We start from the raw sequence: 139068 nt of genomic DNA on the forward strand, positions 1-139068 counted from the left end.
TTTTACCAACACTTTTAGTGCTTTCCTGTGACAAGAAAGCAATAAACTCTAATGTGCATCTCCACTCAGATTGTTTGGTTAGTGCAAAGGCATGAGCACCATGGTAGAAAAGACACTTGGGGAACATGAAATACAACATCTAGTGATAAAGAGGAGGAACATGAGGACCATAAAATGTAAGTAACTTGTTCAAGGTCACAGAGAGTCAATGGCAGAGCCTCCCAGCCAGCAGTTTCTATGCTGTGATGTGGCAATCAGCCTGTGAAGATCCTAGCAGCAGGCTCAACCAAGTGCATTGTGTCAGTCCCTGCCCTCTTCTACAACACATATAGACAATAAATGATACTTATTGGTTGGAAAGGAATCTTTTACTCATTCAACAACTACTCAGTAAGTTTCTCTCACATCCAAGTACAATTCCATGCATTATGGGGTAAAAAATAAGATAACACATACTTCCTTTCCCTGGTCCTCATCATCTATTAATCAGGGCAGAAAAAATGTCAATAAATAAATTAGAGAAAAATGTCTATAGTAGTATCTACACAGACTATATACTTAGAATAAAACTGTAAGGTAATATACTTTTAAATTATATATGCATATATATATATATATTATTTCAAGTGATGACTTAATAACAGAAGAGATCCAAGAGCAATATCAGGATTGGAACTGATACATATCTGGAATGCCAGGATGTGGAAGGGAAAAGTGAATCATCCTCAGCTACTTGACACTTTCCATCCCAGGCTGGGATACATGACACAATGTCACCAAATAACAACAAAACCCCGAAGTCACCGTATAAGTTTGTAAGTAGCTGACACAAGTGACTAATATCAGGTTTTATTATTCTAAATATTGTGTTCAATTCCTGTTAATATTCCTGCATCTTAGAATTGGAAAATTGGCTGTTTTTTCCTTGTAGGTATACATGAGATATAGTAAATGAACACATTCAACCTAAGAGTAGAGAGGAAAATACAGAACATATTTGTAGAGCATATGGGTTTAGGTGGTTGTGCAATAAGCACCGATCATTTAAATAATTAGTGATCAAAACAGCAACTTAATTATGACAAAGTACATTCTGTTAAACTTTCATAGGGTATTTATTTCCCATTAGCTGTGCATTCACAACTGTGACTTAGAATAAGTATGTATCTTTCTTTATGAATTCACTCAATCCTGTTCTGACTTTCTGCCTCAAGCAAAACATTAAGAGCCTATTATTAAAGAAATATTATGGGAAGATGTTTTCATACACAGCAAAACACACTAACTAGATTCAACACTAGTCTCTATGTTTATTCTTAAATTATATTAAAGTGTGTGTGTGTGTGTGTCCATGTGGAAAATTTGTTGGAGTTGATAAGCCCTTCCTCACATGTGTCCCTGGATCCAAGTCAGGATTTCAGGCTTGTCAGCCAGTGCCTTTGTTTGCTGAGCCATTTTACTGGTCCAAATCTCAGTTTGAAGATTTGTGACAAAATCCTATAAACTTCTTCCATTCATGTCTCTAAAACAAACATACAAATTGTCACATTGAGTCAAATATTACAAGCAAATATGAAGGTTTCTATACACAAGTGAGCTTGTAGATCTATTTGGGGATAGTAAGAATGAATTATGTGTCATTTCTGGGTATATATAGTAGTTGGTATATGAGTAGTACCCTGGGCATTCCTGGGGAATTGTTTTCAAGACAACAGTTATTAAAACTGTTGGCTGTTACAGATCCTTACACACAGTTTGCTGCAAACCTGAACTCCTGCAAGCCTGTAAGGATGAGTGTTGGGGATTCCTGTTCCTGGGAGGAAGGCAGAGGGTGAGCACACGAGGCACTGTACTAAAGAGAGCAAGCAATCCTCACAGCCAGCTTTTTGGCATCATGGATTTGCTTCACAAATGCTTTCTATTCAAAGGAAACCAAAGTTTCTTGTGACTGTTAGATTTCAAAGTAATGGAGTCTGAATCTCTGATGGCTCTGTGTGTGCTGGTCAGATTTTCCTTCTGCTAACAAGTCCCTGAGACAATGAATCTGTGTGGAAAAGAGGTTTGTTAGACCCACAGATATGGAGATTTCACGATGTGATCATTTGACCCCAGTGCTTTGTGTCTATGGTGGTAACGAGGGGGAAACAACCTTCCTGGGTCCAGGGTCAAGAGAAAGGGGTCATGGTAAAGAGGCCAGGGAGATGCCTCAGTCAGTGAAGTCCTGTTGTACAAACATGAGGATGAAGTTAGGTCCCGGAGAAAACACTAATAAACCTGAGGCAGCTGGAAAGGTAGTACTGTAAGTAAAAGTACCTGATGCATAGGCTTGAGGATCTAAATTCAGATCTCCAGCACATACATAAAAAGATGGGCATAGATACATATGGGAACAGACAGATAGAATGAGAACCTGGGTGTAGTGGCATGTTAATGCTGGAGAGATAAATATGAGCCCTTGTGGCTTGCTGGTCAAGCAGCCTAGAAGAATTGGTGAATTCCATGCCAGTAGGAGACAACCTCTTTAAAAACAAAGTGGACAACAGAGTCATATGTAATTACACCCAAGGTTGTCCTGTGGCTTCAATACACAAGTGCACACATGCATCTAACTCAATACACACACACACACACACACACACACACACACACACACACACACACAGTAAAAGGTAGAAAAAGAAAAAAAAAAGAAAGATATGACCCTAATGACCTTGGCATTTCCTTCTGAGTTTGTGCTTAAGAGTTCTACCACTCACCACTAGCACCAAGCTAGTGATCAAGCTTTTAAACAAGTGTCTCTGGTTGTATTCAAGGTCAAAACCATAGCTTACATTCTGATCTTAATTTGTGCTGAGAACCATGGACAGCTTTACTTGGGAGGGAATCACAAAGTAAAGTGTCCCAGTAGAGTGTTAAATACAATAGTATGGGAAAACAGATACTTAAGCTGTTAGGTTGGTCTAATGACATATCAATGGCTCTATGGAAAACATAGGAGAGAACTTGTGGGTAGATAGGATGTTCAATGCCCATTCCCTACAGAGAACTTTAAAACCTGCTTCGTCAGATCATCTTTCTAAGGCCTTGTCTACCTTGTTTTCCTTCCAGAGGGATTTGTGTGTGTGTGTGTGTGTGTGTGTGTGTGTGTGTGTGTGTGTGTGTGTGTAATTTTGTGAGTTGAATGTAAGACCAAAAGTCATGTTTGAACACTTAACTTCCCTGCTAAGGTGCTTGACAGAGGTTGTAGAACTTTCAGGGGGCGGGACCTCTCTGGAATGAGTAGACTGTTGGGACTCAGATATGGAGGAATAGATAGTCTGTCCCTACTTCTAATGTAAGCCCCCTCTGCATTTTACCTGCTGGTTTCTTCTGACAACCTGAAAGCTCCTATTTGCTTCCTACCTTCCCTGCCATGACAGATTGTATCTCATGAATCAGGGACCATGCTAGCCTCTTTTCTCCCTGAAGGGCTTTCTGCCAGATATTTTTGTCACAGTAAAGAGAAAGTAACCGATATTGGGAGGTAGCTGACCAGTTTACTAATTCACCAGGGAGGCCATAGCTTCAGCTTTGATTGCTCTGCCCTTTGAGTGTGTACATTGCCTGCACTGGGCGCTACTTCATTTCATATACTCAAAATTTACTGTATTCTTGATCCCTGTCAAGATGCAAAATTTCTGCAAGGTGCTGTGGTGTAAGAATGGCTCAAACTCAGCCAGTGCAGGCTGTACCCTAACCCAGAGACAAATGGCTGCTTCATCCTGCAGTAGGCAGTGAAAGGGACTGCTGAGCACTGCAGGCTGACTACTTTCCTGCCGTAAAAGGCTGTTCTGTCTTGATGCCTTAGCTTTGTATAAAGCTGTGGAAGAAGTAGCAATGGAATGGGAAATTGTGAGGATGCATGACAGTTACAGGGCTAATTCCTGTGGACCACAGCACCTTGGAGTTTCTAGGACACAGCTTCAGTTACAAAGAGAGGTGCCATGTCTCCTGTGCTGGCAGTTATATCTGGAGGAAATCAGGAGGAAGACTCAGAAAAGGAGAGTGATGGGAGATGTCATTCTGTAAATATGATTCTCATACTGGTTAATGAATAAAGCACTGTTGGCCAATAGGAAAGCAAGAGAGGGGGGACTAGGAGACAAGGAGGAAAGAGGAAGGAGGAAGGAGTCAGCATGGAGAGAAGGGAGAGAACGGAACCGCAAGCCCCCTGCTCTCCAGTAAGACCACATGGAAATACATAGAAATGGGTTAATAATTCAGACAGAGCTAGCCAATAAACTAGTACCTGGCCAACAACATTATATCAAATACAGAGTCTTGGTGTATTAATTGATGCTGGCGCGGTGGCGGGACAAGACCGACAGCAGGTGAAAACCCTTACTCCTTACCGGAGAGTGTCTTGGTTCAGTCACCAACTGCATAAAAGAAACAGAGTGGTACACTGTGCATGGCCTCCTCTTGCCCATCTTCCTTCTGCTCTCTTTGTTGCTGGATGAATATAACCATGCAAGAGAACTAAGAAATTGCTGCGGTGAATCACAGTCCATCTCCCTAGAAGCTGAGTAGTACAAACATTGGCTATATCCCAGGAATCTGTCCAGACACTGACAGCTATGGGACTCTGGCTGCCTTCTCTATCCCTCTTTATTTTTCTACACACTAAGAAAACTCATAAAAATGCATGCTCCCTGTAAATACCCATTTTCTTTGACCTTGTGGCTTTGCAGGATACACAAACTGTAGTGTGTTGTGATTTCAGGAGAACTGGATATAAGGCATAGCTCAGCCTCTCCTTGGCTTTCTGGTACCAATCAAGGTGTGTGGAGATAATAACCATTTCTGTGCCGATCTGTGCAGATCTTGGGCTTGGTTCGGAGAGAATGCTTATCTGGCTATCACATATAGCCTCGGCCATAAGAAACGTTTGGGTGTTTCTTCCTTTACTCTCAGCTTGTCTGCTTTACTTCCCCACTTTTTTTATATATATTGTGTAAAGCACACAAGAGTTGCTACGATGTGAAGACTTCTTCCACATCTTCTTCTGCCAACTGACGTCCACCTACAGAAGCTATTTGCAACAGTGCATAGCTTTTACTAGTCCTTGGATTCTGACTGCCAGTTAATGGTACCCTCTCTCTCCCTCCCTCCCTCTCTTTCATATGTGCATGTATAATTACTACACCTCACAAAACTTCTTTACAATTTTGTTTGGTGATATTTCACATTCATACGATTACTCAAACTGAAACGAGAAGTTAAAGTTAATACCCATTGCTTGAAAATGGGCATACATTTCCTGTGTGTTGTCAGGGGTATAAAACGGCTCCACCTTAATGGACAGCAGACCTCAAGGTGGCAGAAGTCCCTGAGAACATGCACACTTTTTGCTCTGGCAATGGTATCTCACGAAATTTAACCTGAGTATATAATCAATTATCTTCACAGGAATCTACTTACTAAAATGTTATTATAGCCCTAGCTACAACATGTCTGCATGTACATGCCAAAAGGATACTGTTCATTTGAAACACCTATATAAATGGATATTACCTTGCTTGGTAAAATCAGTTATTGGTATGGTTATGTTGGCTCATTGAATGTGTTATTACGTGTGTGTGTAAGGACTACGGGTAGTTCCCGCCCACCGCCACTGGTCTTGTCCCGCCACCGCACCAGCCCCAATTAACACACAGAGACTCTGTATTTGATATAATTCCATTGGCCAGGTACTAGTTTCTTATCGGCTAGCTCTGTCTTAAGTATTAACCCATTTCTGCTGATCTAATATTTCCACGTGGTCTTCTTACTGGGGAAAGGGGCCAGCGTCTCATCTCCCCAGTCTCTCCATCTTGACTCTTACTACTTCCCCTTTCCTCCTTGTCTCCTAGTCCCTCCTATCTTCATTTCCTACTGGCCAACAGTGGCTTTATTCATTAACCAGTATGAGAAACATATATACATATTGACATCTCCCATCATGTGCGTGCGTGCGTGCGTGCGTGCATGCGTGCGTGCGTGCGTGTGTGTGTGTGTGCATGTACTCATAGGAGCCACACAGAGTTTTGTGAAGAACAGAGTATGACTTTGGGGCATTTATTTATTTATTTATTTATTTATTTATTTATTTATTTTTTTGTTCTACCATGTGTATTCTGGAAATTGAGCACAGATTTCCAGAGTTGTCAGTAAAGCACGGTACTGCTAAGGGGTTTCAGCAACCTCATTTGTTCTCCACTTTGGAGTGTGACAGTACAGGATAAATAAGTCTATAATGGGGCTGGGCAACCTTTCTTAATCTACCTTGCATTTAGGTAATGAAGGAAACCTACCCCTACTCACTACTTTAAAAAATTAGAAGCATGGATATGCACCACACACACACACACACACACACACACACACACACACACACACACTCACACACACACACACACACACACAGTAAGGGAGGGGGAGGGATAGATAGGGACAATGATGCTTCTATTACCATAAGATTAGAGATAAAAAACCCAATTCAAAAATAAAAGTTTCTTCTATTGGTGTTGTTGGTCCGGAAGTTTCTATAGACACACAGATGTTACATGCTATTACTAATCCTACTGGAAATTGATGCTAAGGCCCATCCACAGTATTATCATCTGTCTCACCATCCGAGCACCCTGCAGGATACAATAACAGCTGACCTGCTGAGACAGGCCCATGGTACTATAGCAGGAAGAACACCATGCAATGAACCAACAATGTTCTGGTAGAGTGAAGTTCCTTTCCACAGCATTTAAATCCCTTTCTACAGGATAAAACCTGGGATGAGTTTGGGGCCAAGAACCTATGGTTAAGCAGTCATAGGTCTGAGGAAAGGGCCTGCTATTATTATTCTGCTATGTGAACATAGTATTGAACTGACTTATGATGACTTCTTGTTACCTCATCTTTTGACCTGCATCAGAAATTCTTTTTTTATTTTCAGGAGATGGTTGTTAACACAGAGGCCCATAACTAGCCAAGATTCATAGACTAAGTTCCTGAGCAATGTTCAGCTTTTTGTTTTTTCTTGTTTTGGTTTTGGTTTTTCCAGACAAGGTTTCTCTGTATTGCTTTGGAGCCTGTCCTGGAACTAGCTCTGTAGACCAGGCTGGCCTCAAAGTCATGGAGATCCATGGAGTCCATGGATCCATGGATCCATGGAATTATGGAAAAGGGGATAGACATGGGAAAAACTCATTGTATATATTTTTCAAATAACTAATAATAAAAAGGAAACTTGCTTTCAGCTTATTCCTCATAGCAGCATCAACTTTGGTCCTTGTCTATTGAGATGGAATTGGTGACCAGACACTGGTTACTGGATACCTGAGATATGCCAGGTACCGTCCAAGCATTTCAGACTGTGTTTGGCATTCTCCCTTCCTCTAAGCCTCATGAATTTAAAGTCTTCATGTAGATTTAACAGGTAGTGAAATTAAACTGCAGAAACTAAGCAAGATGGCACAAATCAGGTAAGGGCTGGATTAAAACATCATTCTCAATCTGATCCCCTGTCCCCTGCACAAATCTATGCTCTTCCTATGCAAACCTAAACTCATAGAATATAAGGCAATATAATGCATGTGCACAAAGGAATGACAGAGACTGGAGACATAAATATCTCAGCAGCTAAAAACCACCTCTGTGCCAGAAGAACTGAGTGCTGTTCCCAAACACCCAGGTAGGGTGGCTCACAACAGCCACACACATACACTCACAGGCATGTATGCACACACACATAGAAACATAAATAAATGAAAGAAATGGCACAACAGTGTGAGTCCTTAGGAAAGTCCCAAAGTCAGAATAGATAGACTTCTATTTTTTTCATAGGAACTCAAACATTGGAGACAGATGGACAGATAAGGGAAAGAAAGGAGGGCAGTTCCTAGAGCCGGACATCCTGATAAAAGGCTTAGGGTGGCACAGCTTACTCAGCAGGGGACAGAGAACTATGTGGGAGCAGTGTGTGGTTTGGAATGCAAGGAAGGGACACGGAGGGGCAGCACTGATTTCATCAGCTTGACAAGCATGGCTGAATGCAACAGGAGTTCCAGAATTGATTTCACAGTGCTGATCCTGAGTCATCAAAAAAGGGTCCCATTTTCTGTTCTTAATTCTGTGTTTAGGAAGGCAAGGAGGTGTGTAATCCATTGGAGAAAGATTTCCATTTCAAATAGTTAGAATTTCTTTGAAAATATTTTTTTTAGCGTTTAAAGGGATAAGTGACAGTTATCTGGAAAATTCGCTTAGGTGGAACGGTTTCTTCCCCTGAAGATTTTAGATTAGTCAAGCAGCGTGGTGTATTTAGTTAGGTGTCTTCCATTCATGCTTTACTGACATTTCTGTCTCTATTGTTCCCCGGCCACTTTAACCCTGCAAACACGAAGCAATAGATACTAAACCTCATGAGAGAATGTGATACTCTCTCTTAGATACTTGATACTCTCATGACCTTTAGGATGAATTCATACTTGCAGAAATAAATGCCTCCATAAGGGCTTAGTGACTGAAACCTTCCATCTCAAGCCGCAAGAGGAGGTATGTAGATCTATCTGAGTTTATGGCTATACTGTTCTATATATGGAGTTCCAGGTCAGCCAGAGTGGCATAATGTGTCAGGAACATATGAGAAGGCAATTGCTCCATGTTCCTGTTGCCTCAGGCCATCCTGCTGTTGCCATCATGCCTTCCCTGTCATGATGGGCTTCAAACCGTGAACCAAAAGCAATCCCTCTTTTGGATGCTTTACAACAGTAAGAAAGATGGCTGATTCACACATAATAATGAAACCATTCATTCAAAAAAAGAAAAAAGAAGAAAAACCCAGTTAGGGAAACATAAAATTAGGTTTTTTGTTTGTTTTGTTTTGTTTTTCTGAAATGAAACTTCAAAACTAGGGATTATGTCCCTTCATACAGTCAGTGCTTTGCAAACATGCACAACAGTTATGGGTTTGATGGCCAGAACCACAGGAATGACCCAGCATGGTGGTACACTCCCACACTCCTGGCACCCCAGATATGGAGGCAGGGTGACCAAAAATTCAAGATCATTCTCAGCTACATAGTGAGTTAAAGGCAAATGAATGCAACATGAGAACCCCCATCTTAATAACTAATTAATTCATTAAAAACAAAAATTTACTTTTAGATCCACCTCCACTGAAGTGTCTTCTTCAGGCAACAGAAATTCTACGAACACAGAGTAGCGTCTACCTGTCTTGCTAGGCCCATTGTTTGGCGCTTGCTCCTTAAATATCCTTTGCTCTAGACATAACTTATAACTCTTGAGTGTATAAACTGGGATCCTTGATACCTTATGATGCCCTCTTCCCACTCCACCAAACAGTGTCCAGCTACCATACTTTCCATATCTAGCTCATATGCTGTGTCTTCAAATGCCATTGTTTCGAAAACATACTCATGTCCACAGCTGTTGAGGGTGGATATTATCACTATATTGTTCTGAAGATGGAGAGTCAAGTATAGACTCAACAGATCTTCCAATATGAAAGCAAAGGCTCTTGGCTCATATCTTTCCTCAAAGTAAAGTGATCAAGTGTACTGCAGGCACTTTCTTGTCAACTACCTCTCTCTTTGGATGTCTTAATTAGTGTTTCTAGTGTTGTCATAAAACGCCATAACCTAAAAAAAAAAAAAAAAAAAAAAAAAAAAAAACTTGAGAAGGAAAACTTACAATTTTCAAGTGACAATCCATCACTGAGAAGCCAGGATAGGAACCTGGAGGCAGGAACTGAGGTACAGGCCATGGGGGGCGGGGGGAGACATTGTTTATTGGCTTGCTTCCTCTGGCTTTCTAAGGTTTATTTTTATTTATTGTTTTTCTTAGATACTCCAGCATTGCCAACCTACAGGTTGTCTCGCCCATAATTGGCTTGGTTCTCCCATATTAGTCACTAGGAAAGTTTGAAGGTATTTTTAAAATTGATGACTCTAGCTTGTATCAGGGAAAACAGAGGCAGGATATTGGCTTATGTGTTTCAACCGTACCATGCAGAAAGGCAGAAGCTTACCTGGTGTGTTAAGCAGGCGGGATCTCCTGCAGTGGTATGCCACCTCCTGTTCACAGTGCTCTGAGCCATCAATCAGAGCTTCCAGCTGCTCCATACTGCCACCATAGTTGAAGGTCATGGCATAGGGCTTCTCCGCGTTGGAACCCTGTACCCGAGTCAGTTCTGTGTTGTTGTGCTGAACCGTCATCCAGATCTTGTCCTCTGCAGAGACAACAATGGAGAGCAAGAAAAGTTAGAAGTAAAGCCCAAAGAGGCGTACATAAACAGCGAGTCACTCAATACAATGTCACTCAGTACAATGATGTCTCCACCTCAGTGCTCTGTACAGACAATGGGATCAGGGCATTCTATTCCTTACAAAAGAACCCAAAAATTGAGTTTGTTAGAGGGCTCTATCCTGAGTTAATAAGGGGACAAATAATCTTAGGGGTTACGCTTATGAGTCTTTATTCTACAGGATTTATACTTCGTATTTAATGTAAATTATTATTTTAAAATTGACCAGGACATTCTCCCTCCTTATCCTGGGGGAGACTTTCAAAGACTTTTGAAAGCATATCAGCATCTGCACATGCTTAACTCTATCGCAGAAAATAACATAGTATGTGCATATTATAGATACTTCCTCTACACTATAAATCATCCCCATGTTACTTTTGATACATAATAAAAGATAAATGCTTTGTAAACTGTTGTTAGGCTGCATTGTGTAGGAAATTTTGACATGGGCAAAATACCTATGTAAATTCAGTACTGGCACAGTACCAGGCGTAATTTCTAAAATGCACATTAAATATCAGTTTGAAAACAGCAGCTACAGATAATAAGTATTTGTAAAACAACACATTATTGTCAAAGATGAAACTACACTGTGTAAGCATCCAGACCTGGAAATTAAGCCCTGAAATGACCTTGTAAAAAATACTGAGCACAGTGACACAAGCTTGTAATTTCAGTCCTGGGAGGGAGGGCAGAGAAAGGAGGACCCCTTGGTCTTGTTGACCAGACAGCCTAGTCTATCCAGAGTGCCAAGCCAATGAGAGTTTCTCAAAGGAACAAAAGTGGGTTTGAAAAATGGCTCAGCAGTTAAGAAAGTATACTACTCTTACAGAAGACCCACGTTCAGTACCTATGATCCACATTAGGTGTCCATGACCACCTGTGAGTCCAGTTTGGGAGGGTCCAATGCTCTCTTCCGGTTTCCATAGGCATTTGCATTCACATGACCAGATACCACCACCACAGAAACATAAGTACACTCCCTCTTTTAATCTCCACAGAAAATGAACAACATTTGAGGAATGACACCTAGGCTGCCCCCTGGCTTCCAAATGTGTGCTAACGCACAAACATGTATGAAGAGAATTTTTGGTTGCCAACTTGACTACATATGAAGTTTACTAAAACCCAAGCAGCTGGATACACCTGTGAGGAGTTTTTCTTGATTAAAACCTTTGGAGTGGGAAGTTCCACCGTTTAATCCAGACCTTTTGACGGCGGAATCTGGGCTTTTATCTGGGTCACAGTTTCTAGTGGAAGCCTGCATAAGGGACATGAAAGAAGAGAGGAGATTTTGCACTTTACCTGCCTGGCCTTCCTCTTGCTGGAAAGTTCATTAACTGGCATTGGAGACTACTTTTTCAAGATTCTGGCACTTCCTGAAAATCAGCTGAGACATCCTTAGACAGCCATTGTTGTACGATCAGGACCACAGCCTGCAAACCACTCTAATAAATCCCATACACATAACCTGTCAGTTATGCTCCTCCAGAGAACTAGAGGACCCTGATTAGTACCAACATTCATATGCACATACATACAAAAATTATCTGGAAATTTTTATACTGAATAAATGCAGAGACATGGCGTCCCTTAAATAATAATGAAAGGACAAGATAAGGAGAAATGTAAGATAAGGGGAAGAGAGAGGAGTATGGTTTCAAAGACAGAAAGCTTTGCAATTGAAAGACTTTTTTTTTCCCAATGTGAAACTAAGGTCCCTTCATTTCCCTAAAACTCAGGGTTGTAGTCAATTAAAGCATAGGAAAACAAAACCAGGCCAGTAAGTGACCACAACACAGGGCTGCTAAAATGCCAGAGAGATGTGAAAGCAGTTAAGACAGCCTACCTCCCATACAGAGGTCACATGTTCAGTTCCCAGCACCCACATCCGGTGGTTCAGAAGCATCTCTCATTCCAGCCCCAGGGGATCCAACACCCTCTCCGACCTCTGAGGAAACTCTACTTCCAAATGGACATACCCACTTCCGCTTAGACACAGGAATAGGACTAAAAATGAATACATCTTTAAGTTGCAAAGGACTGTCTGGAGTGGAGGAGGGATACTGTGGTGCTAACTTGGGTGGAAAAGCTTCCTGCAACTGGAGGTGCAGTTTCATTCTGAACACCCTCACAACTAAAGCAGGGAGGACACAGGAAGACTGGAAAGTGTTGGCCATCTGAGAATCTTGCCCACATAATTACAACATTAGTCTTCATAGATTCAACGGGCAGGAAAGGAGCTGAGCAGAGGAACCATGTGGTTTCTCCCCTCTTCCATCCTCTTAGTTTTACAAATGGGGAAACATAAAGAAAAGCAGTAACCCACAGCATTTCTATTAGAGAGCACTGACAGGGAAATGTCACGTCAAAGGCACCTGTTATTATTAACTAGCAAGAGCAGAGCCATTGACGAGATTTCCGTGAAATAAAGAAATGATTGGAAAGCCCTGGCCACTTGGACATCCTGTGTTAATTCTTCCCGCCAATTATTCTTGTCATCTCCCCATAGCTCAGTCTCATTATATTAGAAGAAAATAATAAATAGTTTGGTTTAAACTATTTCCCAAGGATTTCCAACTTTCTAACAGTTCTCGTATCATACAATTAAATTATGCCCAGTGACTGTGAATCATTCTAGAAATAGTTTCCCAAACCAACTAGTTGATAACCATCATATCCCCAGAGAAACATGTCCTGTGTTGTTTTTAAATAAGACTGTATTCTTCTATAAATTCTAGTGAAGAGACTAATTCTATTGAACTTTTTCCTCCTATATTAAAAATGATATGAACCCCTAGTTTTAAAGGTGTTACCTGGAAACCCATATTGTTCAAGATTCACCTGAAACTTCAAAATGTTTTTGATGTCTGTCTTAGTTACAGTTTCTATTGCTGAGATGATACACCAAAACCAAAAGGCAAGCTGAGGTTAAAAGGGTCTCTTTGGCTTACACTTCAACATCACTGTTCATCATCAATGGAAGTCAGGACAGGAACTCAAACAGGGCAGAAACCAGGAGGCAGGAGCTGATGCAGAGGCCATGGAAAAATGCTGCTTACTGACTTTGCTCCCTATGTCTTTCTCACTCTGCTGAGAACCCGGGACACCAGCCCAGGGTTGGCACCACCCACAATAGGCAGGATCCTTTCCCATCAGTCACGGATTAAGAAAATGCCCCACAGGCTTACTGACAGACAAGTTTATGGAGGTGTTTTCTCAATTGAGGCCCACTCCCCTGATAACTCTAGGATGTGTCAAGTTAGCATGAACCTATCTAGTACAATTGCAATATCCACAATTTGCTGTGATAAACGCAGCAAAAACATTATTATTCAACAACGAGATGCTATAGAAAGAAAAATAAAAATGGACAGCTTTGATATAGTCATGATGCTCATAAGAAGTTTTATGTTGATTTCTATTGCCTATTAATGAACCATACCACTGCTCTCATATTAGAACATCTTTCAGACATTATGTAGTAATTTTAAAGATATAAAAGGCAGAAGAAAATATTAAAGAATTAAGACTATGGGGAGAGATGATTAATAGAATAGTCTATACCATTGGCTAGTTTCATTTCCTGGCATTCATTCTTTCTCACTGTCATTTATCTATCATATATTTACCAATGTTATATAGTCTGTCTACCATCTACCAATTCTCAATTACCTATCATCTATTTGTATGTCTAATATCATCTATCTGTATGTCATCTATCTATCTATCTATCTACCTATCTATCTATCTATCTATCTATCTATCTATCTACCTACCTACCTACCTACCTGTCTATCTATCAAACATCTACCTGTCATCTCTCAGAGCTTAGCTTGTCTCCATTCTCCATGTACCCAACCTGGTTCTACATTGGTTTGACATTTTTTTTCTACATTAAATGTAGAGTTTCAACTCTCCATATTTATTTATGTGACTGTTCTTTCATTTAATTACTTTAGTACAATCATGTTCTGTCTTTGGTTGAGCTGAAAATGGAAGCTGTATCAGAGTTGAGTTTTCATTTTAGGTGTGCTGATTCTGCCTCTGGATTTTGAATGAGAAGTAAATTTTAAAATTTCAATTTAATAATTGGCAATTTTTATTATGTATACAGAAGATACAAAGGAGCAATCCGAGGGTCCACATTGCTTCCCATAACAGTTAAAAGACATCACACGTCTAGCTATAAGCATAGTGCTGGATAAAGAGTGAAGATAAGGTGTTACAGCCCACATTCACATGTGGTTTTCCATGAGAGATACTCACATAAGCAAGATTCACTCTAAGTATATATACAAACAAGGTGACCTTGACACCTAGGCTGCCCACTCTGTGGAATATCCCATTACTTTAATTAAAATTGACCTATGAAGCTGAATGTTTAAGATGGTTAATTTCATCAACATGGCAGTAAAATTTTTGTGGGAATAGTGGAGTTAGCGATTTGGTGTATGCATGGTAGCTGTCAACTTGAAAGAAATAACAATCACCTAGGAGATAAAACTTTTAGGTACATCTGTGCTGGGATTTATAAATTAATGTTATTGAGGAAGGAAAGTCCATTTTAAAGCAAGGAGCAATATTCTGTAGGATAGAATTCCGGGCTGCATGCAAGGAAAGTTAGCTGAGTACTAGCATCCATCCCTCTCTGCCTGCGTCACTACTGCAGATCTGGTATGACCAGCTGTCTCAACTCCTGTCTGCCTTCTTCCCAATTATACATGAAATGTGATCAATTGTTTCAATCCCACTCTGCCTGTTTCACTACTACAGATGCAATGTGACCAGCTGTCTCAATCCCTCTCTGCCTGCTTCCCTACTACAGATGCAATGTGACCAGCTGTTTCAAGCCTTCTCTTCCTGTTTCCCTACTACAGATGCAATGTGACCAGCTGTCTCAATCTCTCTCTGCCTGCTTCCCTACTACAGATGCAATGTGACCAGCTGTTTCAAGCCTTCTCTTCCTGCTTCCCTACTACAGATGCAATGTGACCAGGCTGTATCAATCCTTCTCTCCCTGCTTCCCTATTACATTGAAATGTGACCAGGCTGTTTCAAGACCCCAGTGTCTTGATATTCTCTGCCAAAGAAAGCTACTATTGTTCCCCTCTTAAATCTCTTGAGCCTGCTCTACATTTTGGAATGTTAGTGTGTATTCTCTGCTGTGTATGTTGGAGTGAGGTATGATCACAAGCCTATGGGAACCAGGGAGTGAAATGTGGTAGCTTAAATGAGAATGGTCCCTCCACTTTCATTGTTTGAATAGTTCATCTCCAGTTGGTAGAACTATGTGGGATGGGTTGGGAGATGTGCCCTGAAAAGAGATGGGGTGCCAGAGAAATAGTCTTTGATGCTTCAGTAGTACCCCACCATCTCCAGGGTGCTCTCTGCTTCTTTCTTATGGTTTTGTGATGTGAGATCTCAGTGATTCCTGCTGCCACGCATCTGCTTCACCTTTGTGGAGTCTAATCCTCTAAAACCATAAGGCCAATTAAACACGTTCTTTTATGAATCACCATAATCATAGAGTTTTATCATAGCAATAGAAAAGCAACCCACATAGACTGTGTAAGAATGACCAATGTTTCCACTTGTTATGAGTGTGTTGAATATTATAATTAAATGAGGGAAGTCAGGCAATCTGATGGAGATAGATGAAGGGGATGGAGTTTCAATGAAGCTGGGACAGATGATACAGCCTTTGGTGTTTTAAAAGGACTAACTGACAACGAAATTTCCATCCACAAAGTACGAGGAACTAGGTTTAGGCCGAGACCCTTAGGAATAATATCTACTATATGAAAAGGAAAATTCATCATGACTATTTGTATTGGACAATTCCAAAGCTACTCTTACCTGCATGTGTTATATAATGATCTTAATTAAAATCATAAGTTTTATGTGTAAAGGCATGGAGAAATGGTTGAGTGGGTCAAGTGTTTGCTACTCAAGCAAAAGACCTAAGTTTGAGCCCCAAGCCTATGAGATAAAACAAGATACTTTGGCATGTGCTTGTATTCTCAGTACAATAGATGGGAAGAAAGAAGTTGTCATGTGTCTTTAGCCAGATAGCCTAGACAAATCAGTGAGTTCCAAGGTAATGACTGATTTTATGACATAAAATATAAGAAATAATATTTGAAGTTATTCTCTGGTTTTCACACATTCTTGCACACACATGAGTACAATTTTACACACACACACACACACACACACACACACACACACACACACACACACTACACCAAAAACATCTAAAAGAAAGAAGGTATTTTGATATTGCAGAATTTGATCACTAGCCATGACAAGATATTCTAGAACATTCTCTTTAAACAACTCTGTTATAAAATTGTTCCTTTTCTCTTGCTCTATTCATCCCCTGACTCAATCTTCCTGGTGCCTCATGTTCCCCACGCCCCTCCTATTCTCCCCTTCTCTTTCCCCTAACTCCCTCTACCCACTACTCACTGCCCCTCCCCTGCTCCCAATATGCTTAGGAGATCTTGTCCCTTTCCCCTTCTGTGGGGTGCACCTTGTATGAATCTCTTAGGATCCTCCTTGTATCCCAGCTTCTCTGGCAGTGTGATTTGTAGGCTGGTGATTCTTTGTTCTATGTCTAAAATCCATATGTGAGTGAATACATACCATGTTCATCTTTTTATTATTGGGTAATCTCACTCAGGATGGTTATTCTAGTTCCATCCATTTGCCTGAGAATTTCAAGATTCTGTTTTGTTTTGTTTCCACTGAGTAGTACTCAATTGCGTAAATGTACCACATCTTCTGTATCCATTCTTCAGTTGTTACCAGGTTCCAGCTATTACAAATAATGCTGCTATAATCATAGTTGAATAGATGTCTTTTTTGTATGGATGTGCATCTTTTGGGTATATGTCTAAGAGTGAAACTGCTGGATCATGCACTAGACTGATTCCCATTTTCCTGAGGAACCACCATACTGCTCTCCAAAATGGCTGTACAAGTTTGCACTCCCACCAGCAGTGGAAGAGTGTTCTCCTTTCTCCACCTCCTCTCCAGTATAAATTGTCATTGGTGTTTCTGATTTTAGACAGGAGTAAGATGGTATCTCAGTGTTTTGCATTTCCCTGATGGCTAAGGATATTGACCACTTTCTTCAGTGTCTTTTAGCCATTTTGGATTCCTCTATTGAGAATTCTCTATTCAGTTCTGTATCCTCTTTTTTCATTGTTTTATTATTCTTTTCTTATTTTACATATCGATCCCAGTTCCTTCTTCCTCCCTCACTCCCTCCTATTCCCCATGATCCTTCTCCCCATCCACTCCACAGGGACGGTGATGCCTTCCAGGAGGGATGAACAAAATCTTTCAAGTCAGTTGGAGTAGGGACTAGGCCCTCCCTCCTGCCTCTAGGTTAAGGGAGTATCCCTCCATGGGGATTGGGCTCCCAAAGTCCTTTCGCACCAGGGATACATCTGGTTCCACTGTCAGAGGTCCCTTAGACCTCCCAGGCCTTTTAACTGAGACCCCACTTTTTAATTGGATTATTTCATGTCTTGGTAACTAGCTTCTTGAGTTCTTTGTAGATTTTGGAGATCAGCTGTCTGTCAGATGTGGGGTTGGTGAAGATATTTTCCCACTCTTTAGGTTGCCATTTTGTTTTGTTGACTATGTCCTTTGCCTTACAGAAGCTTCTCAGTTTCAGGAGATCCCGTTACTTAATTGCCAATCTCAGTGTCTTTGCTACTGGTGTTATGTTCAGGAAGAAGTCTTCTGTACCCATTTGTTCAAGGGTACCTCCTACTTTCTCTTCTAGGAGTTTCAGTGGCTGGATTTATGTTGAGGTCTTTGATCCACAGAGCCTCCATTTAGAAGCTGATGGAAATAGAAGCTGACACTCATAGCTAAACACTGGGTTGAACTCTTGGAATCCAGTTACAGAGACAGAAGAGTGATGAGCAAAGGGGTCAAGACCAGAATACAGAGACCCACATAGACAGCTGACGTGAATAAAGGGTGCTCATGTACCCAGACCCCCTGAACATGGATCTCAGTTAGAAGGCCTGGGTAGTCTATGGGACCTCTGACAGTAGAACCAGGATGTATCCCTGGTGCACAAAAAGACATCAGGAGCACATTCCCCATGGAGGGATACTCCCTTAACCTAGAGACAGGAGGGAGGGCTTAGGCCCTACCCCAAATGGCTTGACAGATTTTGATGATCCTGGAAGTTCTCCCCCTCCCTGTGGAGTAGGTAGGGAATGGGATGGTAGGAGGGGGTTGGGAGAACATGAGAAAATGGGAGAGAGAACAGAGATCGATGTGTAAAAAACGAAAAAAAAATTTAAAAAAAGAATAAAGGAAAAAACTGTTCCTTTTCAATGCCCCAGTAAATCAGTTCTTCCTAATACATCCCTAGATATTCCACCTGGTTCCTCTGGCTCTCATTTCAGGAGCTGTAAATTGTTTACATACAGAGTACAATTGAATTTCCTTTCATATTTTTTCTCTCATTACATCTGATTGGTATTATTATTATTATTGTTATTAATAATAGTAATTACAGATGCTATCCACTGTTCATCTGTTGCCATGGGGATCACCACTCAGAATGAATAAAAAACAGAAGAATTTTTTTGAAAGAGAAAAGGCCAAGAAATAACTCTGATTATTAAAGTTACATTCTGCACATATATCTGTCTCATTGCACAGCCAAAAGAAATTACTGCAGTTTTTTTCCTATCACAACACTTGCAAAGAAAGGAAGTCTACAGATTGTCAATACCCTGCTTAATTGAACTGGAATCACTGTAGGGAGCTACTTATGTTCCTTTAAACACCATGCCAATTCGCTTATTCTCTAATTGTAATAAAACAAATCTATATTAAGGTCTCTGGGGTCACTTCTGATGCAGTTATGCATGTTGACAAAGTGATTTTTTTTATGCCAAGTGTAAAGACAGTTTAAATAGTTCTCAAAGTACTGTCTCTACTTATTCACAGTCTGCTCATTGATGGTCTTCTAATGTCTGCCCCCTTTTGAATTGATCTTTCTTTAACTCTTCATGTATGTGCCTTGTCTCTCAATTTAACTCATAAACACTAATGGGTAAATAACATTTGTTTGCCCTGCTCTTCCATGGTTTCCAGAGGCATGTGTGGTGGAGGATTACATCATTAGATCTAGCCTTCAGTGCTGTCTCTACTACCTACCAGATTCCTAGAAAAAGTAGGTTAACTTACCAAGTCTTAATCTACTAGTCTTTGAATTATGCAGAGTCTAGTGTGCAGCATTGTGAACAATAGATAAAGACACACAGGTTGGCTCAAAGCATAGAGTCAACTCAGAATAGAAGTTCTCCCTGGTGGATTCTATGGTGCTTGACTCTGTTTCAGCAATGAAGCCAGGAAGCCATTCTGATGATGCTATTCTAGTGGCATTTGAAAGGTTACTGGAATAAAGGTAGAGCTCAATAGCAAGAGAGACTAAAGAATCTAAACATTCTTTGAGACTGAGTAAATACACTTTTTCCCACTTTATTGTTTATATGCATGTTTGCATGTATATTTGCACATATTTGGAATCATGTATGTGCAGGTTTGCAGGTGCCTATGTATGTTTATGCATGTGGAGTCCTACGGTTGATGTTGGGAATTATCTTTGATCACTCCTTCAAATTATTCAATAAGGAAAAATTTTCTCAAACACAGAGCTTTCCATCTGTATAGAACTGGTAGCCAATTTGCTCTAGGGAATTCTTGCTGCTCTTTTCCCAACCTGCAAGTACAGGAAGGTCATTATTCCCACCTAGCATATACATGCATTCTGTGGATATGAACTCTGGTCCTCAAGTTTGCATGTAAGAATTTCAACTATGAAGTTACCTACCAAGCCTACCACTGAACCTTTTTCCTTTTGATGATTGTTGTTATGTATATATGTAAAAATACATAAGTACAACCTGCTGAGTTCATTTAGTGAAGCAATGCAATTTTAATGAAAACTTATTGAATGAACAAATTGAAAAAAATCAGAGAGGAAATTTTGAAATCCTAGATGCAACTAAAATTGATAGTGAAATCTACCAGGTCTCTGAGACACAGTTAATCCTTATAGCAAATTGTGTACTGATAATTTCTAGCATTATAAAATCAGATCTAAAGTAAGTAACTTAATAGTACTCTTAAAAGAAAACAGTGTGCAGCAAAAGCAGTAAAGTAGGGTGGATATGAATGAATGACTACGAGAAAAGTACAAACAACCAATAAGAGTTGTGTCATTTTAAAGTTAGTAAGTTTGTCAAACTCAAACACAGAGAGATATGATCCAACATTAACAATTTCAGAGATGAACAGAGGATTTTAGAACAGACTAATCTTGGTCATTTTACTCACAGAAACAAGTCCAGGAACCTCTACTGTAAAACCCACCTTCCCTTCAACAACCTTAATAAGAGGAAGGATGCCAATTTGTGTAGAGCGATTCTATCTCCTTTAAAAGCCATAGAGTTCCACCAGGAGCTATTATTTCTCCCAAGAGTATCAGCCCAACTGCTTAGGGAGGACTGCTTTGCTGCTTGTTGTACCTATCATAGCCAGCTGCTTTTAGAACAGGGCTGCTCTGTTTGTGGGAGCATGCATTACCAGTTCCAGGCCGCTGCACTCCTCGGATTAGCTATGATGTACACAGTATCACATCCATCATCACTCCTCCACCTGCCTTTGCCGGCCACATTTACGACTTCCAGACAACCTACTTGATGGTGATTTATCCTCTCGCTTCACTCCAGCCTTTACTTTTTAGGTAGCCTTTTGGAGAGTGATTTTTCTTTCTCCCTTGCTTTAAAGTAGGTGGCATGATCAAAGAGACCCAGGAAATCTGTTTTATGGTGTAACAAGGTGGTGGATTAGATTCCACATATACTGAATCATATTTGGTAGCTGTGGGATAAAAAAAATAAAAGTTATGTGTCCAGGATGTGCAAAACTCTCTGTTAGTGACAAACACAAGGTTATCATGAGGGCTACAGGCTGAAGCTCTACAGCCAGGGGCTCAATAGCTCAGTTAATAGTATGTTTATAGCATGAAAGACACCTGGGATTGATCCCCAGCCACACATTAATTGGATTTGGTGGTACATCCCTGTGATTTTTGCCCTTTAGATAAGAAGTCAGGAGGATCAGGAGTTCACAATTATCCTCAGATACATAGTGCATTCAAGGTCAGCCTGGATACATGAGACCCTGTCTAGAAAAGTTTGTAGTGACTGGCTCAAGGGAGAAGAACTTTTTTGCATTGATTTATCATTGAGGTGGCTATCTGGTAGAGTAAACATAGAGGCTAGAAGGTTCAGGTCCAGGACCAGCCTATTGATCGTCACTTTTACCTTTGTGACATGTAGAGAGATGTAAGTTTCAAGTCAAATTATAAATTCCATATTGAGAATGGTGACGCTGTGGGTGGTTCTTGCAGTGGTCAAACAAGTGTTTGTTTTCTTTCCTTTTGAGGCCCTTGTTAATGGTCTCTTATCACCTAGACTGATCACAAACTATTCTTTTATAAAATGATTCCTTTTGGGAGGTTGAAAGGATGGATCGGTGGTGAAGAGCACTTGCTACTCTTACAGAAGACCCAGGTTTAATCAGCAGGACACACACTGAGGTTTGTGGCTTTTGGAAACTCAGGTCCTAGGCGATCTGACAGCCTCTTGTAGTTTCCATGACCACCAGGTATGTACATGGTACATGCGCACAGAAACAAAAATAAAATAAATCCTTATTTGTGTATGCACATCTATGTGAGTGGAAATATATAGGCACTCACTGCTCACATGCCACAAAGCACGTGTGGAGATCAAAGGAAAACTTGCAGAACCTGTTCTCTTTTTCTACAATGTAGGTCCCAGCGATTAACTTAGTTCATCAAGCTAAGCAAGTGCCTTTACTCACTGAGCTAGCTCATTGGCCTCCTCGTGTGACCAAAAATGACCTTGAGTTTCTGATGTTCCTGTCTTGATCTCCCGGGGCTGGTCCCAGACATAATCTAACAGTGTTTGCTTTATACAATGCTAGAGACGTTCCCCAGGACTTCCTGTAAGCAGAGTAATTACTCCATCAACTGAGATACACCTCTACCTCTCTTCTTAGAAACTCTGTGATTTCTTGGAAGATTGTTGTGACAGACTTTATGTAGGTTCAGTATGCCTACATAAAGATGAAAACTGGCAACTCACACAAGTCTAACATGTTCCATTTTCACTAAAGAATGATGATAATCTTGAGACTTGATCTTTCACAACCTCTGCTTTCTAAAAACAAAAATGAGAAATGATCTCTCCTTCATAGCTCAAAATGTGGATTAAAGGTAATAAACTCTTATAAAAATTTATAATCCAGGACTCCTAACTCTTCCTTCAGAGATATAAAGAGGTCAATATAAAACCACAGGACTTCCTGAGACTGAACCAAATGCAAAGGACTTGTCTTCGTCTTCAGAAATTGTAAAGAACTTCATTAACAGTTGCTTTTATAAGACCAAAAGAAGACAATTGATCCCCCCTCTCTGTGTTTCTCTGTTTTTCTGTCTTTCTGTGTGCTGTATGTAAACTCTGTGTGTGTGTGTGTCTGCACATGACTGTTGGCAGCAGGTGGCATCCTCTTTATTTACTAAACAAAAGACTCACTGGAACTGCTACTTAACAATTAAGCTATTGCACCTAACAAGTCTTCCCAATCTGATTCCTGAGTGCTGGAATTACAAATTGGCCACCACAACTGCTGAGATTTTTCTTGTAGATATGGGAATCAAAACTCTGTTTTTCATGCCTACATACCAAGCTTCTCCTCTATTAAAACTTCTCCCACCCTGAAGACAGCTATCTGTAAATGAAAGACTGTCTGTCTATTCTGCTTATGCTCTGGTTCTGGAAAATCTTACAAAAGGAAAGCTCAGAGACAGTATAATTAAGTTGACATTCATACTCCCAAGCCTGTCACAACATAAGTGGTATTGTCCCTGTTTCATGCCATCCTATGTGGGCAGCCTTTTCTAACTCTACTGGGTCTTATTCATACTAATTAAAATAAAAATAATGTCTTTATGCACTTTTTTTGTAAAGCTACATACGCTACAATTGACAAGAATGTCTCATAAGCTTCTGCCTAACACCTTGTTGTCTTGTAAATGTTCCATTCCTATGATAAAATTCACCCCCACCCCGAAAAAAAGTAAATTAGAGAAGAAATTATTTTGGCTCACAGTTGAAGGCTACAATTTAGCATTGTGAGAAAGCATGGTAGTAGGCAAATGAAGTATGTGGTCACATTGTGGTCACAATCAGGAAGCAGAGAATACTTTTGCTTGGCTCACTTTCTCTTTTTATATAGCCCGGTATCCAAGGCCATGGGATGGTGACACCAACAGTGATTGAGCCTTCACTTCTCACCTCAATTAAATTAACCAAGATAATCTCCCATACCTATACCCAGAGACTAAGGTATACTAATCACTCCTTAATTGCTATGTCTAGAGGCCTGTATCCTTGATGGTTCTAAATCCTGTTAGGGTGACAACTAATTCTATTACCCCTCCACCTCCCAAGCAAATGTATACTTATTATTCAGCTGAGAGATCATCACCTTTTTCAGAATTTTGCTGATTTCAGTAATAGATCTTGAAATCAGTAGGAGTGTCACATTTGATTTTTTTTTAAAAGGTGTTTGCTTATATTCTTGACAGTTATCTGTTGGAAATAGTGCTGCATCAGAAAAAGGTGAATGTCCTTCAGTAGATAGCTGACTGAATAAAGTGAACTTAGCTGACATGGTGAGATGCAGTGAAGCCACAGTAAATAATATATGTGGCAATTAAACTGATTTCTATTGTATACTGTCAAGTGGCAAATGCACATATTGATGTAGAAAAGAGGATAATACTGTGCTATAGTAAGTGAGAAAAATGAACTCAAGCATTAAGGAAAAAGAAGCATAAATGGATATCTAGAAGAGATGAATAAGAATTAAAAGAACGCTATTTCTCTGATCAGCCATTTCGATTTTTAATTTTCTTAGATTTTAAGAAGCACCTAATAGGTTAGCAAGTCTACTTGTAGGTCTGTCTGTGAAGGTGTTGACTGAGAGTGGAATTCCTGCCCTAACTCTGGGTATTACCATTCAATAACTTTTAACATTAAAACAATTTAGCTATGCAGAAAAATTAAATCCAAAGGATGAAGAAAGTATAAATCTGACTTATGAATATTAAGTGGGTAAACATTCCTAAATCAACAGTAAAATGTAAAAATAACTACATAACTAAACAAAAAATAATCAAGTAATTTCTGTAGACAGTGTTTTGACTAACAGTAAATTTGGAAGGATATAATCTAAGGCTGAAAGTTAAATGATGTTCAAGGCAGTCTTAAATATGACTCTGATATTGGCTATGATATTAGAGATTTGATTCTGAACCTTTTTAGTATATATTTCAGGATGGAGTAAATGGGGCAAGTCTCACAGTAAAGAGAGACATAGAGAGGAGAAATAATAACCAGGGGGATTTTAATGCTTTTTACATCAGAGTAAGCTTCCTTAAAGTCATAATTTAGACTTACATGCACATGTACATGAACTTATTCCATGTGCTTATTGAAAAAAATTCATGATGTGATTATTAAGCATCGTAACTAGAACTTGATTTCCAAATGCCAATCTTTATAGCAGGAAATAGACAATATCAGGAAATACCTGGATGCGGTCTATAACAAGAAAATTTCAATGTGATATTTTGAATCCCTTACTGTTTTTCATGGTTATTATTTTCATGATCTAGTAGACAATGCTCTGGGCATGTCAATGAGAAGGTTTCTGAATTATGCTTATTGAGGTAGAAAGAAGTCAATGTGATTGTTATAGGCTAGTATCTCAGACTTCATAAAAAGATGAAAGGATAACTGAGTGCCAATGTTGATATGTCTCTGCTTCTTAACTAGATATTTTGATGGGGGATGTCCTTCTGTATACATGTTTCTCTTATTAGTTGATGAATAAACACATTTGGCCAGTGAGGGAAAAAGAGAGGCAGGACTAGGACACGAGGAAAATTGTGCGAAAGGTAGGCAGAGGGAACCTGCCAGAAGGAGTCACCATGTAGACCACAAAAGAGTAACAGATCCGGGCATTTTCCAGTAAGCCAACACCACGTGGAAACATAGATTAATAGAAATTTGTTAATAATTTAGAGAGAGCTAACCAATAAGAAGCCAAAGCCATTTACCAACAGTTTAATAGTTAATATAGCGTCTCTGTGTGTTTATTTGGGGTTGAAGTGGTGAGACGTGATGGGACAAGAAAATCCAGTTACAAGATGTAATATGCATAGCCATCTTTTAATCCTGCCATGATGCACCCTCAAACTATGACTCCAAATAAACATTCCTTAAGTTGCTTTTGCTAGACATTTTTGACAGAGAAACAATAAGGAACATATTGTTGTAGAAATCAGAAGATGCTCTGAGGAACATGCCAAACAACATAGGAACTGAGTTAATGATCACTACTGGCTGTATATAAATAACCAAGCATCCAAAACTGGACTGGGGCCAGTGAAACAGGCTAACAGGTAAAACTGCTTGCCAAGCTTTTGTTTGTTTTTAATACACAAAAAGGAGGGAATGAGAGCCTGAGAGAAAAAGAGAGGAGGGAAAAAAGCATTATAAATGTTAGTGTAATAAAGTCTAATGTTTTTACAGAGGGCAAAGACATGCTAGGGAACAGGCGCATTCACCAAATGTCCTCATGGACCACTTAAGGCACCATCTTCACAATGCAGAGATGGGACATGCTACAGCTAAGAGATGAAACTGAAAAATTCTGACTCCATGCACCTTCTGGCAAGAGGCATCTAGGACACACATGGCCCAAGATGTTTTATTGCCTGTATAACAGTGAGTGATGAATCAAAAGTGCATGGCACTATACTGCATGGGGCAACTATGTAATGATTGGATACTCTACACAAAAGTCTGTGTCAGGGAAAAATATTGTGAAGGCTAATTTTTATTAAACTTGACTGGGTTATAAATAACCTAGATCATTAAGAAGGGAATACGGGCCTGGAATACAGGGATATAGTCTCCTAGACTTGGGGCACAGGAATAAGAAGAAATTAAGTAGCTCTGCTGTCTTGTGTGCAGCTCCCAGGCTGCTCTACTTCATATGTCCCTCCTCCCCATGAGTGATGGGCAGCTCTGAACCTGAGAGACAAAATTTACTCCTTCCTCTTTTAGGTTTTTTTCTCTGGTAATAAAGAATTTTGACAGCAGAAACACAAAAAATTGGGTCTACCAAGAAAGTTCTTTCTGTAATGTACTTCTGCATAAGCTTGAGGCCCAGTGTTCGGACTCCCACAATCAGAGCTGGGGAGGCAGAGGCAGACCAAACTGGAACCCCCTGGACAACCTATCAATGTGTAATGATCTGTTTCAGGTTCAGTTAGAAGCTCTGTCTCAAAAACTAAGGTGGGATGATTGAGTGACGATAGGAGATGTCATTCTGTAAATATGTTTCGCTTATTGATGAATGACTAAAACACTGTTGGCCAATAGGATAGCAAGATAGGTGGGACTAGGAGACAAGGAGGAGAGAAGAATTAGTAGGGAGGAGACTCATCATGGAGGACAGAGAGAGTAGAACGCCAGCCCCTCTCTCTGGTAAGATGAGACCATGTGGAAATACTTAGATGAATAGAAATGGGTTAATATTTAAGACAGAGCTAGCCAATAAGAAACTAGTAACTGGCCAACAGAATTATATCTAATACAGAGTCTCTGTGTGTCATTTGGGGTTGGTGTGGTGGTGGGACCAGACCGGCAGGAAAAAAACCTACTCATAACAGAGTAATACACCTAATGTTGACTTTTGGCTTAGCTATATTTATGCACACATATGTATGCTCACACATATATGTATGCACACTCACAGAACAAGTGCTCATGTACCACAACCTACCCACACCCACCCATCCCACCACATACCACACACATACCCTACACACACACACACACACACACACACACACACACACACACACACACACACGGGAAGAGAAAGAGAGACAGACATGCAAACAGACAGGCAGTCAAGCAGGCAGAGAATAAAAGAAAAATTTAGCAGGTGAGGAATTTCTATGTTGAACGCAAATAGGAGTCTTGAAAAGCAAATCCAAAGTGTGAACACTGCTTGAATTTTGAAAAAAAATTGAAAATAATGGAAGCTCTGTATTTGATATATAATGCCAGGCATTTTTCTTGTGGTTTTCATTGATTATACCATACAATCTTCACAACAAATTTATAAACAGGTCTTATCATTAATAACAGAGGAAGACACTGAAGAAGAGGAAAATTAAATCCCCTAAATCAAACAGTCTGACAAAGCTAGGGAATGTCAGCCTAGAATCATACCAACCCACAATCTTAAGATTTCAATTGGATTCAATAGCAGTTTCTTAGCTACATGATTTTATCAAAGGTCCATAAATATAGTTCTGGACAAAGTCACTTCATAAGAGTTAAAAAGGAGTGTTTGGGGGTAAAGGAGAGGAAGAGAGACATTCCTGAGAGCAAAAAATGGTATAAAACACAAGATACATTAAAGTGACACAGCATTCTTGCACTTTGGAAATCCCTCCATTGACTGTGTATTAATTAGTTTTCTTGTTCTCCTGATAAAAGACCTGAAATGGAGCATCTTAAGGAGAGGACAAGCTCATTTTTGGCTCATGCTTTTGGTCCATGATGGTAAAAACTCCATGGCGGTGGGAATATAAGGCAGCTGACCACATAATAACTGCAGTCATAAAGCAGAAAGCAGGGGCCTGGAGAGATGGCTTAGTGGTTAAGAGCAACACCTGCTCTTCCAAAGGTCCTGAGTTCAATTCCCAGCAACCACATGGTGGCTCATAAAGCAGAAAGCAATAGCTAGAAGAAAGCTAGATGACAACTTTTAAGACCTTCTCACCAGTAACCCATTTCCAGAAAGATTCTACTTCCTGAGGTTCCAGAGCCACTAAGTGTGGAAACAAGTGACATGTGCAGGACATTTCACACTCCACCTATAGCATACAGTAATCAATGTTTCTAATGAATTTTTTATAGACATGACCTGCAAACATTTGCATACTGAGAATGTATGGTGAGCTTGAGCTACTGTTTCAAGAGGCTATGCTCAGCATTTCACATAATTTGTTCCCCAAAATTCATGTGACTCAGCTTTTATTTCCTCCTATGATACCGTAAGAATAGAATCATGTTTTAGGAGATTGTGAACTTAAGAGAGATGCTTAGGGTTGTGGTGGGCTTAATGGCAATCTCTCTTTGGAGAAAGTTCTCCCGCTCACAGAACTGAACTGACTACAGAAAGATAAATAGAAAATTTGGTTTATACACCATCTTGCTTTCTCTCCTGTGCTGTGCCCTGTCTTACAAAGGCACCATTCGTTGACACCTGTCATGTTCTGAAGAAACAAAAGCAATCTTATGATGGGAGATGCCATTTTGTATATATGTTTCTCATACTGGTTAATGAATAAAGCACTGTTGGCCAATAGGAAAGGAAGACAGGAGGGACTAGGAGACAAGGAGGAGAGAGGAAGTAGAAAGGAGGAGTCAAGATGGAGAGTCTGGAGAAGGCAGAACCGCCAGCCACCTCTCGCTGGTAAGACCACGTGGAAATATATAGAAATGGGTTAATAATTAAGACAGAGCTAGCTGATAAGAAACAAGTAACTGGCCAACAGCATAATATCAAATACAGAGTCTCTGTGTGTTAATTGGGGTTGGTGCCACGGTGGGGCAAGACCAGCGGCGGGCAGAAAAAACTTTACTCCTTACAATCTTAATTATTCAGCAGCAAACCAAGTGAGGTACATAAACTTCCTTTCTTTAGAAAATATTCAGACTCAGGTATTTTGCGGCAGAAACAGAAAACAGACTGAGATGATCCATGAGAAGAAAGAGCAATAGCAAAATTGTCCCCGGGTGAATTGTCTCTCCGCTTCCCCCTTCTCAGAACAAAAGTCACAAGCTGCAAGTAGAACTGAGTTCTTTCATTCCTTGAGATGTCTGAAGCACCTTTGATTTCCCAACTCTCCCTGGAATCTAGGGCCCAGAGCAAAAGTGAGCAAGAGCAAACAAGCATTCTGAGAGGTACCTTTGACCTTCTTACTTCCATCTTCTGAGCAGGAAAAATGTTCATACAGCTAAACTGTATCCCTCTGTGGGAATCTCTTGGCAAACTATAGCTCTGAGACAAGGTACCCATGAACTTACTGACTCCCAATGCTGATATTTATATTTTATCTCTGCTTTTCTTTGTTTGCCCAGAGATACCTGTCTCCCAAGTTTTATTTTCAAAGAAGCTGTTCAGGAAGGCCTTGACAATAAGCATAGTGAACAGGCCCAAAGAGGCTATCTGTTCCTCTGCCTCATTCTCATCTTAGTAGGAGTTGATGTCTACTGTGTATTACTTCTCCAGAGTAGTCATGTACTCCTGCTCTCAGAGATAATAAATTTTTTTCTTCTTATTTTACATATCAATCCTAGTTTCCTCTTCCTCCCCCCTGCCTTCCTCTCTCCCATCCTCCCATACCTCCTGACCACCCTCCCATTCCATCCCCCCCACTCCACAGGGAGGATGATGCCTTCCAAGAGGGGTCAACAAAATCTGTCAAGTCATTTGAAATAGGGACCAGGCCCTCCCTCCTCTCTGTAGGTAAAAGGAGTATCTCTCCCTGGGGAATGTGCTCCCAAAGTCCTCTTGGGCACCAGGGATACATTCTGGTTCCACTGTCAGAGGTCCCTTAGACTGCCCAGCCCTTCTAACTGAGACCTATGTTCAGGGGGGTCTAAGTTGGTAAAATAATGGATTCCCCAGCTATCAGTCTGGGGCCCCCTATAATATTTATCCTCTGCCCTCACCCAAAAACCAGAGTACCAAACACATACTTCAGGTCAAACTGTGGCCCCCATGGTCCATCATGAATGCTGCTTGTGTGGCTTAGCATACACATTGAACAAGGAGCCTTAACCAAGTGCAAGTCATCCTGGCAGGGAAGTCATTGAAGCAGAAGCTTGAGGCAGCTGCTCTCACTGCATACGTAATCAGTAAGCAGAAACAGAAATATGGGAGCTCAGTTGTCTTGCTTTTTTTGTATTCAGGGCAGGACACCAGCTCAGGGAATAGTGTCACTCAGACTTAAGGTAAGCCTTCCCACATAAATCATTCCAAAGTGGATCTTCACAGAAGTGACCAGAGATTTGTCACCAATATTTTAAGTTGTGACAAGATGACAATCAATATTACTATCATTGTGCACTACACATTCTGATTTGCTTGAACATCACAGTGTAGCAATACTTGATGGCAACAATTATGGCAGTCACATCCTTGGGTACCATATCTCCATGGTATTTTAGGCAGCAGGCCATGAATTTGCCATGCATAGGTCCACATTTTACTCTCTAGTTGGGTCTTAGAAGTAGGTGTTAGTGATCCCAAATAGGACAGCTGTTCAAGGCAGGCCTTCTTTGAAGATATTATGGGCAAGTACATAGTCATGGTAAAGTGGGTTAGACACAGAAGCACGATGCCCTCATGAAGCTTTTCTCAGTCAGGGCCACCTTTGTGTTCATTTTGTACCTTGACACTCCTGGCCTTGTGACACTATGTCAGCAACTTTTAAGGAATGCCAGATGCTGAAACAGAAACATCTGATCAATCCTCTCATTTACTTTTACTTAATTTGTATTACGTTACTTACTATATATAGTAAATATATATATATATATATATATATATATATATATATATATATATCCATTAAAGTAAGAATAGTTACTCTTATTTATACCCATAAGGAAGTTGAGCATCATAAAAGTAAGTTGGCATCATTCCATAGCTGGAAAACATCTATATAATTAAATGAATTAAATATAAGTGGATGAATGAAATTGATTTGAGGCCTGGATGAATGACTGTTCTTGTGTGGCACATGGGGTTTTGTGCATGGATGCTAGCAGCTAGTAGGACATAAGCATCATATTGATTGATGTTTGTTGAATTCTCCTCTCCCTAGAACTAGGGGCATTCCATTTATCGCCACAGAAAAGTACTATACATGTCCAGCCATGACATCCCTGTCCTTATAGCTTAAGGTCCCTTTAACAGAAGAAACAAATAAAGTGGGGGCTTCATTAAGTGTTCAGCACTGGTCGTATTGCCTTTAAGAAATATGTCCCAAAACACACACATTTTTGTTGTAGTTACTATCTTATTATTAATGAGGAAAAGTATTACAAGCAACTTAAAGAAGGAAGACTTTATTTTAGCCCAGGAGTCAAGGGTAGAGTTCATCATGGTGGTGTTGTCCTGGTAGTAGGAGCTTCGAAAAGCTGGTCACATCACTCCCATAGCAGGAAGCAGAAAGAGATGAATGTGGTTCTCAGTCCTTTTGCTTCTTTGTATTCATCCAGGACCTCAGCTTATCAAATGGTGCCTCTACATTTAGCATGGGTCAGCCTGCCTAAATTAAAGTAATCTAAGCAGTCACTCAGGCATGCCCAGATGTTTGTCTCTCAGATGATTCTAGATTTGACAAGTCGACAACCAACATTGACCATTACAGCGTGCTAGGCACAGTGTCTCTGACTCGTGTTCATGCTTACTAAACAAACACCTCCAGGAACAGAGCTAGAAAATGACATTTAAACCTGTGCTCGAGGCTCATTCATTATAGACAACTGAACATCAAGGAGCACAGATTTATATCATTTTCATTCACTTCTCAGAATCCATGAATGGAGATTTTATCAGATCTATCTTACAGAAGAAGAAAGAGTGCCGAGTGATGTACAGTGGGCCCTGGAGACCTCTGCTCTTCCCAGTCCTTTCTGAGAGTCTGCTCACCCATGGAAGGAATAGTGCAAGCTGAATGGACCATGCTAGGACACAGGACTTCAGACTCTCTGTGTTACTTGAACCTGAGCACTTAGGCTTGACATTCACAACCTGACAACTTCAATGGTAGATTCAAATCTAGTCAAGATGTTCAGCACTTGAGATTTTTGTAGCTTCCTCATTAAAATAGAATGTATTTTCTTCACACAGGTGCTAGAGAAACAGTGCCATTTCCACTGTGAAATTCAGAGCATGGCACCTCAGGCTACCACTTACTCTATAAATAACAGCTGTTCCTATTGCAAAATCAACTCAGGGACAGGAGTCATGGCTCATTGAGTAAATAATACCTGTTGGCCAACCTGAGATTAAATCCCCAGTACCCACATAAAAAGCCATGCATGACCACTCATGCCTATAACCATGGCATTGTGGAGGACAGAGACAGGAGGTTGGGCTTTGGGGGGCTTGCTAGTTACCAGTTTATTTTCAAGTTCAAGAGAGCCCCTCCTGCAACTGTTGTCTTTCTCTGATCTCTGTGTACACTTACGGGTACACATACCTACACCCATGTGTATGCATATACCATACACACATATATCACACATACAGAAACTCACACACACATACACAAAGAACTTGTCTCTATTCACGGACATCTTGAAGGACCATGGTGCTTGGTCACCTTGTACATCTTTCCTCAATCCCTTCCTCCTATGTTCTACTTCGATGCCACCAAATGGCTTCCCACTCTGTTTTCCACGCTGGCTCTAAAATATCTATATACTGCACCTGTGTTCTCTCAAATTTGTTTTTGGGAGACAAGAATAGATTTATTCCCTTTATGATTTTGGTGCTCAACTCAGTCAACACCAGAATATAATTTTCGTGAATTATATTTTGCATAATTGAGTGAAGGAGTGATGCATAAAGTACTCAACTCATAAAAATAAAGGAGGAAGCAAATAAATAAGAATTAATAAATACATAATTTATTGAAAGATGCACAAAATAATCTGAGGTTTGGGGAGATAGCTCAGTTGGAAAAGTGTTTTCCTTACAAGTACAAAGTCCAGAGCTGCATCAGTAGATACTGGTGGAAAAAAAAAAAAAAAAAAAAAAAAAAAAGGCAAGCGTGCCCCTGGAGCATGTGGGAAGGTAGGCAAGATGAAGTAGTGAGCACCAGGCCAATGGAAACCAGGGTTCTTTGTCTAAAGACAAAGATAGGTGGTACCCAAAGAGCAATACTGACCACATGCAGGCACACACACACACACAAACACACAAAAGCACGCATGCATGTGCATAAATAAATAAACTAAAAAGTTAATTTAATTAAATTATTTAATTTATTTTTATTTATGAGTTTTTTAAGGACAGGAGTAGATTTATTTACTCTGTGAACTTTGATGCCAAGCTCAGTCAACAATAGAATGTAATTTGCATGAATTAATTTCTGTATAATTGAGTATGCATAAATAAGTGAGCACATCAAAAGTATATGAGGAAGCAAATAAATAAGGGAGTTGATAAATACATGAGTAAATGAGAGATTAATAAGAATTTGAGAAAGAGGAGAAGCATGAAAAAATTATAAGCTCAATGACTGAAAATCTCACTCAGGCTTCCTCTCTTCATCAGTGTACTTGGAACCAACAGGCCATGCTAAATGGATGTGTGAACGGAATTTCTCTAAGTGGCTGTTAAAATTCTTGGCAATTTGAAGGTGACAGTGCTTTAATTTCAGGGTAATGCCACAGCTTTATGACTTAGTAGTTTTGTTTAATGGCTCAATTTAGCAGGAGATTATGCTGTCTGCTGCTAGCCCAGAGAGACTATTTCAAAGCAGAGGCCTCCACACATGGAAATAATATCCACTGCTGGACTTAGCTTAAGAGACAAGCCTTCTGGAAGCCCTGTGTGGTCTATACTGCAGATAACAGCATGATGCATAAAACTGTACTACTTCTAACTGGTGGATAGCCATTCTCGAGCTCTTTGGAAAACCCTTTCATTGCAGAAATCGAACTGCCCCTCTGAAATGTAAGCCATAGTAAAAGTTGGAATGATACAAAGAAACAACACTAGTATTATTCCAGGTGATTAAACTGCAAGGGAGCTGTACCAAGTAAGTCACCCATGAATGAGTCTTCACCAGGAAGCCCACTTTGAAACTTCTCCCAGGATGAGCTAAACCCACAGCTGAGGGGTCTGGCTGATGCTTGAGGAAAGCAGAACTCCAATACAATGAATAACTTTTGAAGGCCTTTCTCTCTTCCTGCTGAAAAGCTGCAATTTTCTGTAGATTGCGTTTGGCAAGATTGCCATTTTTACTATGTTGATCCTACCTATCCAAGAGCATGGGAGATCTTTCCATTTTCTAGTATCTTCTTTAATTTCTTTCTTTAAAGACTCAAAGTTCTTATTATATAGGTCTTTCAATTGGTTGGTTAGCATTACCCCAAGGTATTTTATGTTGTTTGTGGCTATTGTAAAAGGTAATATTTCTCTGATATCTTTCTCAGCCCCTTTATCGTCTGAATATAGTAGGGCTACTGATTTTTTTTTTTTTAGTTAATCTTGTATCCTAACACCTTGCTGAAGGTATTTATTAGCTGTAGGAGTTCCCTGGAAGAATTCACTTATGTAAACTATCATCTGCAAATGTGAAAGAATGAAGTACTGCTCAGCAGAAAAAATCAATAGAGTCTTGAAATTTGCAGGCAAATGGATGGAACTAGAAGAAATCATCCTAAGTGAGGTAATCCAGTCACAAAAAGGCAAACATGGTATGTACTCACTCATATATGGATTTTAGACGTAGAGCAAAGGATCACCATCCTACAATCCACAATAACAGAAAAGCTAGGAAACAAGGAGGACCCCAAGAGAGACATACATGGTCCCCTACAAAAACGAGAAAAGAACAATCTCCGAGCAAATTGGGAGCATGGGGGGGGGAGGTGGAGAGGGAGTTAGGAGAAAGGGAAGGGAAGAAGTGGAGGGGAGGGGAGGGCGTGAGGGAGCAGGAAAATTGAGTCAGGGAAAGAATAGAAGAGAGCAAGAAAAGAGATACAATAAGATAATAAAGGGAGCCATTATAGATTTGAAGAGAAATCTAGCAGTAGGGAAATGTCCAGAGACCTACAAGGATGACCCCAACTAACAATCTAAGCAATAGTGGAATACCTTAAATGCCCTTCCTTGATAATGAGATTGATGACTACCTTATATGTCATCTTAGAGTCTTCATCCAGTAGCTGATGGAAGCAGAAGCAGATGCCCACAGCTAAACATCGAGCTGAACTCCTGGAATCCAGTTGCAGAGAGGAAGGAGTAATGAGCAAAGGGATCAAGGCCAGGCTGGAGAATCCCATGGAAATAGCTGACCTGAACAAGGGGGAGATTATGGACGCCAAGCTGATAGTTGGGAAAGTAGCATAGGACAGACCCAGACACCCTTAACTTGGGTGTTAGTTAGGACTGGGCAATCTATGGGGCCTCTGGTAGTGAATCAGTATTTATCCTTAGTGTACAAATAGACTTTGGGAGCCCATTTCACATAGAAGAATACTCTCTTGGACCAGACATATGAGGGAGGGACAAGGCTATGCTCCAAATGTTATGATGGACTTTGAAAATCCCCCATGGAAGGCCTCACCCTCCTTGGGGAGCAGAAAGGGGATGGGCTGGAGTTTGCTGGGGGTGATAGGGGAGGATGGGAGGATGAGGGAACTGGGATTGACATGTAAAACAAGCTTGTTTCAAATTTAAATTAAAAACTATTATCATTTTTAAAAAGCTGTAATTTTCCAACTCTCAGATCAGAAACACTTTGTGAACCCTGATGTCTCCTGGGTTTAGATTTTAAGATTATAATCTCCTTCAAGAAATGTCTATAGCCATTCTATAATCTCACTTATCGAAAGAGAAAAGTAGATGATGTCTGTTAAGAACTCTTTGAGATTTACCCTAAGAGAGAGCTCCTAAGATAATTCATATGACCAAACCTAAGGCACTAGGAGCTAATGCTCCTTGAGAAGCCAGTAGTCACACCTGGATGTTTGCTATTCTTTCTTTAAGTTCTTCCTCTTTATCTCTCTCTCAGCCTCCATGCTTAAAGTCTATACTAAGATAGCATTGCTAGGGTCTAGTGAGGTAGCTCAGTGGCTACAAGCACATGTTTCCAAGTTTAATTCTTGGGAAACACATGGCAAAAAGAGAAATCTGACTCCTTCGAGTTGTTCTCAGACCTGTACACCTGCACAAACATAACACACACACAAGTTCAAGAAATGTAATGAGTAATTGTTCTGCCACCCCTAGACACAGATAGTAGCAGAGACCAAGGAAGAAATAATGATACAATCTCCAACGTGCCCAGAATTTGTCATTTTTGTCTTTATAGCAAGAACATCCAAACTCTCAGCTTTCTTCCCTCTGACTCCTAACTCACACAAAGCAGGAGTGGCATTTTAAAAGCACAGACTGGGCTTTGTCATCTCACCCCTTTCCAACCCTGCCAGTGTAAGTTCCCAGTTTCTACCCATGGTTAACCAGGTCACAAGGGCATCGGTGTGAAGATGCAAGAATTGTTCGGAACACTGGCTCCACTTACTGCAGCCTTTACTTATCATATTTTGCCTATTATAAATATTTTCCATGTGCCCCAAATCAAGACGCTTGCTCAATGTTCTTTCCTCAGTTTCTTGTGAATAGCTTGCTTGTTCTTGCTTCCTATTGGCAGACGAATAGGTTAATATATAAGAAACATCAGAGAGTGGCTGTCACAGAGCAGCGGTGAAGGGAGCTGAAGTCTGTCTTTCAGTAGTGGGGAGACAGAGGCTCAGTTCCACCCTGTCACCATCAGCAGTTGAGGAGTTCCCTTACTCTTTTCATGGTATCAGTTTGGAACCAAGTGGCATGTTTAGGTTTGTCATAGAAAAGATTTCAGTACTAGCCAGTATGAAGCAAAGTTAGAGATTTATTAATGATCTGTGTGTGTGTATGTGTGTGTGTGTGTGTGTGTGTGTGTGTGTTGGGGGATGTGCACATTTACACATGGGAGTATGTGTAAGTGTGTGCATGCATGTGTTGTGGCAATTGGCAGATAGGGTTTCCCATCATGATTTATGAGACACTCTCCCAACAAATCTGCATCACTGATTAGCATATTGGCAAGGCAATGAGATCTCCAGACCTGCATTTTTTCATCTGCCAGGATGGATATTACATATTTTTATACACCTCCCCCTGGTTTATATGTGGAGAGGAAGGATCCATACTCAGTTTCTGTGCATACATAGCAGGGATATTGCAGACTAAGCCATCCCATCCCCAAATATAAAAAATTGTTTCTTCATTCTAGGTGGCTCATCCTTCATCATCACTTTACTAGAGTCTAATATATATGAACACATACCAATTTAAAATTATGGCCTTCTGTGACAAAAACAAACAAACAAACAAAAAAAACCCACTGAACATAGAGCAAATGTTCCAATTCTAGATAGTAGTAGTTGCTATCCTGTTTCTACTACTCAGTATTATTAATTCATTTATGAAATGGAAACTATATCAGCTCCTTCAAAGATGTATGCTTCCTTGGGTGAATACTTGGTATATTCAATATATGCTCTCAACTCAAGGGACAGTTTTTGGCAACAGTACTCTGTGTGTGTGTGTGTGTGTGTGTGTGTGTGTGTGTAAGTACACATGTGCACATGTATGAACATGTATGTTGATGCTGTATAACAGCCTGGAATACCATTCCTTAGGATATAGGATGTCCACCTTGTTATTTGAGACCAAGTCTCACATTGCTCTGTACCTTGCTGAGTGGGCTAAACTAACTGGCCTGTGAGCCCCATCGATTCACCTGACTCTGTCCCTTCTGTGCTAGGATTATAAGCAGATGCTAGCAGTTCTGGATTTTTTGAAAATGTATTAGAAATCAAAACTAGATCCTCATGTTCAAGGCAAGTACCTTAATGATTGTGCCGTACTCTTGGCACCTTGAAAACAGTCATCTTGCAGTGATAACTAAGCAACAGATGGTTTTAAAAAATAGAAATCTGAGATAATGGCATATTTTTTTCTTGTGTCAGTCATTTAGAAATAAAAAGTGTGTATTCTTTATGTTATGTATACCCTTACACATATGTGTATAGATGTGTGTGTTTAACCATCTGTGTTTTGTGTATGTTTGTGTGTGTAATCTGTGTCTTCATTGTAATGTGTATGCTTGAGTGTGACTGCATATATACATGAGTGTGTGTCTGTGTGTATCTTGGAAGTAGATTGCTTGGGGATGAAGTCAGTAAGAAATCCCAGCACAAAAGTGCATTACAAATACCATGACACGCCCGAGTTCCACTTGCTTTGTTCCTTAACATATATGTCCAATGCTGGTAGTACACTCAAGGTGTGAGGAGAAAGTAATGCCCATGAGTGTCCCCTTCTTATGTTCTCAACAACTTTCATTCACCTTACACTGACAGTCAGGTGTGTAGCCAAGGAGTAAATCTCAGCCACTTCTCTAAGTTCAGGAAGCAAGGCTAACAACCGGGTCCAAACTGTGTAGATACAGTTCTTTCTTACCGTCAATAGTTCGGATTATAATCTATTACCTGCAATCACACTTCACAATTATGGCTGGAAATATTGAAGAGACCTCAATCACAATCCTCTATCTACTCCATTATGCACGCTTTGATGAGTTTTAATGAAAATAGAAGCTGCTGTCAAAGCAGAGAGAATTGGAGCATCATAATAGCCAGGGTGTAAGATAGGGAGACTATAAAGGTGGCATGGAAATGGATTGGGAACTATTTGAGAATGGAAAAGAAGTTTGATTTAGAGACGTTCCTGAAGGTTCCCTGTAATTCTTGTCTACTGCCCTACATATGTGAAGCTGGCATTGGTTCTATCAAAACAGGAAGGGCATGTGTTTTATATGTGACTCTACACAAACAATTTTGCATATAAGTGTGGAATTTACTAACATCAGAAAAATTGTACAGCTGGGAAATAAATATATTTTAATGGGTAAGCAAGTGTCTATTACCATTTAAAATGCACAAATTGGCTACAAACTAAGACCTAAGGAAAATGTTTAAAGATTGTACAAATTGAATATAATCTAAATTCCAAGGAAAATGCGGCCAAAGATGCATACTCTTCTGATTGCCCATCACCCTGTTAGATACGTGTTCCAGAAAACTTCTCTCCAGACTCCTAGAGACTTGGGAAAGGCATAGCCAAAGAGAACCAGTGAAGGCTGTTATTCTACCTCTTATGGTGAGGATGGACATATTGCTATCAAGCATGTGGACAACTATAGCATAAGTAAGGGTTAATTCTCTGATCACTACATAACCATAACATCAGACCACTCTTTTAAGACTGCCTGGTTCAGGGAAATTGGGATTTCATATGTGTAAGGGTTAGTACTAACTGCCAGCCTGGCAGGACCTAGAATAACCGAGCTATTTGCTTACAGTTTTTCTGGTAGAATTAACAATGATAATATTTATAAGTTCCAATTAAACTCCCTGAAATGTCTCTGCTCAGTCGTTGGCAGCCATCCCACAACTCCTGGATATATGTGACACCTGTTGCTCAGCAGTAGGCATTTGTCTCCTTTGTCTTCTCCTTTAGCCCAAACACCTCTTTTTGGAAAGCAAAAAGCATCTAAACACCTTAGAAATCTTAGGACAAGTATATTTAATGAATTGGAATTTCCAAGGCTAGCCCAGAATTATGATTTTTTTCTTCACTAAGAATCCACGTGTGAGTTATGCTTTGCAAAGAACCAAGAGACACTGACAATCCCAGTCCTAGACTAAATTTGTTGAGTAGGATTAGGTAACAATAACCAAGAACAGCAAAGAATACAATTTCTATTCCTGCTCTAAGGCAACTACAAAGTAGCTAGCATGCAACCACTCTTTGATAGATGCAGTACTATGAAAAACAAACAAACAAAAAAAGAAAGGAGAAAACCCACAACAGGAAAATGCTAGCCCTTTCTTTGGCCTGTGTGTTTCTTGGCTCTCAGTTGGAAAATCAATCGAGTATGATTTGTCACCACTTCTTGAGGTGATCCCTCTGCCTACAGCATCTCATGGCTACAGCATCCCTGTCTCGTGGACAGCCATGGTGCCATTTCTCTGCCTGTCCCTAGTGCCTTGGACACTATCTGGCTAAAAGAGATCCACAGGCATGCTGCCTTATTGAAAAAGAGCCTGGAGAGCAAATGCTCAGGGAGATGTGATAGGTCTGACTGCTGCTTCAGGATGTGGTACATCTCACCCTAGGAAGACCAAGGCTTGAAATGTGTGTGTGTGTCTGTGTGTGTGTGTGAGAGAGAGAGAGAGAGAGAGAGAGAGAGAAAGAGAGAGAAAGAGAAGTGCCAATTATTGATAGTCAGTCATAATAGAACTACTGGCAAAGCTAAATGTTTAAAAACCTATCACATCAATGTTTGAATGTTTGGCACTATGAAATTATATTATAGAATAAGTTGATCACAAAATGCCATTTTGCTTGTGGGGAGAGCACATGTGTACCAATGTGAATCTGTGGGAATCTTGTTGAAATCAGTTCTCTCCTCCTACCATGTGGTTCCAGGGATTAATCTCAGATTATTGAACTTAGCACCAAGGGCCTTTACCTGCTCAACCTCATTTGCCCATGCAATTAATTTATAAAGAAGTTACATGCTCTCAGGGCAGTCCACAGAAAACACTTCCCCTGATGATGAGGAGGAGGAGGATGATAATGATAATAGTAATGATGATGATTTTCAAGGGAACTATAACTCTCAGAAAAAGAAGCTGTGCCCATATTGAATAGTGTACAAAGCTAACTGACTAGAACTTCGATGGTTGGGAACAAGTCAAAACTGATTCAGTGCGCATTTACCTTGGGAAACCTCGGCCTACTGAACAATAACTTCTTACCAAACTCTGTGTACAATGAGCATTATCGCAAGTCTCTTCTCTGAAATACATGAAATGACCCCTATACCTCAGGAACCCAACGTCTGAGAGAGCCATCAGATAGCATGTGAGGCTGCGAGCAGAGGCAGTCAGCTCCCCTGAAGTCTTCCGACCTCGCGTTTGACTGGTATACAGAAAAGTTTCCTGATGTACAATAAATCATTATGAAACTATTAGCATGATGGAGCATGGGATTCCTGCGACCTCGTCTGTGTTCTCAGGTTACACTTGCTCACTCCTATTTGGTTATTTGGTTCCAGAATAAAATCTCTTTCCCCTTTTAAGGAGAGGCCTGTGTTTTGTAGGTCCTCACTTGCTGCTTCAACACACCCGATTATCTATGATCTTCACAGTTCCTTGGTGTAACAATCTCATTCCCATTTCACGGGTGAACCCCTGAAGCTCAAGAAGGTAAGACTCACCTAGATTCATAGCTCACAGAGCCATCTATGAATGAATTTTCCCCTTTGTGAATCAGGACTTCCCACTGACTTTTATGCCTTGATTTATGTTTGTTTGTTTTTTGTTGTTGTTGTTATTTGTTTTTTTTCTTATCTCCTTTTTTTTTTATGTTGTTGAATTTTAAAAGAGAAGGTGACCTTGGCAAGCCCTACAGAGAACAGTGGGTGATTCAGGTAATAATGTCACAACCCTTACCAAGCTCCCTCTACCATCTTTCTTGAAATTAGCTACTCAGCTATTTTCTAATATTTGTCAATATTGTTCCCCCACTGGGGCTAGTCCTGTAAGATTTTGTTCACTCAGGTGTCCCTTTCCATTTCATAACAGCAGTTGCCTACCCAGGTAAAGCATGCTTGGAGAACACGGTCCTTACCAGTGATGTTGCAGTACACCTGGAGAGGTCCCAGTGGCCCGCTGCCATCAGTGTCCACGTAGAAGAAGCCAGCCTTGTTCCCAAGGTGTCTGTACACCTCACACGATTGCTCATAGATGGCTGGAAAGAAAGAAAGGCATACTTTACTTGGCTCTTAATATCCTTCTGCAGGGGTCAGTAGCTCATACTTAAGTCTACTTCTCAGGCTTCTTCCTTCCCCTTCCTGTACAGATCAGCGTTCTGGACTTAATACCTTATGTTAGTTTCATTTCTGTTGCTATGATAAAATATCTTGACAAAAAAGCAGCATACTGGAGAAAGGACTTACTTTAGCTCACAGAAAAAGTTGCAGTCTATCATTGGGGGAACTCACAGTTGCAGGAAGTTGAAGCAGCTAGTCATATCACATTCACAGTCAAAGACCTTAAGGAACAAATGCACATATGTATCCTTGCTGCCTTGCTTATTATACACTGCTTAATTTCTCCATTTAAGGAGAACCTCAAAGGTGAAGATGTCCCATTTGACTGCAGTGTAGGGAACTCATTAGGGCATTTTATTTATTAACCATTGGGGTGGAAGGGTGTAGCTCATTGAGAGGCAATGCCACCCCTCAGAATACTGTTCTGTGTAGCATAAGAAAGCAGGCTAGACAAGGTGTGTGAGCAAGACAGTAAGCAGCAAAGCTGCAGTGTCTCCCTCCAGGTCCTGCCCCAGGGTTCATGTCTTGAGTTCCTTGCCAGACTTCCTTTCATGATGAAACAACTGTAAGCTGAAATGAGCCCGTTACTTATGGTCCTTATCACAGAAATAGGAACCTAACTAAAACAAGGACACCCTGTCTAGAGAATGGTGCCATCCACAGTGGGCACCACTCCAACTAACTTATTAAGACAATCCCCTGTAACATGTCCTGAGACTAATCCAGTATAATCAATTCTCCCTTGAGCCTCTCATTACAGGTAATTTGGCCTGTGTCAGGTTGACAGTAAAAGATAACCATAAAACACCATTACTTTTATAATTCATTCATTCATTCATTCTTCTAAGCCTATCTCTGGGATACATCTATCCTAAAATCTCCCCTCCTATGTATGTGTGTGTCCCTGGTCTTTGCTGATTTATATGCTTCCCCTATATCCCCATGATGCAGTAAGCTGGGATCACAAACACACTGGTCAATCTTCTAGAATGTGCTAAAGAACCTCTAATAATTACGCTGTGTGTCATGTGACATTGCATCACCACATCTAGCATATCGCTAAATGGCCCGCAGGGTTCAACATAAACATATATTTCATTAGAGTCTGTTTAGCAATCAAATATGAGGACACTGTCTTGGTGTGTGTGTGTGTGTGTGTGTGTGTGTGTGTATGCATCTGTGTGTTTGTGTATGATGTCAATAGTCAACATCAGTGGTTGTTTCTTATTAGTCACAACTTGGTGTTGTCCTTGCCTGTTTGGCTAGGATGCCTGGCCAGTAAGCCTTAAGGAGCTGTCTGTCAACACCTCATCATGAGGTTTACAAGTGCGCATGCACATCATGCCTGATTTGTCATGTTCTGGGAATCATACTCAGGTCCTCATACTTGCAAAGCAAGCATTTTAACAACTGAGATATCACCCTTCCAAAACGGACTTTTTTTTTTTTTTTTTACATTTATGTATGCCAAGCTTAGGAAAGTAATTGATAGAATATTGTATGCAGGTTCCATCCTTTTACACCTAAGAAGTGCAAATTTACAAATCTATTGACATACAAGTATGTTTTCTCCAAGGGATAGAGACATAGATAACACCATTACCCTGTGTCCTGATGTTACAGGCCAGGGCAGACACAGAGGTCCACACATGCTAGCTCAGGAACAGGAACAGGTAGAGGTCACAGGGGTCACATAATCTGGATCTTTAACTGAGCTGTACACTTGATAAATATTAATCTCACTAAGCCAACACTAACAAATGCAAGAATGTAAAGGTGATGGCTTAAGAGACACATTAACCATCTTAGGCATAAAAAAAAATTGTCTGATACTTCACACAAAAATCTCATAGGTCAGAGCAGTGTGTGTGCATTGAATTATGTCACCTAGCAATGCTTAAAACACTTCAGTGGCTCCTAACATCGTTCAAGATAGAGTACAAGCTTGTCACCTTAGCTGACTTCTGCCCCTGTGACTAATGCCCCATTCCAGGAATATGAAGCTACCGTTCGTCATGATCAAGTATGAGGGGCCCTTCACATAATTCATTACCAGTCAAGTCATGAAGCCTGAGAGAGCTGGAATTTTTTTATACTTTGGAGTGAATTCAAGGTTACACTTGTGTTCATGGAACTCTCTCATGTATTCATGTACACTTTCTGAAGCAGAGGTACATAAAAGTGCCATGGTATTTGCCCTAAACTGAACTTAACAAGCTTCATATATTCTTGCTAAAGCTTGGTATCTCCACTGGTAAAGTGCTTGCCTGGAAGATCATGATCTTCAGCATCTATGCAGTGACTTTGATGTGCGTCACACATGTGAATGTCAACTAGTATGGGTAGCCATCACAGAACACACCAAAATCATGGGAGGACAAACACATGAAATAAGTTGCTACTGTTGTTTTCTAATGACCATGAAAGGGAAATAACGCCCAGCCAGCATCTGAGCATTCACCTAACTTCGAAGAACACTGAACTAGTGAGATAGCTCATGAGAACATGGCAGGTAACCCTGATGACATGAGTTCTATTCCTGGTACCTGCATGGTGGAGGAAGAGAACAAGCTGCTATGGCTTCTCCTCTAACCTCCACATTAATTCATTTATTCTGTAGTACACACACAACCACACAAATGTAATCTTATAAACACATACATACACACACACACACAAAATAAAAATGTAAATATTTCATAAAAAACATGAATCCTAGAAATGAACTGGGTAAATGTTTGCAGTATGGCCAGAAATTAATATCTGTGTAACTTTGGGCTGTCAGTCCTTCTTTCCCAGAGGCCTAGGGCCATCTGATAAAGATTGTCTTACCTCTAGCAACATTTCTAATTTTTTTCTTAGTTAAAAGTAAAGATGCAAGACAATCATCTATTGAAATGAATCCTGAAACATAGGAAGGTATTTAGAAAAAAAATAAGTGCAAATAAATCCAAAGAAATTAAAAGCACTTATTATTTCTGAAAATGATATTTTTAGTAATTAAGTTGGAGAAAGTTGCATATGAAGACACACCAAAGTTGAAGGAGGAGGGTATCCATGAATATGAGGCAGATTCAGGCTACAGAGCAAAACCTTGTATCAAGCAAACAGATAGACAGACAACCATTGTATTGATACAGCCTAAATTCCCTTTTCCTTTTAGGAAACCCTCTTATTCCTCAATAAATGTTATCAGAAACCATTACGGTAGGTGCTAATCTTTCAGTACACAAATTTTTCTGTTTCTAAATGGCCCATTGGGGAGGGGAGGTAGCTTTGTATACAAAGTGTTTACTGTATATGCAAGGATATGATTTCAACTCCCCAGAATCCTGGTAAAAAGCCAGGGCCAGTGGCACATGCTTGTAATCTGAGCAAGGGGGGACTGAAGACGGGAAGAGCTATGGATCCAGACAAAACCAGCCAAACCTACTTAACATGTTCCATGCAAGTGTCTCCAAAGACAAGGCGGATGGTGACTGAACAATGACAGTCAAGGTTGTCCTTTGTCTTACACATACACACACATATACACACATTCACACTTACGCACACTCCAAAGTACACAATTAATGACCATTAGTTAAAGTTTCCATAGTGGCTAAAAGCTGAATTGAGGAAAACCAGTAGACTCTAAGGGAATATCTGCCTCGACAGCACCTGTAGAACTCAAACCAAAAACCAAACACATATAAACAAAAAAATTTCCACCCGGTGCATTAGATGTGACCTGTGTGTTTTCTGAATATTCTATATTAGCAATGGAAGAGACCAATAGGAGAATATGAGTGCCAAAAAAGAAAATGAAAAGGAAGTTGCTAGTAGGGCTTGGGAGAAGGCTATGAGCAGAGTGCTTGCCATGTGGGCAGAAGGACCTGAGCTTGAGTGCTAGAACCCATTTAAAAAGCTGTGTGTGACAGTATGTGCCCATACCGCTGACTGAACTAGAGTGTTCCAGATCCAATGAAAGACCCTTTCTCGATAAGTAGAGTTGAGAGTGACCGCTTAAGATATCCATCATGACCTCTGACCTCCTTTATGCACATTATTGCATATACAGGCACACCTATGAACAGGCACACATATAGCCAGAAGTTTGGAAGAATCTCTTCAGTGTTCACCAGATGATGCAGGGGAAATCAAGATCTCTATTAGGTGTTAGCTTCCTTAGTAGAATAATTTATGAATATATTTCATTGGAAGCTCAAAGATATTGTATGAAATTCCCAAATAATCAAGAAAAATATTATGTTTGGAAAATATTTCAAAAAGGAAATTCCCAATGTAGGCAAAGGTGAAAGTCTCAGTAGAGGCTCCGAGAAAGAGAATGAAGAGGATAAAGGGGGGAAAAGCCATTCTCTTTGAGTTAAGCAGACATGGAGTTTAGCCACATAATAGCAGGTAGCCACATGGTGGGAAGGGAGCTTCAGGAAAGAACGAAAAAGGCTTAGGATCAGGGAACAGTTTCCAGGGTCCAGCCAACACCCAATAGAGAAAGGTGGAAGAGAAGAAAATGGAAAAGTGTCTTAGTCAGAACACAATGCTGACCACAGATACAGACAACCCTCAAGGCAGCTTACAGGGACTGCAGTAGGGAGTAGGGATTCTAGGAACAAGGACATCGCCTAAATAAAGAATTCTTGTGTTTAAACCTGAGATTTTAGTCCCATGGCTAAGTAATAGCCAAGCCCAATATTAACTCTTATGAGAGGAGACAAAGGACTATCTTCAGCAAGAAAGAGATTCAATTCGTATGCACACAAAGATACTTTGGAGGCAGCAAAGGTTTGTCTTCATTAAAAACAGAACCAGCAAAGTGAGAAATGCTGTTGAAGGGTTACTATCAGGAATTCAGGCAAAGTATTGCACTCCCCAGTGACAAGGACAATAGTAGACACACCAGGGCTCTTCCTGATACATTTTACACATAGAAGTTGTGTAATGTGTCCAGACAGAGCAGAAGAATCCCATGTTTTCATATCTGAGAGAAATAGTCTGAGTACAGTTCTGGCAGATAATTTATTGCCTAAGGTACAATTTGAAACGTCCTTGTGATGTTCTCTCTCATTAGAGATAATGATAGTATTCAAATAGCGAAATTGTTTTATTTAGACCTCACCTTCTCAAGTACCAAGGTCAGAGCTATAGTTTTGCAGCTTTGAGACTTATATTCCTACTATAAAACTAGAGAAACAAACATGAAACTCAGTACCTGCGTGTGTGTGTGTGTGTGTGTGTGTGTGTGTACATTTATGTGTGCATACAATGGACAGATATTGGCATTAGGTGTCTTTTTCAATCATTCCCTTGCTGCCTACTCCCCTTTTAAATTTGAGGTGCATACCAGTGGAGTACATGTAATGTCAGTGGAAAACGTGCTGGGATTGGTTCTTTCCATCATCTTTGTGGGTTCCATGGATCAAACTCATACTGTCAGACATGTTGGCAAACACCTTAATCCTCTGGACTATCTTGTCAGCGTGTGAACCTTGGTCTTTGAGACTGAACCTGAAGCTCACCAATTTGGTTAAAGTGGCTTGCCAGTGAGTCCCAGAGATCACCTGTCTCTGCCTCCCAAGCACTGGCATTGCAAGTGCATGCCACTATACCTGACTCCTGGTTGTGGGTGCTGGGAATTAGACTTCAGTTCATGCATACATGGTAAGCTCTACCCAAGGAACTGTCTCTTTCGCTTCTCAGTACATGTTTTTAAGACCTTAAAAAGGGTTCAATTCTTCTTCACATGTCTATGATTGCTAGTATTATGCTCTATATAAATATACATATATGTCCATAGCAATAACTAATTTTTAAAAAGGCCATGAATTAAAAAGAAAGCAAAGAGGGTATATGGGGAGGTTTGGAGAGAGAAAGGAACAAGATAAATAATGTAATTATTATCTCAAAAATAAAATAAATAATTTAAAAATGTTTCAATCCTATGTCTCTTCTTCCTTGTGATGTCTGGTGGTAGTGTATTTACCACATGATTGCAATTAATTGCAGATATACAAACGCTTCCTGTAGACACAATAAAATCAAATTAAGTCTAGTAACCAAGTAAATGCTTGTGGAGCATTTTATTCATCAGCCATTTACTGAATTAAGGTCTCCAAACCCCCCAGTGCAGTAGATTTTTGAGAATTTGACTTGGGATTGTTTCAACAAAGATAGTATAAATAGTATTGAAACTAATGAGAATCACAAAAATCAGTTAAAAGACTGTAAGTTGATTACATTGTAGAAAACAGAGCTTTTGATGTTCCAGGGCACAGACCGAACTCAGAAGACATAACAAAAGGTCAGGTTGCAATATCAGAGCACAAAGAAGGAGCCAGAGGATCTTTGGGCTCCTGGGCTACAGTGCATTAGAGCCATGGTACTGATGGTATGCACTTAACAGTGGCTTATAAAGGCAGGATGATGCCAGGTGACTTCTGGTGAACTGGAAAAAGGACCGGTACTTTTTCCAGCTTCACCTCTACCCAAGCCTCATCTACACTTCATCGTCTCCTCTGTAACCAGCTATTAAAGGCAGTCTGTGGCAGCAGTCACTGTATACTATACACAGGAGGCATCATAGACTATACACACCAGTCACTATCTACTATACACAGAAGTCATTATATACTGTACACAGCAGTCAATATATACTACACATACCAGTCACTATATACAAGTGCAGAGCCTTATTTATGACAAGCAGGACATCCTGACATTCTGTAATACAATAAATCAGTCTATGAAATCACAGCAAGCAATATTAATAGTATGTTATAACTAAAAAGTAGATATGCAAACAGAGAATAAAACCTGTTTTTAGTAGCCCAGATCTAAATAAAGTCCATCCCAGTTGGGAACATGAAAGTAAAAGCACGTTCTGTTGATGATGGGCTCAGACAAGTATCAGTGAGCAGAGTTTCCATGACAGGGTTGTGACTACATCAATGAGCAGTCCCCAAGATTACCACAGTCCTGGAAAACCATGATCCCCAAGATGACCTGACATCAGACTAAAAATGCTGCTCTCAAAAGTGCCTTACAATGATTTAGGTGGGATTGGAGGGATCCTCAGCCACTGAGTGCATAAGATGCTCTTCAGAGGCCTTGGGTTCCATTCCCAGCACCTACAATACACCAATCACAAGTCCCTGGAACTATAGTTCCAGGGATTCAGACACCCTCTATGACCTGTGTGGATACATATATATGCATTGTACACATACAGACAACCAGGAACACACATATGCACATACAAATAAAAAATAAGTGAAAATTCTTTAAACTAAACTAAAATAACTCCAGTTTACCTTTCTACAACTTATAAAAGTATTATTTTAAAATTAACAAAAATATTATAGAACCATGGTAATAAGGGAGGGAAAGAACTCAGTAGAGGCTTGCTTGTCAAGATGGTGCCTTGAAAGCATGAGGACTCCCGTCTGATTCCCAGAAATTCACATTAGACAATAAACAAGCAAACAGAAAGGCTATGTTTGCAATCCTAGCAACAAGGAGGCAAGTCCCTGGAGCTATGTGGCCAACCAACTTGGTGAGTTCCAGAACAATGAGGGACCCTGACTCAAAATAAAATGTAAACACACTTTGAGGAGCAAAATCTGTTTATCCCCTTGCCTCTACATATATGCACATGTGCACCAGTACACAAAGGAACAGGCAAGCAAAATGTACACACCAATAAGACCCATGAAACAATTGCACAAAGAAGATTAATGCTTTTCTGTACCAGGTGCTGAAAATCTTGGTACCAATATCCTCTACTCCAAATAAATCCCAGATGCCATGTTTCTTTTTATTTTTTAATAAAATCTTTTTGTTTGGTTGGTTTTTTAGTTTTTAGTTTTTTCCTTTTGTCATCTTAACATTTATGTTTCCCCTGAGTTTACCTTATCAAAAACAGCCATAGGGACTTTGTCCATGAAGACCAGTGTCCAGCTAACCCAGTGAGAAGACCTGAGTCTGAGGATCATTTTTTCCCTTTCACGCATTTCTGTAGAGGACTTTTGGAGGCTGATAGCTCTGAGATTACATCGTCATATAGATGTGGCCTCCTCGGAGGCAGAAAAGGCCACTAAGAGAACCAAACTATGTCACTTTAAAACAAGCCCATTTGATATTTGTTTTTGCACTGAGGGTATTTAAGGAAAAACAAACAAACCAAACAAAATAAATAACAATAAAAAACTTATTCAAAGATTTAGGAGATAGCTCAGTCAGTAAAATATTTGCCTTGCAAGTTTGAGCAGCTGAGTCCAATCCCCCAAACAACAACAACAAAAAAGAAACAAAAACAAACAAACAAAAAACCAAAGGCAAACAAACAAACAAAAATATTAGCTGGTAATTGTGGTTTTTCATTTAGAATCTTGGAACTGGAGAGGTAGAAATAAAATTTCTGGGGCTCCCTGTCTAGCCAGCCTACCCAGACCCCTGGAAGATGTTACTTCAAGTCAAGGTGGACAACATTGGAAGAATAACATTCTAGATTATTCTTTAATATACACATATATGTGTACACACCTGAAAATCATATATAACTATTGTATACACACCATAATAAAAATAAAAGTCAATGAAAAATACACACCTAGTAAAGCTATCTCCTGTGATGATATATTATTATGATTTAGTAAAGATGGCCTGGAATATCAGAAAGCCAAGTCAGCCACACTAGTTAGCTGTAGGAGCTGGGCAGTGATGGTGCACACCTCTAATCCCAGGATTCAAGAGACAGGCAGATGGAACTCTCTGAGTTCAAGGCCACCATGGCCTACACAAGAGTAACAGAGCTCACACCTTTGATCTCAGCACCTGGGATGACAGTCTTTAATGCCAGGGAGGAGGGGACATGAGTGACATGACTGTATGGAGTAAGGAATATAAGGAGGAGGAGACAGGAATTCAGAGCTTTTGACTTTAAAGATTCATGGAAACAGGATTGCCATTTCAGCTGGCTTAGCTACTTTGCTCCTCTCAACTTCAACTTGAAGCTTGAAGCCCAATATCAGTCTCTGGGTCTTCTATTATTTGTGTTACAATCTCCCTCTGATGGGAGATGCCATTCTGAATATGTTTCTCATACTGGTTAATGAATAAAGCACTGTTGGCCAATAGGAAAGGAACATAGGAATGACTAGGAGACAAAGAGGAAGTAGTAAGGAGGAGGCAAGATGGAGAGTCTGGAGAAAGCAGAATGCTGGCCAGCTCCCCGGTAAGAGAAGACCACGTGAAAATACAGATCAGCAGAAATGGGTTAATACTTAAGACAGAGCTAGCCAATAAGAAACTAGTACCAGGCCAATAGCATTGTATCAAATACAGAGTCTCTGTGTGTTATTTGGGGCTGGTGCGGCAGCGGGACAAGACCAGGCAGCAGGAGGAAAAGCCTTACTCCTTAGATCCCTCCACTGAATGTCTGAGATCAGAGCACTCATCTGGAAAGCTGTTGTACACCACCCCCATCCCTACCTGAACAACATAACTCATTCTCCCAAGACATCTCCTATCAGCTCAGCCATGACTCCCAAGAAAGCCATTAAAAAGGAGAACCTTAAGACATTATTTTCTTCCCAAATATTTGCTTTCTTGTAAGTATACAGAAACAGACCCTTGCCACTTTTGCCTCTAAAATTGATTTTTGTCTTGTTGAAGATGCTGCATGAGCCAGAGCTCTGAGTCCCTGCTGCCCCACCTTGTGTTGCCGTTTTGCCTTGTGGTATGGAAAACCCTTTGCTTCACTTTGTTTGCTGATATCCATCGGTTCCAGGGCCCTTGCATTCTAGGTACCTAGGGATACTTGGAAAGCATGCTTCCTCTTCAATGTCAACTGGCAGGCAACTAAGAGGAGGAGGATGAGAGCACACAGGGGCAACTGTGGCTCCTTTTAAAAGAGAAACCAAAAACACAGGTGTGGTGATGCATGTTTGCAATCCCAGGGTGAGGAGGCAGAAAGAGGAACTTTCTGGGACTTTCTGGCCAGCAGCACAGTCAAGCGGTATACTCCAGATCCTAGCCAGAGACCTGGTCTTGAAAATCTACCTGGACAGCACGTAATAACACTAGAGTTTGACCTCTGACCTCCATTTTATTTCACATTTGCATGCTTACACACCTTCACATATGCTCATTCCTTGCATACAAACATACATCTTTATAAAAGAAGCATGGCTGCATACTCCAGTAGTCCTATCTACTCAGGAGGCTGAGGCAGGAATATTATTTGGGCCTAGGAGTTCCAAGCTTAGAAAACAGAAAGATCTTAATTCTTAAAATGAAATATACACATTTTAAGGGGATTGAGCATGATACAAGGATATTTTTAATACACTATAACTTGAGATTGACTCTTCTATAGCTAATCAAGGACTTTATATTTGCACATCTCTTAATGAACAAGTCAGACATCAAGGGAAATAATAAAAATACTCCTTTCTCTAACTTAATGCAAAATTATGGTAACAAGGAAGCCTTAAATGCAGCTACAATTTTCATCTAAATATTCACTTCAAAATTACACAAGGAGGGATAGAAATGTGACTCAGTTGGTAGAGTGCTTGACTGACATCTGCACAGCTGTGAATTTGGTTCCCCTCACTGCATAAACTAGGCATTATGTTACATACCTGCAACCTTAGTACTGGGACATACATGCAGAGGATCAGAACTTCAGCACCATCTTTAGCTACATAGTAAGTTTGAGGTCAGCCTGAGGACTTTCCTCAAAAAGTAAAATAAAATACCCAAATATTTTTTTATTAAGATCAGGCTACTTGTCATCAAACACTAAGAAGAAGCCTGTCCAGACTTAGGAGAGAACAGCAGCGAACAGTGCTATCCTTCATGGAGCAGCGGAAGATGTAAGGGAGTGGATACAATGGTCCCCTTGGGAGTTCCCCCTCACTGCTTTTATACAATGTCTACCATTAACTCCATAGTTTCTATTTTAGCCCAGACTCAGCCTAGGCATGTTACAAACAGGATCACCCACCCACACAGCTATAAGGAGTTTCAACATTGCAGAGAAATACAGGAAAGAACAGGGCCATGACTTTGCTGACACAAGTCAGCAGAAAGCTACAAAATGAGGGAGTGGGAAGATTTAGTCAGAAGAAAAATAGAGGAGAGCAAGAAAAGAAATACCATAATAGAGGGGCCCATTACAGAATTAAGGAGAAATATGGCACTAGGGAAATGCCCAAACATCTACAAGGATGAATGCAACTAACAATCTAAGCAATAGTGGAGAGGCTACCTTTAATGCCCTTCCACAATAATGAGATTGACAAATACTTTATACGCCATCAGAGAGCCCTCATTTAGTAGCTGATAGAAACAGAAGCAGACACCCACAGCCGAACTCCTGGAATCCAGTTACAGAGAGGTAGGAGTGATGAGCAAAGGAGTCAAGACCAGGCTGGAGAAACCCACATAATTAGCTAACCTGAACAAGGGGGAACTTGCGGACCAGCATAGGACCAACCCAGACCTCCCGAAAGTGGTTAGTCAGGAGAACCGGGAAGTCCATGGGGCCTTTGGTAGTGGATCACTATTTATCCCTAGTATACCAATGGGTTTTGGGAGCCCATTCCACCTAAAGGGATACTTTCTCAGCCTAGACACATGGGGGAGGGCCTAGGTCCTGCTCCAAATGATATGACAGACTTTGAAGACTCCCCATGGAAGGCCTCACCCTCCTTGGGGAGCAGAAAGGGGATGGGCTGGGGTTTGGTGGGGGTGACAGGGGAGGATGGGAGGGAGAGTGAGGGAACTGGGATTGCTATGTAAAAACAACTTTGTTTCAAAGTTATATAAACAAGGAAAAAAAATCTCCATTTCATACATTAGAAAGGCCAAAAAAATGGAGCTAGGGATATAGCTCAGGAGTAGGAGCCCCTTCCATACAAGTATGAAGACCAAAATTTGAATACCCGTCAGCCATGTAAACAGCTTAGCCTGCCTTTTTATTATCTAGTGACACATATACTGTGGTGAGAGGTGACAGAAGCATTTCCACAGCATTATGGGCAGCAGCCTAGCTCAGACTCAAGGATACAAGGTAAAGCATGATAGGACAGAACACTAACATCTTCCTCTGGCCACTGCTTGCGTCCATGTGTGTGCATCCTATACACTCAGCTGCACATATATCACATACACACACACACACACACACACACATTCACACACACACACACACACACTCTCTCTCTCTCTCTCTCTCACACACACACACACACACTTGTTAAAAGTCAAAAATTAAAAGCAATCCTGAAATTCAGAGAGATCGGGCACTGTTGTCTTCATTCACACCAGTGGCTGCTCCAGGTTTGGCCTGATCTTGGTTGCCTGGCCTCTGGGTCAGTTCACTAGCACTCAAAACCAGAATCATGTCTTTCCTATCATCTTGGAGGGAATCGCATTAAACTACTGCAGAACACTTGGATGATGGAGAAGAGTTCCATCACCACTTAATGACTTTCTCAACCTGCAGATAATTTCTAGGAGTGAAATGGCAGCACTTGCTCGGTGACCTCACGATCCTCATATTACAGCCACAATGAGGTGAGGAGGCTGAGCCAGGACCTATGCAACTTACATTGGATGTGACATACACAGAGAACACTGCAACCACAAGTCTTGAGGGTTCATTCTATTTCCTCCCAGCACAGCTTCTACCCAAGCCAGACAGTCTGAAGCAAACCCACATTGTGCTTGGCTACCCCATAGATGAAGTCTTGACTTATAGCCTTATGCTAATGACCTTAAGAATAGAGGTCATGAGATATAGAATAAAATAGAATATTAATTAAGATTTTGTAGCTCTTATTTTTACTTGTTAGTTTGTTTGAGTCTGGGTCTCACTATATAGCTCAATCTAGAATTAAAATCTCCCTAACTCAAACCCAAAACTGTAGGCTTATAATACCATGCTTGACTCAACTAAGGAGTTTTGAATTAAAACCCTGGAATTTCTAGCTATGAGTTCATATGTGCATGTATGTGTTTTCATAAGTGTGCATATGCAAAATTTTGCATTGTGTGAATATAGATTGGTTCAAACACACCGATATGTGTGCATATAGAACTGTGTATGAGCATATGGAAGCCAGGGTCAATTTTGGGTGTCATTTCTCAGATATCATCTATTGTGGATTTTGAGGTATCAATCTCACATTGTCTTGAGTTCACTAATTCAGCCTAAACTGGCTGGACAGTGAGCCCTAGTGATGTCCCAGTCAGCTTCCCAAGAACAAACATCCCAAGAGCACAGCAACAACTGACTTTTTACATAGGCTCTGGGGACCAAACAGGGCTCCTCATGCTGCAAAGCAAGCACTCTACCTAAAGAGCTATCTCACCAGCCCCATTATAGTTTTATAATCCTGATTTTTATATTATTGCAAGTTTCAATTGTATGCCGGGATGCTAAGGATTAATTCCAAACTTTTGTACTCACCCACATTCAGTACACAGGAAGTTCTCAATCACAGACAGCTCCTACCAGTTTTTATTCCTTGTCCATGTTTAAGTTTACTCGGCAACTGTTACTTGACAACATTCCAGTCTAGAGAATCCATAGCCACTATCCACCTATTGTATCAGAAATTAATGCACAGCAATTGTTCTGAGTGGGATTCACCCCCCCCAAATGGTAATTGTCCTTCCTATACCATATGCATGAATATCCTCCCACTAGAAACAATATTACAATATTACCCTCTAGTAACGAGAGAGAGAGAGAGAGAGAACACTTCCAATTCTCAAACAGATGGGTATTTAAACATGCGCAATGTGATATGCTTGTGGTGAGGAAATATAGAAATCTTAGTTTGCAACTGACAAAAAGAAGAGCTGGGTCTGAGGAAAGTGCTCATTAGAGGGGCTGGAGCTGAGATAGAAAAAAATGGACGTGTCCCAGGCAGACAAGTATTCTTGTTCCTTTTCTTTCACTTTGATAAAATACCCTAACAAAAAGCAACTTAGGGGAGAACAGAGTTTATTGGCACATAATTACGTCAGATTACATCAAATTACATCCATCAAGTTGCAGTCCATCATATCAGGGAAATCACAGTAGCAAGAGCTTGAAGCAGCTGGCCGCATCCACAGTGAAGAGGAGAGAGAAAGGATGCAAACATGCTACAGGCTTGCCTGCTTCTGCTCAACTCTACATCTCCATTTTCAAATGGTCCAGGACTCTTTGCCTAGGAAACGGGGCTACACAAACTGGATTATCTTCCTTATCGATTAACTTAGCCACTCCCACAGACATTCCCATAAGCAACCCCAAATACACATCTCCTCATTGAAGCTGTCTCCCCGAGTGTCACTGAGCTTTATCAAGTTGACAGTTGTGGTGGCTACACACCACACCGAGCAGGCACCAAGCAAAGCATACCCTGTGTCTGTTACTGAGAGCATCCCTTTATTCTGAGCAGAAATGGACAGGACACACTCTCCAGTCTAAGCATGACCTTTTCCAGTTTTCACCTGAGTTCCTGATATGCCCGCCCACACCCCCTGAGTGACAGACTAAAGGTTGTTGGGGACCTAGGGGGAAGAGGGTACCATGAAGTAATATGATAGAAGATGACAGAGTCTCTACAGACTACTTTGGAGCAGTAAGATCTCTGTGAGATGTGAGTATAATTTGTAGGTTTGAATTATTCTTTTTTTTTTATGATAATCACTTATGTATTTGTAAACTTCATTAATTTTTAACCATTTGGAACAACTGGGTCATACAGAAATTGGTAAAGAACTGTTGAGAGTCATGTTAAAGAAATGAAATTCATTTACAAAGACAGGATTGGAGGAAGAGACCGGTTTACATCTCCCATTATATAGTCTTCTTTTTTTTTATGCATATAGAGTATTTTTTATTTAATTTTATATAACAAAGTCCAATTAAATGAAAACAAACATTTATACACAATATTTGGGAAAGGTTTGAATTATTCTAAGACTGAAAACTTCTTAACCCTAGTCAGTTATCTTGGAAAGTAGTCTACCCAGGAAAGGATGGCATGGTGTTTTGATTTGTCATTCTTTTCCAAAACAAAAATAACACAAGGTAAAAGGAAACAAAGATATCTGTGTAGTATACTGCTGTTATCTCCTCAGCCCACTTTCCCCCAAAACACTGGCCTAAAACTTTAACTCAGTTGCTCAAAGAATAAACGGGAAACAGCTGGCTTCCAAACCTATCTATTTACGGATATTGCAAATGAGCTCATGTAATGCAAAAACTTTGCTCTAAGCCATCCAGCTGGTAGGGGCTGTATTTGAGAATCTGATACTGACTCTCTGACTGCAGACTCCATGTCCTGTCCTCTAAACACCAGAAATGAATACAAACACAAAAATACTAGTACCATGCTTGTAAGTTTCCAAACTGACCACAAAATGACAGACCACGAAATGACAGAGCAAACATGAGCAATTATAGGGAAGCTCTCAGAGGGCATCCTTTTTACACAGGATTTGTCTGTGTCATCATTGTTAATGAGTCTCGAGTCTTATACACCGGAGCAACACAGGTAGTACAAATGGGCATAGTTTGCATTTATATACCATAACAAATTTGTCTTGCAGTATGAATTGGCAAATGCTTAGTTTTTAATCTGCAAAGAAGACACTTTGCAAAGGAAAATGTACGACTTTCAGCTCTGCAGATCCCATGAGATTTGACACAAATGTTTAACAAATGTGTTCTGAGCAAACTTTTAGGGAGAATAGGAAGTTCTATTACCAGGTGTCTCAGTGGGTATTCCGTAGAGTATCCATGTCCAGACTATATGCTAAATTTAAAACATAGTGTATAACCCTTCCCCCCAAATCATGCTTGAAAACACCGTGTGTGTATTTGTGTTTGTAGGTGTTTGCACACGTGTGTGTTCTGGGTGTGTGTACAGCAGGTATGTGTGTATGCAGTTGTGTGCATATAGGTGTGTGAGTCTGCATGCAGGTGTGTGTGTGTGCAGGTGAGTTTGTATGCAGGCATGTGTGTACAGGGGTGTGAGTGTATATGCAGGTATGTGTGTGGAGCCTAAAGGTCAACCTAGGGTATCGTTTCTCAGGAGCTTCCATCCTTCTCGTCCTTTGATGTTTTGCTTTTTATTTAATTTTAACAAAAAAGGTCTGGTCTGGAAGTCTCCAGAGAGGCTAGATTAGTTGGCTAAGAGCAAGCCCCAGGTACCCACCTGTGCCCTTCTTCCCAGGAATAATATTACAAGCACATGCTACTAAGAACAACTTCTTCATGACAATTATGGGATCTGAACTCACGTCCTGGTGTTTACAAAGCAAGCATTTTATCTCCTCAGCCTATAGACTATTACCCCTTTCACTCATATAACACTAACACCTACAATAGTGCAGCTTCTGGGTAGGAGGCATACATCACTGTGGTGGAGGTGATTTTACCGTGAAGCGAGTGAACCTGAAACTTCAGGAGGGCCTCACTAAGTTGTGGCATAGCAATATGGTTCTGAGGTCATGTTCTTGTAAACTCTACATGTTGGTGTGTTGATGTATTTTATTTAATCAGACACATACACTGCTTGGAGATGTGCACGGATCTGTATTAACAGGATATAACATGATGGGAATGAGGGAAGTGGTAATAAGCCATTTTTAGGCATTTGTCTATGCATGGATAATGCCTCTTGAGACTCACAGTGGGGAAGAGATGACAAGAGAAGGCAAGGATAGGCCAGAAGCCAAAAACATACACTGTGCAAGAACAAAGAAAAGCCTGGGAACTTTCCTATTGGCTTTGGCATTTAAAGTATCCTTCAAAGGCTGGAGCAGGGAGATGCTTGGTCTGTTAAGGGCTTTCCCAGCAAACAGGAGGACCTAAATTAGAACCCCACATTCTGTGTGATGGTATGTGATTGCAATCCCAGTGCTAGGGAGAAAGACACATGCCAGGCAGACACAGTCTCTCTCTCTCTCTCTCTCTCTCTCTCTCTCTCTCTCTCTCTCTCTCTCTTTGTCTCTCTCTCTTTCTCTCTCTCATTCTGTAAATCTATTACTGTAGAGGACTCTGACTTATACACCTATTCTAGGCTAGAAGTATATAGGAAGAAAAGTGTTGGATAACACACCATACACAAATCAACAAAATTCAGCAAAAGTGGTTTATTTACATTGCAATTCTTTGAAGTAAGAAGCTAAAATATGACGTGTTAATACTATGGCTCTTTTCCAAGCCCTCTCTACTGTCACAATTTTCATGTGGGGCATCTTTGGAAAAAATATGGAAACGTTTTTGACAAGAACAGAACAGGGAGCCTACTGTTCCCAAAGTCACTTTAAATTGATGCTCACTGCTTTTTTATTTTTTGTAGGGATGGGCCCAATTTCTTCATTGAAACAAGCAGAAGGACTTATCTTTGGGCATAGGGTTTCGTTGATGCCCAATGATCTTCACCTTGCTTTTGGTTTTCTAGACTGTAGATTTTTTATTCCTTTTGTGTCAAAAATTGAACATATTTTCCTGTTAAGAAATAGTTCCAAAATACTGAGTAGTGCCTTAAATCTGCGAGAACTTTCATTTTGTGACATTCACAATTGCCTGCAGCCCAATCTTCCAAGACTCAGAATCTCATATAGATCAGGATGGCCTTGGGCTCACAATGTATACAGGGCTTACTTGGAACCTCCTATCTCCACTTCCTGAGCACTGGGATTAGGAATTTGACCACTGTGCAGTGAGCTACATCTAAAGCTCTTAGCTTCATTTTAATGGACATTTAAAGCACAAGGGAATTTTACCATCTGCTTTAATAATCAAGTTTTCCCTTTGTCCGTATTTGTAAAAATGCCCCAGCTTTAAAGAATTCCTCCTTCTTAAAATGGAGAGAGACATGTGTTCTGTGACATGACTGTTACCTTTAGAGAAGATGTCGTCAAGTTACTACACTGTTAGCATGAACACCATTAACAATTCTTCTCCAGTGTCTGGGATGTTACCCACACTCCTCCAGTATTTACACATTACACTATATTCTTGGATTTGTCTCAGCTCTGTACCTGTTGCAGTCTGGACTTGAGAGCGTCTTTCAACTGATCATTTCCTATGTGCATCTTCTTGTTCACTCTCAGTTTCCAAAAGAACCTCCCATCTAAAGTGACCCAATGTTCCAACTCTTAGGCATCCTTCCTCAGTCACTGCTTCGTGAACTCGGCCTGCCTCTACCAATGCTACACAGGGCTCTTAATGAGATTGTTTTATGTCGCCATCAGAGGAAATTGAAAATTAAAGAGCTTTGATTTCTTAGTTGGGGAATCACATAGGGGAATCTGTACTAGCTGTTTATTCTTTATCTTCTAATTAGAAGACTGGACGTTTTTTAAGCAGAAAGAGGAGATTTGAGATCTTACAGAGACATTATTTCAACTTCTGTTTTTTTTCCATTCTCCATTTTGCTTTTTTTCCCACCTCACCATGAATTCCATTTACAATTAAGAAACCTAAAATGATCGTTAGTAAGGATAAAGTACAAAGCCAACGTGGAACAGAGAATTCTGAATAAATGAGGACTTGAATGCCCCATATTGCTAGTGACTGACACCCTAGCTGCCACTGCCTCCCGAGGCATGTAATTCACTAAAGCCCCACAGTTAACCCAGCCTCGCTGGGGACTCTGCGGTCTCCTAGTGAGTCCTCATCCACAGTTCATTAATTTTTGTAAGGACAGAGCCTAACTGCCCTCTGGGCAACAGTGGGGTCCTGGGAGCATCTGCAGAATGCTATGATAAAGGAGAGCAACCAGACAAGTCTGCCTGCATCCTGACTTGCTTCCCATAGTGGCAATCATGGACTGAATCTGAATGTGAGCCCCCCAGTTAACTGTTTTCCTTTCCAAGAGTTGCTGTGGTGTCTCTTCAGGGCAATTGAAACCCTAACTCAGTGTTGAATGAAGTTCTAGCTTTGTGCTAGTTTTCTGTTACTCTAAGAAAAACACTGACATAGGTAATTTGTGAGAAGGAAAGTTTGGTACGGGCTAACATCTTTGGTCCATGAACTCTCCTAAGGAGCAGCTGGTGGACAAAGCCATTTATACGAATGCATCAGAGAACAAAAAGATGGCAGAGGTAGCCATCTACAATCTCTTAGGGGCCCCTAAATTCTATAGATCTGCTTTCTAACACTGCTACCCTGGGATCCAGCCTTTAAGACATGGGCCTCTGGAAGACAGTAAGGGTGCAAACTGGATCTGCTGTCATTAAATTCACGTGTTGAACCTAGCTTTTATGACATAAAGGAATCATAAAACTGTTGTATTGCTTAAGAAAGGCCCTATTTTTGACCAAGATAATATACAAACTCAAAAGCCAATTTCCCCAATGATAAAGTGTGTGTGTGAGTGTGTGTGTGTGTGTGTGAGTGTGTGTGTGTGTGTGTGTGTGTGTGTGTGTGTGTAAGCCACCACTACCTCAGGTCGCTTACTTTCTTGTCCATGGTCCAACTAGTATTCTGAGACAAGGTCTCTTAGTTTCCCTGGGATTCACTGTCTGAATTGGCATGTCTGGTCAATGAGCTCTAGGGATCTTCTTGTCTCCACCTCTCCAGTGCTAGGAGTCTAAGAACATGCTGCCAAGTCTGCCTTCATATAGGAGTTTAGAAGATCACTTGTCCTCCTGCTTGTACAGCAATCGCTTTAGGAACTCAGCCATCACTCCAGACCCCACTATATAAATTTTAAATTGAGGACAAGAGACAAAGAGCCACGCTTTACTTATATAAGATGTAGTATGCCTGCACCTTAATCAAATGCAATATGACATTAGCCCCAGTGTCACAATTGCAGGTCTGGACAAGCTTAAGTGACAGGGTTGGAAACAGGAGAGCCAAGGTGTGTTAAAATGCAGTATACCATATTTGGCAAAAGCGCAGTTGAATACAGATGAAGTGGAGAAGGATGGGACCAAGGTGATACATGACTGGGAGGATGATTTTCATGTGTCAGCTTGGCAAGAATACAGCACCAAGTTACCCAGTGAATCACTGATCTCACTGCTGCTGTAAAGGTGTTTTGTAGATGAGATTAAAATCCATGAGCAGCTGATTTTATTTAAGTTAAGCTATGCAGAAAGTCAAGGTGGGCTGTCTGTAACCATCGGGGAAGCCTGAAGGGAAGTAGAAAGAAATATTGCCTCGGAGCTGAGAGATGGCTCAGCCAATAAAATGCTTGCCTAGAAGCATGAAGTTTTATCTCCAGAACACACACTGAAAACTGTATGTAGTGGCATGGGTTTGTAATCCTAGTACTGAAGAGTCAGAGACAGCGTTCACTGATCAGCCAGTTCACTAGACCTATCAGTGAATTCTGCAAATGGAGAGACCCTATCTTAAAAAAAAATATGGAAAGTTCCTGAGAAACAATACACAAGGTTATCCATTGGCCTACTCTATACACACACACACACACGAGCACGCGCACACGCTCACACACACACATACACACAGACTGTCACACAATGCAAACACACACATGCATGGACACACACATACGTATGTGCACACAGGCACACACAGATCCACACATGTACACACATACACATACATCATGAACACTGACAAGTAATACACACATACATACACCATATACACACCTGCATATGCACTCATATGCATGCACACACAGACACATGAATGTGCACAGACATGTACGCAGGCACAGGCACACACATGCATGCACACACACTACAGAGGAATACCCACATGCACCCCCCACACATGTACACACATCTACATACATATGTATATGCACATTCACACATTAATTCACTCTTGCATGCACACAATCACACAAACTCAAATGGACACACACATACACAACATACACACATACTCACAATCACACTGCACTGGTGAAAAATAGCTTATACTCCTATCCTGGAGATCAAGCCACTTTTCCCAATTACAGGCCCTTTATATATTTGACTTGCCTAATCAGCTCCTGCAACAATATAACTAAATTTATTACACTAAATCTCTTTTTAACTTTTGCCTTTTTTTCTTTTTTATTAATTTATTTTTTACATTCCAATCCCAGCTCCCCTTCCCACCTCTGCTCCTGCTTTACCCATTCCCCCCACCCCCTATCTGATCCCAGGAGAGAGTAAGACCTCATCATAGGAAGGCTACTAAGTCTGTCCTATCATCTTGCTGAGGCAGGACCAAGGCGCCTCTCTACCCCCACACCGCTGTGTCTAGGCTTATCAAGGTATCTCTCCATAAAGAATGGGCTCCACTAAGTCAGCTTGTGCATTAGAGTTAGATCTTAGACCCACTGCCAGTGGCCTCATATGTTGTCCCAGTGACACCACTGTCACCTGTATTAAGAGAGTCTAGTTTGCTCTCATGCACATTCCCCATTTGTCAGACCTAAATCAGTGATCTCTCACTAGCTTGGGTCAGCTTATTATTCTGTGGGTTTCCTCATCATGGCCTTGACCTTTTTGTTCATATTATTGCTCCTCCCTCACTTCAATTGTACTCCAAGAATTTGGCCAATGTTTAGCTGTGGGTTTCTGCATCTGCTTCCATCTGTTTCTAGAAGAGTGTTCTATTTTCTCCGTGGCTGTGGATTATAGGCTGGGTATCTTTTGCTTCATGTGATATCCGTTTTATGTGCTATCCACTTACCACTTTTGAGTGAGTACATACTATATTTGTCTTTCTGGTTCTGGGTTACCTCACTCAGGTTGTATTTTTGTTTTGTTTTGTTTGTTTGTTTGTTTTGTTTTCCAAGTTCTATTTGCCTGCAAATTTTAGGCTGTCATTGTTTCTGACTGCTGAGTAGTACTCCATACCACATTTTTCTTTATCCATTCTTCAGTTGAGGGGCATCTGGGCTGTTTCCAATATCGAGCTATTACAAATAATGTTGTAGGAACATAGTTGAGTAAATGTCCTTGTTGTGTGAATGTGCCTTCTTTGGGTATATGTCCAGCAGTGGTATTGCAAGATCTTGAGGTAAGTTGATCCCTAATTTTCTGAGAAATTGCCATACTAATTTCCACTGTGGCTGTACAAGTTTGCACTCCCACCAGCAATGGAGGAATATTCCTCTTTCTCCACATCCTCTCAGGCAACCCTACCAAAAATAATTCACAGATTCAATGCTATCCCCATCAAAATCCCAGAACAATTCTTCACAGACCTTGAAAGAACAATACTCAACTTCATATGAAAAAACAAAAAAAAAACCCAGGATAGCCAAAACAATCCTGTACAATAAAGGTTCATCTATCTGGGGGCATCACCATCCCCTGACTTCAACCTTTACTCTAGAGCCAATGGCTTGGTATTGCCATAAAAACAGACAGTTGGGCCAATGGAATCAAATAAAAGACTTCGATATCAATCCACACACCTATGAACACCTAATTTGTGACAAAGAAGCTAAAGATATAAAATTGAAAAAAGAAAACATATTCAACAAATAGTGCTGGTATAACTAGCTGTCAACATGTAGAGGACAAATAGATCCATATCGATTGCCATGCACAAAACTCAGGTCAAAATGGATCAAAGACCTCAGCAGAAATCCAGCCACACTGAACCTCACAGAAGAGAAAGTAGGAAATATACTTGAACACATAGGTACAGAAACCACTTCCTAAATAAAACATAGTGGCATAAACACTGTGAGCAATAACTAATAAATAGGATCCCCTGAAACTGAGAAGCTTTTGTAAAGCAAAGCAAATGATCAAAAGACAAAATGGCTCCCTACAGAATGGGAAAAGATTTTCAGCAACTACATATTTGACAGAGGGCAGATCTTCAAAATATACAAAAATAAATAAATAAATAAAACCAAAAACTGGATGTCAAGCTACCACGTAACCCAACTAAAAAATGGGGCACAGATCTAGACAGCGAATTCACAAAAGAACAATCTCAAATGGCAGAAAGACATTTATGGCAGTGTTCAACATCCTTAGTCATCAGGGAAATGCAAATCAATACTACTCTGATCCTATATCGATCACAATGGATAAGGTCAAAAACATCCATGACGGCTTATACTACATCTCTTAATACATCTTCCTGTTAGCTGTTTCTCTGCCCCAAATCTGACTGATACCAATGTTCTGTATCAATTCTCATCGTCTCCAGATGAACTCCAGATGATTCAGGCCAGTCCACTCCTCACCCACCTACTCCATCCAAGTTCATGTCCTCTGGATTCTTGATCCTTCCTTGTGTTCTATGACTGCAGATCATGACTTCCTTTGTGTCTAGCTCTTTGTCTTGGTTGAATATCTATATGCAAGCACATATGTTCTATTGAGGTTGATTTGTTCATTTATAACCTTACATTCTTTTCGGTGTGTATTACAGCACTTCGCTCCGCAGTCCTTCTATTTTGAAACCTTTGACTTTAGAAACCAAATCTTGAATTGCTTGAATGTCATTCATAATGCTAAGTCTAATGTTGGGCCCAGCATAGACTCTTACTTGTATATGAGTGATATAAATCTATGTTGCACAGGTGAGTGAGTTTAAATGAGGAACGACTTATGGGAAATGGGTTGAATGAGGACAAATGGCAGTGGAATCCTAATGTAACTAACCATAGACAAGGTAAAGTGGAGGATCAACTATGATGCCTGATTTGGAAGTCAGACACTGTGATTATCAAATGATAATAATAAAAAAGACACTATGGTGACTACTGAAAATAACAGAAATTCCTAATTCTGATCAATATTTCTTAAACACTTTCTAAGTCCAACAAGTTTGGGAACTGTCCATCCCAACAGCACAAACCTGCCAGAGACAGATGTGTGAGGATTGTGGGAAATAGTAAGTGCCAGAGAGATGGCTCAGGGAATAAGAGTGTGTAGTCTTCTTACACAGGGCTGAAGTTTGGTTCCCATCACCCACCTTGGTTTGCTCACAAGTGCCTGTAACTCCAGCTCCCAGAATTCTCACACATCCTTATGGCCTCTGCAGGCACCTTCACTTATATGTATGGACATGTACATAGACAGGATTTAAGCGTTAAGGAAGTCACCAGCTAATGTTGGCAAATGACTGTCTTCTCCTTTTGATGACTCCTAACAACTCTATGAGGAGGCCTTCACTGGTGGGTTCTCTGTAACAGAATTGTTGGAGACCCAACTATAGCTAGGGAAAGCAATGGATACATAGAGTCTACCTCCCAGGTGGATTCTCCTCCACAGCTCAGAGGAAAAACATAGAAGTTGCAGCTGGTACAAGGCAGGTGGCTTTGAGAATCCAGCTTGAGAAAATATACAAATAAACACAAAATCAGATGTTCCTTTAGACACAGAAGTCAGGGTTTTATACTAATCCACAGCCATGCAGAGTGGATCCAAGCAGGGGCCGCCATAATAGGGCCTATATAGTCTCTGGAGTGGAGATATGTCTCTACTTACTTAGCCTGTACCAGGTTCTGCTTCAAACCCCAGGGTCACAGAAGAGAAAAGCAAATTAAAACAAAAACCAAATGGAAATGCTGGAACAAGGGCTCAGCATTTAAGAGCACTTGTGGCTCTTGCAGAAGACCCTAGTTCCCACTCTAGGCACTGGCAACCACAGTAACTCCAGTTCCCTGGGTCCTAAAGCCCTCTTGGTTTCTGAGTGATACCTGCAGTCACATGCACATATCCCCACTCAGACGTGTACAAAAACACATGAGTAAACCTAAAACTAAATAGTAAACAAATTTTCAAACTAAAAATAGATATTGTTCACCTGCTTCTTAGACACTACGTCAACCGAATTATCTGTGTGAGCTACTGTCCCATTAGAAAAGAATTACAGATGCTGTTGTTACTGTCATATTTAGAGATGAGAGAGAGCCCGGGCTCAATGTAAAATGACATTCTCTCATTCAATTAGGTTATTATTAAAGTATAGACCTACCTTAGTTTTCAAGCACACTTCATTTTTCATGATACATTTTAAATTAAAAAAAAAAAAAGGAAGCAAGTGTGTGTGTGTGTGTGTGTATGTGTGTGTGTGTGTGTGTGTAAGTGTGCCTGTGGGTCCACAGACTTGTGCATATGTGTGCAGAGGCCAGAGGAGGACTTTGTTCATTTGCTGCCACTCATTTCTTGGTTTTATTGTCTTCAAAGTCTTTCACTGAACCGGGAGCTCCCATTTTCCAGCTGGGCTAGCTGGTGAACAAGACTCAGCCATGATCCTTTTTCTCTGAAATGTTGCCCCCCCTCCCTTGGCCAGCACTGGGGTTACAAATGCCTGTGGCAGCATTGGCTTTTCATGTGGGAGTTGCAGATCCGCGTAGTTGGGTGGTAGGCACTCTTCCCCTTGGAGTCATTCCCCCAGCTATCAGCATCTACATCTTTTGAGTACCGTATCCCTTAACGATGTCATTAAGCAGAAAGTCCCTATGAAGTGGACACCAGGGAGTATAGCCCCTTCCTCTGATGGCTCCTGAGCCCAGGCATCCCTCATCTGCATACATTACACAGCTATGTCTCCACTGGTGTCCCATTTAAACAACAGGCAGTAATAAATTCAACTATTAGCAGAGAGAAAAAAAAAAAAAAACTCGTTTCCTCTTCCAGCCGCAATGGCAGTGGCATCAGAGAGACAGGAGCAAGAGGATGATTGCCAGGGTCTCCATCATTGCATTAGCTGCCAGCAGGAAATCTTAGCTGTTGCAAACTGACTTTGACAACGACTCTGCTGACAGGCTAATAAACTCAGTTTCATGTCCTTCTATGGCAGTGGATGGCTTTTATTTCTCTTTTATGTTCTATACATATATTTACTTATCCAAATGTCCTATTTATCCCAGTGCCTTAAAATTGGGCATTCCTACAACTGTATCACCTCTACAGGATGGTTTACAAGCCCCTTTGAGAATTTATGGGGCTTAAATTTAGGAGACACACTCTAAATGAAATGCTACTGCTTCAGTCCTTGTCAACCAATTAAAATTAGGAAATTTCTCTATGTGGCGGTTAAAGGAAGCATAACTCATACTCTGAAACACAGGATACTGTCTTCCATAGGTGTGGAGCTTGTAGGAAGTGTCCTTCTTCCCAATGTTCCTTTTTTGCACAAAGAACCTGATGCTGGTTTTAGGAACATACTCAGTGTGAGCCAATGCTGCTGACCTCAAAGAGCAAGAGAAAGACACAGAACTTCAAAATGGGAACCATGTGTGCATATAACGTCAGGGGAGTGTTAAGTCAAATAGATCATTAACGGGAAACTCAAGGTAAAGCCTAAACATGATCAAATTGAAACAAGGCCAACAGACAGGAAGTAGGGGTAGGCCTTGACATGACGGAGTAAAGACCAGTGGACCAGAGCTGCCTGAAAAGGATTCACAGGCCAGAGCCTGAAAGCCTCAATCACAGAACCCAACAGCAGGGCTAACATGGGTAAAGATAATTAAGAAGGAGGAGGGAGCTGGTTTATTTGGTGAAGTGCATGTCATATGGATATGGTAGCCTGAGTTTGGCTCCCAGATCCCCAACAAAAGGAGTTGTGCCTGGTGGTAGCCATTATAATGCTAGCACTGGGGAAGAAGAGACGTGTGGATCCCTTATAGTCCCTGGCCAGCCAGACCAGTCTGCTGACTATTTCCTGTCACAACGAAGGTAGATGGCTCCTAAGGAATGGGACTCAAGGTCTCCAGCCTCCAAATAGATGTTCTTACCTACATACATATGAGCACATACATACACACACAAAAATTTCAGTTAGTGAAGACTAACTGAAGAATCTGAAGCAACACAGTAATATGATCAAAATAACTTTAAGAAAAAGATTCAAATGTAACTTAAAATTTATCCCTGGGGCTAGAATACAGCAAAGTAATTGATGTGCAAACACAAGGACCTTGGTTCAGATCTTCAGGACCAACTAAAACTGGGCATAGCCATGCTCAGTTATGTGTGCCTATAACTGAGTGATGAGGGTGTGGAAACTCACACATCCTAGGGACCTGCTGGCCATCCAGGCTACAGGAAAGAATGAATGCAGGGATCAATGAGAAACTATCTCAAAAAAAAAAAAAAAAAATGGAACCTCTCCAAATCAAACTCACACTCTTACACACACTGTTTCACAGAGGGGGGGGGGGAGGGGATAAGGAAAGAGAAACAGAAAGAGAAATAAAGAGGAAGAAAGATGCTTCTACATACTTGGGGATGAATACCTACACATGACTAGGCATGCACTGACACGCAGACACTCAAACACCCAATGGATCTCACCAAGAGTTTGATGTAGCCACCCTCTTCATGGAAGGGGACCAGAGTATTCAGGCTTTTGTCCTATTTGGTTTTGTAATTGAATGTCCTTGGCTCTCCATTCTGAACTGTTCTCCATCTCATCTTTTGCCTTTGTGTGAAAAAGAACACTAGCATTGCTCCTCTTCAAGGTTTCGGTGTGGACAAAATGATTTAAATGCAGCAGGAACCACAGGAAGGACTATGATCTGACTTGTCAGGGAGATTTCACGCCCACTGACTCATGAATTTATCTCAATAGCAATAGGGGCGGATTCCATTACTTCTCCCTTGAATGAGGCACCAGCAAGGCTCCAATTAGTAGAATAACTTGACACGGGTCACAGAGATGCTGCATTAGAGAACTTTAACATATGTGGAGATAGTTTCTGGCTCTTTTCTCTGAACTACAGTCAAGATAATTCTGCCTTCTTCAAAGGGAATGGCTGGCATTGGTTAACTTGATTGACAATCTCATCAAAGGTGTGAGCCACAGTTTCATATGAGATTGATAAAATATTGATCAGTAACAACATGTCTTTCTCCTGCTTTATCCTCTTTGATTCCCTTCTCTAGTTGAAAATCCCCAGGATTCACACCTGGGAGCTCTAGGGAGAAAAGGCAGGAACTCTGGGTATCTGTGACTTTTTGGAAAAACAGCCTTCTGTTTTGGTCTCTTTTTTTACATAATTTTTTATTTACATTCGAAAGAAGCTCCTTTTACATGTCAAACCCAATTCCTGCACCCTCCTGTTCTCCCCTGTTCCTCCTACCAATGTCCATCCCATCCCCTTTCTGCTCCCCAGGAAGGGTAAGGCCTTCCACAGAGAGTCTTCAAAGTCTGTCATATCATTTAGAGCAGGGCCCAGCCTATGTGCTTAGGCTGAGGGAGTATCCCTCTATGTGGAATGGTCTCCCAAAGTCCATTCCTATACTAGGGATAAATACTAATCCACTACCAGAGCCCCATAGACTGCCCAGTTCTCCCAACTAATACCACATTCAGGGAATCTGGGCCAGTCCTATGCTGATTTCTCAGCTATCATATTGGGGTTCATGAGCTCCCCCTTGTTCAGGTCAGTAGTTTCTGTGGGTTTCTGTAGCCTGGTCTTGACCCCTTTTCTCATCATTCCTCCCTGTCTGCAACTGGATTCCAGGAGTTTGCCTCAATGTTTAGCTGTGGGTGTCTGCTTCTGCTTCCATCTGCTACTGGATGAAGGCTCCTGGATGATATATAAGGTAGTCATCAATCTCATTATCGGGGAAGTGTGTTTAAGGTAGCCTTTTCACTATTGCTTAGATTGTTAATTGGGGTCATCCTTGTAGATCTCTAGACATTTCTAGTGCCAGATTTCTCTTAAAACCTATAATGGGCGCTGTCATGGAGGATGGGGGATTCTAAGAAAGAATGATGCCCAAATTCCCAAATATTGTCTATAAATGTTTGTTTTCATTTAAATGGACTTGGTTATATAAAATAAATAAATAAATAAATAAATAAATAAATAAATAAATAAAATCTATAATGGCTCCCTCTATTATGGTTTCTCTTTTCTTGCTCTCCTCTATTCTTTCCCTGACAAATCTTTCTGGCCCATCATGTCCACCTCTTTGTTTTGAAGGCTTAGCAGAGACAACACTACCAGAGAATCCTTGGGGTTTTCTGAACCTTTGACAAGGGATGGACTGTTAGACCTATGTAGATATTACTCTGGGCAAGGACATCAGGAAATGATATAAATAAGAACTAGAATGTGGGGGCTGAGGAGATGGCTACCTAAGTAAAAGTGCTTCCTGTGCAAACTTAAGGACTTGCACTTAAATCTGTAACAAAACTAAAAGATCAGGCACGGCATACATGCACCTATACTTTCCTCCTCAGAACACAGACAAGAGGATCTCCAAGGCCTACTGGTTGCCAGTTTAGATCCAGGCCCAGTGAGACACCTCATCTCATCAGAATAATGTGGAAAGTGATGGAGCTGTGTGGCTATCGATTTACATCTGAAGCTATGTCTCTGGTCCATATGGATCTCTTCTATCTCTGAGAATGTTTCCCTTACCAAGGCCGAGGCAATGGTTTGATTGATAATGTACTTGCCTTGACCAGAAGCCATAGTTTAAAAAGCTCACTATGATGGTGTACTTGTAATTCCAGCTCTAGGGAGGTGAACAGAGGTAAAGACTAGAGGTCACCTCTGCATACTTTAGCTCCAGTACACTAAGATGCCACTCTCACAAAACTAGGTGGACCACATCTAAGGGTGACAGGGGAAGTTGATTTCTGCCTCCATATGCATATACACACATGCACCTCCCCCCTAAAAGTACACATATATAAAAGATGTCTAACTTTCATGATCTGTCTTTGACTCCAGCACTCTACTGATTTAAGGGACTTCAGCAACCCACACACTCTCCAATGCCAAACTTTGTGGCAATATCTTTCTTGCACAAATAAAGCCTGTCTGGAGGCAGGGAGAGTCAGAGAATGGAGCTTGCCACTAGCTAACCATAGAAGCCTGGAAGTCTTAACAGAAAGACAGGAAGTGATGTAGCTGAGCAAAATAGGATATAAGCAGGGAGAAACGAAATTGTTCTCTGCTCTGCTGAGATGCTTAGGAGGTGAGGGGTGCTATGGCTTGCTCCTTCTCTCTGATCTCTCAGTATCTGACTCCAGCATTCTATTATCCAGGCCAGTTAAGAACTCCATGTACAAAACTTCCCTGTGGACCTCCCTGCAGCTTTTCAGTTACACTGGTTAGGTCTCTGGGCATAGAATGTCCCAGGGAGGACCAGTGATAGCATCCCCTAAACTTCATCCCTTTTCTATGTGTGTCCTATTAACCCAAGTAGTTAACCTGGCTTTGCACTCACTCCTATTCCTAGTCATGCCTCACAGGTAAGGGGGATAAAGCATGGCAATTTCACTCAGCTAGATCCATGTCACATATCTTGTGATCTGGGAGACCTGCATGTGATACGAGTCTCCCCCATCAATCCACACCTGAAGATTTGGTAACGTCTTCCTTCATCTAAGAACCTTCCCAGGGTAAGGAAATGGAAAGAAATCCTCCCATGTGTGCTTTGATATTGTGTTCAGGTGGGTGAACTCGAGTTCTAGATACCGCATTCCCATGGGACCTTTTCTTCCTAGTGTGGTCTGTCTTCCCAGCATTCTCTGACTCCCACCATTTGGCTGCCGGTGCCATTGAAAATAGCACCTAGCATTTTAGGCTCACACAGTTTCGACCTTCAAGACAAGACTGTATTTTGCAAAAGAGATTGCTAATAAATCAAACCGCAACAACCACATTCCCAGCAGGTCTGTTCCCAGAATTAAAGCGAAGATAACCTAGGGTTGCACTCCAGTTGCCTGCACAGCAACTGTGTTCCTAATCAGTTGAGTCCCAGCTCCTACTGCCCATACTCCCAGCAATTCCTTATTGACCACTTCCTCTTGGAGTCCTGCTAGGCTGCATGCATGGGAGCCTTGTAGTATGAAGGGCAAGCTCTGAGAAATTCAGTCTTTGTATGATTCTTTCTCTGCCAGAGATTTTTCCTAAAAAAGATATTTATTGCATCTCTCTCTCTCTCTCTCTCTCTCTCTCTCTCTCTCTCTCTCTCTCTCTCTCTCTCTCTGTGTGTGTGTGTGTGTGTGTGTGTGTGTAAGTCATAGTGTCAGAAGTCAGAGAAGAACTCACAGGAATCAGTTCTCTCCTTTCTGTCCTTTCCCCATGTGGGTCTCCGAAGTCATTGTGCTTGACCAAACAGAGCCTTTACTAATGAATAAAAGCACCCTGCTAAGTCCCTCTTCTTAATCTTCTTCCCATCCTCTAAGTCTCTTCTGAAGCCTCCTGCACTGTTCTGAAATGCCTTCCCTTTCTCAGGAACAGCACTCCCAGCCTAGTAAAAGCACCTCGTGGCATGTGCTGTAACCCAAGCTCACTCATGTTGTGGAGTAGAGGAGCGCTGGAGAGAGATGGGTTGTCTACTTAGAAAAAGGCTTGCTCTACAGGCATGAGGACCTGAATTCACCCTCCAGCACTCTGGAATATATATATATATATATATATATATATATATATATATATATATAACAATGATGTGGGCATCAAACACCAGCACTGGAGAGGAAGAAACAGGAGGAACCCTGGAGCTTCCTGGCTTCCTAGTCTAGGTGAATCGATGGGCTTGACGTTCGCTGAGAGATTCTGGCTCAAGTACAATTGGAGTAGACTGTAGACAACAAACAACTCAACAAAGTTGAGTTCTCTACATGCGTTTGTGCCCATGTGCGCATATGGCTCATGGACACACACACACGCACACACACACACCACACACTTCTCCCTTCTCCTCTGCTTCTTTGGTTTTCTTTTTCTTGGCTTTCCTTCACTCCATCTTGCCCCCTTCCCCTTCCTTCTCCCTCTGCTCCTCCCTTGCACTCACTTGGCTTGTTCTCATTTCTTCTCCTGTTTTCTTGTCTACTTGAGGATTAGCATTGAGGATAACGAATGCCAGTCTTGATTAAAAACACTCCTATAATGATGTCAATATTTGAGTTAAACCTGAGATAAAGATTTGAAAGATACTTCGAAATAGATCAGATTTTTGTCAGAATTTCCTCACCACGTATTCTCATCCAAATGAGACTGTTTACCTACAGTGGAACTAGGAAAGCTGCCTGCTCTGTGATGACTGGTAAGTTGGGAGCCAGACAGCTTGATATGCTCCCAGTCGATATCTCCCTATTGACTGTCCAAAGAGAGCAGCGCTCCATCAAATTTGAGAGAAGAAAGCTGACATCCTTTTGTAAAGCTGAAAAAATGACCAGGAAGGCTTTGTTAGGATGGCAGCAATCTCTATTGGGAAGAGATTAGAGGCACCTGAGACCCTGAATGTGCACCTGTAAGTGTCACCAGATACACGTTAAGAAGATCAAGGACAGCCACTCGATAGGAGGCCAACAGAGCCTGCTATGCAACTGCCCTGTCACTTAGCAAGAAGGCTCAGTATGCAGCAATCATTAAATGCATGACTACGGAAATCAGAATTGCTTGACAAAAGCATGTGTTGAACGATAAAGGACACCTTTATGGGATTGTTCATTTTACTGACATATTAGCCATCTGAAAAAAATATTTTTCCAATACTCTCCTAGAGGAAGAAAGATAATCTCCACTTAAATATTCCAATGTTTAATTTTATCTGTTAAGCAATTCTGCCAGAAAAGGGAAAATCAAGTCACAGAAAATATCTGAGAAGCATACATTATCTTAAAACTTTTGGAGAGTTGGAAGTATGAAGTCAGCTCTTTCCCCATGCCCTTTGACCCAATGGCATGTCTGAGGAGTAGTCATGAAAATACTCCATCTCATGGGGTTCAGAAGAAAGCTCAGTTAGAAGAGCTTATGGTGAACTAGCCTGAGACACTGAATCTAGTAGATCAGAGAACTCATACAAAAGCTAAGCAAGAGTTCTGTGTGCCTGCTATCCCAGAGCTCAGCAGAGGACAGGTAAATCCCAGGGGCTTGCTAATCAGCCAGTTCAGCCAAAACAGTGAGCTCTGGGTGAGGTGAGAGGTCCCATCTGGGAAACAACTAGTACATAAGTAAAAGTGAGCACACTTACACACACATATGTACACACCCACTCACATACTTTCACGTTACCTGTATGTATGACTTGATGCATTTAATACAATCTAGGGCCCACATGACACACATGCTTTGAAAACTGCATACTAAACAAGCTAGGTAACTCAGCTACACAAGTCGTAAGCACAAGCACTGTAAGTCAGTATCCCATGAACATGTGCATATCGGTATTGCTTGTAGCACTTTTTACAGTGGCAAAGTCATGGAACGAACCTCCCTAGGTGTCTGCTAACAGAGGAACTGATAAAGAAAGCGTAGCTGACATGATACAATTCCTTTCAGTCCTGAACAAGGATACAATTATACCAACTGCAGGGAAATGGATATAACTCTGACCTTGTGTCTGAGCCCAGCCCCCTTCTCCTGTCTCATCACTACCGTCGGTGTCCTCCTCCAGCTTCTGGGATTGCACAAGGATTCTCCACAGGGCACCATTACACTTCCTTCGGCCCACTTGCTCCATTGCCCTAAGAATCCTCCCCTTTTCTGTTTTCCATCTACAACTGGGACACAGTCAGCCCGGGCCTTCAAATGGAAGCTTCCCAAATGCCCAGGATTGACAGGTAGTTATTGAAGCTTCTCTCCAATACTCTGGTTCTCACTTCTTGTGGTTTGAATGCATTTCGCCTCCTATTGGAGGTGACATTAGGGCAGTATCTGGCCAATGGGATGTGAGTAGTAACCATCAACCACTTTTTCAACAGAAGTCTTTGAACAACAACCCAGGTTTGTTTCCTCACCCTGTGATTCCTTCCCTTAGCCATGGCAACGTGCAGACGAGGAGACCTCTGCCATGATGAAGACAATGGGCAAGACAGACAACCAATGTCTGGGGTACTTGTGGGATACCCGCGTTGTAGTTTGAATGTAAAGTGTCCCCCATAGGTTCGCATTCGAACACTAGTCCCCTGACCAGCCTTTAGCAGGTAGAACCTCACTGGTGGCAATGCGTCTCTGGGGGTGTGTCTTGAAGGAGTATGGCTTTACCCCCTTTCCTGTTCACTTTCTGCTTCCTGAATGTGGATAGAAAAGGACCTTTCTGGATTTCTGTTCTTTCTACCATGCTTTCCCCTCTTGTTGCCAGGCCTTCCTCCTTTATGATGTACTTGATCCTTCTGGTGATGTAAACCCAAAAGAACCCTTTCTCCCTTAAGTTGCATTGATCAAACTGCTTTTATCATAGCAACAGGAAAATGACTAAGACATACATCATGCCACTTGTTATTTACACCAGTGATATATGTATGTATGTATGTATTATGTATATGCACATATAAACATATATATATATATTACATATATAATGCTACTTGCTACAACAGTACAATTTATAAGACAATGCCATTTATTCTGCAGCTCCCCTACGTACTTATATCACCATTCTCTCTTCTAATTTAGCATATATCCAGGTTCACTTTTTTTGCCCTAATCTCATAAACTCCACAAAGATATGTCTTATGTGCTTGCATTTTCTCTTTCTGCTTCCGTATTTGAGCTATAACATCCTACTGGAACGTTCATGCTAAAGGGATTACCAGCGCCCATACCATGTTGGACAGTCAGGGTCCCCATACTGTATTCCCTGAGTTGTGCCCATACACTGTAGACATACTATGTGTTTACTCACAGTCGTGACAGGTGGCGCCTGTGTAACCCGTATCACTGCAGTTACAGTCAAAGGAAGTCCAGGATTGGGAACAGTGTCCTCCATGTTCACAGTAGTTTGGCAAACACCTAATGGGAAGATAATGCAAAAATAAACAAAACAAACCGAGACAACTGAAACATAGAGGCAAGAACATATTTTGGGAGCAGCAAATTTGCTAAAGTCCTCTAAGTGTCGGAATTAAATGACATGAAAACCACACATATCTGTGTGTACCTCTGGGTAGCAGGGATCTCAGAGCAGAATTCTGCCTTTCCTTACAGCTTAAATGCTGCTGCATGCAGGGAGTTTACCGGAAGTGGAGGCACCCTATACAGTGCTGTGTTTATGGTGACACACAGTACAGAAGGGCTATTCGGTTACAATGGAAAGCAGGGTGGTTTGGGAAAGGAAATGGAAAAGTAACAGATTTCTGTCTGAGCTTCCCTTTGAACATGGCCAGGAAGTCCTTTTCAACTACAGAAACAGAACACAGTTTAAAGATTAATGTCTCCCCCAATTAACATGCAAGGAAATCCTACCTTTTCAGAAAGTGTCAAAGACATCCTGAAGACCTTTACTAGTTATGAGAAGCCAATATGGAGTCCTCTTAACAGAATCTGGGTAAGACATGTCACCTCCCCACCTCGCACGCACCCCATCTCCCCCTAAACCCTGGGGGGATAGCACTGTTTTGAACATCTACCAGGATTCCTCTCATCTTTTAGAGCCCCGCCACTACCTTGCTTCTGAACATTTCCTTTTTGTCTACTTTTATTTTTTCTCATGTTGTGGGTATGAGTGTCTTCCTACATGTTTGTTTGTGTACCACATACATGTCTTCCTGACACTGTAAGAGGCCTAGAAGTGAAGTTACATACAGATGGTGTGTGCCACCATGTGGGGGTTGGAACCTAACCGGGGTTCTTCTACGCGAACAGGAAGTACTCATAACTGCTGAGTTACCTCTCCCATCCAACTTCTGAATACCTCTTACCCTGAACTCGCCTTTCTCAAAACTTCCCTGAGGCTGCTTAGTTCATGCCCTGTCACCCTATCATGCCTGCTCCCATGAAGATTCACTAAAGTCCCAGTTGTCACATGCCTGTCCCTGGCAGCTAAAAAGGGTCTATTTTAAAATGTTCTTTTTACATTTATTTATTTATTTATTTAGTGTGCATAAATATGGTAGCAGGGGGCACATGCCTTGGGGAATGTGCAGAGGTCAGAGGACAACTGGAGAGAGTCAATGGTCTCCTTCCACCATGTGGGTGTCTAGAATTGAACTTAGGTTTTCAGCCTCAACAGCAAGCACCTTTACCATCTGAAGCACCTACTGCCTCAGCAAAGCACTTACTGTTTTTAACAACAGGAAGACAAACGGAGAAAGGTAACCAATGTTTTTTTTTCCCCTATGTTTCTTTTAGTTATGATGCCAAGAAAACTTGCAAATGGCCTGATCTTGGTGACTTACACACTAGAATGCAAGATCCCAACATCTCTATGGTCGTGACTTCATGCATATGAAAGATGTAAAGGATATATGGGTAATGATCTGCAGGGAGAGGGCTTGGGGCAAGCTGTCAGAAATACTGGCCTCTTTGAGCACATCTTTAATAAGCCTCCCACGGACCCTGCACTGGTATTAATAAACTCAATTTAGCACTGAAAACGTAGGCTACAAAGTCATTTGTCTGTGGTCACTGAAAGAATCAATGATGTATTTCTGGAAGGGGAAAAAACATATTTGGGAGAAAAATCTAATAGTCCTAGAATAAGAAGCAAACTGAGTGAGAGCATGCAGAGTTGCTTTTCAGAAAGGTGCATTTGGGACCAGAGCACAGGGATCATCTCAACACAGACAGTTGATATAAGATTTCTAAGCCCAATTTGCTTATTTAAAAAAGGCTACTTCATGAGCATGATTTGGAGATTCTTCAATCAATTCATCTTAACTGATGTTTTGTTTCTTTTCTTCACTCTGCTCGGCACAAATTGATTGTTGTAGAACTGAACACAGAAAGAGAATGTCCTAGAGCTAAAAGGAGAATAAACGGTGTGTGTGAATACTGGTAGTCTCAGGCATAAGGCTATTGATTCAAATTGTCATGGTTGGGAGCTGAGGGGACAGCTCAGTAAATACAGTTAAAATACTGGCAGCACATTTTTGAAGAACAGAGTTCTAATCCCAGGCACCTATGTCATAGTGCAGATAAACCAGTCCACTGGTGATATTTGTACCCAGGAGGCACAGTCAGGTTATACCCAGGGCAAGCTGCCTAGCTAGAAAATAAAATCCATTCATGGTGGTGTTGAGTGGGAAACTCTGACTCTGGATATATAGTAGAAGTCAATGAAGGAAATTATCCTCCACATGCACAGTTGAAAGATGAACCCACACACATCATGGAGAACTCCCCCTTTCTTCAATATACATGCAGATTGTTTCAAAAGTGCTGAACAGATATGGCTGCTCAGAGCAGCTTTGCAGTGTAAATATATCAACTCTGTTGACTTTCCAGGCTAAGAGAGTGAGTGTTTGTCTTGCAGAGCATGGCAGATACACTGAGAGACATCTTATCTCTTTGTAAGATCAGAGTGCATAAGAGCTTAAGAGGGTGACAGGATGAGTTCAAATAAAACCTTAGATATGGAAGCAGAAGAAAATCAATAATGCTAAAAAGAAAAATATATTAACTCAAAAAAAAATTCCTCCCAATTCAAAAATTTTCTGGGTCCAGGAAGGTGGCTCTATCTCTAGCTGTACAAGCATGAGGACCTAACATCATGTCCCAGAATCCAGGTAAAAATGTGTCTATCATGATATCTCTGGGGAAGTAGAGACAAGCAGCCTCCTGGGACTTAGTGGCCTACCAGCTACACAGGCCCCTTTGTTCCCAGCGATCAGGGACAGATCAGAGGAGCTCTTCATGTGTAACTTGTCTTTGACAGGCGCAGGTTGAAGGTTAGTCTGGGTGGAAGTATTATGAATACAAAAGGATTTAAGGTAGTTCAGGAAAGTGAAGCTTGCCAGTTTGTCTACAATATGTAAAAGTTCACAGAAGAAATAAAAGTTTGTTTTTTCTATTAATAATCATGTTGCCATGTAATAAGTCAAAACTAGTGGTGGCTACATATCAGCATAAGCTTATGTCTTGATCGCTGTTTCCACTTGAACTGCAGTCTTCCGTCTCAGCTTCCTTATGGACAACAGCAGGACCAAAGATCCTTCAACCTTTGGGCATCTACACCTGACTTATATATCTGTTGCTGGCCTCTGCTCCGAGGTCCCTCCAGAATTTTCTCCTATCACCTGTAATATTCAGTTTCCTATAAACTTAGCACAAGCCAGAGTCATTTGGGACGATGAAACGTGAATCTAAGTGTGTTGTAGGTAAGTCAGTGGAGCATTTTCTTGGTAGATGTTTGATGAGAAGGGCCTCAGCACACTGTGAGCTGTTCTACCTCTAGGAAAGTGGCCCTGTATTACAAAACGAAACAATAAACAAGCATACAAACAAAAATCAAAAAAAATAAAAACAAGAACAAACAAACTAACAAAAAACCAAAACCAAACAGGAGTAGAAATCCATGGGAAGAAACCAGTTAGCAATAGTTCCCTATGTTCTCTGCTTCTGCTACCTTTCCTGCTTCCCAGATCCTGTCCTGCTTGAGTTCCTGCCTGTTAACCAAATAAACCCTTACCTGCCCAGGTTGCCTTTGATTATTGTGTTTTTCTACAGCAAGAGAAAGCAAATTGCAAGATTTTTTGAGAGTTGCAGCATCCTACTCAAGGCCATTGTTAGTGATGTGAACAAACCCTGCTATCTGTACCTCTGGAGCCTCCCTGGCTCCCCTGATGCTTTGCTGGTGTGAAACACCAGGGTCTCTCACAGGAACAGCTGTGGTTATCAGATAACTTACACCCTTGACTTCTCTGCTCATTTACCACGCAGAAGCAGAAAAGATGCTTTACTGACTTGAGCAATAAAATCCAATTGTCTTCAGGGGATTGGTGGTGTTCTTCAAGGAAAAGAAGCTGAAAATAGCCAACCTGTTCCTACTGACCTTTAGTGTACTCTCTTAACTCTTCAAACTCACCTCTGTCTGTTCTTTCTCTCCTCCAGCACTATTGATATCCTGGTTGTCCCTATGGCATGTTAGGGATGCTTCCTTGTCAGATTTTGTACTATTGATACTGCACAGGAAACTCTTCTAGAACTTAGACTCGCTCCTGACCTACGCATGTCTGTCCAAATGCCACCTTCTCAGTGAGGACTACACCATCTTGCTATTTAGAAGTGTAAATTCTTGCCGCTGACTACCTCCAATTCTCTTTCATTGACTCATTTCTGTCTGTTAAAGCCTTTTGTGTTTCATATTTGCTACCGACTTAATGGATTATTTTATCTTTAATTGTGTGTGTGTGTGTGTGTGTGTGTGTGTGTGTGTGGTTTGTTCATTTCATTGGTTGGTAGTTGAATGGTTTGGGGTTTTGTTTTTCTATTTTTGTTGTTGTGTTGATTTGATTTTAAGATATGGTCTTTCATTGGCTTAGACCTCATCAAGTAGGCTAGGTTTTCTAGACTGTAAATTCCAGTATCTACCCTTCTCTACCTCCTCAATGCTGGGATAACAAGTGTGAGCCATCACAGCTGGCTAATTTTATGGTAAAACTCATGCTTTCAAAACAAACACTTTACCCCCTGAGCCATCTGTCCACCTCTCATTCATTTTTCTCTAACTAACATTCTGGAGACTGTGCCTAATTTTGTATACTGTTTAGGATGTATTCCCCCCCCCCACCACCCCTTGTTAAATAACTTAAGATCCACAAGGCATTGCTTATTGTCTATGTCACTGCTATGATTTGGATTTTGTGTTTTTACCCACCGGTCTGCTGTGATGGAATGTTTAGTGTTTAAAGTGGTATAACTAGAGGTTGTGACCTAGTAGGATCTCAGGTTTTTGGGAATATACTCTCAGGAGGTAGTTCTAGTTAGCCCCTTAGTTCACAGGGCAACATTGTTATAATAGAAGCAAGTTCAGCCTATTCCTGCTTCATCCTGTACTCACTTTTTAGTTTTCTCATGTGCTCATGCATTACTCTCTACCCCATGAGGAGATGCAGCCAAGGTGAAGCTTACATTGGGATACCAGGACTCATAGCCCACCAAATGGAGCAATAGGGCTTCATACATGATAGGTCAATAACTCTGCCAACTTAGCTACATCCCAGCCTACCAGAGACGATGCTGACTCAGTCAATGAATGCATATTTCCAATGAGTAAGAGCCAGCTGTGATGGGAGATGTCATTCTGTAAATAGGTTTCTCTTTTTGGTTAATGAATAAAGCCCTGTTGGCCAAAAGGAAAGCAAGATAGGTGGGGCTAGGAGAGGTGGAGGATTTGGGAAATGTAGGATGGAGCAACCCCGTGATCTCAGAAGAAGAAGGCTTGTGCGCCTGGCATTCTCAGGAAGATAAGACCATGTAGAAATACAAATATTAGTAAGTATGGGTTAATAATTAAGACAGTCATTGGCCAACAGTTTCATAATTAATTCAGTGTCTCTGTCTCTGTGTGTTATTTGGAACTGATGTGGCTGTGGGACCAGGCTAGCAGGAAGGTGCTCCTAACACAGCTCAGCTGCCTTCTTATGAGCTAGGCCTTGCCAGTAAGACACAGGGTTGCCAGCCTCTACTTCACCTGCCTGCTCCCGAGTCGTACTATAGAATGTAAATGGGAGGCTGAATGGTGAAGAGATGGTCTACAAGGAAGAAGAGTACAAGCTACATTCAAAGAGCTATGACCAAGATATGAGACAGAGTTAAAAGAGGAAAATATCATTTTGTTCATGGTGTCCAAAGATTCAGACTGCTATTGGGTGACTATATTGTACAGAATATCAGGGCGGAGGCAGCTTGCAGTACTGAAGATTCTTCAATTAATCATAAACAGAAAGCAGAGGGAAAGCGGGGTTAAATGGGGACCCGGGAGATGGCTTAATGGCTTGCTATGCAAGCATGAGGACATGAGTTTGAATCCATGTATTCACTTGTAACTTAGCACTATGGGGGGGGGGGTCATGAACACCACAAAGGCTTGCTAGCTGCCAGCCCAACTGTGGGTTCAATGAGAGACTGAACCCTGATTCAGAGAAAGAATGTAGAGACTGATAGAGCAGGATATCCAATATCATTCTCTATGTGCCCATTCACCACACACACCTATAAACACATGCATGAAAACAAAAGAAGGGACCACAGATTGAATGCATCCGAGTAGAGAGGTTAAGGTGTTGGTTCCTCCTTTGTGGTGGTTAGGAATACATATAAAGAATGCTGGATTTTGACTGCTCTGGCTATTGACTTGGGCTGTTGAACTCCAACAATCTCATTACCTATGAGTTGACAAATAATTGTCCCAAACTGGATCGGAAGTAGAACATGTCTATATGAGAGAAATTAAAGCTGCTTTGGAAGAAATATCTAGCACTGTCAATGAAATCTGTATGTAATTTTTTGCTTTAAAAATATATATTCTTTTTCCCCCCCAGGCATAGTGATGCACACTCTTAAGCCCAGGACTGGTGAGACAGAGGCAGGCAGATCTTCATGAGTTCAAGGCCAGCCTGCTCCACAGAACATGTAAGGACCAAAATTACTAAGATGTTTACACAAAGGAACTTTGTCTGGGAAACAACAACAGCAAAAATCAAAATTCCTTATTCTACAACTTTTCCTTGTGGGTATCATCCCACTTGGGTGGATCTCACTTCCTACCACTCTTCTGTGGGAAGACCACACTCATGTTCTTGGGTGAGCCTCATTTTCTTCTGAGAGCTTTTCTTCTTCTTAATTCTCGTGCAATGAGCCTACATTAAAATATTCATTAAGTTCCCATTTCACTTCCATGATAGATAACCTGAGTATCCTAATTGTTTTCAAGCAAACATTAGTTTTTGTCTGGATTTTGCCAAGTATTTCCAGAGACACCATTGGATAGTGGCTGTCTCACAGGCTGCCAATAAACGCTAAACAAAATCTTGACATGTGTTCCTAATTGCAACTGAGATTTGGCCTTCAGAGCGTTGTTTCCCATTCTACAGGTGAAAAAGATAAAAGCTAGAGGATGGCAAAACAACAGCCCCACAGTCAGGTCTGTAAGCTGCCTGGAAGCCTGAGACTGCTTTCTCCCTTACCTGCGTCAAACTTCAAACTGAGCTCCAAGACTACCTACTAGGGCCTCACTCTGCCAAGGAGAAAGGAGAAAAAAATCTTCATAGAAATTGCCAAGATTCCACTGATAATAAATGAAGCTATCAGCTTGGATTCCTTAAAGATATTTTGGGAACTGGGGCAATAGTTCATTTGGGAAACTGTAGAACTATAGTTTCTTTCGCTTATAGTTTTTAACTTTTTGTTTGCCTGCCACCCAGCTCCCAAATAAATAAACCAAGATTATTCTTATATATAAATGTCCGGCCTTAGCTTGGCTTCTTTCTAGACAGCTTTTAGTAACATAAATTATCCTGTTTCTCCTTAACTACGCTTTGACTCTGGGTTTTTTAACCTTTCTTTATTCTATGTATCTTTCTGTCCTTCTTGTGGCTGGCTGTGTGGCTGCATGGTTTGGCCTCAGTTTTCCCTCTCCTTCTCCTTTTGTAGCTCCTCCCTCTTCTCTGGAGCCTAGATTTATCCTCCTACTTATTTTCTCTCCCTCGAAACCACGCCTTTCCTTTCTCCTGCTTAGCTATTGGCCATTCAGCTCTTTATTAGAACAATCAAGTGTTTCGGGTAGGCAAAGAAACACAGTTTAACAGAGTTAAACAAATGCAACATAAAATAATGCAATACATCTTTGCATTACTAAACAAATATTCCAAAGCATAAACAGATATAACACATCTCAAAATAATAGTCCGTAAAAGGAAGCTGTCAGCAAACCTCAAGCCTCAATAACACTCCAAGCCCACTTAAACAGTAAAATATTGGGGACCTGTTGTCACGCTGGAACTATCTCTACTAGGGAGGTGGAGACAGGGATATCACTCAGACGGGCAAGACAGCAACCCTATCCTTATCTTCCAGTCCCCAGTCCCAAGCACAGACACTGTTTCAAAAAAAAAAAAAAAAAAAATGAATGACACCCAACATTGTTGTTCTGACCTCCACACACAGATAAATATATATAGATACTTGTACATATATGTGCACATGCACATGAATGTATACACACAAAAGAAATATTGGTACAAAGAGGTTTAACAACATAAAAATGTGTATATGTGTGTGTGTATATATATAAAACAATAAAGTGTTAGTATGCACAACTAATTCTGTAAATTTACTCAAAGGGTAAAGGCAGATTGTACTTTTATTTTCACCTGTGTTTCATTATTAATTTGTGAAACCCTTAAAATACAATGAACAAAAGGCAGCCCCTTCCAAAATCCTAAGCTTTCCTCTTTTCAGGTAGTGGGGTTTTTCTACATGTTTTACCTGAGTTGATGTGGTTTATTTCTTGTCCTTAACACTAACAATAGAAAACTATATTGATCAGACTGTTTTTCAGAAGAACTGTACAATGAACCTGTTAAACCTGAAGCTATCAGTGTTAAAACTATATAAAATGCTTTGGATCATTTCAGAGGAACATACGAGTTCTTTATATTTAGCAATAAAGAAAACTTCTCACGGGTTCTACTAAATGCTGGGCCATTAGCTTTCAAAGTCCTCTAAGATCAAGATCTATTGAGATTGCCTCTACCAGCTCAGAATATCCTTTCAAGTGACCCAGTGTGGACAATATGATACCTTGACTGAGTCCCCTTCACAAATGGCTTCACCATTGAGCATCATGCCCAAGCTTTTCATCACTCAGCATGTTAAATGTGTCCCTTATGAGTGCAATTGCTTTATCCAAAAAAAAAAAAAAAAAAAAAAAAAAAAAAAAAAAAATTCTCAACTTAGCATCAAAACACAAGCAATCAGACATAGTATTAATATGTATGGGTAAAGAAAAGCATGTCACTGAAAGAAATAAGGTCCCATGTAAGTCTCTCTGTTTATACTTATATACTTTTATTTATTTTATTTTCTCCCTGTCCTAGAGCTTGCCAAGTAGCCAGGTTGGCCAGCCAATGAGCCCCAGTGGTAAATCTAGCTGCCTCCCCAGAGCTGAGCTTACAAGTACAACACACCTAAGCTGTCCTTTTGCACATGGATTCTGGTTATTAAATTCAGGGCTCTGTACTTCCAAGGCAAGCACACAGACAACTAATCCAGGCCTCAACATTTCACTTATTTTTTTTTCCTTTGCCAGAAAGAAAACTGTCTCTACTTTATTTTCAGGATATCAAATAACCTTGTAAACACTTCTGTTAAATTCTAGTCATTAGGGATATAAACCAGTCTCCCCAGCCAACTATGACTAAAGGAAATAATTCTCTACTTTCCCTAGACTGTGACCTGTTTCTGTCTCTGTCTCTGTCTCAGTCTCTGTCTTGTCTCTCTCCCTCCCCCCTCCACCCACTCTTTCATTAGCTGATCTTTCGTAACCCATGGTGATCACATCCTCTTGATCTGAATTTTGTAATGACTGTTTTCTTGTTTTGGGGCTTAGATACTAATCACAAAAAATTTATTTTTCTTTTGGGTAACTACTAAAGAACCTCCTTTTAGATTCCATATTAATCCACCATTTTCTTTTTTCTCTAGCTCTGTTCTCATGAGCTAGTGCATAGATCCATGTAATTCTGGAACACTGACAGATACTCCATCTGACCACACAGGGTCTCACTATGAAGTTCTGATCGACCTGGAACTTGCTATGTAGACAAAGGGAGATGTGATTTCACAGGAACCCATCTGCCTCTGCCTGCCTTGCCGGGTGGGACTAAAAGCATACACCACCTCACTGGGTTTAATATCACTTTTAAAATAGGAAAGAAACCTCACCAATCATGTGTTCTACACATAAAAGCCACCCTTTATGCCTTCAGACATTGCACAGCAGCACCCACCCTGGCTCAGTTTCTAATCCTGAATCTTGTTCTCATCCTAATCACAAGTAGTACCATTGCCCTCCCTGCTGTTTCCAAGCAACTGTGAGCCAGGCCCCATGAGTTATCTTTTTGTCACTGTGACAAAATACTCCAGATAAACACTTAATGGAGTTGAACCTGTATAAGACCTGGAAGAAACAGAATTTTTATATATTAACAGTGGTTAAGTATGAAAATGGAAGCAGATTTTTGTTAAATTATTGTGGCATTGAGAATTGAATCTAGGACCTCATGCATGCTAGGCAAGCACTGTGCTATTTTCCCAGCCCTAAAAAGACTAGCTTAACCTTTAAAAATGCCTGTGTCACTCATAGTATTTTACAGTTGGTCTGGAAGTCATGTTTTGCCTTACAACAAGAACTCAGATGGGGATATATTCATGGACCATGGAATAAGCACTGTAGAATGTAATTGCATAAATTAAGATGACAATAGGGTCACCAGTGGTAGAATGCTGACAGGCCAGGCTTGTATATGTAGAAAGTCGTTGTCTGAAGCATCATGTGTAAATACAAGCATCAGTTGCATTTACACAGTGCAACTTTATTTTGTTTGTATGTGTGTGTGTGTGTGTGTGCCTCTAAGTATGTACATGTATATATGTATGTACCAATATACAAATGCATGTATTTATATGATTGCAATGTGTGTATTTGTGTGTATGGGTTTTTCCTTGTGTGGCAAGAGCTTTACCCACTGAGAAATCTTTCCAGCACTGTACATACATTTTTTTTTTATTTTGTTACCAGACAATAGGAAAGAGAAACATGTACATGTAGGAAATGTTCTTGGCCTAAAGATAGAACTAACTGGACCAAACAAAGATAAGGGGAGATGGCATTGAAACTGCATGACAAGCAACATTTCCATGGACCTGCCAGGCAGACTCTGGAGTTATTGCCAGGGCTCGGTTCCCATAGCAACTATAGATTTCCTAGTGGAGACTCACTTTATATAAAACCCAAGGCCTAGTGAGTCCTCTTATTTGCACCTAGAGTAGAGCAGGCATTCTTGTCCACTCTGCTTTCTTCTCTGACTGCAGAAGTAAAATGAATAGGTGAGGCCTGTGTTTCTCTGGAACAAAGCCCAAGTGGTAATACATTCCTAATGATCTCCATTCATTACAGTCCTCTATTGACCTGGGAAAACTTTTAAAGTCACTTGTAAACAAAAATATTCCTCTGTCTAAAGAAAGAAGCACAGTGGTTAAGTGTGTGTCTGGGTGTTTGTCCTGTAAAGTAGTCATTCATACAGCGGTGCTGTGAGGGACAGCCCATTGCTCTAAAATCCTCAATGTGAACCCATCTAAAGAAAGCCACTTTGTGAAAGAGTAAATCATGATAAAGACATCCGGCGTATTTCCAGAGAGGCGTAAGGAAATGCCTTCTTAGTATTAACTCCTCTTGTCCAATTCTCATAGGAGACTAGATGGGCAGGACCACTGATGATATTCCTCTCAGTTTCCAAAGCTTCAGATTGGTGATGCTCTATGAGACTTTTTTGTTTGTTTTTTTAAAATTATGTTTATGCATGCCTGTATGAGCATGGACATGTATGGTGCTTAAGATGACTAGAAGAGCATGTTGGATCCCCAGAAGTAAGAGGTAGTTATGAGCTATCCGATATGGATGCTGGGAGGCTAACTCAGCTCTCCTACAAGATCAGCAAGTGTTCTTAACTACCTAGCATCTTTCCAACCCCAGAGCAGTGCACTGTAAATTATTCTGTATGTTCAGGTACTTTATCACCCCCCCCCTTTAAGAATTCATATTCCTCTATATGCAGCTCAAGCTCAGTTCCAATTTCTATATGTTCTCCTTAGGGGCCAAAGGACAAAATGTTATGATAGTCTTCAAAAGGCAAGCTGATTAATGTAAGCTATGTAATGATGCTCATACATTAAAATCAGCTAGGTTGCCTTCCTTTGTCTGTTCCCTTTCATTAGCAGCCAACTGATCTTGTTTTGGTCAGATAGTTTTTTTCACAAAAGCTTTTGAAACCCATTTCTGTGCCTCCCCAGTCTACCAATTATCATAATCCCATTTTACCCCCATGGTTGGGTCTTCATTATAATTGAAATGTGGTGTAATTACAGCAGATGCAGACATTAAGGGATTAAGTGAATAAAAAGAGAAAGCATCAGGAGTCAGGCTCCTAAAGTTTTCAGGGTCTGGCTCACAGCAGAGAGCCCCACTGTGGATTGTTGCTGGGTAAATCCTGGGATAATGGGCATGAGGTGGTGGTCAGATGAGCCTACAAGCTCATCAGTGATTCTAGAACAGCCCTGGGGATAAAAGTGCTGGGCCTCAAGGATGAGCCTTGGATGGAGGCAGTATGCACTCCATCACTGCAAGCTGATAACCACTGAGCTTCATTCCCCTCCCACAACTGAATATCTAAGGCTGATAATCTGGCACTGTCCTGGACTTTTTCAAGGCCACTTCTTCAAAGCATAGAACTTTAAGGGTCAGAATGATTCTCGACTGTTACCAAGAGAAGCAAGAGTAGGAGCAGAAACTATGTCCTCTGAGATAGTATAGAAAGTCAGGGAAGTTCATGTAGGTGTGGCAGGAAAAGGGACCCCACGCCTCAGGGTCTGGATGAAGACGACCCCAGTTGAGGATCAAACATTTCAACACAATAAACAACATTTGGTTTTTCTTCCTTGGTATTTCTTCCTTCTCAGCTGCAAGCCACAATTTCTAGGAAGCTCAGCATAAACCAACTTTACTTAGAGTAAAACCAGGTCGTAATCTCCTTGTGCAATTCTAGTGGCTCCACATCTGATTTAATTCCCATCTTGTCTATAACCTCTGAGTTTGAAAACTGAAATGAAGAGAAGAGGTAAGTGTCCAACCAAAATGCATTGAACAGTAAGGTCATAAAAGCTTCTAAAGATTTAGTTTTCTTTAGTGTGTATGTGCATGTGTGCGCGCCTGCGTGCATGTGTGTGTGTGTGTGTGTGTGTGTAGGGTGGATGCCTTGGATCCATTGGAGCTGAAGTTACAAATAGTTGTGAATTCCCTGTAATAAATGTCAGGAATAGATTCCAGGTAACTTTGGAAGGATAGCAAGTGGAGATGGCTCCAGTCTCCTGCAAAAGCTTCTAAATTCCTATAAACAATCGTTTAATGTGGGTGGCATTGCCTGTGAACTTGGATCCTGGACTGAATGAATAAAAAGGAGAAAGTGAGCTGAGCACCAGCATCCATCTCTCCCTGCTTTTGCTTCTTGAGAAGACACAATGTCATCAGCTGCTTCCTTGTCCTGATACTATGCCTTCCTGGTCAGCCCAGGATCATCAAATCAGGAGGCTGAACAAACCATTTCTATCTTAGGTTGCTTTGTCAGGTGTTTAGTTTAGGGCGAGATACCCTAAACTAAAACTTGTTTCATGGGGAATGCATGGACAATAGAGTACTTCAAGTAATAAGAATGGTTTCCTTTATAAACTTCAGAGGATCAATAAATATGAATGGAAAAAAAATAGTGTATGAGTCAATGTTTACAATGTCAAAGTTTACAAAATGTGCTTAGAATGAAGAGCCTGATCATGGCTGGTCAGATTTAGTTGTCTATACAACCTGAAATCACCAGAGAAGACTCTAGAAACAAGAAATTCTTTTTCAGGTTGGCCTGTGGGCATGTCTGTGGATAATTACCTTGATTGTGTTAATGGATGTAGGAAAGGCTAGACTAAAACCAGATGACACCATTCCTTTGGTTCTGTCCCTAAATCACCTAAAAGTAGAGAAAGGTAGCTAAATAGTAGGAGTGAAAGTCTTTGCTCTTGACTAGGGGTGTGGTGCATCCAGCTGTTTTAACCTCCTGCTGCCTGGACTACCATTCTAAGGTAGACTGTAAACTGGAGTTGTGACTTAGTGTTACAATAAACTCTTTATCCTTTAAGTTACTTTTGTCAGGGTGTCTCATCACAGTAACAAGGGGATGAAACTAAGACCCTAAACAGGGGCTCCAGCATGTAACCAAAGCGGAGGTGACTTCTACACATATTTCCATCTGACATCAGAGCTGGAAGGTTCCAGATTAAGGGAAAATAAACATTACCCTTACTTCCTTTGACCATTCTTCGACCTTGTTTAACTATGTTTAGTCATTTCATAAGATTTAAACTAAAATATTACATTTTTAGATGTGTGATGTATCAATTTTCTACAATCTGCTCATTTTGTGTTTGGGGCAACTCTGGAGGCCTTGTTAGTAATTATTCACTCTGGTTTCTGGGACCTCTGGCACATATGTTTTGTAGGTAGATTAGACAAGGTAAACAATAACTATTGCCTGGTTTTATCCTCATAAACCTAGCCATGGAACACTCTCCTGTTACATGTCCTTTCCATGGCATGGGAATGAAGCAAGAACAAGGGAGAGGATGAACATGAAGTCAGAGCGATGTCGTGTTATTCCAAATGGGAATGTTGAAAATAATGTTATGTATGCGTGTAAACAGATCTACGTCTGAAGTTTCTGACTCAGTTCTATTGAAATGTATCTTCTGCAAAGGAAGGCAGACGGAACTCCTAACAGAAGAAAGCCACTTATCCGTTCAAATCATGATGTACTTAGTATTCAGCAACTGAAACCGAAGAGCCAAACATTGCAAGTGAATGATCTGAGCCTCTCCTCATCCAGGGAGATCTTGGTTTTACAAACCAAGTTCAGAAATGTTTAATTTAATCTTTGAGTATTATTCTTATCTGTTATAGATATTCCTAGAATATGATTAGACAAAAAATGGTCTTATGAAAAACATTTAGAGCAGAATGTCTCATTGATACATAGGCCTGTGTTTCAGTGCCTTAGTAGTCTGAGGTAAGATGATCTCACATTCAAGGGTGATATAGGGAACACAGTAAGACACAGTCTCAAGATAAAAAGAGAGAAAGATAGCTCATTGGTAGAGCTCTTACATCTCATGTGTGGAGCCTTAGGTTCATCCCATAAGATTTCAAAAGCAGGGACAAAAACCCACAGAGACAGCTGACCTGAACCCCCAAACTGATATCTGGGAAACTAGCATTGGACCAACTCAGACCCCCTGAACATGGGTCTCAATTAGAAGGCCTGGGTAGTCTAAGGGACCTCTGACAGTGGAACCAGGATGTATCCCTGGTGCACAAAAGGACTTTGGGAGCACATTCCCCATGGAAGGATATTCCCTTAGCCTAGAAGAAGGAGGAAAGGCCTAGTCCCTACTCCAAATTACTTGACAGATATTTTTGACTCCTCCTCAAGGCATCACCCTTCCTGTGGAGTGGGGGGGGGGTTGGGACGGAAGGGTGAGAGGGCATGGGAGGGAGGGAGTGAACTGGGATGATATGTAAAATAAGAAAAAAAAAGCAGCAACAATAAAAATAAAAAATAACAACAGCCAGGCAATCAAGGAGCTTAGAAGGCTTATCAGGTCCCCTATCAATTTTATTATACAAGTTTTATAACTTTTTATTTATGTGAATGTTAGTTTAATAGATATTTCTTTTTAATGATATCTAGTAATATCCTGACTGGTTTTATTGGCTATGTGCAAGGAAAGAAGGAGAAAGAATTAAAAAAAAAGAAGCATCAATATCAGCACATCAGTAGCTAGAGAGAAAGTTGATCAGTTAAGAGCATGTACTGCTCTTTCAGAGGACTGAGTTCAGATTCCAGCATCCATACCATCACTTGTAACACTAGCTGTAATGGACACACAGTCACACATGAAATACATAAAAATAAACTGTTTTAAAAATTAGCATATTCATAAGTAATGGCAGAGAAAGATTGGAAAGCTATCACCATCAACATCTACCTAGAAGGGAAGGCTCATGAACAAGAAAGTACTTTAGCACATGGACACAGGAAGAGGTGGGAAGGAGCCACAGAATGAGCCAGAAATTGTTACTGTCCTCCTTGCCTGGGCCATTGAGCATCCTCTTTCCCAACACTCTGGCTAATTCCTTATTTGAAAGAGGTTTCTTTTTAGAGAAACTGTCTCTGTTTCTACAATTACCCACAAGTATCTTGCTCCAATTCTTTTTTCTAGACCTCAAAAACTGGGAACCTCAGTGGGTGTGTGTTCTGCACTAGTCACCATGACTACAAGAGCTATGGTCACTGCATCAGCATCATCTGGAAGGCTGGACAAATTGAACACCAGAAGCCAATTCACTTTTTTTGGAATTTTTAAACAAGTATAGAATGTTATTTTTTTTTAATTTTACTCCAAAGGTCATGTGATATGATAAAGCTGATGCTAGAGACCCTGGATGAGGGGTTACACCACCAGATGAGGTGTTGGAGTATGGGAACCATGTGGCTACTGTGGTTTGGATCTGAAATACTCACCATAGACTCATGTATTTGAATACATCTAGTTGATGATGAGGTTCAGAAAGATTGTGGAACCCATAGGAGGTCGAGTGTCCAACAGAAGGCAGTAGGTCCCTGGGCTGAGGCTTGAGGTTTTCTAAGCCAGCTGTACTGAATTCTCATTTTCTCCTCCCTGGCTATATTCAAGGTGAACAGGTACCACCTGGTCTTTCAGTGATCCTGTGTCCCATCAGATGTGCATTTAAACTGTGAGCCATATCACAGCCTCCCCCTCTAAGTTGGTATTTCATGCACCCTGTCACAACAATGAGAAAAGTATATGACACAATGGAGATGTGGCTGGCACTTGCTGGGAACTTCCTGGTATATTCCATGAAGGAACACCTTGGAATCATCATTCACAGTGGTGACTTAGGGCATTCCTGTAATTCAGATCCCAGGGAAGAAACCCAGCACAAGTTCCAGTGCAATGAATATTTGAAATTATCTATGCCTTTCTGAACATCAGTTTTATCATTTGTAAAATTCAGAGAAAGGACATCAAATCCTTGTGAGAATTACATAGTCTTTTAGAATGTGTAAATGTGTGAATTCATGGTCACCGCATCCATAATTGCAGGTGTCTCCTAATACAGGCATGAACTATAATTATTTTCACTCCTTTAAAAATTATTTCTTTTTGTAACTTATGGAGAAGGATCTGCTTCACACATGGCTAACCTAGTTAACTCCTGGGCATATTTCCAGTCTCAGTTGCTAACGACATGGACTACTAAGAGGGACCCCAAATCAGTCTTGCTCATTTACATTCTATCCACATATTGTCTACCTGAGCAAAGAATCCAGCTCCCTGGCCTGAGCAGCCTTCCCCCTTTGCTTTATTGCAGAGCTGCCTCTGAGAATTGAGAAAGAGAGGCAGAGAAGTGAACCGCACAGACAGACCTGCCTGGTGCTGACAGGAATGAAAATATTCTAAGGATGTTGTGATTCTCTGTGTAACTAACAGAAACAATGGAGCTAAAGAAATGGGAATTTCCCTAGGAATTGCCTGCTGGGAGAAGGAATGGTTGAGTTGGTTGAGTATGGCCAGAGGAGGAATTCGTCTACTATAGAAAGATTCACAACTCATTGGACCACCTTACAGACACACTGCAGCAGGGATGCAGCTCATTGGAACAAATGACAGACACATTGCAGCGGGGGTGCAACTCATTGGACCACCTTACAGACACACTGCAGCAGAGACATGTTGTGCTTGAGAACCAAACTTTGACCAGGACAAGGCAGTTATAAACACCATTTGCTTTCAGTTTAAATCTGAACCTCATGTAAGAATTCTGAAGACAGTCTTGGGTAATGGAGGATCACTGAACCTCCCTCTTCTTCCTCCCAATGTGGCCAAATTGAGTAAGCTTTCTTTTTCTGCTTTCATCATTACATGTTGGTTCAGTTGGCCTACTGAGGATGGGTGGCTAAACCTAGCTCCTAGTTTGCCATTAACATTCATCTGGGTTCCAACTCTCATAGCCACAGTAACAGTTGGGGTAAATGGCTCTAGACAGAGGCAACTAACAGCACCATTAGCTCCCGATTTGCTATCTGTCCTCAAAATGGACTCTGAAATTTGTTTGAACTAAAATCACTGTCTGTTACCCATGAAGGTTATGGCAAGCACAAGATGGATTGCTTAGCATTTGACAGACCTCAGGTTCTACCCATGGCCTTGTTCATGCTAGCTAGACATTATACAAGTAGGAAACACATGAATGGAAAGGACAGCATCAAGTCTTCCTTAGCATGATTCTGTCTTTTGCTTTTAGGCTTGCTTAAACATTTCAGTGTTTATAAGTGTGAACACTTTGGCCTAATGAGTCTCCTGTTAATAAGAAGCTTGGTTGGAAATTCTCAAAACCCCAATTTAAACCATTTTAGGAAAATTAAGGCTTATGCTTACAAAGCTCAATCATGGGGTGAACAGGTCTCTACAACAGGAGAACAGGATGGACACACACACACACACACACACACACACACACACACACACACACACACAGAGCATGCTAAGCCTGGGTCTCAGTCTCTACTTCCAGGACTTTTGAGATTTCTGTGTAATTTTCCTGCTCTTCACAGTCCTGCATGGGAATCTCAGTCTCTTTTTATTGCTGTGATAAGACACATGACCAAGACAACTTACACAAGAAAAGTTTCTCTGAGGGCATACACTCTCAGAGGGTGAATGCATGGCCATCAGAATGGGGAGCATGGCAACGGGCAGGCACACATGGTGCTGGGCCAGTTGCCAACAGCTTACCTGTTGAGACAACAACCCCAAGGCAGAGAGGGGAGAGAGCCAACTGGAGATGACTTGGAACCATGCCCAGTGACACAAGACCACACCTGCGAATATTTCTCCCAGTGTTCCACCAACTGGTAACTAAACATGCAAATAGGAGCCGATTCATTCTATTTCAAACCACCACAGTGGTCAATATTGCCACTTGAGCACTCTGCAGCCTGAAGTATCCCCTATCAAAATACCCATTCCCACTCATCCCCCGTTGGAGAACCTTGAGGATGGTACCTTTGACCTGGATGGATGAACGGGTTAGTCTACGGTGGCAAAAGCAAGGCATGAAAAAAGATTATAAAATTCCCAGAGGAGCTTGTGATGTTGGGCAGGAAGTATCTCTGGGAAGGACTGACTAATGGTAGCACATCCCTCGAACAGGATGTAAAGGATAAGCATCAATGATCCTGAGTCAAGCTGGGCCAGCTCAGGCCCCTCAAATGGGATACAGTGATGGAAGTCACTACAACAGGTTATAAAGAACAGGAGGTGGTGCTGTTGAACTTGAACCAGATCACTCGAACCTAGCTTCCTCTCTGGGGGAATATGTGCAGCATGCTGAGCCCCTTCACTCTAGTGAACTCTTCAACTTCCATGGCTCTTAAATCCCTCCACACAGTGCATATGTACTTCTACCAGTTTGAACTCTGAGTACAATGGGCTTCAAAAAAAAAAAAAAAAAAAAAAAAAAAAAGTGTATCCCTTCCCTGACAGTACCCGCCAGGGAGGAGGCACCCAGGAGGGGACAGTTGACAGAAGAGAAATGACAGCCCCAAGGCCAGCTCCTTGCAGCCTTATTTGCTCCCTCTGACAATGAAGGTCTGCGTCCCCCGTTTGTGCTAATTGCACTCTTGGCTGTTTGCTTTCTACTGTGTACTGTCTGAATTATTGTCTTTTGAGAACACAAGAACCAGACTGCTACCGTGGAAACTCAAGATCTCCCAGTAACGGTGTCTTAGAGTTTCTGTTGCCCTAATCAAACAGCATGAGCCAAAGCTGCTTGGGGAGGAAAGAGTTTATTTCACGTTACAACTCTCACTCTGTCACTGATGGAAGTCATGTCAGGAACTCAAATAGGAGAAACCTGGAGGCGAGGGCTGGTGTGGAGACCTTGGTGGAGTGGTACTTACCGATTTCCTCCTCATGGCTTGCTTAGCCTGCTTCTTTAAAGCACCCAGAACCATCGACCCAGGGGTGGCGATACCCACATTGAGTTGCTCCTACCCCATATCAATCATCAATCAAGAAAACTCGCCACAGGACAGTCTGGTGGGGGCATTTTTCTTAATTGAAGTTTCTAGTTCCCTAATGACTTCAGTTTGGGTCAAGTTGACATAGAAACTAGCTGCTGCAACCAGTAATGGCAAAGAATGCCCTAGTCTGAAACAGAAAAAAAAATTAAAATGCTTGGGCTGGGAAGGTGGCTCAGCAGGTAAGAACACCTGAGAGTCAGTCATAAGAACGATCCAGAATTCTAATCCCCAGCACCCATGTTATAAAACAGAGCTGAGTATACATGTACCTGTAACTTTAGCACTGTGGGGTAAAAGACAGGAGGATTCCTGAGGCATGCTCTTGCCTGCTTAGTTTCAGGGTCAGGGAGAGAACTTGTCTCAAGGGAATGAGAAAGTAATGGAAAAGGACATGACACCCTCCTCTAATATATAAGTATGTGTGCAGGGTCATACTCAATATACAAATGTATATCACACACACACACACACACACTGAATTGTAGGTGCTTCTAAAAGACATCCTAGAGTCACCTATTTCAACACAAGAAGGCACAACTTTCTACTGTCATTGTCTCTCACTTTCAAAGAAAATTCTCGTCACAACCCACACTAGAAATCCCAGTCTTTAGCTGTTCATCAGTTCCATTTCCACTCATTTGCAAAGGAATGTCATGTGATGATTGTTAGCTGCCCAGAGTCTCCTTTCAATTTTGATTAGAAGTTTTCCCTTCAGAGGCTAACTTGTACCCCATCCTTCCTGCCCCTTTTTGCGGCACAGACCCTTGCTGCTCTTTTTGTCTTTCCCTGGATCTTAAATGCTGGCTGGAATCTGTATCAAGTTCATTCAGCATCACCATTATTAGAAACACTGACTGAGGTTGATGTAAAAGCTGCAGGTGTTAGTACCCTCAGGCTCTTCGGAGTTAGAGAGGATAGATTTAGCTCCCTTTTATTCTTGCCTCATTCTCTCATATGTAAAACAAAGCCACTGTCTCAGGTATGTGTTCTGTCCCGCAGTTGGTGAAGTAGCCTTAGTAGGCTGTAACTGGAATTATTCTAACAGATCAATAAAGCAACCTTTTAAGACAGCATCACTGGGTCCAGAAAACTGAGGCTCAGAACTCAAGAGTCACTTGGGGACTGAAGATCTTAGAAGCCAAGCCGGCGGCTGTGATCCTCCAAATGAACAATTCAAAAGCACATGCTCTATAACACTGGAAGGGAAACTTGTGAGAAAAGAGAAAATAGAGCATCTGTTTCACAGAGAAGGGATGTGGATGCCAGTGTCTACCAAAGCCCCCAGGGCCCTTCTGTGTAGCCTTTGTGCTCACAGTGAAAGCTAAGGGTGCCTGGTGATTATGATGATTTATGAAACCCAGAGCAGCATTTTGAGAAACATGTTGAGATGCAGTTTCACCAAGAGAAAGGCTTCATAGCTGTATTAGTCACTTCCCTTGTGCCTATTCCAAACCACTTGACAAATACTGCTAAAAGAGGGTCAGTTGGTTTTGGCTTGTCATAGCAAGGAAAGTGTAGCAACAGGTGGAGGCAGACTTCATAACAGCATCTACAGCCAGGAAGCAGGGAATGGATGCTGCTGAGAGCTCCTTTTGCCTTTCCATCCTCTCCAGTGCCCACTCCACCTACAGGTGCTGCATGTATCCAGGACAGACCTTCCTTAATTAACTCAATCCCCAAAGTCCTTCACAGACATGCTCATATGTTTGGTTCCAAGATGAGTCTAGAAGGTACCATATTAAAAAAACTATACTAACCATTACAGTGATCAGATGTGTTTGCAAAATGTAAACTGCTTCTGATGAGTTCCTCTCTTATAGTTTATAAGGATGGAACATACATGCTGTACAATGCCCCCCCACACACATCCTGTTTCTCTCTCTCTCTCTCTCTCTCTCTCTCTCTCTCTCTCTCTCTCTCTCTCTCTCTCTCTCTCTCTCACACACACACACACACACACACACACACACAAATCCTGCAGCAAAAATTTATTAGTTTATTAACTTTTCTTACTTTGACACATCTCTAACTTATTTGGACAGAGAAACAATTTTCTCTAGACCATGGTTAACTCAGGCATAGATGTATGTCTAGCTCCCTACTCTGTAGGGAAAAAAATTTGGTTGTGCCAAAGTTATGATGTGCCCAATAGACAAATGTGTTTTATGTGCTGACTCAATGTTTCTATAAAGCCCACAAACTTCCTGGGGTGTTTGATACAACACAAACCCAGGCTTCATTCCAAATTAACTTAATTCAAATGCTTATGACTGGGGTACTAAATTCTCCATTCTAAAATGAATTCTCAATTATTTTTAAACATTCTGGAATACAAAGCTAGAAGCCACAGAATTAGAACAACATTTTAAGATTACTCTATTGTCGAATTACATATGTGGTAGGTTACTTCCTGAAATTGGGCATGAAAATCTTTCATTTATGCTAGTGCAAAGACCTAGGTGAGGGGCTTGGGAGATGATTCAGTGAGGAATGTATAGAATGAGGATGTCCCTGCTGTCATATCAGCCATCTAGAATCCCAGGGCCAGAAGGTAGAGATAGGTGTATCCCTGGGGCTTTCTGGGCATCTAGTCTACCAAATTCAGGTCAGTCCAAATTCAGTGTGAGATTCTGTCTTGAAAATTAATATGAGTTTTATACACACACACACACACACACACACACACACACACACACACACACACGATGGGAGTTGCCATTCTGTAAATATGTTCTTATATTGGCTAATGAATAAAGCACTGTTGGCCAATAGGAAAGCAAGGCAGGCGGGACTAGGAGACAAGGAGTATTTGAGGAAGGAGTAGGGAGGAGATTCAAGATGGAGGATGGAGAGAGAACACCAGCCCCTCTCTCCGGTAAGATAAGACCACGTGAAAATACTTAGATTAATAGAAATGGGTTAATATTTAAGACAGAGCTAGCCGATAAGAAACTAGTAACTGGCCAACAGAATTATATCAAATATAATATCTCAGTGCATTATGTGGGGCTGGTGCAGCAGTGGGCCCCGGCCAGCAGGGAAAATCCTACCACACAGGCACACACACACATACCAGCTGAAGTCAGCAAACCTTTTATAAATGGCCTTTACCTTGGAACTCATCATCCAAGAAGTCTCATAAATCCTAAATCTTAGAATTCACCCTCAGTGGATTTCCAGGACTACCAGGCATCAGGATTATGATCTATGCAAACCAATCTCACAAAAGACTGGTGTTGGATACAAGACTCTCAGCTCACAAGCTGATTTTGAAAATTTCAATTTTACTGGGGCCCAGTATTTTCACTAGGATTGGCAATATGTTTTCTTCATCTTTATACACTTGCAAAATATTGAAAAGTCTTTTGAGTCAGACCTAGGACCAGAATAAGAATAGTTACAGGGTTTCTAAGTTTGATGTCAATCAAAATTTAAAATTATTAAAATTGAACAAATTTTTAAAAGTCAGTTTCTAGTTTCAATCACCATAGTTCAGCTTCATAACCATCACTACAGACTTCATCCATTTCAACATAAAATGGAATGTCACAAGCATTCCAATGAGTAGTATAGACTATACCTATAATGCTTGATTCTTTAAAGTAAACATGGCATTGCAACCTCACCACTTACATGGGCTCTGTATTAGTTACTTCCCCAGTTGCTATGATAAAACACCTGATCAAAGTTATGTAAGGAAAAGTTTAGCTGCCTTTTACTTCAAGAGGAGGGGTTCCATCACAGCAGCCAAGGCATGATCAAAGGGAAGGGAATGCCCGACAACAGAAACAGGAGACCAGCTGGTCACATTGCAACCATAAAAAAGAGAAGTGAACAGGAAGTGAGCTTGCCTATCAAACACCAAGGACCACCCCCAGTGATCCATATCCTCCATCTAGTCATTACCTTCTAAATTTCACACAACCTTCCCAAACAGGTAGGGACCGAGTGTTCAAACACATGAGCCTGTGGGGGACATTTTCCATTGAAAGCACAGCAGGAGAAATATTCTGATCCACTTTGTCACTAAGACCAAGGAACAAAGAGGTAGGTGTGCAACAGATCCTTTCCTACTGCTTCCTGTTTTATATTTTTACCTGAGAATGGGCTGCCATTATTTCCAACATTCATTATTAGCAAGTTCTTTGTTTAGTTCCTCATGTCCAATTATCTCCAGACATCTGCTTTTCTTTATTCATGTCTCAACTTATCAGCCTTTTAATGTGACATATTCTTCCCTTGGCAATATCATCATTGTTCTAGGCACAGGGGAGCTTTGTATAGGTGATATCCTGTATCTTTCAGGTGATTCACAAAGATGCATTCAGTGAGTTGCTTAACTTTCAAGGGGAAACAATATTTTGAAATTTTCAAAGGTTCTTAAGAGCCTGTTAAATTTGTAATGAAAATAGTTGCTCTCTATATAACTTGGGAAAGCCATTTAACACCTGTCAATGTCAGCGCAGTCCCTTATAAAATGAGAAGAGTTTGTGTTTATGCTCCAATATAGCGCTCCAAAGGTTTGAGACAGATAATTAGTAGAGAATGGGCTCTGCCATGGAACCTGTTTTATTTTACTATATTTAAGTGACCCTACTTAGACTCTAATGTAGAAACAAGATAAGGAAAAATTTCAAAGTGGAAAAAAAAAAACACATCTCTTATAGTCTTTCCTCATTATTTTTCATCTTGTTAAATGACTCTTTAGGGTCTAGGGATATGGATTTTTCAGTTACATGCTTGCTATGAAACCATGAAACCATGAGGATCTGGGCTTGGATCCCCAGAACTCATGTAAATGTAGGACATGGTGGCATGCATCTGTAATCTTAGCACTGGAGAGACAGAGGGATCCCTGGAGTTTGCTAGGCAGACACTGTGGCCAAATCAGAAAGCTGTAAATGATCTTAGTAAGAGGCTCTGTCACAAAAGAATAAGGAAAGCAACCGAGGAAGAAACTTGTCATTGACATTGAACCTACACATACACACACACACATACATGTATACCTGCAAACACACACACACATCCACACACATACATAATACACGCACACACCTGCAAACACACATCCACATCCACACACATACATACACACACACACACACCTGAAAACACACATACACATACATACATACACATACACACACACACCTACAAACACATACATATATACAGACACGTGCGCGCGCACACACACACACACACACACACAGAGGGGTGGGGGCAGGTGCTAGATAACATCGGACAGAAGTTAGAAGCATCTTTCTAGATCAGAAGGTGGTAAAGTCTGCCATAGCCAATAAATAAAACAACAGAGCTACTTCATGGGTTGACAGGCACTTTTGATGAAGATTTGGAAAAAGTAAAAGTCAACTTAGTGTTTGGTTATGCTCTAGCTTTCTGGGCTCATGAGAACTCTTTATTCTTTAGTAACTTCTCTTTCAGATAAGAGCTCACCAGGACACAAACCTGTTAGCATCCTTCAGTGACAATGCTTTTCCCCTTTCTACCAGGCAAATGGAGCCAATGTCACAGCTGCCAACCTGACCTCCAGGAGCTACATGGCTTCCTAGGAAATTCTACCCATGCCTCATGATGGGGAGAGAACTCATATCCTTAAGTCACCACAGATGGCTTGTCTGTTTCTTCTAGCTCTTGAGCTGCCTTCTCTCCACAATCCTCCCCCTTGGCAGACCTGCCCCATTTTTTTTTTCTTAAAGCACAAGACTGTAATAAGGATATCATGCTAGCACGCTTCCTTCCACCTATTATTTATAGATTACATTGCTGTGGCTTGCTTGTCTAATTTTATGATCACCCTGCTAAACAAAAATACTCTTGCTATCTAGTGGTTACAGAAGGAGCACTTAGCACCACGTGGATAATGACAGCTGGCTCCAATGGTGCTTTTATGAGGCATTCTTGCTTTTCAAATAGAGCAATATCTGGCACTAACCATGTGGGAAAATTTCAAGATGAGAGAGAGGTGAGGGGCTGAATTCCTAACTCTCAGATGGCATGCCATTATTCAATTGTGTTGAGTGCGTATTTCAGGAAAGTGCATCACAGAGTCTGGATCGAGCTGTGAAAATGTGCCATTCTCTCTATACTTCTCTTCCTGTGGTACTGACAGGCTGCTGATGTTGGGGAATTATTTACTAGCACTGAAAACCTCACTAATGTGTGTTCTTTCCTTACCACTTGGGCAAATCTCTTCCAACTTGTTCTCATCCTTCCCTGAGTTTGAAGGGTTTCAGGTGGATATTTTTCAAATTCACTTTTCATCTTGAGTAAATACTTTGGCCAACACCAAAGGGTACTGTTCACTTGTGGAGCAAATACTGTTAAAGTCTGAAATGTTAAGTTATTAACTCAATTGCAAAGCACTGCTATCAGCAGAATGTATCATTTGACATCAAGAACTCTCTTCTGAACAAGGAGGAGCTAACAGGCCCCCAGACTGATAGCTGGGAATCCAGCATGGGACTGATTCAGGCCCCCCTGAATATGGGTCTCAGCTAAAAGGACTGAGCAGTCTAAGGGACCTCAGACAGTGGAACCAGGTGCACCAGATGTATTCCTGGTGCACAAAAGGACCTTGTGGACACATCCCTCATGGAGGGATACTGCCTTAACCTAGAGACAGGAGAGAAGTCCTAGTTCCTACTTCAAATGACTTGACAGATTAACATGACCCCACCTGGATGACATTGCCCTACATGTGGAATTGGGGTGGGGGGATGGGAGGGGAGGGTGGCGAGGGTGCATGTGAGAGGGCAGAGAGGGTAAAAGGGAGGGAGGGAGAGGAAGGGATGGAGAGGGAACTGGGATCAACATGCAAAATAAAAAATAAATAAAAAAAAGAAAAGAACTCTCTTCTACAAAACAAATACTGAATCCAGAAAGGGAAGACAGCAATGTGGATTATTGGGGGGCTGGGGGCTTTGGGGCAGGTAGGGTGTGGCTACAGTTGTAATTCTTTCTCAAAGTACTGGGAATAGTCAGCCAATCACTCTCCAGTACCCAAATTGGTAAAGTACAGGTTCAGGGAGAGATTCTGTAGCAAAAAACAAGGTGGAGAGTGACTCGGAAAAACAGCATGTGTGAGCAGCTGGTCTTCCGGGTACACATGTACCTGTATATCCACTCACATTTGGGCACATTCTGCATAGACACCGACACGCATAATCAAAACAAGCTCTATTTGTATTAAAGTAACAAATGCATATTTAGGGAAGTGGGAGCCTGTGTCAAAGAGAATCATCCCCTGCTACTTTATTTCCATATCTAAAGCATATCCCCATATGTATAGAAATGTCGTCCTATGAATTCACTATGCTTAGAGAAATATGGGCAGATTTTGTGTGCATGTGTTTTCATGCACATGCGTGTTGCATGACTGTACATATATGCGTGTGGAGGCTGGAGGACAACCTTGGCTGTCATTCCTCAGGATACTGTCCATCTTAATTTTTAAGGTGGTCTCTCAGTTCTACTGAGAACTCACCAGTTCAACCAGGTTGCTTACTGAAACAGCCCCAGGGACCCATCCATCTCTAGCTCTCCTACGCTGACATCTCACACTTGGCATTTTTAGTGGTGCCTGGGACTCAGAATCAGGATTCATGCTTGTCCTGGGAAGCATTTTTCTAATGGAGCCCCTTTCCATCTCCATTCATGGTAGTGGCATCTTATGCTTGGTCCCTCTTCTCATGCGTCATGATTTAATTGTCTGGAGTGTGTATCGGAGGAGGAGGAGAATACAACAGGGATATTGGCGAGATGGCTGAGAATGTGCTGCTCTTTCTCAATGTTTGACTTCCTGTGTTTTGGAGATAGTGTAGCTGTTGGGCAATTATTTAACATCAGTGAAATTAACAGTAATTTGTACCCTTACCGTGCTACTTGTTCAAACAGCTGCCAACCGGTTCTCACCCTCCCTCCACTGGTATGCAACCGGGTTCTCACCCTCCCTCCACTGGTATGCAACCGGGTTCTCACCCTCCCTCCACTGGTATGCAACCGGGTTCTCACCCTCCCTCCACTGGTATGCAGGTCTTCATACACAAACTCTAGAATTTCAGTTCAGCATGAGTAAGCCTGCTAATTCAAGTGACCTTGACAATGTTTATTCCTCCTGTCATTTTCAGAAACTTGGATCTTACGAACTGGCCAGCTGAAAGACCCCTGCCTCCACTCTGGTGTGGACGTGTTGGCGACTTAGGCAGGCTTTCCCTTCATGTTTGGTGGAATGTAGGTGGAACTAATAGCAAGCAGGCAGGCCCTTTAACCAGGAACTGCTTTGGGAAGGAGGCAGAAATGGATGCGGGAGGGTGCTACAGCAGACATGAGAGCTCCTTATATACACAATAGGTTTTTGTCTCAGTGAAGTGATGAAATCCTTGCCAAAACCCACTTAAGGAAGGAAGCGTTACTGTGGCTCACGAATTGACGGTACAGCCCACCACGATGTGGAATGCATGGCCGCAGGTACAGGAGACAGCTGGTGACAGCTGGTGTACGGGAAGCCAGAAAGCAAGCATGGGTGAATGCTTGTGGTCCGATCACTAACCTCTTTTCATTCAGCTCCTGACCCCAGCCCATGGGATGGTGCTACTCACATACAGAGTAAGTCTTCCCATCTCAGTTAACCTCAATCTAGAAACTCACTGGCAGACATGCCAAAGGTTTATCTGTTAGGGACCTTAGATTAGAGCAAGTTGACAATTATTAGGACATTTGGGAGATTTACTTTTAGCTAAAGTATCTATTAGAAAGTTCCTAAGAGGGGCTAAAGAGATGGCTCCTTGGTTAATCACTGGCCACTTTTCCAGACAATCCAGGTTCAATTCCCAGCACCCAAATGGCATCACACAACTGTCTGTAACTTCAACTTAAGGGGATCCAACATCTTCGGGCAGACATGCATGCAGGCAAAACACCAATGCCAATAAAATAAAATAAAATCCTAAACAAGTAAGTTCCTATGAAAGGAGAACAGAACTCTACACTCAGGCCCCTCAGATTCATATCAAACAGAAACGCCTGCCAAACACATCACAGAGCCCTCTACCAGAGCTGTAAATATTACACATGAATGAATGAATGTCCCATTGTAGTGGCATTTGACCTCTTATAACCAAGGTTATCAGCAAGCCAGAACATGGCCAAAGTCAGAGCATACACTCCAATATCAAAGATGTTCTTTCTTGTTCACCCCTCTACTGCAGGACAAGGAAACAAACCTGGCATACAAATAAGTAGGAATAAAAGATTTGACAAGACCACAGAGCACTATTAGCAGATTACAAGAAATCTCTCAGCAAATGGGAGCATACATAAAGACTAATTAGGATTCTTGAATTTTTGTGTGTGAGAGCACTAGGGGAAAGTGTGTGTGTGTGTGTGTGTGTGTGTGTGTGTGTGTGAATGCATGTGTATACATGTGCATAGGCATGCATCATGGATATGTGATTGAGTGCATGTGAAAACTAGCCGATAATCTCAAAAGTCACTCTTTAGGAATCATCACTTTGTCTTTGTTTAGACTGAAACATGCCTGTTATGTCAGGCTGCCTGGCTAACGAGTCACAATGACCCACCTCCCCTGGATGATACTCAACAACTATCTGGTAACATATCCAGCCAGCCATTTTACATGGATGTGAGGACTGAACTCAGATCTTCATGTTTGCAAATGGGACATGTCACCAAATGAGCCATTCTTCCCATTATTTGGTCAAATCTTTATGAACCTAGATTTGCTTAAGAGCCATTTCTGGTATGATTTTCTTAGTCAAATGAAGGACAGTCCCCTACTTAAATACTTCATTCAAAATCTGTCTTTTAAAATGTAAAAAAGCAGGTAGAAGGGTACGTCTAATATTTTTTTTCTATGACGTCAATTGTGTTGTGTATACAGTAGACATTCAAGGAGTTTGGTCCTACAGTACTTAGAGATCCAAATGCTCTGATTCGATCTCCTTTCTTTCAAGCCACTCTCTGCTTTTAGTTGACTGAGCCTGCATGTTTCTCATGTACTAGGATATTGGCCTTTGCCGGAACTTAATAAACCATGCTGAAGGGATGTTTTTAAAGTGAAGGTAAATGTATAGGGAAAATTTGCAACCTGTTTACTCAAACAAAAACATTAATACTAGGTAATGTATGTAGGCAAACTATTCAAGGAACTTTCGTCTTTGTTGTACCTGTCAGGGTTCTAAACACGCCATGCTGCTGGCCATGGAGTCCAACCCATTGCTGTCTTCCTTGCTTGAAACCTGAAGAGCTTGCTATCTCTTGCTCTCAATCAATCCTTGTCCAAAATCCATGAGACAAGATGGAATAATGATATCTGCATTTGGTTTGAACACTTTCTAATTATAAGACCTATGCATTATCCCTCTGGACACCGACAGCTCTCTAGAAGAGGGTGAAATGGCAAACTTGAGTGTGTGCAAACTTGAGTCAAAATGTAACTAACAGAGTTTGATTACATTGTAACGGAAGGTGGTGTGTGATACGAGTTTCCTTATCTCACAAGTAGAGAGACAACACTTCCTTCAGGCAGTTGAAGATTTAAAATGATGGTGACTACCCTTAAGCAACAATGATGTTTGAATAGATGGATCTAGCTAAGCATTCGGATGCCTAGGTCATTATAAGGACCAGAGAAGAGACTCTGGGGGTAGAGTGCTTGGCTAGAATTTATCAAGCCCTGGCTTTGATCTGGCTCTGCACGATGGCACCCCTGGGAGGTAGTGGTAAAAGGATGAGTAATAGAAGTTCATCCTTGGCTACAGGGAAGGTTTGAAGCCAGCCTGGGCTATAAGGGACTGCGTCTCAAATTCAATTAATTAGTTAATTAATCATCTAAACATTTAAAGAGTCCATGTCACAGACAAATGAACAAGGTCGTACTTGTGTTCTCTCAACTTCTTTGGCAGCTCTTAATTCAAAACAACATTGCTTACCTTTGTAAATTTAGTTTTCATAGCAGCAATAGGCAGATACCTTTTTGGGAGGCCAGATCCAAATTCCTCAGCAACTCAAATTATGAAGCTACTTTTCCTTCTAATTATATCTGTTAATGATATTGACAGTGGCAATCGGTGTTTCCTCTGGGACAGCCCTTTCCCTCTCAGCCCCAAAGAGTGTACATCACAGGAGATAAGGAATAAACTAGATGTTAGTTACATCGGCTGTGTAGCAAGGAGCCTCTTTAACAGGATAAACAGATGGGGAGCCCTTATCAGAGTGTCACAGGAAGGCTTACTGATGTATTGATCTTGGGAAGAGATCAATGCAGAGGGCTCCTTTGTCTTCTAATTATTAATTTAGAAATGTCTCAGGCTCATAGAAAGAACTTGAGAATGTAAAGTCATCTTTTGTCGTGTTTCTGTCTATAGGAAAAGCTCCCTTGGCTTCTGTGTTTCAGAAACTGCCTTTCGGTCTTGGTATTTCTCTGGAAGGCAGTGCAGACAGCCCTTGAAATCAGGTTTCTCACTGCTCTGAGAACACCCACTCTGCGCATCACTTGCCAAACAATGGGCCTTAGAACAAACTCTTGTGATAATTCAAGGGCCATTGTTATGTCTTTGTTTTAAGCCCTAGTGTTTCAGATTGTCAGTCACTGAGGGAGACTTCTTACCACAGCCTTATGGGAAAGGTTGAAGTGCCACCCTCATTGTGGTTGGCTGTTTGTATTTTCTATGAATAAGAGTACCCAGTGTCTACTTTCATTCCTTTCTTCATTGCTATGACAGAATGTTTGATGGGAGGGAAATTAAGAGAGGAAGGGCTGATTCTAGTTTACACTTCAAGGGCATACAATCCACGGTGGCAGAGAAAGTTTTCCACAGGAACAGGAAGTAACTGCTCATACTGTCTCTATAGCAGGGAAGCTGAAGGCAACAGGAAGTAGGCCCTGCTGTCCTGTGTCAGAGCATGTTCTTCACAAGGCTGTGACAAGGACAGAAACTGTTGTTTTGGGTCATGAATGCACATGCTGTTGAAGATGCCGGTACACGTGTTTGTGGTGCATGAGGGGAACAAAGATCCATGGTATTGGTCTTCTTCAATCACTCTACATGCCACTTCTATTTTGAGGCCAGTTTCCTCACTGAATGTGCAACTGATGGATTTTGGGAGACTACCTGGCCAGAGGACTCCAGGGATCCTCCTGTCTTGGCCTTCCTGTGGTAGGCCTGTAAGTATACTACTCTAACTGACCTATGTGGGTGCAGGATTCCAGAGCCTGGTCCTCATGCTTTGGCAGCAAACACATTGCCAACTGAATGGTTTTCCAAGCTCTTACACTATATGATTTCTGACCCAACCTGGAAGGAAACTCATCACTTTCTGCTACACATTCCTACCAAAGAGTTTGGGGACCCTGGTCTCTGCATGTTAGAGGGAGCACTTTGGAGAAACAGCCCAATTCTCTCTAAATAGATTTATTGATGCATAGCTTGTTTCTGTGTCTCAAACTCATTATTAGAAAATGTAGTTAATGATGATCCCTGCGATTAGGGTTGCACACACACACACACACACACACACACACACACACACACACACACCCTTGTTCTGGCTCATAGCAAGTATTATTTAAAGACAAGCTATTAATTTAACTCTTAGTCATATTGCAGACATTTTTGTTGTTCTGGCAAGTTCATCCGGTCCTGACTTCTATTCCTAACTAGGCTTTGCTGTTAACAGATGCATCCTTCTGACCATGCAAACAGATGCTCAACACCTTCCATACTCCCAGTCCCACACTATGCCTGGCCATGCTCCTTGACCTGCCTAAAGCTATCCCACTACTCAGGTTCCTTATTCCTTCCTTGGTGGCACCTTCTTTTACTTGCTCTGACCAACCAAGCCCTTACTCTTCGTGGAATTTTAGCAACTGGCCCTGCACACTTTCCATAAACTCTGGAACCGGCAAACACTGGGGTTACTTCTGGCTCCCATGACCACTAAACATGAGACCTTGAACAAGTCATTGGTAAACTCCCCTGGGCATTGGTGGTAACAAAACAGTGAATAACAAGTGTGCTCTAAGAAAAGGAAAATCGAGAACAAAACGACCAACATATCTAGTCCTAAGGTGAAGGTATAATGGAGTTTACAAAAGAGTTGTCCTAAGCTAGAAAATGTAAGTCTAGTACCTAATATATCTAACTAGGAAGAGAGAGTAATAGTTGTGATAGTTTAATATTCAACCTCATCAAGACCTGAGAAGGAAAATAACGATACTAGGATAGACAGGAAGTGCGGATGGGCAACTGCAGACTACAGCCAGGATTTCTGCATCTTCTTAGGATCCCCATGACAGCACCAACTATCAGCAGGAAGTAGTATGGAAAGAACACCCTAATTTCCAAATATTGTTTATAAATGTTTTTTTTTAATTTAAATGGAGTTGGTTATAAATGGTTAATGAGCACAACCAATCTTTTTAAAGATATAAAGGGGATTATGGTATAGATATGAATACTTTGTTTTGGAATGGATTTTCATTTATCGATGTAATATAAGGTCAATTTTATGATATGTATATTTCTCTTCATTTTGGTATTATGTTTATATAGCTCAATTAGATATGTAATGTATAATTTAGAACAGATTATAGATAGTTACCTATAATAGTCAAAACTAATAGTTAAGTTAGTTTAGGGTTTCTAGATATACAGAGATATATTTGAGATGGATAGGAATTCTTCAAACCTTTCAAAGACCTACAGAATATGTATGGCATTTAAAATGGTTTAGGGTTTTTCTTGACAGTGAGACATAAATGCTCCTGGCAATGCCACCTGCATCAGAAAGGAAGATGGACATTGAAGAAACGCGTTATGGAGTTTGCTTCCAATGTGGCAAGACTAGCCATTTGGACAAGATACTGCTCTCGTCTGGACTGTTTGGCGTTATGCTGCATAAACTGGACATGCAGGACCCACAGAAAAGTGACGGCTGATGCAAGATGAACATTGCTACAGAGTTCCTGCTTCGTGGAAGTGTCTGCCAGACAGTCTACAGGACACAGAGAAAAGTGACTGACAAACTGCCAATACAGGCAGACAGTTTAAACTTTCCTACTTTGCTGAAGAGTCTGCCAGACACACTATGGCCTATGGGCTGAAGATGGAAGATTACCGAAGAAATTCAGGTGACTGACAAGGCAAGATGTCTCTTTATATACTATCCTTCTGTGGTCTTTGAAGGAGTTGAAGACAGATAGTTATAGTTTTCCTTAGTTAGGATTAAAGATAAGTTACATATAGGAATTTAGACTCACAAATATAAGATAGATGATAGAATAGTCTCTTTCAATCTTGCTAAATGTTAATGGACTAAATAGTGTTAACTGTGATTCTTATTTGATAACTGTTGTGTGATATATTTTGCTATGTTAAGGTTAAAACCCTTCTTTTTATTTAGACAGAAAAGAGGAGATGATGAGAGATGTGATTCTATAAATATGTTTCTCATACTGGTTTAATGAATAAAGCACTGTTGGCCAATAGGAAAGCAAGATAGGCGGGACTAGGAGATGAGGAGGAAAGGGAAAAGCTCTCTTGCTGATGGGACTCGGACAGGAGAGGATCGGGTGGAATTTCCTGGTGTTCATCTGTCTAGGTTGTAAGTTATTTCTCCCTGAATAAACATCTATTCGGCCTATTTGTTTATCCTGATCCTTATTTAACTGCAATACACGGGTGCTGGGAATCAAACCTGGTCCTCTCCCAGAGCAGCAAGGGCTCCAACTTCAGAGCTACCTTCTAGCCTTAGACATTTCTTTCCCTAACAAGTTACACTGGAAGAGCCACTTGGGCTTTGTAGGAATGTGGAGAGAGTCAAAGAAAATAATATTTAAAAAATGCTTATTTAGGAATTACTGCAAAAAAATACAACCTTTCCTTTTCCTCCATGAAACAGGGCAAAAAAGTATTAAAAAACAAAAACAAAAAAAAAAAAAAAAAAAAAAAACCCACAGAGATGAGCCTGCTCTTATTTTGGCCCTATTTCATGCATGAAGGGAGAATACCATATTGTAGCATTTCTCACTTACAGAGAAGAGTTTAGATTGTGTGGGCATTGCCCTTACCATGGCTTTCCTGGCACCTGATATGAAGGCTTTCTGTTTTAGATAAGCACTCAGACACATATGTATTACCCAGCAAAGCAATCTTTTTATATTACCCACTGTTTTTAACACCCACCCACACATGGGGTGGGATGTATCAAGAATCTGTTTGTGGAGGTTATCCAACATAATGTTTTCTCATTCTCTGTGCTTGTGGCTCCCCGTGCTCAAGCTGAAAAGCTACGAATCTTGACCAGAGATTGAGACGCATGCTCTTCTTAGTAGAAAATGTGCTAGGAGAAAAAAAAAAAAAAAAAAAAAAAAAAAAAAAAAGAACCAGATATGGAGGGGAAACCGTGTTTTATAACATATTTGGCTGCAGGAAACTGAACTGTTTGGTGTGTGATCCACCCAGTAGAAAAAAAGCAAATGGTTTGCACTTTTAAATGGAATAGAAGTGCTCAGGATACAGTAGTAGAGACCAGGGCAATAACCCCTGCTTCCATAATAGATTTTGGACCCTCCATGTTCCGTTCATTTCTGTATGTTTGGGACCAGGACTGGATGATATCCATGAAGCTTCCCCTGTATGATTGCTGTATGAGGGCAGTTCACAGGGAATGGGACGTGACATCCAAAATATTTCTGCCATTCCAGAAAGCTGAATATAAACCAGTGACTGTCAGTCCTAACAAAGGTTTAGCAACATTATTTGTTGTGTGTGTTATGTGCATGTATGTGCACATAAGCATGCCTGTGCACAATCCTCCTCTACTATTCTTTCGAGGCAAGGTTCTTCCTGGAACCTGGAACGCGCAGTAATTATGTTGTTTGTTTTTGTTGGTGGTGTTTCTGTCTAGGATGATAGCCAGTAAGCTTCAGGGACCCTCCAGCACTATCTCCCACAGTACTAGAGTTATAGTCGTCACATGTGACCTTGCTTACATGGGTTTTGGGATCTGAACTCAGGACACACACTTGTGAAGCAAATACTTACAGCTAATAAGACATCTCTCCAGCCATAAAATGATGTTCGAAAGGCTGATTTTACCCAATGCCAAAGAACAGAACCTACCAGTTTGCAAGCACCCTTTCAAAGAGCTTGTAAGAGTCCACAGAGGAGCCCCTTACGATTAAAAAAAGAAGAAGAAGAAAGAACAATGTGTTTCTTTTCTCTTAAGACTGCCATGGCCTTCCTGTGTCCAACTTCTGGGAAAAGGACCAACACTAAGACATTGAAATTTGTAAGCGGCACAGTTGGGAACAAGGAAATAAAATTCCAGATGTGCATGGGGTCCCCATGACGCTGTGAAGGAAGAAACGCCCATGAGAAGGCAAGGATAGAGACCGTGGTATCTGAGGTTCAAGAAGAGACACTCAGTGCTCCTTGGAGCAGTGTTAGGGAAACTGCAGCCAGAGTCATCCCCCAAGCCTGCCACCACTAGCAGGCATGTTCATACCAAGTGGCTAACAAGTTCACACTGATTTCTACACCAAAAGAGCAGTGGAGCAGTTTATACTAAACCTGACTCTCACCCTTTCAGCTGGCTGGGGAGCCCCAGAGACCCCTTGTGTCTGCTTCCCCAAGCAGGAAAGGCTTCTCTCTGTTTGCCTGACCTCTAGCCTCTGACCTCTTTATTTTACATGTCTATTGTTGCTCCTAGTTTACGTATCAAGGCACTTTTATTGTGACATGTGTCTTTGTTACAAAAAGTAAATAAATAAAAGAAAAACGCAAAAGTCAGGAATCGCCTATCTTTGTAACAACCTCCCCACCCACCCAGGCACACCCATCACAGATGTCAAGCAAGTGTAAATTTGTTTTGGCCACAGTTTCCATTTTGTTAGAGAAAGTGACTGCAAATCAACAGAAACATACCATTTACCCACTAAATGAAACACATTCCTCATTATACAATTAACCAAAACACCATTGTATGTAATATAATTACTCAAAACTAAAATTACACAAAAGTAATGATGCAGGGTAGATGGCAATGACTTTCATGTAATCAAAAATAATGAGAGCTTCCTTGATTGTATATTAAGACAGCAAAGAGATCTCCATTGACAAATGTCCCTGTATTGATCAGCAGTACATAACATACTACACCAGCTGATGGATTTGGAAGCTTCTCCCTTGCTGGGAATATAGACTTTGGGTGGTAGCCATTCCTGTAATAGCTTTGATTTGGGTATTTCTGAATTAGCACATTTTAATGAAACACATATTTTATTGCTCACTTTCACATCTGGTCAAATTGGGGGGGCATGAGATCAATAGTCAATGTGGGGAAAATAAAAAAGAAGTCAGTGTAGTATGTTGGTGATCCCATGTGAAATGGTATTTATTATCAGAAATGTGTGTTCTGTTCCATCTAATTATAGCAGTCATTTCCAGCATTAGCAGAGACCATGTTCTGAATGGCTGACTTCCCATGTTCTCCAGTAAAGGTACCTGGTGCTTTTTGTCATTTTCTCCCCTGGACTGGGACACTCACCACCCAAACTCCCTTAACTCTTGCCCTACATTTTTTCCCAACTCATGTTTCTAGCCACCAAGTCTGACGGTGTTCCTCCTTAATTCTCACACAGAGCATGGAACCAAATTCTGCAAGCACAATGGCTCTCTTTGTGATGACTCCATACACACCCCCATGTGTATAGAAGCCATGTACCTTATCTGCATGGCCCAGGACCTGGGCTATAGCAACTGAACCTAAGACATGGTAAATTGCAAGACAAGCCATCAGTTACTTTCTACTCAGGGAATAAATGTTGCCAAGAAAATTATCATATGCTGTTAGAGTTATGAACTGCACCACAGTACTAGAGACTTTAAATGCAAAGCCTAAATTCCTTTGAGTTGATAACTCTTGGAACCATGTTGTTTCCACTCTGTTCTGTGTCTCCTACTAGCTTCTGTCTATTCTCACCTTTGCTGGGCATGGTTTTGCCTTATCCTTTAGGATATAATTCAATCACGTACCCAAACTTCCTCAGTCCCATTCCTTATCCTCACAGTGGTACCAACTTACTGGTATCATGTGTTCCTCCTAGCACCACGCGTTTCACAGGTATGTTTCAGTTTATAGCAGCAGCTAATTAATGTAGCCAAGGATTTCTAATACCAAAACATGTGTAAACACTTAACAAATTTTATTTACACACTGGCTCATTGATATCTCAAGATGGGGAGGCAGAATTAGCAGAATGAAGCAGGTATGTGCTACAGAAGGAATATGGCAAAATCTTGCTAAAGTTCGCTATTCATTCTCTTTGGTTTTCTGACTTTAATTCTAGAATTTTCCAATGTAACAGGAGCCAATTTCTAGGAGGGATACAACTGGAAACTGAATGCCATGGTAGATCTCTGGGCTGCAGAATAAAAACTGATTCTCACCAGCCTACTGTCTGCTCTCTTTGATTAGGGTTGGTAGCAGCTAGGACCAGCCATCCCCCAACTGAGGACATCCATGTCTAGCATAGCCAAACCCTTAGCTATGAATTTCCTGAAGATTTGTGCCATTATTGGAAGGTTAGCCACAGCAGGCAAAGAATGAACTGGTTTAGGGGAGAAGAAATTCCTCCCTCCTTTCTGCTTTACTCTTAACTTCAAAGTAATCAAATGTTGTTTATGCATAAAATTTTAATCCTTTCACAAATTTGTATTTTGATTTAATTTGCATATCCCATTTGCTGCAAGTCAACACGAAGAGAGACTCAACTAATTTAAACCGTTTTTCTCTGGGCCTGAAATCCTTTCAGAAATATTTTCCATTAGGCGACTCAATTATGTCTAATGTGGCTAATGTCAGTGGATTAGAACTTTGCTTAAAGAAACTCATATTTAGAACAGTGAGAACAGGAAGGGGTGGGGGAACAGAGGAGACAAGACAATAATTACCTGTCTTTGATGCTACACAGATCAATGTGTAAATCACTAAAATTCCCCAGGGAACCTTGCTGAACTGAAATGAGGTCCTTGGGCTGGTTATCAATAAAGATGAGCCTCATGCAGCCTTGGAAAGCCTTAATGGGATTTAAGCATTGGGAATCGGTGAGATTGTCGGGGCACCCTGTGGGACAGAGAAAAAGATGAAGAACACTGAAATGATCTGTCATTGCTTTGGCAACCTATTGACGGAAGACCTTGAGGTCTAATTATTTGGGCACTTTTTTATTCACAGCAGGGCACACTTTGGTTGTAAATCCTAGCTCAGGAGGATGGGCAGAAATTATGCAAAATGGGTATATTCAGTCACTATAAAGGAAACAACGTGCCAAAGGAAATATCTTTGGTATAACTTTTACCTTAACTCCCTCTCTCTCTCTCTCTCTCTCTCTCTCTCTCTCTCTCTCTCTGTGTGTGTGTGTGTGTGTGTGTGTGTGTGTGTGTGTGTTGATGTGTGTGCATGCCTGCACATGAAATGTTTCATGTGGGTACTGTAAAAGCCAGAGGTTAATATCAGTATGCCCCCCCATTTTCCATTTTACTCTTTGAGATAAGGTCTCTTTGTGAACCAAGTGGTCACTAATTTACCTAGACTGGCTGGTCATGAGCTTCAGGAATCTGCCTTCACTCTTCATGTCACTTTCTGTGACAGTGACCCTTCTCTCAAACTGGAGCTTGCTGACATGCACAGCCTCCAGAGGAGCCTGTTTATCTCAGCACTAAGATTCAAGGTGTTCCATGCCATGCCAAGTATCTTATAGGTACTGAGAATCCAAACTCAGAATCTCATACTTTCATAACAAGCATTTACCAATTCTCTCTCTCTCTCTCTCTCTCTCTCTCTCTCTCTCTCTCTCTCACACACACACACACACACACACACACACACACATCACTCTTTCCTGTTGGAAACCTATTCATCTTTCTTTTGAATGGCATCTTTCCCATACTGTTCACATATTGTTAAGTGCTTGAAAATGTTGGTTCTGTCTCAAAACACACATCTAAATTCACAATGCCATTCTGAATTACACTTTCTTTCTAAGGAAATCATGCTTTGCTAAGGATGGCAGCAGAGTAATTGTCTGGTTAATTGCGGAGTATTAACAGGCTTAGTTCACGAGAAAGGTACTCTCAGAAGCCAAGCAGGATTTGTACATGCTGTGCAAAACCAATCCAGACGTTAAGAGAACTGTGGGCTTAAGCGCACATAGTTATAGGCTGCAATAGCACATGCAAAAGGTTAACACCATATCTCTTAAAGAGTGTTCTTTAGAGATAAAAATGTTTTGCACCTGTTTAGCATCACCTGCAGCCAGGACAACCTACTCCTCATTAAGATGGGTGGAGACCGTGGAGGTAGATGAGCATGTGTGCTCTTACAAACTCCATCTTGGTGGTTTTAATAGGTTCAGAGCATATGGGAATGTGAGCCTGAAACACTGCAATAAGCCATAAATAATGGGGAATTATTTCAGCCATCTCTAATAGACAGTCACTGCGGGGCTGAAGCCCAGCAGCTGGTTAACAGCTCACAGGCACACTATAAAATGAAGAGATGCTACAACTTCTAATTGAAGCTGTAGAGAGAATTTATGGAAGTTGACTATTATTACTGAAGCTCATTTTTCACCTTCCTTAAGTTTACAGTCTGTGTGTGAGGGTTTGTTTAAACACTGTTCAAATCATAGATAAATCTTCACACTTTAAGGCTAGCACCCATGGAAACTCACCCAGAATTTAGCAATATTCTTGCTGGAGGAGGAGAGCCATTTTTGCCTCTGGGATATTTCAGATGATTACTGTAACATGATTATTCAAAGCCATTTTGCCTGCAAATAAATTCTTGACCATCATTCTTTCTCTATTGCTAAAATATAGTATGTGATATAGAATACACAACTTGGGGTTGTGAGCATTTCTCTGCATTTTTTCCCCAATCACTTGCTTTCACTAGGGGGCTGCAGTGAACACAGATTTGAATTTTCTCCATATAGGCAGTGTCTCCATAGCTGTTTACAGATTATTATTAACCTTCTAGTGACAATGTATGTGAGTATGGGTGCGCACATGTCACAGTCTATGCATGGGTATTACAGAGCAACTACAAGACATGGTGCATTCTACCTTTTCTGAGGATGTGTTTTCTGTTTGCCACTGTGTATGCCAGGTTCACTGGCATTTGTTGCCTGAAGATTACAGGCATGTATACAAAGGTTGGCTTTCTGGAGGCTCTAGCCATCCTCCCACAGGTCCTTATGATTACAAAGTAAGTACTTTATGACTGAGCTATCTTTCCAACCTACAGATTATTCTATTTCAACAAACACAAGCCTTATTATCTGTCATATGGAAATACTATCACCTAAAGGTATATGCTACTGCTGTGGGTGTAATGGTGATTGTAAGGGAAGGACACTGGGACTTCCTCATGCTAAAATCCAACCTCACTCGTCTTGTTCCTCATTGCTTCCTTCCAAGGAGGCCCTGCATATCAATTCTGTACCTGTGCAAAGACCCTTTTGTATGTCAAGCCTTCCATACATTTCCTTTGGAAGAAATGGATGATTTGTAGATTTCGGAGCTAAGAGACAACAGTGTTTGGGATGGAGTTCAGTGGAAAGTGTATGATTAGTTTGTGGGAGATTCCAGGTAATGACAGTCTATGTTTTATTGCTATTATTATTTTTTATTATTATGTGTGAGCAAAAGAGTGCAGATAAGCATGTGCAGCCATGCATTTGTGGAAGTCAAAAGACAGATTTATGGAGTCCATTCCCTTCTCCCACTATGTGTTCCAAGGACAGGATTCAAGTCCTTAGATTTGATCAACAAGTGCCTTTGCCCAGGGAGACAGACATCTTGCCTTCTCTTCAGTGATGCTATTTTTCAGCGCTTGTCTTCAGTCACCTCATGTGAGGGAACTGTCAGCTCTAGGACAGGGTCATTTCAGGCTCATATCCACAAGAGCTGAGCCAGTTTGTGCCACTGTCCCTACAGTGGTGGTGCTGTGAGTGGAGAGTGTGCATGGTGTTTGGGTGTGCATGTGTGCTGTGTGTGGAGTGTGCATGGGGTTTGGGTGTGCATGTGGTACTGTGTGTGGAGTGTGCATGGGGTTTGGGTGTGTGTGTGTGTGTGTGTGTGGTGCTGTATGTAGAGACCAGTGCCTTTTACATGCTGAGCAAGCCCTCCACCACTATGCTTCACTAAGCCTGTCTTCTGCTCTTGCTCACATCTCCCAGAAATCCTGAAATTGTTCTCCGTGTTCTAGGAATGTGAGTCCAGGGACTATATCTTAAGAGCTTTAGATGTGGCTTCTGTAAGACAGACCAAGATTACAGAAGTAGGCACTCTCTCTTTCAATAAAAGACACACTTAAACTACTCAGCATGGCATGGTATGTATTGCATGAGAGAATGATAAATAAAAATTGTAAAACTACACCACATGGGTTTATTTATAAAAATAGTAAACTGCCTCGTAAGCTTCGCCCATCCCAGTTTGTTTTGCTTGGTGTCACTAGGAATGTTGCAAGGGTTCCGCAAACATTAGAAAGAGCAGCCATCCAGAAATAGCAATGGCTCCCCCTGTGGACCCTAGCTCCTATCCACACATTCCTCTGTGGGTGTGGGTGAACTCCAAGACATAGGAAAGGGGAGACAAGGCTCACAAAAACAGTGGCAGTGGCGTGACCTGGATGACTGAGCAGGCTGGTGGTGCCTCCCATTTGAGTTTCCATCTTGCATGCAATTGCTGACTCTCAGATCCTGTTCTGGAAGTTTTCAGCTAGGACCATGGAGCTTGGCACGGCTGAAAGAATCTCCTTTGATGAGTTATGTAAGCCAGCTCTTGTAGCTGCTGTTCCTTCTATCCTCAGCAGTGCCCTAGCTAGTTTACGTTTGCACAGTTGTCTGAGGTTTTGGTTTCTCACTGTCTGGGGCTTGTGTGCACGTTGTGTGTGCAGGCAGAGCTGTGGGGAGGGTTGCCTAGCTGACAAAGCATATGTTAAGAACAAGTCCCCTGTCCTTTTATTTGAAGTCTCAAAGGCTAGGGAGTTTACCTCCAAAGTAGTAACTATTTCCGGAATAAATCTGCAGTCGAGAGGTGTCTGGAGCCGGGGAAGCAGCACCATTATCCAGAGTGAGAGTAACACGGTTTCTCCTGGCATTGATGCTGACGGAATGCCACAGGCCATCATTCAAGTCACTGCCTGCAAAAGAAAGAGGAAAGGTTGTTTCATGAGGGTCATCTCCCTCCTCTGCCTTACAGCTTAGTCTCTTGTCCAACGCCATTTCTGATAGTTTTGGCCTAGACACAAAAGGGACAAACAGAGATTTGTGGCCAAATAAAGGCATGCTATATATTAACTAGGGTGCTGATGAATGACTGTAAAAGAAAACCCTAAAAATGATACCCTCTTAAACCCCCCCTCAAAATGAGACCAGCCATTGTATCCCCAAATTCTACTGCTTTTTGTTTTTGTTTTAACCATTGGTTCCTAGAATCAAAACCGGGCCCTGGCATGGCCAATATGAGAGCACTTCACCACTGGGATATACTAGCTCTGGCAAATTGTTTAATTATGTAGGGACGTTGTCTTAGTTTCCTTTCCTGTTGCTGTGATAAAATACCCTGACAAAATTAACTCAAAGGATACAGGGTTTATTTCATGGCTCAGCTCAAGGATACTGTTCACAGTGGCAAGGGAGTCAAGCAGCAGGTGCAGCTGGTTACAAAACACCCACACTTAGGAAACACAAGGATAAACACTTGCTGCTTTTTAGCTTGCTGGCTCCACTAAGCTCAGTCCAGGATCAGAGGCCCAGCCCAGGGAATGACCCCGCCTACTCAAGCTGGGTCTTCCCAAGTAAACTACTATAATCACACATATTCTAAGTCTAACCTTTATTTCTATAATCCATCTTGAGTGTTCCTGAAGGCTTGCTCCTGGGTGAGTCTAGATTGCATCAAGGTGACAATTGACATGACTCATCACAGCTACATGAGGGTAGTTTCTGTTTAAGAATGTAATGTGCTTTGAGCATATCCTCCTCAATATCCTATTAGCCTTCCCTGTGTCCTATAAAGCCTCATTCTCCAGACATGTGCACTTTCATGTCAGATTACAAAAGAGACTAGGCCAGCCCCCTTGCAAAGCAGAGAGTCTCTCCTACTGCAACCGGGACCAGATTATTGAGCGCCAACTGTAGAAACTTTAATATATTTAGTTGATTATATGTGTGTGGGGTGTATATGTTCACATGTAAATGTCAAACAACAATTTGTGCCAATTGAATCTCTCCTCCCACTACTCGGATCCCAGGAATCTAAGTCAAGTGCTCAGGCTTTGTGGAAGGCACCTTTACTGGCTGAACTGTCTTTCTGGACTCCAACAGTTTTTTTCCCTTAGTTTATGATAAAACATTGCTGAGTCAGCTGCCTTCCCTGATCTCTGACTCATCCTCTGCAAATATGATCATACCAGTTTGGTAGCAGTGCTAAAGGGGTCAAACACCATCAGAGGACAATTCCCTGAGCATCTGGGGGGCAAAGAGGTTGCTAATTAAAAGCAACTTGTCTTGATCCTGACCGACCTTACTGGGGAAGCTGTACTAGGAATTAGCCATGAAGGCACAGTTTTGTCTCTCAAAAAAATTGCCATCTAGGGAGATTACTGCTTGACTATGGCCCATTGAACACTGAAATAAACAGTGATATTGACTGCTCAGGCCATAACACCACAATGGATACATGTTGACTATTCAGACTATCTTCAATGAGCCTGGCTGTGTCCTGAGCTGCTTTCCTTCTAATTGCCTCAGTTTCCTCACTGACTGTACTTAAAGATGGCTCTAGGGATTGCAACTCCTACTAGAGGTGTATGCTCTAGCATCTCATGTGAAGTCACATTGATGGACAAAACCATGAGTCCAAAACACCCTTGGGGTTGGAAAAGTACAGACATTAACATCATATGCCTTCGAATTCTGGAATTAACCACAGTTAAAAGGCAGGGGCAATTATAACAAAAGGTTAAAACACTGACTTTAAGCCAATGAAGCAGACAAAAAATTAGAGCAACCTAGCCAATGGACACTTAGACTGACTCTGGGCATAGCATGGTTGTTTGCACTCTTGAATTTACAGGAACTTTGATTACCAACATAAGACCTACACAAGGTCTGGCCCACCAATCCCAGAGTGTGAGGAGCTCATGACAATTCAGCCCACCATATTTTCTGCCCAGTTAATCGATGCTAGATAAGAGGGCATTTCCACCAGCAGTGTAGCCACTATTAAGTAACCCCAGAACCTGTAACTCCCTACCATGCTCCTGTAAACAATGCTAACAAAACTCATTGGCTATTAAAAGCAAAGTCATGAAAGTAGCAAGAGGACCAGTTTGGAAGGGGAGGGGACAGTATGAGTTGGGGGGGGGGGACGGGAGAGAGTGTAATGAAGTGAATATGATCAAAATATATTGTGCATGTGTGTGAAACCAATTACATATAGATAATATATGCTAATGAAAATCAAAGACAAAAATCAACCCAATAACACACAGTTGTAAACTAACAGCTCTAGGTGAGACAGTAATGACAGGCAGGAAGAAAGAGGCTTTACTACCTCCCTACTCAAAATCTAGGAATGTTTCACAGAGTAGGTAGGCGACGGAGTTCAGTTCAGGGAGCAGAAATTCTAGGAGACAGACATCTGCCAAGACCACAGAAATAGATATCGGAAAACAGAAAAAGATAAATGAAAGAGACAAGGCCAGTCAAAGCAGGTTGAAGAGAACCGAATTCCCTGAAGGCTTGGGTGCTAGGCTAAGGAGAGGGTCCAACAAAAGCCTTTGAAACAGACTTCTGTAGAATATTTTACCCGAATCAACTTCCTCAGAATCCCTCTGCATGGAATGTGGGCATTTTTCACTAATGCAAACAAACATCAACAACCCCATGATTTGGATGGGACTGAGGAGATAGTTCAGTGGGCAGAATCCCGACAGTTCATGCCTGACAATCACCAGATTGGGGCAGAAGCAGTGATAATCCCAGTGTGCCTTTGAGGGATGTGAGGCGGAGACAGGAGAATCTGGAAAAGCTTGCAGGCCAGCTAACTCTGCTGACACACTGAGTCTCTCACCCTATCTCATGACAAGGCAGAAAGGTAAAGACCAAGACACCAAGGTTGTCCTTTGACGCTCCATGCACACTCTGGTGTTCCGGTATACCTGACATGTGCCCCACACTCTCACACAGGAACACATGGATTTACCTCTTCCTACCTCCCTTCATCCCCACCCTACCACACAGACGAAATACATACGGATGATATTATTGAATACCCGATCACTGCTGGGGAATACAGGGAACAATGGGCGATCTTCAATTTAGCTACAGGGGTGTGTTCTCACAGGGTGATGTGAGTCTAGAAACAGTGCTCCGCAGTCCTTTCCATTCGCGAAGATCACGACAAGGGCAGAGGGGCAGGATTGTAAGTGAAGTATCAGCAGAAAAGCAGAGCCAGGGTTGAAGCTGGAGCTGAACTTGTAGCTGTTTCTAAAGGAACACCAGATAGGACTCAGCAGAGGACCCTGGAGCCTTCCCAGGGAAACCTTTTGGGAAGAAGGCTGAAAGAGGCCGCCTACTTGGCTCGGAGTTGTCAGGGCAGAGTGAGCAGCTCTGATGTGTGGAGAAGCTACCCAGGGCAGGCAGTCTCAGTACCAAGCCAGGAGCCCAGTTGCGCTCCCACCAGGGCAGCTGTGCCCCATCTGCTCAGAGGAGTCCAGATGGCAGGGACCCACCATGCTGCCAGCCATCTCCCTCAACATCTGCTTCCCATGGAGGGGAGATCCAGAGGCTTCTCCACCTTTTGGCCCTACCTTCTCTCACAGGTGGCTGTCACAGACAGGCTAGGATTTGGGTCTTGGTCATGGGGACTGTGCTAATAAGGAAAAGCTTGTGTCAGGTGATTTCTAGCCATGAACATTTGATATTTTGCAAGAGCAGTGGAGGTGCAAGCCAATTGTAGGTCTGTTTTGCTTTCATTTGCATAGTAATTTAAATATATCTCCATAACACATGAAGTTCTGTTTGAAGGCAAAGGGCAGACCGGGCTGGAAGAGGGAGTGTGATTCACCCTGCAGGGTCTAGTTAGTACCCAGGAGCCAAGCATTTGGCGAGGCATAGGCCACAGTGGAAAGGCTATCCACGAAGGCCGTAGAAGTTCACTCAAAGCACAGGGACATTATCTAGCTTCATTATAGATGTACAGCATTGGGGACATGGTTAATGTATAGTTGTAGGAGTCAGAACCTTACTGTACCTGGTCATACGTGAATTCTGGGCTCAGATCCTTTCCAATTTCATTATTTGTATATTTCTGTGTTTGACTTTTGTTGTTGTTGTTTGGTGTGTGTGTGTGTGCGCACGCGCACATGTGATTGTGAAGGCCAGAGTTTGAGTGAGTTCAGGGATCTTCCTCAAACATTTTGCAGCTGTATTTTTTTCCCACTCATTTCTCATTTAACCTGTGGTGTGGTGCGATATTCCTAGTCCTTACTCCAGGGCTCCTTCACTCTCTACTCCTCTGAGCTGACACTGCAGTCAGGTTCTGTTCCTCCAAGCCTTTTGGGAGGATGCTGGCAATCTGAACTAGACATTTTCTGTTTCTGCAGAAAACACCAACAAATCCATATCTCCAGACCTTGACTTTCTTGCTTTTTAAAGTGTTATATTTTCATTGGGTGAGCTTGTATGATGGGTGCATAGGGATTACACACATGCCACAATGCACATGTGTCAATGTCAGAAACAACTTTATGGACTCAGTTCTTCCCGTTTTTGTGAATTTGGGGTTTCAATTCAGGTCATGGGATTGGTGCAGTAAGTGCACAAATCCAAAGTGCAGGAATCCTTTGTGATGTGACAGTTTCCTATGCAGTCACCGGGTCACCACATCCTGAGCCATGGGAAAACCCTAGCTCTTTAGAGATATAGTAGAACAGCACTTTTAATACAACAGGGATCCCCAGGGGAAGTTTTGGAAGTTCAGATTCAGAGCTTCATGGGACCTTAATTCAGCCAGAATTCTGTATCATCTGAAATGTTGAAAGGCTCAAGGAACCCCAGGGATGGTGCTATGCATCTACATAGAGGACTTCTTCGTTGTTCAGGTCAGAAAAAGGAAGAAGGTAGGGAAAAGAAAAACATATCCAGCAAGTGAAGGGGGAAGATGGACTAGATTCTAAGGGAGCAAAGGTGGTCCTCCCTCGTCTAAGGTGCTTTTCTTTTTACCCAGCTGTTATTTTCTACTTCATTCTGTAATGGACTAAGAATAACATCTCTAGACATTCTCTAAAGTTTGATTGTTAAGAAAACTATATTTGGGCCAACATCTCTAGATATTCTCTAAAGTTTGATTGTTACGAAAACTATATTTGGGCCAGCAAGATCACTCAGCAAGTGAAGGCTAAAGACTTGAGTTCAACATCACGGACACTCAAAGCGAAGAAGAAAACTGACTCCTGCCAGCTGTCCTGTTCTCTGCCTGTACATCACAGTGTGTGTGTGTGAGCGCACGCGCGCGCGCACAGAGATACAAATGAACAAATGCCTTCTAAAACTGTGTTGTACAACACAAACCTGGGGATGGGGACGTAGTTCAGTGTCTGGAGAAGTGTGCAAAGAAGACACCAAACAAAAATACAAAGTTGAGGTCAGCTTAATTATCCTATTAAAAGTTGGAACTTTCAGTTTCCATGTATAAAATAGAGTACCTTTTAAAATTACAGATGATGAAGGAAGTTAAGAAGCAAATTCAGTTGAATCAAAAGATAAGTTCTGGACTTTCGCTCATCCTTTCTGCTTCTTCCATGCCTTATAATTCAGTCTGGCATTAAAGTATAAGGCAGGATTGAAGATGAAGAGACAGACAGAGTGCATGAACATGCAGAAAGGCAGACAGAATATGCAGACAGAGAGACAGACAGCATGAACAGACAGACAGAGAGAGCATTAGCAGACTGAGAGTTTGAGCCTCCCTCTTTTTCCCCAGGAACCAAGTCAAGGCTTGAAGAATTTTCTATGTGAAGAAAACCAAGAGAGAAGAGAGGAGGGAAGGGGAGAGAGACAGAGACACAGAAAGAGAAACACACACACACACACAGGGAGAGAGAGAGAGAGAGAGAGAGAGAGAGAGAGAGAGAGACTGTTCCTAAACTTGCAAGTGCACTTTCTAGACAAGGATTATAAAATAGCTAAAAGAGACTTGGAAGTCCACACTGCACATGCTCCCAATAGTCATTGCTGCTCTCCTGTCAGAGACTCTGACACAGTAAGCCACAGGCTCTACCCAGAGCCATGATCCTCTGAGAGTGTGGGGTAGCATCTGGGTCACATGCCACACTACTCCCTCTACCATCCATCTACCACTGCTTCCAAGTTTGCCTGTGTGCTCAATTTGTCTCTTTGTCCTTGTCCTTTCCTTTTTTGAGGCTGGGTCTCATAACCATCCCTCTTCAACCTTTCAAGTGCCAGTGCCTTAATTATAGGTCAATGCCTATTATGGCCGATCAGCTTTTGTTTCCATTTTGTAACAGCTTCATTGAAATATAATTCATACATTGTGTATCTTATTTGCTTAGAGTCCAGAGCTCAACAGAATTTGGCTTTTGCAGATTTCTGAAGCCACGAAAACAATCAATTTTAAAGTACGTTCCCATTCTGCACACCTGTAACTTTACCTACTATCCTCCGGTTCTCTCCTGTCGCCACTTCTAGTCCTGTTCTTTGCTCTTTCGCCTGCCTCTAAGAATTTGCCTTTTTCGACCCATCACAAATAGACATTCAACATATTCCACTTCATTACTTAACTTAAAGAGTGTAAGGTTAACCCATTAAGATAGTAAAAATACATATTTGCCGCTCAATTATATCCCGTTGTATAGATATTCCATAGTGTGTTTACTCACTCATTGAACCTTGATATTTGTCTTGCTTTCAGTTTGAATTAATGTGAATAATTATGCTATGCATATTTGAGAATATACATTAACATGCTTCTTTGTTCTCTATTCTCTTATGTATACATTGGAGGTGACATTTCTGGGTTACATGGTAATTCCACATGATTCCCTTTGGAGAACCACAGCAAAAATTATTAAGTGAATTTACCAGTTTACACTCCCACCGGAGCACTTGAACTTAAGATACTGGTTTCATATTTTGGTCAAGTGTGTGTTCTTTGTGTATGTGTAGGGTGAACATGCACATGTATGTGCATGCATGTAGAGGACAAGAGGTCATTCCCAACTATCTTCCTCAGACACTTCCCACTTTCATTTTTAATTATTTTTTATTTCACATGTGTGAATATTTTGACTGCATGTATGTTTGCACACTACATAAATGCCTAGTGCTCTGGAAAGAGGACATCAGAGCCTCTGGAAATGGAGTTGCAGATGGATGTGAGTCACCATGTGTGTATGGGGATTTGAAACTGGGTCTCTGCAAGAGTAGGTATTAGCTAGTAGTTAGTTGCTCTTAACTGCTGAGCCTCCATATCTCCAGCCTTTCCACCTTGAGTTTTGAGATATGGTCTCTCAATAGCATTAGGCTAAGGCAGCTATGCTGGCTGGCCATCAAGCTGTCCTGGAACTTGCTTTGTAGACCAGGCTGGCCTCAGACACAAAGATCTGCTTGTCTCTGCCTCCTGAGTGCTGGGGGTGGGGGGGAAGACACATGCCACCATGCCTGGCTATATCCACTTTTCAAGGGTGGTCTGTTAATGGAGTTCCTAACTGGTCTAGATAATAAAAAGCCAGAGTCAGGTATAGAGGGAAACGCTGAGAGATCAGATAGAAGGAGCAAACCACAGCACACCTTACCTTCTAAGCGTGTCAGCAGAGAAGAGAGCGGTTCCCTGCTTCTCCCTGCTTATATCCTGTTTCTACCCAGCTACCTTACTTCCTTTCTGTCTGAACAAACCTCCAGACCTCTTTGGTTAGGTAGAAAGTTCCATTCTCTGACCTCCAAACAGGCTTTATTTGTTCAAGTAAGATATTACCACAGTAGTCCACATGCTTTACTGGATGGAGCATCTCTCTAGCCTTCACGGTGCTATGAAGAAGGAAAAACAGTCATTTGTGCTTAGGGTATGAATGTCTTGGTATATCAGGGTCAGATGTGGTTAGACAAAATTATCAGTCACACACAGGCAAGAGGAGCATGGACCAGGCTGGAACTGAGACTTCCATTGTCAAACCTGATGAGCCAGCTGCAGTTTTTTTCCTACTCATTACTCTTTACATAAAACCCTAACATTTATAATTTCTAGGAAGCTAGACACATTTTTTTTTAGATCTTTCTAAACTTGCTTCTTCCCCTGTAAAATATACAATAGACGGCATGACTTGGGAGTTTAGGCTTCCTACTCCTCAGAAAACTCAATTCAGTTGGTTTTACAGAACGTCATATCATCTACTCTTAAGTACTAGTTCAAATATACTTTCAATTTATGTGAGAACCATGAAGGGAATACAGATAGAAATAAATGAATAAGCCAATCTTAAAATGCCACTCACATAGTAAAAGAACATATTGTAACTACTGGGACTATTATACTGTATTGCCTGAGCCATCCTCTTGGACACCATTTGTCTATCCATTACCAAATACTAATAGCTCTTCCTTGTATATAGTAGGCTGAATTACCACATTCATTCCTTAATGTGGTCATTTTCTCCTCCACATTTCTGTATGCATGTGTTTTTTTGTATATCTGTGCACACGTGTGAGGGTGTGTATACAAGTGTGCATGTTCAAGTGGAAGCCAGAAGTCAGGAGTAGACACTTTCTCTTCCACCCTTCATCTTCATCTTAGAAACAGGTCTTCTCACTGAGCCTACAGGTCACTGGCTGATTCAGCAAGACAGGCTGTCAGCATTCTTTGGGCATCCTTGCCTCTGCCCCTCTGCTGCTCTGCCCCTCTGCTCCCTGCCCCACTGTGTAGCGGCAACTCGCTTTGCAGTGAACTCGTAGTAGTGGCCACACTCTTGGATGAAGTTTTAGGTTCAGATGTATTAGAAGGTAGAGGAGGGTCTGGCTTGAGCTCTGTTGGGTTGCATGAGAGCATCACAAGGGCAGAGACTGCATCTTCTGGAGCAGCAAGACCTAGGCAGTTATTTACTTTTATCTGTGTAAGTGCTTGCCTAATAAATACCTGATTATCATTATTTTTGTGTCTGATTGACTCATTTAAACCCCACCTATTCCTCTGCCCCTCTGCCCCGGCTCCTTGGTACTGGGGAAAATGTGATGGTTCATCTGACATCTATGCCTGGCTATCAGGGATCAAAGTCAGGCACTCAAGCTTGTGTTGCAAATTCTTTCACCACGAAGACCCACTCCCCGTCCTTGTGATGTGTGTTTATTCTTATCACCCCAGCTGGGATCCATGATTGTCACTCTTTTTGTCCTATGTCCTGACTCCTTCTCGTGTAGGCCACCCAGTTATTTAAAATCACAAGAGATTTTATTTATTTGTATATTGTTATTTTGTGTGTGCCTGGGGAATCAGAGCTGGAACCTCTATCTACCACGAAAATCCAATCTGAAGCCACTAAGCTATATCCCAGCCCTTGGTTTCTGGAAAAGGTTGTATTGGTACCCAGGTGAGTCTCAAACTCATGATCTTCCTAAGTCTTTCTTGTTATGTGCAGTTTTCCTGCCAGCCTGGTCCCATAGCCTTGCCAACCCCAAATAACACACAGAGATGCTATATTAGATATAAAGCTGTTAGCCTGTTATTAGCATTTCTTATTGACTAGCTCTGTCTTAAATATTAACACATTTCTATCAACCTAAGTATTTCCATGTGGTCTTATCTTACTGGAGAAAGAGTCCAGAGTTCTGCTCCCTTGGTCCTACATTTTGATTCTTCTCCTACATCCCCTGAATCCTTCTTGTCTCCTAGCCCCACCTATCTTGCTTTCCTATTGGCCAACAGTGCTTAATTCATCAAAAAATATGAAAAACATATTTATATTTACAGAATGGGATCTCCAATCATCTCCTCTTTTCTGTCTAAAATAAAGAATGGTTTTAACCTTAACATAGCAAATTGTATAACAAAACAGTTATCAAATAAGAATCACAGTTAACAATATTTAGTCCATTAATATCTAGCAAGATTTAAAGAAAATATTCCATCGTCTATCTTATCTTTGTAAGTCTAAAGTCTTATATGTAACTTATCTTTAATCCTAACTAAGGAAAAGTATAACCATACCTAACTGTCTTCAACTCACTCAAAGACCACAAAAGGATATAAATGCTAGAAATGACAGAGACAACTGGCCTGGTCAGTCACCCGCAGTTTTTCTATAATGTTCCATCTTCAGCCTATAGGCCATAGTGTGTGTGGCAGACTCCTCAGCAAAGCAAGAAACTTCAAACTGTCCTCCTGTATAGGCAGTTTGTCAGTTACTTTTCTAGGTGTCCTGCAGACTGTCTGGCAGACTCTTCTATGAGGCAGGAACCCTGTAGCACTGTCCATCTTATATCAGCAGTCATTTCTCTGTGGGTCTTGCATGTTCAGTTTATACAGCCTAAAGTCAAACAGTCCAGACAAGAGCAGAGTCTCTTGCCAAAATGACTAGTCTTGCCATATTGAAAGTAAACTGCATAATGAGTTTCTTTGATGTCCATCTTCCTTTTTGATGCAGGTGGTGTTGCCAGGAGCAGTTACATCTCATTGTCAAGAAAAACTCTAACCTATTTTAAATGCCGTATTCTGTAGGTCTTTGAAAGGTTTGAAGGGTGCCTATCTAATTAAAATATATCTCTATATATCTAGAAAACCTAATCACCATTATAAGTTTTGACAATTATAGATAACTATCTATAATCTGTACTAAATTTTACATTCTACATAAGCTATATAAACACAATACCTAAACAAGTGGAGAAATATACATATCACAAAATTGACCTCAAATTGTATCAATAAATGAAAATCCATTCCAAAACAATGTATGCATTTCTATACTATAATCCTTTTTTACATTTAAAGAGATTGGTTATGGTCATTAATTATTTATAACCAACCCCATTTAAATGAAAACAAACATTTATAGACAATATTTGGGAATTTGGGCATAGTGTTTCAAACTGCTTCCTGCTGGTAGGGGGTGCTGTCATGGGGATCCTAAGAAGACGCAGAAATTATTTTTTTTTTTTTTATTTTTTGAGACAGGGTTTCTCTGTGTAACTTTGGCCGTCCTGGAATTCACCCCATACACCAGGTTTACTTAGAAATCACAGAGATCCTTTTGCCTCTGCCTCCAGAGTGCTGGAATGAAAGGCGTGTGCCACCAATGTCCCAGGTACTCTCTCTATCTATCTCTCTCTCTCTCTAAGACGGCTGCTCACACACACCATTGAATTGTTAGTAGCTCTTCTTAAAAGCCCTGTGGTTTTTTGTCACTATGCTGTCAGGAAACCTCCCTTAAAGAAGCTGGGCAAATCTGTTTGTCTCTAGCCAAACAGAGCCCAACTGAGAAAAATGCTGTTACTAAGAAGCCTTGCTCGTCTCTGTTCTTTTGTTTCTAAAATCCCTTTCTTAAGCTTTTGTTAAGTTTTAAGTGGAAGTTCTTAGTAGACATGTTGAAGGTGCCATTTTGTTACGAGCATGGTTTCCTGCCAGCCTGGTCCCAGAGCCACACCAGCCCCAAATAACATACAGAGACTCTGTATTAGATATAAAGCTGTAGGCCTGTTCTTAGTGTTTCTTATTGGCTAGCTCTGTCTTAAATATTAACCCATTTCTATCAATCTAAGTATTTCCATGTGGTCTTATCTTACTGGAGAGAGGGGCTGGAGTTCTGCTCTCTTGTCCTATATTTTGAATCTCTTCCTACCTCCCCTGAATCCTTCTTGTCTCCTAGTCCCACCTATCTTGCTTTCCTATTGGCCAACATTTATTCATTAACCAATACAAGAAACATTTACGGAATGACAGCTCCCATCACTGTCTCTCAGCGCTAGGATTACTGGCATATGCCATCATATCTAGCCAAGGAGGAAGCCTGTTATGACATCAGTGCATGTGCCTTTAAGGTAGATTGTGGAGGCAGAGAATGAAACCTTTTGCTTGTCTTACAAGTTCTTATAGTGTGGAATATCTGTTCATAGTTCCATCTTTTGAATCTTGAACTCTGCGTTCATTCAGGCATCTTACTGTGACAGTAATGACATGTGGCTCTGTGTTTATTTGTCCTCATTAACATGATTTCCTTATCAAAATGATTAACTTTAAAAAATCCAATATGTGCAGGTACTTATAGCAGCTAGAATTCAATAGTATAGCAACCATGTCAAACTGCCCAAGACCTGTGCAAGATTGAGCCCACCAACACTCCATCATGGAGCTGGGAGGGGCTTCTAGGCAGTTAACAACGGCTGCGGAGGGGAGGAGACTATATTTTCAGTGATATAGTAACTGGAAAATGTAATGGCAATGGTGTAGTTACGTGTAAATGGCTCCCCATTCATTCCAGGAAGAAGTCCTCATTAAAGCTATTGGTCCATGCATAAAGAAGTCATGAAAGTATAGGAGGATGATTTGGGAAGAACTGATCCAGCAGGAGTGGGAGGGACAAAACAGGACAGTGAGTAGACACAATAAAATATCTACATGCACATGTGAAAATGCTACAATGGCGTCTTCATGACTAATAAAGGCTAATAAACAACTGAGGAAAGCACCATAATACAAACAAACAAAGCAAAGGTTTCCTTTGAATACACTGGTCCTCAGCCATCTCTTAAATGTCTGAGGCATCTACTGTCTGATCCATTCATTTGGGTCATGTTATTTATGGCCTTGTGTTCTTAATTAACAATTTGTCTGTGTAAGCCTTCTGTCCCGAGTGGAATGAAAAGTAGCTTGGGGTCAGAGAGTGAGTCATGTTTCTGTGTCTCCCTTGGCATAGACAGGGCCACATCCTGCCCTCTCCAAATGCTCCTTGATTGATGGAGCATCCATGCAGCTGAAACTCCGCTGCCAAATGTCAGCAGCAAGCCCTCACACTGCACTGCCCAAAAAAATGACAGACTCAAACTTTCTTAATTGTGCAAACCTGGCTCATGATTCAAGGCACCAAGGATCTGGAGCCTTTGGTCAGTGTATGAAAGGGTGACCGTCTGGTGGTGTCATCATTAGTGTCTGACAGAAAAACCCGAGGTTGAATGTGACAGTGCTGTTTTTCTAGTACAGACCTGAAAGTCTAGTTCCAATCATTGCATGCTAAAGTTACATTCAAGCCTGAGACCATTCCCATTCCCCAAGTTGACACACTTTATCCCTAACTACTTTATCTGCACCAGGACTGTTCAGAGATCTGCTCTCCAGGTATCTTGAGTTCTCATGCAATCATAAATGGCTGGGGTTTTTCATTTGTTTTTGTCCAAAGTCTTTTTTTTTGTTTGTTTGTTTGTTTGTTTCTGATTGGAATATTTTTCTCCTCGTTAATTGCTTGATCAGCTTCTATTCATTGTAAAGAAGAAATAGAAGGTTTTCCATCCCTCTCACATCATGTCTGTCATGTGCTTTTCCTATAATTTGTGCCACCCTCAAAGGATACTTAATATCTGTTGGGGGATGCAATTTTCATTGGGCCTTCATCTTGACACCTGTCCAGAAGACAGGATCCTAAAGCTTAATATAAAGAGAAGCAAACTGAATTCTACAAAGGAATTACCAAAGAGGGAACTCAGAAACTGGAAAGGAAGTAATGGCATATGATTCTAGATGATCCTGCTTTAATAATAATGTTAATACTCTCCCTGAGATCCATGCTGGAGGAGACATAGAGAAACAGAAGTGAATTAAGAAATTCAACTTTGTCCTCCTTTTTCGTCTCCATTTCTCAAACCTGACAAAGCTACAAATATGCCAGAGACTACTAGACTAGAAAATATTTCCAATTTTGGCTTAATGCCTTGTATCCTGAGCAGCTTTAACTGTCAGCTTGACAATCCAGAGTCATCTATGAAGAGTCTCATCTGAAGGATTGCTGTGATCAGGTTGGCTTGCATGAATGTCTGTGAGGAATGTCTTGTGTGTTGATTGACACAGGTATATCCAGTCCACTGTAGGAGCTTGCATTCCCTGAACATATGTCCTTAGCATGGTCCTGACAGTCAACTAGACAGCCACATCCTTTCATGTTTCTCCGTCAGGTTTCTGTTTGACTTGATTTCACTCAAAGATGGGCTATATGATTTATAAGCTAAAATAAACTGTTTCCTCCCCTACATTGCTTTTGGTCAGACTGTTGTATCACAGCGACAGATTTGAAACTAGACATCTTGAAAGTCCAGTGATGACTTTCCTCAATTTGTCCTATTGTGGAGTGTCACAGTTCTGTCTACTGAGTCTTTGTGTTCGGTCAGACAACTTGCTGTGACAGTTATGGCACTGGCTTCTGTGTTTGTTTGCCCTCATTAATGGGATTTTCTTATTAACATGATTTGAGCTAAAACACTGAGTCATTAATGACAATTTAATGGAAGGTGACAATGGGGTTCCTAGACTTATACTGTTTACTTGATGTGCAGATGTAGGCCGGTTACAAGGGATTACATAAAACAGCAGTATTAGGGTAGCCAATGTTAATTGCAAGACCAAACACTATAACCATCTGGCCACTAGTAATAATCGGGGAGAATACTTCCATCCTTTACCACAGCCATCTCCCTGTCTTTTAGCTTCAGTGGCTTGTATTTCGATGATGCTTCCATTGAGGACATTTCCTTCTTAGGTTTGACATATTCTATAGCATACAATTGCTCTAATAAAATGTTTATTAAAATCCCTGCTAGCTCCTTCCCTTCTAAAATTCATATTTTCAGAAATATTTGTGAGGTCAACTCCATTTATTTGTTTTGTGGTTATTGTGAATAAAAACCTTGGGAGGCATGAGGCAAAAGAGATTTTCTCTCATTTAAACAGTTTATCTCTGGCAGGCAATTTCTCATAACACCATAAAGCTAACTGATAGAAGGTTACCAGAATCCTATTTAAATACTTGTCTTGTAATTCTATACAAAAAGGTACAGATGTGTCCTCTCTGGTACATATGGCATCTCCACTAAAAAAAAAAAAAAAAAAAAAAATCATGGTATGAAACTTGCAAAGTTCTATTTTCTTTCGTTCTTTCTATTTTTTTTTGTTTTGATTTATTACAGTGAAATGTTGTATTTGAGAAGCATGAACTCTTAGCTCTTAGAGGGTCTATTTATCTCAGTAACATTCTCAGTGGGGGCCAGACCTTCAACACAGCTCTCCAGAGTACGCCCAAGATCCAAGATTTAAATAACCGTCTTTGAGCATGTTAGACTACTGTGTGTGCTTGAATGTATGAGCTATCTTTGAAGATGGGACAACCTTGCTTATGGATGAGGGCTTCCATGTATTTTAAGGGATTTGACACTGGATACTCATCATTACATCATCTTGGTCCATTTTCCAAAGAAAACTCTTGGTTTGCCAACCTTCTTAAAATTACTAAGGGACAGAGTTGTCTTACTTTTCTCTTTGAGGACCTATAGACAGGGTTAGCCAAAGTGGCCATAATTCCAGAATATTCTTTCCTTTCGGTGACAGAGGATAGAGGTGTTTATACAATTGAAGTTCCTTGACTCTGAAGCCAAGCAGAGCTCACCAGTGCCCGAGTTGCAAAAGGGTTGAGTTCTAGCTCTTGGCTCTGAGTCTGTCTTCAGTGGGCAGGGAAGCACTACAATAAAAATTACTTCAAAGACTGAGGTATCATACTTCCTTTTTGTCCTATTCTTTCTTTCTACTTTGAGTTTTCCAACAAGAAAAAAAAAAAAAAAAAAAAAAAAAAAAAAAAAAACCTCACATGAACTGATGAACTGCCTATGTCTTTGAAGAGAATCTCAGCAGTGCTATTTTCCTTTTCTGTTATTTAATGTTTTATATGACATTCAAAGCTTTCCCCTCAAGTCTTGTTTATAAAATGAACCAAGGGATTTCTCTTACTTTTATGAAATATTCTGTCCTCTTAGTAGTCAGATAGGACTAGACAATACTAGCTTCTATTATAAGCATCTCTTTGAGAGATTTTTAAAATATCCTTACATATGTAGTATGGGTCTGTAGAGATGGTCCAATTGGTAAAGTGCCATGCATGTACGAGATCATGATTCCAGATCTCCTGTGGTCTCATAAACCCAGTTGTGGCAGTATTGTTAGTATGCCTAGCACTCTAATAACAAATGGAGGAGGAATGAGAAAATTCCTGCAAGCTTGTGGTCCAGATAGCTTTGCACTCACAACAGAGAACAAGAAGATGCCATCTCAAACAAGGTGAAAAGAAAATACTGAAACATAACACAGTACTCTGACTTCCATACATACACTGGTACACAAATGTCTGAAGTCCACACATGAACACACAAAGATGACAGACTCACACAAACACAAGAATTAAAAGTTTAGAAAGTGAGGCTAACATAGCAATTCATCCCTGTAACTCCAGTATTCCGAACGATGCAAGAAGATTTAGAATTCAAGGCAACCTGGGCTATGTAGCAAGGCCCATATTGCAAAACAGAAAGAAAGAAAGGAAGGAAGGAAGGAAGGAAGGAAGGAAGGAAGGAAGGAAGGAAAGAAAGGAGGGAGGGGAGAAGGAAGGAAAGAAGGGAGGGAGGGGAGAAGGAAGGAAAGAAAAAGGGAGTGAGGGAGGGAGGGAGGGAGGGAGAGAAGGAGGGCGGATGGGAAAAGAAAAGAGAAAGGAGGAAATAAGGATGAGAGGGCAGGAAAGGGGAGAAAGAAAGCGCAGAGGTGTGGAAAGCAGAGGAGGGCTAAGAAGAAAAGAAAAACAAATAAAGGACAATGACATAGGTTCAGAGGAGAACATGTTCTGAGATCTCGGGGCAAAATGACCCTGAGTTTCCATAGTGCATAGCAGTGTGGGGAGGGTTAGTCAGGAATACAGGAAAAAGCCTAATTGGAGTTCCCAGTCCCGAGAGGACTCAGCCAAGCTCCCTCTGGACTGTGATGCTGTGAGTGTGTTCTCTATGACTATGTTGCTTCTGAGTCTTAGAAGGCCAGAGATACAAGGGTCTGTAATGAAAAGAGCTTTGTAGTATGAGACAAATCTGTGAAACAGAGTTTGTCCTTCCTGAGGTAGATGTCACGTTACTTTAGGTCTCATCATTGATGATAACCTCACTGCAGCATTATTAGTAATAAAAGGCATCTACAATGGCCTATTGATGAATTAGTGGGGAAAATGTCTGCTGTTGACACATGAGGATGTCAGTTCAGAGTCCCAAATCATGTAAAATCTAAACTTGGCAGCCCAGGCCTGTAACACCAGCACTGGGGTAGGGAGACAGGTGGGTCCTGGAAGTTCCCTGGGTAGCCAGTCTAGTCAACTCAGTGAGCAGCAGGGTAAAGTACTCCTGCCTCAAAAAGCTATGGGGAAGCGCAATAGAAGACGACATTTAATGTCCACCCATGTCATACACATGTATATACCACATCCATCATCTGACATGACAAATGTCATGTGTAAAATTCTCACTGAATCTGTATTGGTCTATTAATCTGTGCATATTATGACAACGAATGAGCAGTAAACTCAGTGATATATATATATATATGTAGATAGATAGATATAGATATAGATATATAGATATATAGATAGATAGAGATAGAGATAGATAGATATAGAGATGTAGAGATATAGAGATATAGAGATATATAGAGATAGAGATAGAGATAGAGATAGGGATAGGGATAGAGATAGAGATAGAGATAGGGATAGGGATAGGGATAGGGATAGGGATAGGGATAGGGATAGGGATAGGGATAGAGATAGAGATAGAGATAGAGATAGAGATAGAGATAGATATCTGAGGCAAGCTTCCAGGCACATCTGTGAGTCTGTGAGGGATATCTTGGTTAGGTAAGCTTTTGGGTATGCCCATGACAGGCTGTCTTGATTAGGTGGGAAGATCCTCCCAGTGCAGGTGGCATCATTCCTGAGGTTGGGATCTTGAACTGTAGAAAAGGAAAACCGAGCTAACCACAAGCCAGCACTCCCCTCCCTGCTTCCTGGCACTGGATGCAGTGAGACCATCTCCATCAAGCCCTTGCTGCCATTGCCTCTCTACAGAACGGACTGCGCCCTGAAACTGTGAGGCAAAGGAAGAATCCCTCCCTATGTTGCTTTTATTGGAGTGTCTTATTACAGCAGCAGGAAGGAAACTATGACTGAGAGAGAGCAGGCTCTGATCCTTAAAACTCCTTGAGACTCTCCATACAAATTCTTAGAGAAAAACCAAGAAGGACATACCTGTACATTATTTTCAGGGAAATCATCAAAAAATGACATATTACAATCTAAATGAAAGGCCCTGAGGTGAATGCTATTTTGGTTCCTTGAACTCCACATCTAATTCATAATTTTTTTTCTTTTAGGTGTTCAAGCCTTAAAGTTACCCTATCGTGAAGTTCAATAAGATTTGTTCACTATGAACTCCTGTGATAAGGTCTAGCCTGATCATCAGGGCCTGTGCAATACTCATTGGATCTAGCATCAACTCAGGGAGAGAAATGGGGTCCTTTATCTCTCCTGATACATTTATGTCGAGAAAAGAGACAAAGTAAATAATGCAAAGCAGGCATTATACTTTTTCTCAAAATCCATCCCACAAAACAATGGAATTCATGTTTTTTCTATGTGGGGAGTTTATTTACTTTGCTAGCCTTTCTCTCACTTTCAGTATAAAAGATAACAACACCTTGAAATTTTAGTGTCCTTTGTAGAAAGTTAGTAGTCAGCTCTGAGCTTTTCTTTCTACAAGAGTCAACTTCCCTCTCTGACAGAAAGATGTAAGAAAACCTGACCTAATCATAAGTAGCTCTGGATACCCTGAGCCAATAATAAATAGTGTCACAGTCTGCTTTACAAGGTACATCCTGTGTCAAGGGGAGGCTCATTTGCTCTTACAGCTTTCAGACCAGATGGCTCATTAGATAAGAAAGTTAAGTATCATGAGGACCTAATATGGAACCTCCTGAA

The 139068-nt window shown here is 41.2% G+C and overlaps 1 protein-coding gene across 1 annotated transcript; it reads right to left on the reverse strand.

Annotated features, from left to right (window-relative positions):
* Window positions 1-3949: 3949 nt before the first annotated feature.
* On the reverse strand, window positions 3950-120241 carry LOC127236382 (contactin-associated protein like 5-1-like). Its single transcript, XM_051204007.1, has 7 exons — window positions 120217-120241; window positions 120010-120159; window positions 115902-116073; window positions 76881-76987; window positions 42116-42235; window positions 10064-10264; window positions 3950-4008 (listed from the first exon to the last, which is right to left on the reverse strand). Exons 1-7 carry the CDS (start codon window positions 120239-120241, stop codon window positions 3950-3952), a joined length of 834 nt encoding a protein of 277 aa, XP_051059964.1.
* Window positions 120242-139068: the final 18827 nt, after the last annotated feature.

The sequence above is a fragment of the Phodopus roborovskii genome, unplaced genomic scaffold, assembly GCF_943737965.1.
Source record: "Phodopus roborovskii unplaced genomic scaffold, PHOROB, whole genome shotgun sequence".
In the NCBI taxonomy this organism is placed as follows: Eukaryota; Metazoa; Chordata; class Mammalia; order Rodentia; family Cricetidae; genus Phodopus; species Phodopus roborovskii.

What these genes read in the sequence shown, in the direction of transcription:
- LOC127236382 (XM_051204007.1), bottom strand. Translation starts at nt 120,241, where the DNA reads ATGGCGTTGGACAAGAGACTAAGCT. An exon ending in AGGCGCCACCTGTCACGACT is followed by an intron (nt 42,236 to 76,880) that starts GTGAGTAAACAC and finishes CTTTCTTTCCAG; the next exon opens with CCATCTATGAGCAATCGTGT. An exon ending in GGTGTACTGCAACATCACTG is followed by an intron (nt 10,265 to 42,115) that starts GTAAGGACCGTG and finishes TTGTCTCTGCAG; the next exon opens with AGGACAAGATCTGGATGACG.